General features: G+C 35.9%; 1 protein-coding gene across 1 annotated transcript; it reads right to left on the bottom strand.

The window, feature by feature from the left end:
• Positions 1–55,523: 55,523 nt before the first annotated feature.
• On the bottom strand, positions 55,524–136,518 carry FGF10 (fibroblast growth factor 10; the record flags this gene model as incomplete). The annotated part of the gene is made up of 3 exons (XM_079702282.1): positions 55,524–55,721; positions 59,939–60,042; positions 136,188–136,518. 3 exons carry the CDS (start codon positions 136,516–136,518, stop codon positions 55,524–55,526), a joined length of 633 nt encoding a protein of 210 aa, XP_079558408.1.
• Positions 136,519–144,179: the final 7,661 nt, after the last annotated feature.

The raw sequence follows: 144,179 nt of genomic DNA, 5'->3' as shown, positions 1-144,179 counted from the left end.
ATTTAATGCTTACTATTACTACTACTATTTTAACAGTACTACTACTATTATTATTATTAATGTTAATGGTTTTTGATGAAAATGTTACTATTATTGCCCAGGAGCATAGCTAGCTACTAACACCCTTGCTTTGAACACAAGGCATAAAACATGTCAACTTGGGCTTTCTCTATATTCTGCTACTTTAACTAGAAGAGGAGGAACATACATAAATCTGAAACTATTTATTTATTTATTAAATGGCAAGATAAACTAAACCTAAAATAATGGCTGTCTATAGGCGTGGGAGAAAAGTGTGGAGGAACAGAAATATAAGCTATACTTTTCTGAATAAATCTTTTAAATTTTATTTTATTTTATATTAGAGTATAGTTGATTTACAATGTTGTGTTAGTTTCAAGTGTAGAGCAAAGTGACTTAGTTATACATATACATATATCCATTCTTTTTCAGATTCTTTTCCCATATAGGTTATTACAGAATATTGAGTAGAATTCCCTGTGCTATACAGTAGGTCCTTGTTGATTATCTGTTTTATATATAGTAATGTGTATGTGTTAATCCCAAACTCCTAATTTATCCCCCTACAGCCTTTCCCCTTTGGTAACCATAAGTTTGTTTTCGAAGTCTGTGAGTCTGTTTCTGTTTTGTAAATAAGTTCATTTCTATCATGTTTTTAGATTCCACATATAAGTGATATCATATGATATTTGTTTTTCTCTGTCTGACTTACTTCATGTAGTATGATAATCTCTAGGTCCATCCGTGTTGCTGCATATGGCATTATTTCATTTTTTTTTACAGTTGAGTAATATTCTGTCGTGTATATATGCCACATCTTCTTTATCCATTTATCTGTTGATGGACATTTAGGTTGCTTCCCTGTCTTGGCTATTCTAAATAGTGCTGTTATGAACATTGAGCATCTATCTTTTCGATTTATGTTTTTCTCCTGAATATATCATGTTTCATAGATTTCTTGGAACCATGTAAATATTACATTATTATCAAACAAAATTAAATGAAAATTAATTCTTGAAAATTGAAGGCATAATAAAATTAATGAATTTTACTCTATATCAAGTTGGGCATAACTGCATAGAGTGGAACTTCTTCATGGGTCTTAAAAACATATAATTTGATTGCACATATCTAGTATAATGTAAACAAAAAGAATTGCAAAATACTTTTTTCAGTAATCACTTTGTGTTATTTGTAGAAATTATGCCTCACCACAAAATGTTTAGTAACAAACAAATACAAGACAAAATAATATTTATTTATCTCATAAGTCTGCAGAGTTGAGCTTATATGTTCTGGCCTTATGAATATGTAATCACTTTTTGTTGGATAGATGGTTCTGCTGTCCTTGGTGAGCTCAAGGTGAGGGTTAGCTGGCTGTTGACTAATCTAGAATGGCTTGGCAGAGGCAGATAACAGAATCGATGTGGCTCCATTGGCCCCTGGTAGCTCCTGCAGGCTAGCCCAGGCATGTTCTTGAGGCATCACAGTAGTGTAAGAAGGAAAGCAGACACATACAAGAATTTTTTCTAGCCTCTTTTTGTTTCATGGTTGCTGAAATTCTGTTGGCCACTGAAAATCATTAGGTGGGTCCAGAGTAAGAAGGAAAAAAGTTTAAACAGCAAAATGTGTAGATATAAGAGGTTGGTGAAGAATTGGAGCTATCAGTGACAGCCATCTACTGTAGTAGTATTGTTCTGAGATTGTTGAGTATGTGATCTAGAAAAAAATAAAGAAGTTATTATGTTGATGTTTATGGAATCTAGGGGGTTTAGCATGTGAGAAAGAAGAAATAGCTATAATAACAAAGAGATTAATTAAAATTCTATTATCTTTTTTTTTTTTTTTTTTTTGCGGTATGTGGGCCTCTCACTGTTGTGGCATCTCCCGTTGCGGAGCACAGGCTCCGGACTTGCGGGCTCAGCAGCCATGGCTCACGAGCCTAGCTGCTCCGCGGCATGTGGGATCCTCCCGGACCGGGGCACGACCCCGCGTCCCCTGCATCGGCAGGCGGACTCTCAACCACTGCGCCACCAGGGAAGCCCTAAAACTCTATTATCTTGAGTCTGAATTAAAAGTATCACTATAAAGTTGTATTTTAGCTTGAAAACAAATATGAAACCTAGCTCCACCAACTGAAAAAAATCTAGAAAGAATGACCAACTCTGTAGCAATAAGCAACACTATCATCCATACTCTGGTCTCTAAATAACATTTCCCAGTAAAATAAAACAGGATTCCTTAGATAGATGGCTGATTTCCAGGAAATGTATAAGTTAAGCCTGGAGCATCTTGTTATGTCAAACAGCAAGAAAGTTATCAAAGACTACTAAGCTCGCGTCAAAAGGAGACCGTTTGAAGATGTGTCCTGGTCAAAGCTGGAAATATTTGAGGCTGAATAATAATGATTCCAAACATCGAATATGCTTAAATCCATAAGCTCACATTAATACCAAAATATATTTCAGTCTTCAATTTAACATCATGCCAGGAAACCAATTCATTATTTTAAAAACTGGTAAATAAAATGAGGGAACTAACTAGTTAATGAGGAAAAGTTTCCAGAATATTTTGAAGCAATAAATGAAGAAAGGAATATCAAATTACAGTATCAACATTTTGTAACCTCTAATGAAATGATATCTAGGGAATGAACATCGGTGGCTGCTAACGCAAAGAGTGACAAACAGAAATTATGTGCCACCTGATAGAAGTACAAAACAACACCCATTAAGTATTCTTGACCCCCCCTCCCCAATCAAACCTAAATGTGATCAAGACTCTAGACTTGGGACTTCCCTGGTGGCCCAGTGGTTAAGACTCCATGCTCCCAATGAAGGGGGCTGGGGTTCGATCCCTGGTGGGGGAACTAGATCCTGCATGCCACAGCTAAAGATCCTGCACGCCGCAGTGAAGATCCTGCATGCTACAACTAAGAGCCGGTGCAGCCAAGTAAAAAAAAAAAGACTCTAGACTTAACTGCCAATTTATAGGAAATAAAAGGACAGAGAAGAATATGAGAAAGCACCACAGGAGTGCAATCAGTAAAATCTACCCTGGAGATACTATGGGACCAAGAAGCTGTTTTCTTCAACAAATACATTAGAAGGAAAACAGAAGCAAGAGAAAGAAAGAACATCTAAATTAAAGAAATTTAAGAGACATATCCACCAGTTAAACTCTACGGACCTTATTGAGAACCAGATTTGAATAACCTATAAAAAATTATGAGAAAGTCAGAAATTTGAACACCTATGAGATACTTGCTGATTTGAAGGGATTATTGTCAATTTTTTAAAGTGGGGTAATTGTATCATGGTTATTATTTTTTTAAGACCTTATGTTTTAGAGATACATACTGTATAGAATGATATGTCAAAGAATTTCCTTCAAAATAATCCAGCATTGGGGGAATGATACAGGATGTGGCTTGAACATGATTGGCTGTGAGTTGACAATTGTTGAATTTGCGCAGTGGATATGTAGGGGTTCATTAAACTATTTTTTGATTCTGGTTATACATTTAAATTTTTCCTTATGAAAAGATGTTTAAAAACCTATTCCATTATAATATCTCCCAAAGGTGTAGGAATCTTCAATAGTTAAAAATGGTCTGTTCATGATTGAGAGTTTGAGCTGTGCATCAGACTTCCTAGGCTTGAATTGTTTCCTTCACTTACCTGAGAGACCTTGCACAAGTTCTCTAAACTTTCAGTGCCTCAATTTACTTATCTGTAAAATGAATGTTAGTGTGTACCTAATAGGGTTGTTATAGGAATTATGAATTAAAATACGTAAAGTGATTAGTATAGTGTGAGGCACATATTAACCACTCAGCACTTTTTATTTTTAATTGATATATTATCATAAATATGTGCATGTGAATACACTGATAAAGGGCTGAAGGATTTACTCTAAACTTGGAGCACCAGTTACCTTTGAAGGAAGGAGTAGGAGTAGAGAGAGAAGAAAGAGAAGACTTATTCTTTTAATTCTATGTACTTATTCACAATAATGAAAATTTTGTAGAACTACATGCAGTAATTTTAAGACTGCTAAATATCCTCATTACAAAAATTTTCCTAAATAATTACAGTTAAACTTTTTAGTTGGGCACCTTGCCTGGTACCCAGAAACTTTTCAAAACTCAGCAATGAATAACACATTGTGCTCACCTTCAAGAAGCCTAAAATTTAATAGAAGAATAAGATAAGTACAAAACATAACTTAAGTGCAGGCTAGAATGTGAAGTATATCCTAAAACAATTTATGAACACAGCAACATCAGGATTTAGAATGTGGTGGGGGACCAAACTCTACTTTAAATAAAAACCAATGCAGTTTATGCAAAAAGCTTATTGTGCTCTAACAGTATTAAGGCAGAGAAACAACTGGGGTGTAAGAGAGCATGAGAAATAATAGGAATTCATTTCATGAGTGATAGGGTGGATTGGCGTCACCTTATTTTCAATACACAAATCACCACTATCTTAGTATGAATTCATTTGAGTAAAAATTAATGTTGGCTTGTCTTGGATCTCACTAAAGGAAACTACTACTAAATAGGTCCTATGGAGAGGGTGCCCTGGCATAAGCCCTGATACCAATACTGCAGGAGATTTCACTACATTTTTACTACTCACCACAGCTTACTGATGGGGAGTGAAGTTTTCTGAACCGACTGTAGCTGTTGGTATTATCACATTTAAATTAAAAACAACAAGGGTCTATTTCCACCAGTACAAATTCCAGCTTGTAGAACTGGGCAAATGTATAAATTCTTGCCTGCTGTATGCCCAGCAGGGAAATGAAATAACCCTTGGTTCCTGGTCCTGCCCAGTGCCTCTGGGGAGGCTCATTAATCCTTTGGAGACTGATTCAGCATCTTAAAATGTAGTCATAGGGCTTCCCTGGTGGCGAAGTGGTTGAGAATCCGTCTGCCGATGCAGGGGACACGGGTTCGTGCCCCGGTCCGGGAAGATACCACATGCTGTGGAGCGGCTAGGCCCGTGAGCCATAGCCGCTGAGCCTGCGCATCCGGAGCCTGTGCTCTGCAACGGGAAAGGCCACAACAGTGAGAGGCCCGCGTACGGCAAAAAAAAACACACAAAAAAAACGTAGTCATAATAATAGTTCCTACCTCATTGGGATTGATGTGCAGGTTACAGAATAAAATCTGTGTGAAGAGTTAAACCTAGTGGAAAGCATACATAAAGTGTTTAATAATTGTCAGCAATAGTGTTTAATGCCTGACTCTGCTCAGTGGAATAGGAGTCCCTTGAGGACAGGGATAATTTCACATATACTGCCATGTCTACTGTACTCAGCTCCATGAGGATATGAATTGAGTACTTATTTCCATATACTGTTCTAAAGAGTACCGTTGCCCCAAGAACTCATACACTCACTTATGGAGGAATCTACATGCAGAAACTCCATTTACCCCAGGAAGAACTGGGCCCTGGGAATTATGTTGTTTCCTCTTCCTGCATTAAAACATTGTAGGATTCAGCTGAAAAAAAACACGTTCCTCTTTTCAATGGAGACTTTGCTGAAAGGGTTTCTGCTGCATTTATCTGGGAGATTGAAAGTAAGGGAAATCTAACATACATCAAGGAACTATTTTCCCTGAAGGGTAATAAGGTAAAGTAAAAGAATCATGTTAAATATATGCTTGTCTTTCTCATAAAAAGCTTTGTCTTTGAGGAATATTCTGAAGGGAACAGAACACTGTGAGCAGGTCAGCCTGGGGTTTATCCATTTCCTAAGCAACTATCTCATTTTAGCTAAAAGGCAGGGGTTTTCCTTAGAAACATAAAGTGTCAGGCATTAACAGGGTTTTTATTATTTATTTTCTGAGCTTCATTATGGTTGATGATGTCTCATTCTTTCCATTATAAACCCCTTCTTCTTGAGGGGCTGTAACTCCTCCAATAAAAGGAATGACTTCAGGCAAACACTGGAAGCATTTGCTCTCAGCTTAGGAGGACCTTTGTTCTTCCAGGTCTTGAAAATAAAAATCCATTAAAATTTTTTTAAATTATAGGAGTGTTAAAGTGAAAAAAAGAACCCAGGGATTACTGCTTTCATATGTCTCTTTACTACCTGAGCTCAGAATTTTTGTTTTTTTAAACAGCAATTTTTCAGGATCCTCTGATTATATTAACAGCCCCTCCTTTATTATCTGAGCTAATTCAGTAATGCCCATCTGTTTCCTGTCCACTGGCTTCCTCAGAGATGCTTGCTGGAGACAGTTTGGTGAGTAGTTTGTACTGTCATCTCTCTTTCCCTGATAGATGATCCAATGTTTCCCAGAGGAAAGCACTCCATTCAGTATGTGGTCAGCTTCCTTCAGCGAAACATCACAGTGAGCTGCCAACCTTAGGGCAGTGAGCTGATAGTGGGCTATGTCACCCTGAAGATGGCCGCACACTGAAACACCTTTAACATGTCTCTCTGATGTTACTCCCAGAAAAGTGCTGATCTGGAGATTCTCATGGACTGCTGGATTGTGGGCCAAAGATAAGTGCAGGGTAAAGATGAGGTCCTAGGGACACATTTCAGAGAGTCACTAGAAGCCCAAGGTCTACTCATGGCACAAGTGAGAGACTCTGGTTATGCCCCAGTATGGTGCTCCTAGGTCCTAGGATGTGGCTGGGGATGACCTCTGTAGCTGAGTTATGCCTAAGGGACCCCAGCATCTTTAATACTTTTTCTTCCCCCTTTGCTCTCCAGTCCAGTACTATCTCATAATTTTAAAATAAGATTTCAGGTAGTTCATTGCCTCTGGAATATACACACAGACAGTAATACATTAAATTCCTCTAGCTACTTCTGTCTAAAACATAGCTGAAAAGAGAGGATATCTCCTTTAGAATGTACTGCAGTTTTCTAGAAAGATTACTTTTAGGAATAGATTAGAGGCAGAATATAAAGCAGTGTCAATAAATACAGTGTTGTGAAAATTGTTTTTTCATATAGAAAAACAAATTAGATTCCTATGTCACACCATACAAAGGAAGCTGTAGGTAGATTAAAGATCTATTTTTTAACTTTTAATTTAACTTTTAATTAGAACCAAATACAGGAGAGGATTTCTTATAGAAGATACAAAACTCCCAAACCATAATGTAAAAATAGTCCAATTTGACTATACCCAATAGAACAAATTCTAAACAACCATAGACCTAATAAACCAAGTTATTTTAAATACATATAGCCAGCAAGATATTATTACTTATGATATATAACTACGTCCTACAAATCAACATAAAAAAACAACTGAAAAATATGAAAAGGATATAATAGGCAATCCATAGAACAACCAATAAACTTAGAAACTAATGTACTACTTCACAAATAATCAGAGAATGTATATAAAAATAAAAGAGAGATACCATTCTACAACTATTCGATTGTCAAAAATTGAAATTCTTATATTACCAAATGTCACTTAGGATGTGGAGAAATGAAAACTTTTATATGCTACTAATTGGCCAAAAACCACTTGGAGAGATTTTAACATATTTAAAAAGCTGAAAATATGCATATCTTTTAAAATGCACGAGTTTCCCTTCTGAACATATGCTCTTGAGAAACTCTTGCACCTGTGTATAAGGAAATGTGCACATGACCGTTTATTGAACAATGCTTGTAGTGGTGAACAACTGGAATCAACCTAACTGTTCATTATATTAAAAAAATTTATTCAGGTTGATATTTAGTTTATTTCTTGTAACTATTGGAGAGTATTCCACAGTATGCCTATACCTTAATTAATTAATTCTTTTCCCAGTTAATTTATCCAGTGGAGAAGGAGGAAGGAGAATAGAATCAAGATCCTAGAAACCACCATTGTTTCACCATTGTTTCTTAAAAATAAAATATTTGAGAAAAGTATGCAATAATATTAAGATCTGATAGAACTGGATAATGGGGATGTGGGAGGAAAGACTTCATAAAGGCTTTCCATTCCTAAAATCATAGTCATCCAGTATTATTCAAAATGTACCTTCTTCTCAGAAGTCTGTCTAACCCATTTAACTATGATTCTGGCTAGACTTTGTATCCCTTAAAACTTTCCATCTATATATCAATTTGCAAGTACTATATCAATGGGGACTTGGTGATTTGTTTATTTCTAAGTCTTTTATGCAAAGAATAACAGAGCAAGAAAGACCTACTCTTTACTGTTGTTATAATAATGAGGAGACTGAGACCTAGAATATATTTATGCATGTGTGCTTGGTCACCAAACTAGATAACTTTTTTCAAAATAGAGAAGTTGCTATTTTTAAATATATTGTAGGTTTATCATGCTTTTCACAAAGTGCTGTGCACATCAAGCAGCAAAATGGTTGACTAGACAACTAGAGGACCAAGTCTGAGAGACCAAGTCTTGGGTGGTGGGAGTGCAGAGTGCAGAAGGCTAGAATAGGAAAAGTCCTAGTCAGGAGCGATGTCATAGGATTGGGAAAGGGGGATAGACATATGAAGAAAGAAGAGTCATGAAATGGAACTGTGAACTGAGGCTTAAGGTATTTTAGGAGAATCAGATGGGGGAACATGTAACGGAGACTTTCTCAAACATTAGTCAGGTCTGCATTTCCTGCCATTCATTCAACCCTGGATTAACCATTCAGCAAAGTAAGGAGGTGTAACAAGGAAAGGTGAGTACTACAAGTTTCTCTCCACCCCAGCTATCTTTTCTTTAACTATTTCACTGCCTTCCTTGACTTTAGTCCAATTTTGGGGGGTTATTGCCATGTTTTGCTTTAATCTGTATTATTAAACATTTTCTTTGTCATGATGAGTGACTTAAGTTTAAAAGTTTGGTTTGAAGCTGTTGTCAGATATCACATTTTTTTCCATCTCATAGCTTGAGACTTTCACTTATATCCAATATAAACATAGCTGGTGAGTCTGGCTAGCATTCAACTCACCAGCTGATTTGTGTAAATGATCTTTAAGCTCTCTATTTTGAGCAGTGGAAGGACTGAGGGGGCACAATTGTTGGACTAGGCTGAGGGCTTCAGTTGGTCTTAATCCAGCCTTTCATTCATTAATTCATCTCATTTGTCTTGAAAACTACCGTGTACCAGGCAACTGTTCTGGCATTGGAAATGCATGTGGAAAAAGACTCAGTCCTGCTGCCTTTCAAGTTTATAATAGCCTATGGGCCAGGCTGATAAGTAAAGAGGCAATCACAACACAATATATTCAATATTGCTATAGATTGCTTAGTCAGTACTCTCAGTCATGAATCAGACTGTGCGGTAGTGACACTGATCCAAAAGTCTTCTTTCTACCAGACAGAGTCGATGTTACAGCAAACCAGAAAGTGAAACTTTTTTTTTAAATTTATTTTTGGCTGCATTGGGTCTTCATTGCTGTATACAGGCTTTCTCTAGTTGTGGCGAGCGGGGACTACTCTTGGTTGCAGTGCACGGGCTTCTTATTGAGGTGGCTTCTCTCATTGCAGAGCACGGGCTCTAGGTGTGCGGGCTTCAGTAGTTGTGGCATGCGGGCTCAGAAGTTGTGGCTCGCGGACTCTAGAGCGCAGGCTCAGTAGTTGTGGCACATGGGCTTATCTGCTCCGCGGCATGCGGGATCTTCCCGGACCAGGGCTCGAACCCGTGTCCCCTGCATTGGCAGGCAGATTCTCAACCACTGCACCACCAGGGAAACCCCCAGAAAGTGAAACTTAAGAAATTTATTTTTTTTTGAGGAAAAACAAAGCCAACAATACACACTAAGCCACAATTATTTACAAACATATACAATTCAACTTTTCTGTTTGGAGCAGCAATTCTCAAACCATAATTGTCTAATTCTATCCTCTGTCATGTATTCATCCTCCTTGCAACCAAAGGTAATTATGTCTAAGTACATGAACCTAAAATTTGCATTAAGAGTGCCTAAAACCACGCTGGAAGTGCTGAAACCACAGTACAAGAAGGAATGAGCACAATACCAGTGTGGGTTTTTGGGCATAAACACTAAGATCAGAATAGTAACATGAATCAGTAGCTGTAGCCAAGATCTGTTATAATTTGCCACAGTTGATAGAAGTTCATTAATCCTTATTCAATCTTACTGTTTAAAAGAATAGTTCAGAATTTCCTTCAAAGCTAGGTTTAGGTTATGGGGGAGAAGACAAGGTATATTTTGGGGGTTCCTGGGAAATCAACACCATTTTTATATTTAAATATAAACTCTTCATCCAAATACACAAAGGCTAGGGATGTAATAAAAGGTCAGTCTCACATTTTAAATCATCCCCAAATATTTTTCATTTACTATAAGAAGTCAAGATAGTATGATCCTTACATAGTGAGGAGCGGGGCTCAGAGATGTTCCATGGCTTGGCCAAGATTACACAGCTGTTTAGTGATAGAGTAAGGAATGAGCCTTAAGATGTTTTTCAGATGTGCCTGAAGAAGACCATGTCAGTTGCCTCCTTAGGTAGGTTTATTCCTAGGTATCTTATTTTATTTTTTGCAGTGGTAAATGGGATTGTTTCCTTAATTTCTCTTTCTGATCTTTTGTTGTTAGTGTATAGGAATGCAAGAGATTTCTGTGTATTAATTTTGTATCCTGTGACTTTACTAAATTCATTTATTAGGTCTAGCAGTTTTCTGGTGGCATCTTTAGGATTTTCTATGTATAGTATCATGTCATCTACAAACAGTGATAGTTTTACTTCTTTTTTGCCAGTTTGCATTCCTTTTATTTCTTTTTCTTCTCTGATTGCCATGGCTAGGACTTCCAAAACTATGTTGAATAATGGTGGCAAGACTGGGCACTCTTGTCTTCTTCTTGATTTTAGAGGAAATGCTTTTGGTTTTTCACCATTGAGAATAATGTTTGCTATGGGTTTGTCATATATAGCCTTTATTATGTTGAGGTGGGTTCCCTCTATGCCCACTATCTAGAGAGTTTTTATCATAAATGGGTGTTGGATTTGCTCAGAAGTTTTTTCTGCATTTATTGAGATGATCGTATGGTTTTTATTTTTCAATTTGTTAATATGGTAGATCACATTGATTGATTTGCATATATTGAAGAATCCTTGCTCCCTGGGATAAATCCCACTTGATCGTGGTGTTTGGTCCTTTTAAGGAAGCAAAAGACCTGTACGAAGAAAACTATAAGATACTGATGGAAGAAATCAAAGATGACACAAATAGATGGAGAGATATACCATGTCCTTGGATTGGAAGAATCAATATTGTGAAAATGACTGTACTACCCAAAGCAATCTACAGATTCAATGCCAATCAAATTACCAATGGCATTTTCACAGGACTAGAACAAAAAATTTTACAATTTGTATGGAAACACAAAAGACCTCAAAGAGCAAAAGCAGTCTTGAGAGAAAAAAAAAAATGGAGCTGGAGGAATCAAGGTCCCTGACTTGAGACTATACTACAGGGTTACAGTAATCAAGACAGTATGGTACAAGCACAAAAGCAGAAATATAGATCAATGGAACAGGATGGAAAGCCTGGAGATAAACCCACACATGTATGGGCACCTAATCTATGACAAAGGAGGCCAGAATATACAATGGAGCAAAGACAGCCTCTTCAGGTGGTGCTGGGAAAACTGGACAGCTACATATAAAAGAATGAAATTAGAACACTCCCTAATGCCATACGAAAAATAAACTCAAAATGGATTAAAGACATAAATGTAAGGCCAGACACCATAAAACTCTTAGAGGAAAACATAGGCAGAACACTCTTTGACATAAATCACACCAAGATCTTTTTTAACCCACATCCTAGAATAATGAGAATAAAAACAAAAATAAACCAATGTGATCTAATGAAACTTTAAAGCTCCTGCACAGCAAAGGAAACCATAAACAAGACGAAACGACAACCCTCAGAATGGGAGAAAATATTTGCAAATGAAGCAACTGACAAAGGATTAATCTCCAAGATACACAGACAGCACATGCAGCTCGAAATCAAGAAAAGCAAACAATCCAATCCAAAAATGGGCAGAAGAGCTACAGATTGTCAACAAACACATGAAAGGATGCTCAGCATCACTAATCATTCGAGAAATGCAAATCAAAACTACAATGAGGTATCACCTGACACCAGTCAGAATGACCAGCATCAAAAAATCTACAAACAATAAGTGCTGGAGAGGGTGTGGAGAAAAGGGAACCCTCTTGCACTATTGGTGGGAATGTAAATTGATACAGCCACTATGGAGAACCGTATGGAGGTTCCTTAAAAAACTAAGAAATACCATATGACCCAGCAACCCCACTATGGGCATATACCCAGAGAAAACCATAATTCAAAAAGAGTCATGTACCACAGTGATCATTGCAGCACTATTTACAGTAGCCAGGACATGGAAACAACCTAAATGCCCATCGACAGATGAATGGATAAAGGAGATGTGGTATATATATACACAATGGAATATTACTCAGCCATAAAAAGAACAAAATTCGGTCATTTGTAGATACGTGGATGGACCTAGAGACTATCATACAGAGTGAAGTAAGTCAGAAAGAGAAAAGCAAATATCATATATTAAAGCATACATGTGGAATTTGAAAAAATTGGCATAGAGGATCTTATTTGCAAAGCAGAAATAGAGACACAGACATAGAGAACAAACATATGGTTACCAAGGGGTAAGGGAGTGTGGGATGAATTGGGAGATTGGGATTGACACATATACACTATTGACACTATGTTTGAAATAGATAGCCAATGAGAACTTACTGTATAGCACAGGGAAGTATACTCAATGCTCTGTGTGACCTAATGGGAAGAAATCCAGAAAAGAGGGGATATATGTATATGTATAGCTGATTCAGTTTGCCGTGCAGTAGAAACTAACACAACATTGTAAAGCAACTATTCTCCAATTAAAAAAAAAAAAAAAAAAAAAAAAGACCATGTGAGGAAACCTAAGGCCAAGAGGCACATCGTCTCTGGGCTGTTCATACCTTAGTATCAGCCAGAGACCAGTCATGAGAATAAGACCAACAGCAAGACATTTGATGTAGAAAATGTAATACAGAAAATTATCTACAGGTAAGAAAAGCAACTCAGGAAATTTGAGACAACTCCAAGGTAGGCAACTGCAGGAATCCACCATTACTCACAGGGCTGGAGGGGATTTGGAAGGAGAGCTGAGACCATGTGATAGGAGTGAGAACTTTGCAGAAGGGGCCTTTTCATGGGGTCCTGAAAACAGGACTACTGAAGATGCTCCTGCGAGACAGAGTTGGGGGAATACCTTGGATTCTCCCTCCAGTAGCCTATAAGATGAACTCAGTGGGAAACCAATTTTCAAGAAGGTCTAGGAAACTTAATGGGTGTCTATCCCCCTTGGAAAACAGATCAGTGCATGAAGAGAATGAGGAAAGGGTCTGAGGAAAATGATCAGCATGCCTTTTTCAATGGGATATCTATGTTTTTAAAATGTGTGTTTTGTATCTTAGGGATGTTTTATTTGAAGAAGGGATTCTATATTCAAGAAAGTAAGAGTTTAAAATTCACTACGTTTGACCAACTCACTTTTAAGAGAACACTCTACATCTTTAGCATTTCTGCATACAAAGTACTTTTGGTTGCTTTAGCATTTCTACATACAAAGTACTTTTGTTTGTGTTCCCTCTTAGAACACTGAAAATTGTTTCTATTTTAACATGAAGAAACTGAAGCTTACCTTAGAGTAATTAAGAGACTTCACCCATAAGTCATGGCCAAAAAGCTCAACAGCTATGACCAGAAATGTGAGTCTTGGACTTCAGATTTTGGTGCCATCATTCCCAAATTTTGTGCTAAGACATTGCGGGGTGCTATAGAAGATGTATAGGGACATAACTAAATATTTTTAAATTTCAAGGGAAATACAGTAATCAATTTTGGACTCTACATGAGTTAACAGTTTGAACATTAGATTGCTGTGTTCCATTGGTTCATGTCATATTTTTGTGAAGCTAGGTTTTCTGTGATAAAAAGCAAGGACCACGTGAAAATCATTTCAGAACACAAAATGAAGGTTGCAGTGTCCCACTGATTCTAAGGTTTGAGAAGTTGTGCTGTGCTCAGCAGTCACTGAATTGTCGGGATATAAGTACTTAAAAATTGTTGGGACCTAACTGCTTAATAAATAGAACTATTAATATTTCTTTTGGTTAGGCTGTGCTGTGAAAAACTTACAGACATTAAGAATAGTGTAAACTGAGAACTGATTTCTGCTCTAGGGACATTATCTCATAAGGACCCAAAAGCAATAACATGAAGATATTGAGATTGTGGTTGGGGGGTTTTGGGGTGAGAAGAACCTTGGGCTGTTATTCTAGAATCCTACACCCTGTGGCCACCACCTTTGTTTGCTTTAATCTGAGGAGTAAACATGGGCTACAGCTGAGTTTAGCGATTTGAAAGCCAAGGTCATCCTTACAAAGAAAACTGCATCTTTAGACTGCTCTTAACCTTCCCCTCAGAGTGTAAAACCTGGACGATCACTTGCTGGATTATCAAAGTTCCAAAGATCACATGCAAGACCAGCGTGGCACATCATCCCTCAGGCCTTCTATCAGTTCCTGCTCTTATCTCAACCTGTCTTTGCCATGTGCTCACTTGGGAAACTTAATTGTGGCAGTAGGTTGCCAACTCTTTGTCATTCAGATGTTAGTTTTTTTTCCTCTTCCAAAATGTAATTCTTGAAACAATTTTTATTTCTTGAACACTTCCTCCTTATCTCTGTAAAGACCTCTAAAATGTGCCTTATAATGAAGATTACACCTGACAATAAATTCTCCAAGAAGCACAGACATCTTAAAAGATCAAAGAAAATGGGGATTGAAATTTGTAAGTGACGTTATTTTAAACAAAAATGAGTGAAACTGACATCTTGTGACATTATAGAGTGCTATGATATTTTGTACTTTGGGAACTAGGGAAACAAAAGATCAAAAGATGGGAGGGAGAAATCAGAAAGAAATAAAGTTCAATATTCTATAAACGTATTAAACAGTTCTCTTGCTTATTAGGATGGAACTAGAGTCAGTATAAAGCAACGAAAAGACTCACTTTAAATTTTAAAAATGTACATTACAGGTGCTGTGACTTCTTAGTGTGCAAAAGATCTAAGCCATGATTATGAATCAAAGTCACATGTGGAACTTTACAAAAAATCCCCATGTCAGGGCTCTGTGTCAGACCTGCTAAATCCTCTGGGCTAAGGCTGTTGAATCCCTGACTGATTGGTTGATTTAGTGATTGACAGCAGTTTATTAGTCACCTGTACTCACAGCCCAGAGGAAGACACCACATGCCAGGCACTGCCAGTCAGGAGTTGCACTCGGGAACAGGGAACAAGCAGGAGCTGTGGGAGGCAGGCTGTGTTGGATCCACGGGTGGAATGCTCATTTCCCACAGGAGGATATTACTGGCTTGTTTAAATAATTCTCTGGGCTGGCAGGGAACTGAAGCCTGAGTGAATCCCTGTTTAAAAAAAAAACAAACCAATTGATGTACAGCCATTTAATTAAGAGATTATTGAATTAGATGCACTCTGGTGTAGAACTACAGACTAGCAGCATTGATATCACCTGGGAACTTACTAGAAGTGCACAGTATTAGGACCCACTCTGGACCTACTACATCAGAATCTATAGTTCAAGATTCCCAGTGATTTGTAAATATTAAAGTTCTTAAAGCTCTGGTCTATGGGAGACAAATATCAGACTGGGATCAGGGGACTTGTATACCATGGCTCTGTCACGTACCAGCTTATGTAAATCATTTATCCTCTGTGAGTCTATTTCTCCAGCTAAAGGAACAGATACACGTACCTGACTTACACCAGGACTGTTGTAAGGCTATGAAATGGAATATGGAAAATATGTGGAAGTACTTCAGAAGATTAAAAGTGCACTGTTTATATAAACTGGTGCTCTTATGTGGTCAATAGAACCACAGATTTATAGAGCTACTTGGCTCTTCAGTTTATTCCACCTTTATATTTTGAGCCACATCCTTGATTACTACATGGTTAAGCCCCACTCACATTTTTTTTCAGCCGCCTACTAAAACTGCCCAAGGGTAGCGTTAACTTTTTTCTCATAATTTTTAAGTCATAGGAAAGTAAGAAATACAAGTAAAAAGATAGCTCAGTAGAATCTGTAGAGTGCCTGCTAATATGCTATATTCATTCATGTAACTTCATATCTGGGACTTTGCAAATTCAGGATTTCAGTAAAGCCACCTTGGCATTATGAATCCTATAGTCTCCCATCATGGATAATTCACGTTTGATTCATGGTTTCTTGATTCATGGGTCATCTTCTTGTGATAAGCTGCTCTGTGCCATTAGGTGAATTTAGTAATGGAACTCTGTCATTATGTCTATGTGAATAAAAACTAGAAGAGTGTAATTTTTAAAACTTGCCTGGGCTCTCTTCTCCAACCTCTTTTACTCCATTTGTGATGCCTGATGCTCCTTGGGGGCCAAACTTTACCCCCAGCTCCTTCTCTACCTGCCAACCGCCTCCTACACCCCAACCTCCTCCTACCCATGCCCCCAACACATACCTGAAAGATGTCCCTCTAGATGAGGCTGAGCACTACCTAAATACAAGCCAGGATTTATCTCTAACTCCATTCCTCAGTCCTGACTCTCTAGCCAGCTATAACCCCAAGACTTTCTTCTGACTCAGCTCTGTCTGTGTGTGGATGAGAGTATCTCTCTTCATGTACTTGCTGTTCTGCAGTATATTTCTCAGTAGCTGCTGTGCTGGATGTAAACGCCAATGAAATTCTTTTTGCCTCTTCCCCTACACTCTTTTTTTTTTTTTTTTTTTGTGGTATGCGGGCCTCTCACTGTTGTGGCCTCTCCCGTTGCGGAGCACAGGCTCCGGATGCGCAGGCTCAGCAGCCATGGCTCACGGGCCCAGCCGCTCCGCGGCATATGGGATCCTCCCAGACCGGGGCACGAACCCGTATCCCCTGCATCGGCAGGCAGACTCTCAACCACTGCGCCACCAGGGAGGCCCTTCCCCTACACTCTTGTTGTTGTTGTTGTTGTTGTTTTCATTTTCCCCACCTGAAGTGTTATATATTATGTTCATGGTTCCATGTAACTTCAGCTTATCCAAGTTGCTGTTTCTTTTCACATTCAGCTCATTCCCTTCTAAGTAATTTTTCATTCTACTGGGCTCAGTTACCATTTTTGCACTTAGATTCACTGTGCTTCCCTTCAATTTGATGTCTATCTCTAATTTAAGGCTATGTGCTGCCTTCTGGCCTTTGTCACAAAGGGCAGACCATAGGCTAATAAAGTATTTGACCTCACCATTCATACGTTTCTCATGCTCATTTCTTGGGTGCTGGGAGTCACTATTTAATTTCATCAGGGGACACAGTCCTTCTGACAGTAAACATCCTTCAGTGTAACCAGAAAGTCAGTCCTGGGAGAATAAAACCAATCATGATATTTCCTTTGAAGATTTCTTGTCAAAAAAAGAAGTAGGATCGGGCTTCCCTGGTGGCGCAGTGGTTGAGAGACTGCCTGCCGATGCAGAGGATATGGGTTCGTGCCCCGGTCTGGGAAGATCCCACATGTTGCGGAGCGGCTGGGCCCGTGAGCCATGGCCGCTGAGCCTGCGCATCCGGAGCCTGTGATCCGCAGCGGGAGAGGCCACAACAGTGAGAGGCCCGCGTACCCCAAAAAAGAAAAAAAAATAGAGTGACAATGCTACAACATTGAATAGGGGAGAAATTTTAAAATCATAAATACAGAGACTTATTTGAAGGCTTTAAAAATAGAAATAGTTATTCTATCTCTAAATAACTAGAAATTAATAATCTCTGTTAAGGTTGGCAATTTTTGAGATCTATTAAAGAAACTATAGTAACATAATTAAGTGCCACTTGCCAATATTTTCCAGTTGTGTGTAAAGTTAACTGAACATATAAAGCATATTTTCTCCTGCTGCTGACTTTTTATTGTCTTGAGCCTGTAGTAAATGTAAGTCTGCTATGCTTAAGGGTATCATTTTGTGCAGGAAACCACAATAAGGTCTGGGAATAATTGCCACAAAAACTAAGATTAAAAGATAAAGTTAGCAAAAATCTTTTGACATTCCTGTCAAAGTCTGTTCTCTAGAAGAAAAATTCTAATTATTTCTTAATTGATAAAATCAATGTTAGAGGAAGTGCTATACATTTCATTTTGTTGTATAGTCAAGCAACTTTTCTACTTCTATATCTGTTCTTTAGGTAGAAAAAATTTAAATAGAGTATTAAATCTTTTTTCAGCTAAACTATTTAATTTAAAATTAAGTAGCCACAAGTACCATATGCTAATGCATATATATATGGAATCTAAAATAATGGTACTGATGAACCTAGTGGTAGGGCAGGAATAAAGATGCAGACGAAGAGAACGGACTTGAGGACACAGCGGGGGAAGAGGAAGCTGGGACGAAGTGAGAGAGTGGCATGGGCATATATACACTACCAAATGTAAAATAGATAGCTAGTGGGAAGCAGCCACATAGCACAGGGAGATCAGCTCGGTGCTTTGTGACCACCTAGAGGGGTGGGATAGGGAGGGTGGGAGGGAGGCTTAAGAGGGAGGGGATATGCAGATATATGTATACATATAGCTGATTCACTTTGTTATACAGCAAAAACTAACACAACATTGTAAAGCAGTTATACTACAATAAAGATGTAAAAAAACCAAAAACAAACAAAAAAAACCAAAAAAACAAAATACACATACACACAAAATGAAGTAGCCATATCTATGACAGAAAACATTTAAAATGTTTGGTTTTCTTAAGTTTTAAATATTTCTTCATGTCCCCCAGCCCTCTCATGAAATCAATCTCCCTAAATAATCTTATTTCATTCTTCTTGATGACATTATGGGAAGTAACAAAACTCTGGACCAAATGGTCTGTTGTTATTATGGGAAGATTCTGATAGTTCCTTGGAGTGCCACACAGTGGCTATAAAAGCAGTTTTGGAATGGTTTTCATGATCCTAGACCTCCCTCAATTGTGGTCCATGGGGGTCAAGAGATAGCATATGAAGACCAAGAGTTCCTATATCCTTTTGCATTATATTTTGGAGTGCTGAAGTTGTGAGGATTTTTGTAATGTACCTGAAAGGGGCCTGTAGTCATCAATTTTAACTCAGCTGTGCTGGAGATCTTTGAGGAATTATGCCATGCTCTTTGCTCCATCTGTATCTTGAGTCCAGTGTTACCCCCAAGTCAAAGCTGTGAAAGTACTCTTCCCATACTCTTGTGCAGAACTTGCACCACTCATCCTACAAGACCTATCTTGGAATAGTGTGCAAAAAGGTTGTCGACACTTTCATCTGGAGGGCTTACTAGAGAGATCCCAGAGAAACAAGACCCAAGGACAGTTTCTGTGGCTAGTTCCTTGTCAGAAAACCTATCCTGAATATGGCAAAACATGTTAATGTGAGAGAAATAAGAATTAAGAGAGTCTTATTTCACAGTAAAAACAAGGCATCATTCTTTCTCCCCAAATATTTATTTACTAAAAAAATTTTTTTAAATTTATTTATTATTATTTTTTTTTTTTGCAGTACACGGACCTCTCACTGTTGTGGCCTCTCCTGTTGCGGAGCACAGGCTCCGGATGTGCAGGCCCAGCAGCCATGGCTCACGGGCCCAGCCGCTCCACGGCATGTGGGATCTTCCCAGACTGGGGCATGAACACATGTCCCCTGAATCGGCAGGTGGACTCTAAACCACTGCACCACCAGGGAAGCCCCCCAAATATTTTTTGGGCATGTTACAGATGTGCAGCTCATGCCACATGCAGGGAAGACATTTTAAGGCTTCTTTTAAGGAGACGGTTCAACTCTCTGAGCTAATACAGGCAGTAATGGTAAATAAGAATGCAGAATATTAAGGCATTTTTTGTTTGTTTTTTTCAGAGGAGCCCTCAGCCTTTACTGTGAAATTATTACTAGACAGATATTATGCTGTTCATATGCAAAATCAATGACAAAGCTCCAAATAATTGGGAGGCTTTGATCCATGTAGTTTTAATTTCAACATGAATTCATAGTTATTGGAATAGGACTGAAATTAAATGATGTCTTTATCAACATCTTGAAAATTCATTTTCTTTTTCTGACTTTGCACAGAACAACGTTAATGTTGAATAGAGAAACAGCAAACAATAACCTCACCTGGTTGAAATTCAAAGCTCTGTTTTCCACAGACACATAAAATTAGTTGAGAGTAGCCAACATTCTGGCCTGTACTGCAGTCTGGGTGTGCTGTGTTGGCTTCTGTTACTACATCCCGTCTGCAAACCAGGTGTACAAAACATCACAAAGAAGTCTGGTTGCTGGTAGTTTATGGAAGTTATGTGGTGAATGAAATTCAAAGCAGTAGCAGTATATTTTGTTAGAGAGTGTTAGAAAAGTTTTCGTGAAGCTAGCAAAATGACAACAAATGACACCTTCTAGTCTCAGTGAATAAGGATATTTTGATACTAATTAAAATTCAATGTTTAATCATCAACTCTTGCTTAAAGAAGAGGGGAGGGAAAAAAGATTGTTATGTGGTGGATAATATGTTCCCTATAAGGCAAATAAGGCAAAGCTACTTATTTTGATGAGCTGTGAAAAATAATGGCTCACTAAATATTGTACTGTGCTTAAGGGCTAAATTTAAGGCTATGTCACCTTTCCCCTCTCATAAATGTGTGCCCCCTGGATCAGCTTAACTCATGATTGGTGCTGGAATCTAGACTTTGTCTTCTCCCATATTTGACATTATTTTATATGGGTACAGTCATGATTTGAATAATGTTTAATGATGGAGATGTAACTGCTTACTCGGAAAAAATAGAAAGAAGCATTGGGAGTAGTAGATTATAGATAATCTTATGATTTATGCTGAATAACCATGAGTATATCATTTTTTCTTTCATAAAAAGGTAAATATGCTATAAATTAATGAGAATTTTGGAGGATTTATAAAGCATATGTTTATACAGGCATTCTAAAGCCTTTTTTATAATAGATATGTCAAAGAAAATTGAGGGATAATGATCCCATTAATGCAAGGAAGTTATCCTATTTGAATCCAAAGTCAAATTGCTTAACAGGGAATAAAAGCCAAAGCAAGGCAAAACAAAAGCAATAAGAAAACTTTCTTACCTATTAGAAAACTAATGTGGAGTCAAATTTATAGCTGTTTAGAGAAGAATCATTTAATCAATTAACAAGTGCTTATCAGTAACTGCTAGGTCTTCAACACTGAACCAGACTAAACTACTATGCTTTGTAACAGAATCCTCTGGGCAGTTTTTAATTGTGGATGGTGGTAGGTCACCATAATCTTGTTGCTAACCTAGTTTGAGGTTCATTGTTCTGGGGGAGTTATCCTAAAGAAGACACCTGAGTCTTTCTGCAGAGGGGAAGGAGATTACTATATAGTATAAGAGACTGGATATTTGTATGAAAAAAAACAAGTAATTGATGACAACTTGTAGTTTTCCTCTAACTATAAATGTTACCTCCTATTTTTTGCATTGGAGCAGTAAGTGGATGTTTAAATTTAGTCAATCAGTAAGAAATGATATACTACTTACCTAGACCAGTGATGTTTACTTTTTTCTTGGTGGTATGCCCCTTTTGAATCTGATGGATATTTTAAAATTTTGCATTACAAAAGAAAAAAGAAAAAACAGAGACAAAAGAATAGGGACAGGACCTGCACCACAGGGAGGGAGATGTGAAGGAGGAAAGTTTCCACACTCTAGGAAGCCCCTTCACATGGAGACAAGGGGTGGCGGAGGGGGGAGCTTTGGAGCCACGGAGGAGAGTGCAGCGACAGGGGTGCAGAGGTCAAAGTGGAGAGATTCCCACAGAGAGGATCGGTACTGACCAGCACTCACCAGCCTGAGAGGCTTGTCTGCTCACCTGCTGGCACGGGTGGTGCCTGGGAGCTGAGGCTCGGGCTTCAGAGGTCAGATCCCAGGGAGAGGACTGGGGTTGGCTGTGTAAACACAGCCTGAAAGGGGCTCGTGCGCCACGGCTAGCCGGGAGGCAGTCCAGGAAAAAGTCTGGAACTGCCTAAGAGGCAAGAGACCATTGTATCTTGGAGGAGAGGAGAGGGGATTCAGAACACCGCCTAAACGAGCTTCAGATATGGGCGTGAGCCGCGGCTATCAGCGTGGACACCAGAGACGGGAATGAGATGCTAAGGCTGCTGCTGCAGCCACCAAGAAGCCTGTGTGCAAGCACAGGTCACTATCTACACATCCCCTCACGGGAGCCTGTGCAGCCCACCACTGCCAGAGTCCCATGAGCTAGGGACAACTTCCCTGGGAGAATACACAGCGTGCCTCAGGCTGGAGTAGCAATTCTCATATCAGACAAAATAGACATTAAAATAAAGACTGTTACAAGAGGCAAAGAAGGACACAACAAAATGATCAAGGGATCAATCTAAGAAGAAGATATAACAGTTGTAAATATTTATGCACCCAACATAGGAGCACCTCAATACATAAGGCAAATGCTAACAGCCATAAAAGCAGAAATCAACAGTAACACAATCATAGTGGTGGACTTTAACACCCCACTTTCACCAATGGACAGATCATCCAAAATGAAAATAAATAAGGAAACACAAGCTTTAAAAGATACATTAAACAAGATGGACTTAATTGACATTTATAGGATATTCCATCCAAAAGCAACAGAATACACTTTCTTCTTATGTACTCATGGAACATTCTCCAGGATAGATCATATCTTGGGTCACAAATCAAGCCTTGGTAAATCTAAGAAAACTGAAATAGTATCAAGTATCTTTTCTGACCACATTGCTGTGAGACTAGATATCAATTACAGAAAAAATTTGTAAAAAATACAGGCACATGGAGGCTAAACAATACACTACTAAATAACCAAGAGATCACTGAAGAAATCAAAAAATACCTAGAAAAAAATGACAAAGAAAACACAATGATTCAAAACCTATGGGATGCAGCAAAAGCAGTTCTAAGAGGGAAGTTTGTAGCAATACAATATTACCTCAAGAAACAAGAAACATCTCAAATAAACAAACTGACCTTACACCTAAACCAGTTAGAGAAAGAACAAAAAAATCCCAAAGTTAGCAGAAGGAAAGAAATCATAAAGATCAGAACAGAAAGAATGAAATAGAAATAAAGAAAACAATTGAAGAGATCAATAAAACTAGAAGCTGGTTCTTTGAGGAGATAAACAAAATTGATAAACCAATAGCCAGACTCAAGAAGGAAAGCAGGGAGAGGACTCAAATCAATAAAATTACAAATGAAAAAGGAGAAGTAACAATTGACAATGCAGAAATACAAAGGATCAGGAGAGATTACTACAAGCAACTACATGCCAATAAAATGGACAAACTGGAAGAAACGGACAAATTCTTAGAATAGCACAAGCTTCCTAGACTGAACCAGGAAGAAATAGAAAATATAAAGACTGATCACAAGCACTGAAATTGAGACTGTAATTAAAAATCTTACAACAAACAAAAGCCCAAGACCAGATGGATTCACAGGCAAATTCTACCAAACATTTAGAGAAGAGCTAACACCTATCCTTCTCAAACTCTTCCAAAATATAGCAGAGAGAGGAACACTCTCAAACTCATTATACAAGGCCACCATCACCCTGATACTAAAATCGGTCAAAGATGTCACAAAGAAAGAAAACTCCAGGCCAATATCACTGATGAACATAGATGCAAAAATCCTAAACAAAATACTAACAAAGAGAATCTGACAGCACATTAAAAGGATCATACACCATGATCAAGTGGGTTTATCCCAGGAATACAAGGATTCTTCAGTATACGCAAAACAAACAATGTGATACACCATATTAACAAATTGAAGGATAAAAGCCATCTGATCATCTCAATAGATGCAGAAAAACTTTCGACAAAATTCAACACCCATTTATGAAAAAAACCCTGCAGAAAGTAGACATAGAGGGAACTTTCCTCAACATAATAAAGGCCATATATGACAAACCCACAGCCAACATCGTTCTGAATGGTGAAAAACTGAAACCATGTCCACTAAGATCAGGAACAAGACAAGGTTGTCCACTCTCATCACCATTATTCAACATAGTTTTGGAAGTTTTAGACACAGCAATCAGAGAAGAAAAAGAAATAAAAGGAATCTAAACTGGAAAAGAAGAAGTAAAGCTGTCACTGTTTGCAGATGACATGAAACTATACCTAGAGAATCCTAAAGACTCTACCAGAAAACTACTAGAGCTAATCAATGAAGTTGGTAAAGTAGCAGGATACAAAATTAATGAACAGAAATCTCTTGCATTCCTATGCACTAAAGATGAAAAGTCTGAAATAGAAATTAAGGAAATACTCCCATTTACCATTGCAACAAAAAGAATAAAATACCTAGGAATAAACCTACCTAAGGTGACAAAAGACCTGTATACAGAAAAATGTAAGACACTGATGAAAGAAATTAATGATGATACAAACAAATGTAGAGATATACCATGTTCTTGGATTGGAAGAATCACACTGTGAAATATGACTCTACTACCCAAAGCAATCTACAAATTCAATGCAATCCCTATCAAACTAGCAGTGCAATTTTTCACAGAACCAGAACAAAAAATTTCACAATTTATATGGAAACACAAATGACCCCAAACAGCCAAAGCAATCTTGAGAAAGAAAAATGGAGCTGGAGGAATCAGGCTCCCTGACTTCAGACTATACTACAAAGCTACACTAACTAAGACAATATGATGCTGGCACAAAACCAGAAATATAGATCAATGGAACAGGATAGAAAGCCCAGAGATAAACCCACGCACATATGGTCACCTTATTTTTGATAAAGGAGGCAAAAATATACAATGGAGAAAAGACAGCCTCTTCAATAAGTGGTGCTGGGAAAACTGGACAGGTACATGTAAAAGAATGAAATTAGAACACTCCCTACACCATACACAAAAATAAACTCAAAATGGATTAAAGACCTACATGTAAGGCCAGGCACTATCAAACTCTTAGAGGAAAACATAGGCAGAACACTCTATGACATAAATCCCAGCAAGATCCTTTTTGACCCACCTATGAGAGAAATGGAAATAAAACCAAAAATAAACAAATGGGACCTAATGAAACTTAAAAGCTTTTGCACAGCAAAGGAAACCATAAGCAAGACGAAAAGGCAAGCCTCAGAATGGGAGAAAATATTTGCAAATGAAGCAACTGACAAAGGATTATTCTCCAAAATTTACAAGCAGCTCATGCAGCTCAATATCAAAAAAACAAACAATCCAAAAATGGGCAGAACACCTAAATAGACATTTCTCCAAAGAAGATATCAGACTGCCAACAAACACATGAAGGAATGCTCAACATCATTAGAGAAATGCAAATCAAAACTACAATGAGGTATCACCTCACATCAGTCAGAATGGCCATCATCAAAAAATTTACAAACAATAAATGCTGGAGAGGGTGTGAAGGAAAGAGAGCCCTGTTGCACTGTTGTTGGGAATGTAAATGGATACAGCCACTATGGAGAACAGTATGGAGGTTCTTTAAAAAACTAAAAATTGAACTACCATATGACCCAGCAATGCCACTATGGGCATATACCCTGAGAAAACCATAATTCAAAAAGAGTCATGGGGGCTTCCCTGGTGACACAGTGGTTGAGAGTCTGCCTGCCGATGCAGGGGACATGGGTTCGTGCCCCGGTCCAGGAAGATCCCACATGCCACAGAGCGGCTAGGCCTGTGAGCCATGGCCACTGAGCCTGCGCGTCTGGAGCCTGTCCTCCGCAACGGGAGAGGCCACAACAGTGAGAAAGCCTGCGTACTGCAAAAAAAAAAAAAAAAGATTCATGTACCACACTCTTCATTGCAACTCTATTTACAATAGCCAGGACATGGAAGCAACCTAAGTGTCCATTGACAGATGAATGGATAAAGAAGATGTGGCACATTTATACAATGGAGTATTACTCAGCCAAGAAAGGAAATGAAATTGAGTTATTTGTAGTGAGGTGGATGGACCTAGAGTGTGTCATACAGAGTGAAGTAAGTTAGAAAGAGAAAAACAAATACTGTATGCTAACACATATATATGGAATTTAAAAAGAAAAATAATTGATTCTGAAGAACCTAGGGGCAGGACAGGAATAAAGATGCAGATATAGAGAATGGACTTAAGGACACAGGGAATGGGCAGTGTAAGCTGGTGTGAAGTGCGAGAATGGCATGGACTTATATATACTACCAAATTTAAAAGAGATAGCTAGTGGGAAGCAGCTGCAAGCACAGGAAGATCAGCTTGGTGCTTTGTGGCTACCTAGAGGGGTGGGCTAGGGATGGTGGGAGGGAGACACAAGAGGGAGGAGATATGGGGTTATATGTATATGTATAGCTGATTCACTTTGTTATAAAGCAGAAACTAACACAGCAATGTAAAGCAATTATACGCCAATAAAGACGTTAAAATTTTTTTTTTAAATTTATACTATTATGTATAAAATAAATAAATAAAATAAGCTACAAGAATGTACTGTATAACCCAGGGAATATAACCAATATTTTATTATAATTATAAACAGAATATCACCTTTAGAAATTGTGGATCACTATTTTATACACCTGTAACTTACATAATAGTGTGTATCAAATATATCTCAACAAAACAAATGTGTGTTTATATTTGTGTGACTATATATTGCATTCTTAAATTAATATGAATATATAATATAAAAAATATTATCCTTCAGTAGTGAGGGAAAAATGAAAGCCCCTTTAGTGTCTCAAATTCACAGCCAAGTTTGAGAACAAGTGGTTTAGGTAAAGTTTGCTTAGATGACAAGAATATATGGAAGGATTCTTATAAAAAGCTTTAGTCAAAAATGTTTAACTTAAATTTGTCCACAGTCCTCTCTACTGCTGACAACTAAAGAAGATTCTGGCCTTGTGAACTGAGTTTTTTCCCTTCCCCTCCCTTTTAGGAGCTACCTACATAGCAGAAAGAGAAAGAGAAGGTAGAAAAGAAGGCTGATCAAGACTTAGAGAATTTCTCTTTATTTTTTTCCTTCTCTCACATTTCCTTCCTTCCTTCCTTCCTTCCTTCCTTCCTTCCTTCCTTCCTTCCTTCCTCTTTCCCCCTCCCTCCCTCCTTCCCTCTCCCTCCTTCTTTCATTCTTTCTTTCTTTGTTTCCTTCCTTCCTTCCTTCCTTCCTTCTTTCTTTCTTTCCTCCTCCCTCCCTTCCTCCATTCCTTCCTTCCTTCCTTCCTTCCTTCTTTCTTTCTTTCCTCTTCCCTCCCTTCCTCCATTCCTTCCTTCCTTCCTTCCTTCCTTCCTCCCTCCCTCCTTTTCTTCATTCCTTCCTTCCTTTCTTAGAAACTAGCATGAAAGTAGTAGCTGTATATGAGGAAAACTTATGGGCCAGAAAAGGAGGTTTCAAATAAGTGTTGCTGTGAAGTACAGTAAGTCCCCTACATACGAACATTCAAGTTGCAAACTTTCAAAGGTGCTAACATGTGTTCACGTTTCCAATTACATAAGTTAGTTCTGTTTTAGGAGGCGCTGTTAGTTTTTGAGGCACAAGACCCGAATATAGAATAGTACACGAAGATTGGAGCAGCACGTGTTCAGAATGCAATCCAGTGCTACCATGTCATCTATGATGAGAAAAAAAGAGCTACTACCCAGACATCACTGGATCATTTTTTCAAGAGGGTAGATAGAATTGAATACAATAAGGAACCAGAACCTGTGCCATCAACGTCAGGAAGGAGTGAAATTGCAGCTTGCCCTCTGTCTCCTATTGCTGACGATCCTTCAGCTCTACCATCTCCCACCTCCTCTCCCTCCTCCAGTCAGTAACTCTTCTTGCCTGTTCACTCGATGCCACCCCCTGTATGCCAGCTGTTGTACTGTACTACTGTACTTTTCATAGTAGTGTACTGTAAGATTAAAAACGCTTTCTTTATTTTTTATGTATTATTTGTGTGAAAAGTTTATAAACCTATTACAGTACAGTACTATATAGGTGATTGTGTTAGTTGGGTACCTAGGCTAACTTTGTTGGGCTTATGAACAAATTGGACTTATGAACATGCTCTTGGAATAGAACTCACTTGTATGAAGGGGACTTACTGTATATCCACTTAATGGTGTTCAAATGATTTAAGACATAAGTTGAGTTACCTTTTACTTATTGCTCTGTGTTCTATCTCTGCTGTAACACTGGACCAGTGGGTTATGGCTCAGTAATTTTATAGTAAAGATATATCTCACAGTAATTCTCACAAGATTTTTTCCTAGTTTGTTGAAACCACCACATGCTCATGAAGATTGCCATAATCATGCAGTTGATATGGATGAAAGTTTTGAGTGTGAATTGTGATAGGTTCAGGGCTGCCTCTCTTTGGTTTGGCAAGGCCATGGCAAAAACATCTCTTGGAAGGGGCTGCTTCACACCACTTAACATATCATCTGCATCATATTTATTGCCATAATAATTTGACCACAGGAATGTCAATAGATTGCTCAAAGTATTTCTAAAAAATTGAACAGTTTTGAAAAAATATCTCATAAGATGGATTATATTGTCATTTTATCTGCATCCAGTTGTTGTACAAGTTTATCTAAAAGCTAAAAATGTGCCTTGAACTTCAAAGGGTCAAAAATAGAAGAATTTCAGCAACTAGTCAAGCATTGTCTCTTTTCTTTCCCTCATCTGTTTGTTTTGAGTTTACTTATTTAATGGATGGCTTGTAGGATTATGGAATGCATTGGCCTTGTTTACCTTCAGAGTTTTAAACTTATGTGATCTATTTGCTTCTCTTTTGTGGGAGGGGTTGGAGAGACAAAAAGACTGAGCTCATTCCTGGTGATAAAGCTTCTTTTTTGACATTTTCATTGCTTTAACCATAGAAACAGAAGCCCTAAACAGGAAGCCGAAGCTCTAAGCTAGAGCAGGCTGAGGAGTTGGGTCTCTTAGCAGGAGTGGTACAGTGCTGGAGTGAATCATATTGTCGTCATTGAGCCCTTAATCCAGATGGAAATTCTTTTTCTCATCACTTATTGTAAGGGGTTGGAGGAATCTGGGAAATTTGGTCATTTGCTCATTTCCTCTGCGTAGGATTAAATCATGTTATTGAGATAACAAGTAAACCTTCTAAAAGTGCATAGACACACATACACACATAACCTTATTTAATCTTTAAAAACTGTTAAATTATATAATTGATATAAACCAAAGAATATATATGTAAAGTAGATTAATTATGTAGCATAATAAAAAGTACTCAGGTATGAAATCAAAATCAATGAAGGCTCATGTATTCCTCTCCTATCACAATCCGTTACTCCTCCTACAACCACTATCCTGAATATTATCACTACCTTGCTATAAAAAGTAGTTTTTCTACCATGTATGAATCCCTAAGCCAGTTGAGCTTTATAAAAAATAGTGTTATCATATATTGTCTTCTAAGGCTTGTTTATTCTATCAATATTGTATTTCTACAATTTATTTGTGGCTTTGTGTATAGCTATAAATTCATTCTATATTGTTCCACCGAGTGAGTATAGCATAATTTATTCATTTACCTGTGGATGCTGAAGGGCATTTCAGTTTCTGTTGTTTTGCAATTATAAATAATACTGCTTCCCTGAAGATTCCTGTACATATTTTCTGGAATATATATATGCATTCTGGTGCTCATGTGCAAACCTTTCTCTGGAAGTGAAATCACTGTTTTAAGACATAAAAAGTTCCACTTTACAAGGTAGTGCCTAATTATTTTCCCAAAATGCCATAACGAATTTGCTTTCCCATGGATAGTATGTATGAGTTCCTATTGATCCGTCCTCATTGCACTCTAGTACTGGATAATATTCGACTTCTTAGTTCTTGCCAATGTAGTGAATATAAAATGGTGTCTCGTAGTCTTATTTTAAATTTATGAGATTATTACTGAGAATGTACATTTTCTTTTTTTGTATATTTACATTTATATTCACTATTGTGGGGAAGGTCTGTTTCATTTTTGATGATTTTCTTATTGGCCATTTTATCTTATCATTTTATAGTCTTTTATATATTATGGCTGTACTGTTTCTTTGTTAGTTTTTGCTGCAAGTAACATGTCTCAATTTTACCTGTATCTTTTTTTTTACTTTATGTCTTTTGACTAACAGAAATTCTTAATTTTAATGTAATCTTATTAATCGACCTACTTTCTTTGTTAGAATTTTTTTCCTTGTATCTATTTTAATGCATTCTTTCCTACTCAAGGTCATGGGTATTCTACTATGGTTTCTTTAAATTTTAAAGTTTTCTTTTCATATTAGTTTTTAACCCATTAGAAATTAATTTTTATAAATAGCACAAGTAAGAAACAAATTTTGGTTTTCCCATATAGTCTTATCATCAGTGGTCCTAGAACTTATTTTTTTAAGGGCTCAACATTTCCTCAGGGGAGTTATAATCCATTTCTGTCATTTGTTTCATATTCCTGTATCCTTATATGTAGGAGTTTGTTTCTCTCCTCTCTATTTATGCTAGTCAATTTGTCTATCATATGCAAATACCACACTGACTTAATTATTACAGTTTTGCAATAAACATTGATATTTCATGGGGCACAACATATATTTTTATCCTTCTTTAACAATGCTTTGATTATTCTTTTTTTGTGCACATAAACTTAGAATTAACTTGTCAAATTCCTTGTAAAGTCCAATACAATTTAGACAAATAACTCCAAAAGTCAGTTTAAGAAGTGACATCTTTAAAACATTGAGGATTCTTCCCAAAAGCTGTTTGGCACATAGCATTTCTGATACAGGTGGTGTTGGTTTACATGAAATTGTTGACTTCAAATTATGTTTAGTGGAGTGGAATCGATTTAGATATTAAAAACCTATACCAAACATTCACGGAAGAAATAATGTCATTTCTACACAAGCTCTTCCAGAACACAGAAGAAGAGTGTGAACACTTCTTGATTCATTTTATGAAGTCAGAATTACCTTTTTAACAAAACCAAAGACCCTATAAGAAAAGAAAACCATAGACTGATATTTCTCATGAACATAGATGCAAAAATCCTCAACAGCATATCAAATTAAATTCAACAACTTAAAAAAACATTATGACACCAAGATTGAGTGGGATTTATCCTGGGAATGCAAGGTTAGTTCAACATTCAAAATCATTGTTATCAATATATCAGTATACTAAAGAAGAAAATCCATATAATTGTGTTTATACAGAAGAAGTATTTAACAAAATTTAACATCCATTTGTGTTAAAAACCTTGATAAAATAAGAATAATTTATTGTTTTCAACCCAGTATGGAATCAACCAAGAAAATAGGGCTAACATAATACTAATTGTGAAAGACTGAATTCTTTCCCTCTAAGATTGGGAAAGAGGAAAGTATGCTTACTCTCACCATCACTCTTATTTAACATCATACTGGCGGTCCTAATTGTTCAATGAGGAAAATCAAGAAGGAAGTAAAGTAAATAACAAATAACTATTGTACAGAATAGAGAGAAAGGAATAAATATCTATTCAGAAATAACATTATTGTCTATGAGGAATCTACAAAGAATCAACAGTAAGGTGTTAGAACTAAAATGTGAGTTTAACAAGGCACCGGATACAAAAATCAATTGTATTTGTACATACTAATAATGAACAATTTGAAATTGAACTGGAAACCTAGAAGAGTTTACCTAATGACAGGCCATTCATTAATTTAGTAAAGTTAACTTGTTTTTCCTTATACATGATGTCATTAAGAAGCTTGGTTAGGATTTGGCATGAATTTTCATAGCCCCTCAAAGAAAATCACTTATTCACTGGGTTGGACTTCTCATGTTTCAACATACCCTCAGTCTTATTTCAAATCTCTGATGACACAGTGACAACTCAACAGTTGTTATATGTAACACAGATTGACAAGAACTATTATTTTCAACAATAGAAGGCAGTTGTCACATGGTCTAAGACCTTCAATGACTTTGAATTTCATGGCCAGTTTTACTCCCCAATTCTTTGTTTCAGAGAAGAATGACAAGTTAAATATATAAACCACTTAAAATATAAAATTTTGCCAGAAAGATAAAAGAATATGTAGCCTCCTGATGCTCTGGCAAAATAACTTAAAAACGTACTTGAGCTGGAAGGAGGTGAGACTGACCTTGAAGGTTTGTATCAGATTGTTGTTACCCTCTGGAGTGGTAACATCAGCTCAGAAACAGAAAGAAAGGATCCATAAAGTAAAATCTAAGAACTTTATATCAGCAATTGTTGGTATTCATGTCCTTGAATTCTGTTTACCCAAAGGAAAAACAAGGTCAAAAAGCCCAGAAACAATTTTGGGGCAGCTTTTATAGTTCAAAACCAGTTTATTTGCTTTGGTGGCTAATTCTTTGGAAGTAAATTCTCATGTTTTTCCACCACAGTAGCCACACCATTGTTCAGAGAAGTACACTCTCTGTATTATAATATTAATAACTAAAAGTGAACAGTTACCACAAATGTGGAAAGGAGAAGAAGAAAAGAGTTAAAAAACATTATTTCTTTTATATGAATGATGCCACTGCAAAAATAATTTTATAAAATCAGAGGCAAGACTTAGTGCACATAAATAGCATCTATTAGTTTTTACAAGGTTAGTTTGAACTGACGATTTAAGTTTGGGGGTCTTATTAGCAGACTGCATTATTAATAAGTTACAATCTGGTGATCTTGATTCAGATAAAACCAATAAAAATATATGTAAATTCTAACAGGATTTTACTGTTGAATTTAAGGATTTGAACCATATTAGCAGATTTGAAGGAAAAAAACATCACTTTGATAATATTTCTTCAGACTGAAGGCTCTTGTGTGGCCAAAGGGGATGTATTTAAATTTCCTGAAGTCTTGTAATAGCTATGGGAACATATCCTATTGTTAATTTCACCTTCAGTAAAACACAATTTGAATCAGCTTGAGTTGTGCCTTAGATCTCCCATAACACGATAATAATTCTTCATTCCTTAAAACACAGAATATGAGGTTACTATATAAAATTATAAGGATTCATTGATCATGAGAAGAAATTTTAGGAAGTTAAGAACATCAAAGAGTATCTAAGCTTAGCTAATTATTCCTCATGCCAGAGGACATGCCAGGGGATAAGAGGAGGAGGGATAGGAAAGAGACTGATGGAAGAGGCAGAACAATATGGAGTAATCAGAATGATGGTATTTGGGTTCTGGAAATGCAAGTTGTAGAATAATGTAGTCAGCACCATGACGTGTGGATCCCAGGAATACAAGTTCTTGCTTCGGGAAGATATTCTGCCTCTGTGAATACAGAATCCTCAGATGTAAAATTAAATATTGTAGAACATAGCTTGCAAGATCATGGAAAGCAGTAGCATATTGCTTGATTCTAAGCTTGGAACACAGTAGGTCCCACGTAATATCTGGCTTTTCCTCTTCCTGTAATAGCATTTATTATTCAGTGTGGCAATTATGTTTTAAGCATACTGAGGTCACTGAGGAATGAAGAGTGTCTCCTTCATATATATACTCTCAGTACCTTATCATACCCCTGCCAATAATGAAGTTCAAAAATATTAAATGAAAAAATTACAGAATTGTGTACAGGAAGATCATGAAGGGAAATATTTCAACCATAAGCATTAAAGGTTATCTAAACATTATTGGTGGGATGACAGTAGTAGTAGTGTTGGTAGGAAAAGAATCAGAAATGGTTTTCAAATGTGGTTAAGGATTTGCAAGCCAGTGGAGTATGGTTGAGGAGAGTTGTTTATTAATCACTAAAAATGTTTATTAGTTCTCAGTTAACAGCTTGGTAAGAATCAAAGATGTGCTTGACTGCTTGGACCCTTGCTCCAAAAGCCTTTCTAAGCACTCTGTGTCAAACTAACTTTCCCTCTTTCACATGCTGCCACATTCACAAGCAAGGTCATGATCAATGACTGTCCAAAACACAGAGTTTGTGTTGTACCAGGCACAGTCCTAGGCCCTAAGCAGAGAGCTGAATAAGACAGCCAAGGTCCCTGTTGCCTTGTCACTTACATTCTAGCTGGGGTCCTAACATTAGGCTGAGACCTGATTCACATTTTGTTCTCTGTTTCACATGTATAAATCTTGTTTCCATTCTTTCTCTTCCCAACAAGACTAATAGTTCCATGAAAATAGAAAATTGTCATATACTTCTTCCATAGCATTAATACTTGCTAGGAACATGTGTAAAAGCAGAACAAAAACAAAAACTAGTAGCTGGGATAACACAGTAGGTTCTAAATTTGCTGTTCTCAGTCCCATCACTCTATCTTTGTGTCACCTGGATAGATCAAGTTCAGGAAATAGAAATGGGTTATTTAGGCATATTCTTAAATAGGAGTGGTTGGAGAAACTCTTAAGAGAGAAATGGTTAAAAATCAGACAAAATTAATTAGTGTCAAGTCCACAGTAGGTGTTCAATTGATAGTTCTCCCACAATAGTGGATTGTCTTAATTATTGGCCATAGGTGGACTGTATTCACCTCATACCACAATGTGAGAGAGGTTACAAGAAAGATGGCGTTTTAAAATTCTAACTAGTGAATGGAATTGATCCAGTGAAATTCCAAAACCTAAAGTGTCCTAATTAGTCTACAAGCAACAAGCTATTGAATTTAGCTATATAGCTAAATTCTTTTTTCCCTGGGATCCATAGGTCCAAGTTATGATGGAGTGACTCACAGCTGAGAGATTTTCGAATTCATTTTACAGGCTACTCATCTATGGTAAAAATGTTATCCAATACAAAAACAAAACCAAAAACACAAAATTATTTGCTAATCATCAAAGTTACTTGGTAACTTGAAATAATAAAATTCATGAAATTCTTGACAGAATTAAAACACGGAAGCATAATTTAAAAAATCCAAGAAATATTTTAAAGTAATTAAGTTACTTCAATGGAAATTATAATATTATATAACACAGAGAAGATTAGGTTTTGTTCAACCAATAAGATTTGCTTCCATATGTGTGTATGTGTGTGTAAATTGTGTGTAAATTGCTATAATTTACACATACAAGGAATATCAAATGAAGTAATGAAACACTTTCTATAGCAAGATGTATTGACATAATATGTAAAAGTACAAGGAATATTGTTCCTTCTTCAAATCTGTATCCCTATTTTCTGATATGAAATAAAATCAATAACTAATTCCATATCTAGCTTTAACTGGTAATTTTCAATAATTTTTGTTGAAATACAAAATATTCAAAATTTTGAAAAAAAGGCATTTCTTATAAGATGCTAGAATCAGACTAAAAATATTGCTTCGCTAGATTAAATATAATGAAGATATTAAATGGGTTAGTATTTTGTAAAGAATATATAAGGATGGTCAGTTTGAAGAAACACATCAGCACCTCACATTAAGTACTCAGGGCAAGAGAGAGCTGTATCTTTTGTCTCTGTTTCCTTTCAATGCCCCTTTACTCATGGGATAATACACTGTTTCCAAAATAAGTTATTCATCATGGGAGAAACTCTAGAGGTTAAGGGTGAACCTTGGTGTTCCTGGAACAGGATTGAAACCCTAGTTTTGACTCTTTGCATAGAATGGCTAGTGTCTGCAAGGCAACCCCAATAATTACTTGAAGTTATAGGAAACGTCCTCTCCAAGAGTAGGCAGGTGATGAAGTACCAAGAGGTTTCCCAGCCCACCGCATGGTCTAGGGGTCTAGGGGAAGAATTTGAATTTGGAAGGATGGAAGTGAAACACATTTCTGCCTTCAGTGTACAGAAATGATGCTTCCTTTATGTCTAGAAAGATGTTTAGAGAATAAGGTTGAAATGGTATATACAAACAACACTTTCAAACTGCATATTTCTAACATTAAATTCTATAGATGCAGATGTATAATAATGCCTAACTGTATTTTGAGGGGGAAACAAATGAAACGCAAAACAAATGGCTCACCAAGTAAATTGCTTTGGTTTCATAAGGGCAGCCTTATTTGTATGTAAGGAATGATATGGTCATATCTGGATAAGTAAAAATATTTAAACTGGTGTTAGATTTCTACTGACTCAATTCTTTTATTTTTTTTTTCTGGAAATTACTATTTATTTTCACTACTTTCATTGAAATGGTGAACTAAACACATTTTCTTCTTTATTTAAACCATGTATATTAAATATGATGAAAAACACAAATGGGATTTATTCAAATACTGAATATATATTTATGAAAACAGTCTTCTAGACTATATATATAAAATTTGTAGTGGTAAGAATATAACTGTTCCCAAATGTTAAAGTTATAAAGAACAAACAAAAGATTCTGATGACTACACCATTAATTTTATTTTAAAATATGTCTTTAATAATAAAAATGTCTATTGGCTTCTTGGACTCTGTGGATGTTAAAACATCTGAAGATTATTTTTAAAATATAAATTCAAAATAACAGCGTCCTACATAATTTTTATGTGATCGAAGAGTAGTGGGGAAAAGTGATAAACTAGAATATGATTGCATGAAAAAGGAAAGGAGGAAGTGATTGCAAGGATCTACCACAGTGGTTTAATGTCAATATTTTAAAAATATTTTTTTGTTATGTAGAGTCTAAATGGACCCAGAACCTGAAAGATGAGTTGGGGTGGAGGAATTAATAACAGAAAGTACTGCATATTTAAAGACCTGGAGGTGACAAAGTTCATGGCACCTTCAGAAACCTGAAATAAGTTCACTATGGCTAGAACCTATGTTGGGTTTAACAGAACATCAGGGGCGATTCCATGTGGATATAGAGCAGGATATTATGACTGATCTATATTCATGATTTATAAACATGTGATCTGTAACTACATATTTCTTAAATAATTAGTAAGTCTAATCTTACAATGCCTATCAAAGTTTAAGAAATTTAAGGGCAAGGTAATGTTATCTGGGCATTTCTATAGTTAGAAGCAAATATCCTTATAGAGCCAGTATAAATGATAAGGAAAAATCAGAGTTAAATTAGAAACATACCGTTCTACTTTGTTTCTACTGAATCAGCTGCAACCTTAAAAGATACATAGAAACATTTTCCAAACATTAGTTTGTTTTTCAAAATTCTTGGCTCCCTAGGAAAAATAGATCTTGCTATAACACTATTCACGATTTGATAGAATTCACATAATGCTGTTTGATTCTTCATTTATTCACTAATTTAAGAAATAGTTGTTGAGGACAGACCTTATGCCAAGTATGACCTATAGACATATAAAGTGCTCATCTTTATTAATAATCATGGAAATTATTTTCCATGATTATTAATAAATGGTAACAATGAGATACCATGTCACAGGACCAGGTTACTAAAAATATTTTTTAAAGTTCTCAAAGTTCAAAGTGTTGGTGAGGACATGTTGTGATGGGAACACTGTGGGAGTATAATTATTACCATAGTGTGAAAAACCATGTAAATAGTAAATGTTCATACCCCAGCAATTCTGCTCTTAGGTGTGTGTATACTAGAAGATGTGTTTACAGGAGCAAAAGACAGAAACAAGCAAACAAACAAAACCAAATCCTTTAGTACTGGAATAAATAAATAGTGATACCTTCATAAAACTATGCAACAATGGATATGAATTAACTGCAGCCAATTTATCAACATGGATGAGTTTCAAACCCCAATTTGGGAAAAAAAGTAACAAAGTACATACAGCTTCGTTCCTTTCATAGAGAGTTCAAAAGTAAGCTTAACTAAACAATAAGTTGCTTGGGCATACATCCATATGTGGTAAAACTATTGTGAAAAATGAGACCTTGATTATCCCAACATTCCCTTCCCTTAGTATCTTGCTCCTCCTTCCTTTGATGGCACTATTTATTCTTTTTGCCTCTCCTCTTTCTTCTCCTCTAATATTCACCTGTTCAAATCTTACCTGTTTGTAATATTCTTTAACCACGATCCTCTTCCAGAATTTACCCAGTCTTTTCTGTAATATGTCTTTATTAAATTATTTGTCACATGATACCTTTTATAAGTTTATTTTCTTGCCTATGATTTCTTTTTTATATTGTTACCATCTCAAAGACAAAGGTCATAAGGCCTTAATTTTTACAGCCTCACAGCCTTTAGCAAAGAATTGAGAATAAATACAAATTCTCACACATTTTTTATTGAATTATGTTTTGACTAAAAGTCAAACCCTTAAAGAAAGCCTCATAGTGAAGTTATAGGAAGAAAGAACTCTTTGATGTGTATCTTCAAATTTTAAAATATAAAGAGGAGGATTGTTTTAGAGGCAAATGTATGAAAATTAAAATAGTGAAAATGGAATTTAGTAAAAAGATTCACAGTGTGTGTGTGTCTATGCACACGGGCACAACTTGTTAGAGTTAAGCACAGAAATTTGAAATTTTATAAGTAATAAATATATATGTTTCAACATAAAATCATGTGACAATAGAAATATCTCCAAGCCTCTATTTTCAAATTATTCTTACCACATAAGAAATATATTTACTTAAAAAGCTTTACTTTTCAAGTTCATTGATAAAACCTTACTTTGAAGAGATTTTTTTTAAACTTTTTCAGAAACTACATGCTAGTTTACCATGTCAGATTGGATTGCACTGTCATTGTTTTTAACCTTGTAAGGAAGCTAAAACTTGTTCAAGAGTAGAAGTGCAAGTTCTATTTTCTAGTTGTTTGTGATTCTGTTAGTAATGTTATCTTTATTCTGAAATTTTTATATAAATCTTTTAAAACCATTTGTTCATCTTGTTAGAGTTAGTTTAATTAAAACTAGATAATATAACCCGTAAATCTAATTAATTGGCCACATGTAAATTCCACAGTATGCTAATATTTTAAAAGCAAATACATCACTGTCCACCTTCTTTCTCTGAGGGCACCTCACCTTGTAAGTGCTCATAACCATTGGACAAAGGGCCTATGGGAGGTCAACAGGGTCTTTGTATGTTAGGTATTAGGCAAGCTTTGTTTCCGTTTTACTTTTTCATTTAAAAGATATAATATGAAACACACAGATCATTTTGTGGCTTGTATGCCCACTTTCTAGAGCCTATGAATTAATCTTGTGATTGTCAATGGAGGGTAGGGAGATGAAGATGGAGAATCACCAAAGAAACTTTTTCACAATCAACATGTACATACTACTTCTCCACTACCCCTGGGGAGGATCGTGATATTAGATCCTAATGGCCTTTTACCCATATATAAAGAAAAAGAGAGTTCCATAAATGTAAAGACAACTGGCTGTCCAGAATTGAAGGTTATAAACAACAGTAATTCCCCCAGAAGAGTATTCTTTTTTTGTGTTTCTTCAATTCCGTTTTTTTCTTCTCCCACTTCTTAAATCATAGGCTTTCAAAAAAACCTTGTAAAGTTATGTGTAGGCTATAATTCCAATACGTGAGAAGAAATATCCATATGAAAAGAGTTGGGAGAAATAATACCAGAAAAATGAAATGCTAGGTCATAGAATTATGAATTTCATTTTTTAATGAACTTTTTGTTATTACTTTAAATCCAGGCTGCCAAGGTCTGATCCCCTCCATCACTTAATTTCTCAGGGCCTCTGTTTCACTATCTCTAAAACAAATGGTTGAACCAGTTGATCTCTAAGGTATTCCAGTGTTAACATTATGTAAGTTGTATGTGACTGAAAAATTTAGGGGGCAAACTAATTTTTCACTTGAAACAAAAACTGGTAAAAAAATGAAAACCTTTTAGGTGTTCTTCTCAGAGTTCAAATGATTTTGTGTTTATTGAGCATTTTCCATAATCCAGAAGCTGTGCTAGGAGCTTTACATGTATTGTTTCCATTCTTTATAGCAATATTCAAGAAAAAAATTACAATCCCTCTTTTACAATAATTCATAGCTGACACTGAATTCAGCTAATAAATGACTGAGTTGGGGTTTGAATGTACGTATTGCAGACTCTAATGTTCGTATTCTCTCTACTACATTGAGATTGTTGAGGCTAGTTCTTTAATAGACCTGTGAAATAGATTATGAAAACCTATGTATTCTCTTACTTTATCTTGGGTGTGTGTGTTGCGGGGGGGGGGGCAATAATGAGAAGAGGCAAAAAATGATAATGATTTTCATCATTGTACAGTATACTCCTATATTACTGAAAGGAATGGAAGATCGTTCTTTCTCAAACTTGGTCACTAAGTTTGGTTTTAGGCTGACCTGCATAACAACATGAAAAATATTTTCTACAGGTGTTTTTTATTTTCCTGTATCTTTGTAAACTATTGTGTATGTGTGTGTACACTATCATATATATTTATTCTTGAATGTAATTCCACATAGGTGGCAACAAGTCTGTTGCATATTTCATGCTCATTTAAAAAGAAATCTTACAAGATTTCCATGTGTTGTGGAAAGATCGACATCTGTCCCCTATTTAATTAGGTCCATCCTGGTTATGTTAAATGTGTTCTAGCTCCCGTTAAGAAAATTCTCTAAACATACATGAAGAAGAACCTTGTTAAAAATGAATTGTCAGCAAGAAACAGGAGAGATTTAAACAAAGAAATTCCAAGGAAAGCTTAACAGAGAAATATCTCAAACCTGAATGCTTAGACTGAATAAAATAATAACCCTTCCCCTTCACCTCTCATGACTAATCCACACCAAAATGCAAATGTAACTTGAAACGAATTGTTTTGGAGGCTCCAGAAGTTTGGTTAATTTTTCCTTCCTGTTACTTTTCACTTTGAAACACCTTTTGGCTTCTGGGATCTGACTGGAGCCAGGAGGGGAAATGCCAAAATTCTGTGGGGAAGGCTTGTTCTTAGGGTAATTTAGACCTAACTTGAGGAAGTCAACTTTTGCTATAAATTTTATGTTAAAAAACTCTGAAATTTCCAGTGGGTTGAACAAATGCAAAAATTGCAGATAATAAAAGAAAATTTAGATAATAATGCACAAATAAGGAATTGTCAGACACTTCATGGGGGAGAGGGGTGGAGTTTAAGCTTTAGATCTTGAAGCTCGGGCTCTCCCCTTTGTTTTACCATTAATTCAGTTATTGTTTTCAAACTTTTCCTCTAAATCTCCCTACCTTAAATATATGCAGCAGTAAAATCTCTTCATGCCCACTCATTAGGGATATACAAGACTTCTAAGGGTGTGCAAATACTTTTTTTCATTCACTCAGAAAATATTTGCTTGCCTTCTATATGCCAAGAGCTAATCTAAGTTCTGGGTATATAACAGAGGAAAAAAAAGAATCTGACCTATGTACCTTAAATTCCAGTGGGGATTAAACAAATAAATATACGTTAGATTGTATTAAGTGCCATGCAGAAAGATGAATCTATGTACAAAAATATTTTATATAGAGTGGTTGGGAAAGGCCTTTCTGAAAAGTGACCTTTAAGCAGAGACCTGATGGAAATGAGTGAGTGAGCCATGTAGATATCCTAGGGGAAGCGTCCCACAAAGTAGGACTAGAAAGTCTGAAAGTCCTATGTGTTTATGAGTTTGAGAAGCTGTGAGAACAATGTGCTGAGGAGGAGTGAACATGGAGGAGAATGGTAAATGACATGTTCAGGGTATGAGCAGGAAAGAGATACTCAATTTTGAGTCTAGAGTACATGCTTATACAGAAAAGAAGCAGTAACCAGCATAGTCACTGAAATTGTTGCTGTTCTCCTGTGATTTAGGAGCACAATTGAAAGCGCTCTGCTACTTGAGTTTAGAATTTCAGTCTTCCCTTCACCAAATTTGTCAGGACAATTGGCAGGAATGTAATTTAAAAAGAGGAAACCTAAATATACAAGAGGTAGAAAGCTTGTTTAAACAAGAGGAGGAGACAATTGGAAAAAATTAATTCCCCCCTAATTAAGCTATGAATTTTCAACAATTGAATCAAAATCCCAAAATGATGCTTCCAATTCCTCTTTTTCTTCTCTTCCCTTCCCTGACCTCCCTCCCTTGCCCCTCCTCACTTTCTATTTCCTCCCCTTCCAAAAGGTTACATGCTGTATGATTACATTATATAGCATTCTTGAAATGACAGAATTATAGAAATAGAGAACAGATCAGTGGTTGCCAGTTGTTAAGGAAGGGGTGTAGATGAGAAAAAGTGGGCATGGCTATAAAAGGGCAAGATGAGGGATGTATATGGCAATAAAAATGTTCTCTCATATTGACTCTTTTAATTCCAGTATCCTGGTTGTGATATTTGTCCTGTAGTTTTAAAAGATACAACTACTTGGGAAAATTAGGTAAAGGGACACACAGGATCTGTGTGTATTGCTTTTTTACAACAGCATATGAATCTACAAGTATCTGAAATTAAAATTTACATATTTAAAATAATGAGCATCGTGATGCTGGAGGACAACTGACACTCTTCCCCTAGCATCTTTCTGTTAAGGCTGTTCTGACACCAAATCTTCTACAGCATGTTTATCCCTTGGTGAAGTAAAGCAACATTATCCATAATTTAAATCCACTGGTACTCTTTTAGGCAAGCAAGTTGTGATGTACCCAGCTGAGAGCAGGAAAATCACTCAGAAGAGCCAAAATAGTTTTCAGAGGAGCAAGATAATCTGTAAATTCATATAGAATAGAAAAGGGCCACAAGGTACCTTGGAACATTTTTGATGAAGAAGCTAAATAGATCTCTCTTTTCCCCTGTTTGCCAAGAGACCAGCAGAACATGAGATTTTCCATTTCACCAACTCTTCTTCAGTACTTAGTGCTATCAGAATTTCAAATTTTTCCTAATTTGATGGTGTGAAGTGATCTCTTTTTGTTTTATTTTCTTAGAAATTTTTAGGAGTTATTGATATGTTCTGCATACTAATCCTTCTCAATATTATGTGCTGCACATGTTTCTCAATCTGAAAAGTTGAGATTATGTGAAATAGTTTCTATACCTTAGATTTTATCTTGTTTAAAATTTTGTTAAAACTTGCCTGAAACTATCTGGCATTATAAGCCTTTAATTATTACAACTGTGTGTTGCAGCTGTAGGAATAGACAAAAATTTTAACAGAGAAAACTAATCAAGAAATATACCCACACATTGAATTTGATTTATGATTAAAATGGCTGTATGTCCCAGTTTGCATGGGACTATTCCTGGGACTTATGCCTGTTGTCCAAGCACAATTATTAATAATGCACTTTTCAGTTTCAAACACCTTTTGGTATAGATGAAAAATATATACTGTCATCCTGTATATATGAGAGAGGTGGACCTAGAGTACGTAGAGATATCATTGGTTATCCATATTGAAGAGAATGAAATTTTATCCCTATTCAACACTAACAAAAATACATTCCATATTAATTGAAAATATAAATATGAAAGAAATCTTCATAACTTTTAGAAATAATTATAAGAGAAAAGCTTTACAACATTAAGATGGGAAGAATTTCTTTAAAATGATATGAAATCACAAACCACATTAAAATTAAAAAAAAAAATCTTTTGGAGAAACTTTGGAGAGCAACTTGACAATGTGTGCAGAAATTCAAAGATGCTCAAACCCATTTCTAGATACACAATGAAGAGACCTTTTGACCTTGTACACCAAGGGACGTGTATGAGACATTTACTGTGTCAGTGGTCATAAAAATTTAGAAACAACCTGTATGTGCAACAGTTTGAGGATGGATAAATAAATTGTGATATTTTCATAAAATGGAATACCATGTAGAAATTAAAACAAATGCACCAAGTAAAATTTTGCACAGAATTGTATAGGAGGAGTATCTTTTCCTTTCCTCTCCTAATTGACTCGGTTACTTGTTTTCTACATCTGCATCCCAAGTTTGCTGAAGACAAATGTGCACATCTCATCAAAGATTATTTTTGTGAAAGTGAGAAAAGAGGGACATTGTATACTTTTATATTTTAAGATTTATTACCAAACTCAGAATTTAAAAAAAACCCTGTGTATAGCATGTTGTATTTTACCCACCCAGTTATATCTTAGATATAACAAAGAACAAGATCTTCAAAAAAATTCAAGGGTGCATATTAGAACTTAAAACCCAAGATTTTTAGCCTATCCTATGTTAAACTCATTAAGTAATATAAAAATATAGTAGCTCATATAATATTTTAGAGCCTCCATAAAAGAAACATTGCACATATAAGGTGGTTTAAATATGTACTAAGTTTTCTTGGATCAAACTGTTAGTTGTACCCCGTGACTACGTGTAAGACTTGTTTTCATCTAAGTTTATTTTTACATCAAAAGTCTTGTAATCCCTGTATCTATTTCTGACTTTTGGTTATTGAAATATTTCCTCTAATCCATTAAATGAATAAATCCATTAAAATAATATTTACCCTTGTCTCATGGAGGGTTGGATATTTCCACTGGGCTTGAGGAGTGTTTCTATTTTTCATCTTTGGTTTCACTACTGGCCACTGTAACTTTACCTCTGTGTTAAAACTGGCTAAAGGAATTTCTGTCCTGAAGCACATCATTTGCTTCCTGAAATTGGCAATTTGTTGTTGAGGAACCAATCCAAGGAACTCCAAGGTCTGGGTCATAAATAGTATTTCAGGTGAAGGGGAATGGTGGTCTTGTTCTTTGTCAGCTCTAAGTTTGCTTCTTCATCTCTGATCAGAATATCTGTCTCATATGTCCCCTTATTCCTCCTTTTGCCTCTTTTCATGCCTCACAGATGATAGAGTACTTAATGGCAGGGCGTTGGGGCAGGGATGATGGCAATGAGGTTTTTAGTAGAATAATTAAGGACCTATTCCCTTCTACTTCATATTTCAATGAGAATTGGGTTATATTGCTGATACCATGAGTTGTCCTATTTGAAACCTATTTGAATAATTTATTTAAACATGTCTTTCATAGAAATACCATACTTTGCATTTTATTCTGTATTTCTTCAGAGGCATTCAGGGTGTGCTCATCAGAATATAAACTGACAAATACCAACATGCTAAATAACAGTGTGGAGTGCCCTTTGACTTGTGAGAAGCGCTGTACCTTGTTTCTTTGACTGGCTTTTGCTGTGTGGTAATTGTCAGGGAAACATCTGGTTACTGTCACATATTTTAGTATCCGATCTCATTGCATGACATTTTGTTCTGTGACATTTAGTTCCCACTTGGGACTTGGAACTGGAAACCTAAAATTAAGTTTCATTTCCAACATAATAATAGGGAATTGTCCTGGTTAATGATGTTTGAGGTTCCCAGTAATGGAGTTTCAACATAGCACATTGGAAAAAATAATAGTAAATTGTTATCCATGATTTTCTTTACAAAAATACAAATACTTAGGTCCCAGAAACTGTTTGGAGGGGCTACTCTGGAACTTTTCTTAGTCTTGAGAATATTATCATTTGCTTTTTAGACTCATGATAAATAGAAACAAACTCTCTTAATGTGAAGTTCATATACCTACATATCTCTCATTTACCCTTTACATGGACATTTTTTATTCCTGTAAGGAAACATTTAGGAATATTCAATTTGAAATGTTTGAGTATACTTTTATATATATATATATATATATATGTATATATATATATATATATATATATACACATACATACATATATATATATATATACTTTTATATAGAAAAGTATACTTTTCTAATTTAGGTTTTCCAAAACAGAATTGTATCTATCAGGCATTCTCTCTGCTGGTTCATAAAATAAAAAGGAAAGATTTTAGACAAATTTCCATTTTGCCTCTGCTTGATTTTGGCTACTAGCTTAGTGCCCATGTGCCTCTAGTTCATATTCTGGACTAGATGGGAAACCCATTCTTACTTTCCTATGCTGTTGGCTCAAGCTAGTCCTAACAACTGCTGCTTCCCTCATCATTTTTTTCCTAGGAAGTGTTGTGTGTTCTTAGGTTTCTCCATTGGACTTATTAAATTCACATGTTATTTAAGTTAAAACTGATGCAACCATCATTCAGAAGAAGGGGTAGCTGGTTTGTTACAGTTTTGTTGAATAGTCTCCACCTTAAAAACAAACAAACTGCACTTATAGGATGTTTTAGATCTAGTTCCAGAGGAAACAGACTCTGTGGTGGAGATTTGCATGCAGTAAGTTTATTGGAGAGTTCTTTTGGGTCATCTCTGTGGGGTGAAGGAAGCAGGGTTAGGCAGAGTAAAAAAAGTTGATCTGGGATGAAGTCTCAACAAATGTTTCAGCTGGCCCCACAGGGCTGACCCCCATTGAATTATTGGTAATTGAGCAAGAGGACAATGGTTTTATACATGACAGTGAGCTGTCATTGGATGTGGCTGCCATAGAGGAGGGGCATGCAACTTACTTTCAGCATCTGGGGAATGAGTGCGCAGGTCCTGAGAAGGGTATCTGGGCAGTGCACCACCTGATAACTAGGCAGGTTTCTAAAAGCTGAATTGTTGTCTTGGAAACAAAGATGATAGGCATATTTCCCCTCATTTCCCGATTTATTTACAAACATATTAAGAATTTAGCAGGAGATAGGTGGCTGCACAGTGCAGAATATGCAAGATATTTTTTTCTGTTTTTGTGTGTGTGTGTGTGTGTTCCCTGTTCCCTGTGTGTTTAACAGCTATCACTTTCACTTTCTATGAAAATGAGGCTTTATTGGGGGGAAAAAAGCTGAAATATTGCTAAACCATTGCTATATTAAGACATATATAACTTTTCTAGAAACTATCATGCTTATAGTGTGTACCCTTAGTTTCAAGTGAATATTTTAAAACATCAGTCCCTCTTGGTTCTTAAACCAAACTTCCCACAGACAGTGCCATCTCCATAACTGAAGAAAGATAGCTATGTCCATTTGTAAGTTATCTTGGCCTCCTTTGTTCTGATGCCTCAGAAAGCCCATCTTTCCAGGGGAGAAAATTGAGGTTCAAAACCAAAGTACCTCCTCATGAGCTTGCCTAGGACCCAGTAATCCACAGTGCTGAGGGAAGCATGATTTTAACATACGTTGATGGTGTAGTCAATGGTCAGAAAAATGTTTCCTGGGAAGAAAGAAATAATACACAAACTGAGCCTGAAATCTGTGTAATGAAGTAATCTCTTGAGTGAATGTGGAGATTTTGAAGGTGACTCAGACATTATTTTAACACATTAGGAAATTTTTTATAAATATTTACCATCGACCGGCAAGAGGGCAGAAAATCAACATGTACTGAGTACTTACTGCTTGCCGGTCATTATACAAGACTGTTAACTAATATAGTAACATTCAATCCTTACTACTGTCCCAAGTGTTATGAATTATTATCCAAGCTTTTTATTCATTCATTTTTATCTTAAAAGAGGTAACTTTTCTATGTTTACACTGCTAGAAAGTGGCAGAGCCAGGATTGAAAAATAGTCTCTCTGATTGAAAAGTACATGCCATTCCTCCCAAAAGAGTATCTATAAAGAGAAACGTGTCATTTAAAATAAAACACCTTCATTATCCTTAGAATTACATTTCTGAAAAGAATTGAAAAAAATTGGGTTGTAAATGGTGTGGATCTGATTTTAAAAATCAATTTTTTTTTTTTGTTGTTTTGGTAGAGTGCCCATATAATAGAGAGAAGAGTAATTTTGGAATCAGGAGATCTGCATTCATTTCCTGGCAGTGAGCTCTGGGAAAGAAAATGAACTTCAACTTTATCACTTACAAAATTAGGGTGTAAAAGTAAGATGTAAAAGTAGAATTTCAACTAATTTACTGCATTTCATACTGGAGACAAATCTGAACAAATCAGAACTATGTTGTGTCCCAGAACCAATCTGTGATATTTTGAATGTCAGGTACTCCTGTGGTTACATGAAACATTGGTTTAGCATTGGGTTATCCCAGAGTGATTTTATCTCTGTAGCAGACATCTATTTTGTTGAAGGCCTGTTAGCTTTTTGCTTGTTTATTGTACAAAAGAAGATGGAAGTTCAGATGGTAAAGAAAGGAGGATAAAACACTGAATACTGTAGAAATCCTGCATATTATTGGCTTTGCCAGTAAATGATCAGAGAAGGAGAAATAAATGAGGAAAGAAAGGTTGGCAAATGTGACTATAGTTACAAAATGTCCTTGTAGTTTTTTGGTACATAACACAAGCATTCCATTGTTTTATACATCATTGGTTCTGGATGGATTTACTAAAATTTTTGGAGAGGGCGCCCGTTTTACCCACCCATCTTGTAGTTGCACACAGTAGGATGACAGGAACCTATTCAGTCATGTATTTGGATTCAAAAGTTGACTCTGAAGTTCTACTGGGAAGATTAAGATTTAAAAAATGGAAGCTAGGGTTATAAATTAGTGTGTGTCAAGGTAACTACCTCTGGTGTAAACTGCTATACATGGGATGAAATGGAAAGTCACTTGGATCAAAACATGCTTGGAAGGAGGTAGGATCTGGGTAAGAGAACAGCTGATTTCTAAGGTGAAGAATATTATTAATAAAAATATAGTCTCCTAATGTTCTACTCTGAAGTGAGCAATATTTATTTATATATATAAATTTTGATATATTAGCCAATTCTATTTAATAGTCATGTCTCCTTTATAGTCTAATTCCAAATATTTTTGAAATAAATATAATTATTTAGATGTTAACTCATAAAAATTGTTATAAATTACCAGGAATTAATGGAGGCTGCCATAAATAGGTTTATATTTATATGTACTAGTTTGATTTTGTTTTTGTTGTTTCTCTAGTTAACAGAGAAGGTCAACATTTAAAATTATAAGAACTCTCAATAGAATATCTATTCATCACTAAATTTTCTGGCCTACATAGAACTCATCTAAATTGCATAATGAGACTTAAGTCAGATGTATTTATTTGATTTCTGTCATATTTGGGGTCATTGAGAAAACTATAAAATAAATTTATGTAGAAAAGTGTGACATGATTCTGGGTATATTACAAAAATCTATGTGTTGATTAAGTAAAGATTTATTAAGCAAAACTGTATATTGGATTTTGTGGTGACATGGCTTAGGAGTTTGTTGAGATTGCTTGATATGAAGGTTAGTGTCAAACAATTCTGTTGTATTGACAAGAAAGCCTTATGGTTCCAGATGTGCCAGAGCACCTCCTAAACTTGAGTTCTAAGGGTCTTAAGTTACAGACTCTGTATTAGTTTTCTCAGGCTACCGTAACAAAGTACCACCATCTGGTTGTATTAAGCAACAGAATTTCATTGTCTCACTGTGCTGAAGGCTAGAAGTCTGAAATCAAGGTATTGGCAGAGTTGATTCCTTCTGAGCACTATGAGGGAGAATAGCTTATAGTGAATTGCTGGCAATCATTGGTGTTTCTTGGCTTGTGGACTCATCACCCCAATCTCTGCTTTCATGTTCATATGGTGTTCTCCCTGTGTGCATGTCTGTGTTCAAGTTTCCTGTTTTTATTAGGACATCAGTCATATTGGGTTAGATGTTCACCCTAGTCTAGTTTGACCTCATCTCAACTAATCACACCTGCAAGGACACTATTTCCTAATAAGGCCACATTCTAAGATACTGGGACGTCAAACCTTACTAGGGCCTATGTTTAAATTTTGTTTTAATTTTTTCCCAGTAGTAGGAATTAATAACTTAAATCATTCTGAACCATTAATTTTATCACTAGGGAATCATGGAGAAAATATAACTTAAAAAAACCCATAGGAGTGTGCAACAATAATTTCAGGTACTCAATATTGTCTCCAACAATCTCTACTAATATTACTGTGGAGTCTATACTCATTTGATACAGCTGAAGTAGATATTAGTTTAAATAAAGCCTAGGGCCTCCCTGGTGGCGCAGTGGTTGAGAGTCCGCCTGCTGATGCAGGGGATACGGGTTCGTGCCCCGGTCTGGGAGGATCCCATATGCCGCGGAGCGGCTGGGCCCGTGAGCCATGGCCGCTGAGCCTGCGCATCCAGAGCCTGTGCTCCGCAACGGGAGAGGCCACAACAGTGAGAGGCCCGCGTACCGCAAAAAAAAAAAAAAAAAAAAAAAAAAAAAAAAAAAAAATAAATAAATAAAGCCTATATTTTTCTTGTGAGTCTAATAAGGAAATAGATTTGACATAGCTATTTAATGTCACCTGGAGTCAAAAATTAGAAAGAAAGATAAATTCTTGCAGTTGAAATATGGTGATTTGACTATTTCTTAGGAGATCTTGGAGGATGGAATGCAGAACTTTCCTAGGGTAAGATGAAGGGGAAGGATCGCAGATACTGACTTTAAAATACCAGTATATATTTTTAAAATTTATTTAATTTATTTATTATTTTTGGCTGCATTGGGTCTTCGTTGCTTTCTCTGGTTGCGGCGAGTTAGGGCTACTCCTCGCCACAGTGTGCGGGCCTCTCATTGCGGTGGCCTCTCTTGCTGCGGAGCACGGGCTCCAGGTGCGCGGGCTTCAGTAGTCGTGGCTCGCGGGCTCTAGAGCGCAGGCTCATTAGCTGTGGCACACGGGCCTGGTTGCTCCGCAGCACGTGGGATCTTCCCGGACCAGGGCTCGAACCCGTGTCCCCTGCACTGGCAGGTGGATTCCTAACCACTGTGCCACCAGGGAAGTCCCAAAAATACTAGTATTTTAAAAAAAATACTACTTAGTTTCATTTGTTTCCTACATGAGGGTAAGCTTGCATTGTAAAATGAATTTTACATCCAATTTTCAATTTATCAGGAAAACAAGTAAGATGTTTGTATCTTTACTTATTTGCAATACCATGTCAGTATTTCTCTTTCATTTTTCTCAGTTGGAAAGCTCCCTAATAAACAGATATTTTAATATCATTTTTATAGATATTGGCCTAAATATTATTGTTTAACATATTGATAGTGTCATGGAAAAAATGGCAATTGAAAAGTCTGGTGTTTAAATACCAGATGTTAAAATATTTTTAATGTTGAATTGATAACCCTTAACCCAAATGCCTCCTTTAACCATAAGAAGTAGTCTTTTTTTTATTTATAATACCTCACGAAACACTGATTTTAATTTACTGCTCCTTGAAAGACCTCTCTGAGAATATTTGTATTGTCAGCAGCTTAAATTGACCACAGAAATTTTCACTAAATAATTTCAAAAATTGTGAGATTATTTAGGCATTTAAGATGTGTATAAAGTAATTAAAACCAAACTTTAGGAGGGTTAAGGCCTTACCATAGTTGGTTATTCTACAACTGGGGTCACTGCCTAAGTTGTACGAAGGCCTATGCTCAATTTACAGTTGTAATGAGGAACATGGGATGTCTTGATTCTTCATTTGCTGTTCTCATCTTTAGAGGATGCAATTGCCTATATTAAAACATGAACATAGGCTCTTTTGTGGAGGATAATAAAAACATGTAAGGTAATACATGCCACATGCATAGATGGTTGGCATATGGCTTTTCTCTTTGAGCATGGAATTGTTGCCTTTAGCTGCTATCATGGAACAGCCACATGGAAATGTCCATTAGTAGTCACTTAGGAATGAGACCAGTTCCTTTGATCTCATTAGTTTGATCATGATTATTCCATTTTAATATGGTTTTGTAAACGTGTTTTCAGTAGATTATTCACTTACAAGGGCATTTTGTGTTTTATTATTTTCTAATCATCCGAAGAAAATAGATATTGATGTTATAAAGTTTTTTTTCTCTCATATTGAATATATACAAGACATAGTGAGAGACATAGAGCACATTTTCACTTTTTCTTTTTTATTTTACAATTTAAAAAACAAATGGCATTTGAGTTTCAGATTTTTCTCTTCATGTTGATATATTTGAAACTACTAGTACATACTCTTGGGATAAATATAAAGAAATACTTACAATATCATGTTGTGATATAGACTGATATTTAGTATGAGAACCACCTTTTGATTCAGTGCAAACTTGCATTCATCTCAATGACCAGTTTGCAGAATTATAGTGAGCGTGCCTATATTCAGGGCCCTATTCTTGGCTTTAATACAAAACAAAATGAATACAATCTCTCCCTTTTAAAAAATGTCTTTAATCCTTAATCAACAGGATACTTGTTTGCATGTGAATGTGTTACTTCTAATGCTCTAGATATCTTCTCTTAAATATTTCATGGCTTCCTACAAATATCTTTATTTAAACAAAGTTTGGAACAGCTAAAACATTCCCTGATAAGGCAAAAGTAATTTTTATTTTTGCTGAATAATCATAAAACCTTAATTAAGAAACATCCAAATTATTAGAACTGTGCATACTAATGATGATCTATTTAAATAGTGTCCACAACCTTGCTTGGACCCTGGACCCAACTTGCATTATTATGTATTTTTTTCTCTCTACTTTTCAAATCAAACTCATTGGCTTACTCTATCCCCTTGAAATCAGATTTTGCAGCCTCCTGGCTTTCCTCCAAAAGTCTTTCATTGTTTCACAAGCCATCCTTGTTTTTAATTCATCCTTCTTTATCCACTGTGCAAACTAGGTGTACCTGAATACTTAGGAAAAATTGAAAGCATTTGGTTGTTATTAGAGTAGGGATAGCTGACTCACACATGTAAAACATTAAAGAAACCTTACAAATGTTTGAGTGATTTTTTTTCTGTTGTTGTTGTTTGGGCCTGTGGGGCATTTAACCACATTCTGCCAAGCACACAACACATGAGCTTCTCTCTTTATTACCAGGTATAGTTTTAGGCTAATAAAACAAACAAGCACAATATTTTCATTTTCTTTTCCCAGCATTTTTATTGATTCATTTAAATGTAACATACTATACACTGTTCAGCCTTTTGGGATGTAGGAGGAGGGAGGGAATCTATATCTTTATGAGGAGTCTCCTCGAAATCAACACTCAGATGGACAAACATTTGTGGCTGACGCACCTTGACTTTGTAGCCAGGGGTCACACTTCCTACAGAGACAGAACCCCCAAAATCATGATTTTCTTTTTAAACATATGACATTTAGGACTGGAGCTGCTTTTCCTTCAGTAGCACAATCCAGCTGCAAAGAGAACCAGAATTCTAACCCAATACCAAGCAAAGATGCCATTTTTAAATGTGGAGAATCTCAATACTCCTTACCAAACGGTTTCTGTCTTTCTCTCTGTCAATGTGTGTGTTTTGGGGGTGAGTCAGGGGAGAGGTGAAGGAAATGTTTTCTGTTTTTGGCTTCTGCAAGCTTTGATACATTTTGCTAGAAGCTGTTTTACTGTTGTGAGTACTATAATGATGACTGTTTACACATAGTCTCTTGGTAATCTAAATGGCTATGTGAAATACGAATCCAGTTTGTGCCCTATTTGCTGTTACCATGGTCATCTAATACTGTATTTGTCTCACCAAACATTTAATTTTGGTTGTGGGTGGTCCATGTTCATGTGTCAGGTGCAATTATTATTTTAAAATAAAACATTAAAGATAATCTAGTTCTCATAGGAATGCATTACATTATAGCTCTCAGACTCAGTTACCAATTAAATTTTAACAGATTCCAACCACAAAATTAAACATTTTTAGAATCCCATTTGTCAAAAAGCAAGTTGGAAGCCAAGTACCATAAAATGCAACTTTAGCCATAAGGCAAAACACTCTGCCTCAAATGCATTTCCTTTGAAATCCCAACTTTTTAAGGAATGAGAAAAATATGACCTTTTATGGGATTACTTTATGGGAAAGTTTCTTAATAAAGCTAATTCTTAAATAACAGATTAACTGGAAGTGCTGGTTAAGCATTGACACAATTAAGTTATTAGAGAGGATCACAACACACCAGTCTTTCTAGAGGTTAAACTTTAGTAAAAAGACACATTTAGTGAGTCTTTCCTTTGTACCAAAATACTGTGTCCAAACAATAAAAATAAACAGACCTTTTCAAAACAAGAAATATGAAGGTAAAACTGCAGCATCAATACAATCTTATAGTTATCACTTAAAGTATTTAGAGCAAATAGTATTTTTCTACACTTTAAAAAATCACTACAGACACTGCAAATAAGGCTTATGTATTTATTTAGTGGAATACTATGTGATGATGACTGGTACGCTCTTATGTACTGTTTTCTATACCTGCTCTAACAAAATGAATTTCAATAAGGTTACATTATGGAACCTTCCAAAGCTCTTTAAATTTACAGAAAATAAGTTTTATTGGGTTTTGTAAAGACTAGATCATACAGCTTGAACAGCTTGAACAGGTTTCAGTATATGGTTACACATATACCAGAATATATTTGCTCAGTTTAAGCCCCTTGGAGGGTTGCACTTCATACCAAATTCTTTGATAGTTCCTTTGGGGGAGATTCACTATGTGAGACTTATAAAGTGTTCTTATATATGCAGACAGCCTCTTCATCACTTACCACTGTGACATATAGCCAAAAACTCATTAGTAAATAATGAGGCTAGGCTACTAAAATGTATGTAACAATTAATTTTCCTTCTTTTAATATCTTGGAGACCCACTGATGTATTGAAAGAGAAGAATTTGGCCTTCTGGTCTATTTCTTAGGAAAGGAGGCCTTAGTAGTGATGTATGGTTTTAAATGATGGCAAACATCTCTCACTCAAGCCATGCCATAGCACTGTCATATTTATTGTTGATGATTCTTACGGCAGAAGTGCAGATTAAGTCAACTGATAACACATGGGGCACTCACACTCTTTCCCCGATTTTATCTCCTACTCTTGAAGTGTTTGCCAAGTTTTAAAAACACTTTGTCATGAACATGCATGTGGTGTGCTAAAGAAAAAGAAAAGGTAAATCAGAGGGCAGCTGATGAGGATACTCTTTAAAACCCCAAAAGATATTTAACATCCTATTAAATAAATAACTTAGAAAGAAATAGAAAGGGATGAAGGCAGAATGCACAAGCATACCATACTATTTGTTTTGTTAGAACAGTTTTACACTACCATGTTTATATTTTTTAATCCTATCCAATTCTTCCATGATGCCACGCCCAAAGCTCCTTTGGTTGTGCATATGATATGACCCAAGTGCTTTCCAGTAAATGCTTGCATGTCTTACTGCTCATTGAATCATTAGGCTTGAATGAGCAATGAAAGTCTTTGATATGAGTTCGTATTCCATAAATAACTTTCCCGAAGATCATTCAACAGACTGTTCCTTGTCCTTTAAGTTCTATCTCAGAGGTTAAAAACAAAAACATAAACAAAAACTTAACCCAAAAACTCAGCCACAATATTGTTCACTTAGGAATAACTTCCATCCCATCTGATCTGCTTATATCTCAATTACAAAGCAGGACACAGAGCTAATTAAGAGAACATCATATGTCAGCAGAGAGTACAAAAACCTTCAAAGGCTTCCTTTCTTTCAACCAAGCAGATACTTGCAATGTGTCTTTTCCTTTTGAGCTACTATCTTCACGAAGAATACCAACTATGCCTGGTAAAAGAGCCTTTGGTTATACTGCATCCACAAACATTGCCTTCCTCTATGAGTGTACCACCATTGGAAGAAAATGAGCTGAGGTGTTTTTCCTTCGTGTTTTCTGTCCTCTCCTGGGAGCTCCTTTTCCATTCAATGCCACATACATTTGCCTCCCATTGTGCTGCCAGTTAAAGGATGCATAGGTATTGTATCCGTTTTCCTCAATCCTCTCCTTCAGCTTACAGTCATTGTTAAATTCTTTCTGCAAGGGAAAAACAAAATCTTTTATTCCTATGGTGATGATACTTGATTCTATTTCACACAAACCATCCAGAGAACTCCAGTTCCTGGGGTTTATTTACTGTTGCCGTCTGTACATAAGTTGTGCATTTAATACAAAACATCAACAATAGAAGTAAAACTCATAAAGACAAAACAGGTTCTACATTAGAAGGCATGTGATTTATTTTAATCTATCATCATAACCACATATTGGGGCCCTTTTAAAAAGCTGATGTGCTTTGAACATGACATGTTTAATGTTTAAGTGCCTAGAATGATTGTTAAGAAGCAAGCATTCCAGTAACAATATTTGTGATGAGCCAATGATAAAGAATGTTGTTATAATCCTTTTTTTCAGAGTAATAACTGGGGTTCCATGGGAAAAACAGAATTACAGGAAAAAAGTGGGCTTATCAAGTTTGCAAATGTTATCTACCTATAAATCCACACACATTTATAAGAAAGTGGATCTTAAAGCAAAACCATAATAGTTCTAGATAACCAAGAGGCCCTGGGATTGAGGGATGTCCCTCTCTTCCAAATACCAGATTTCTCAATTTTGTAAATTATTTACAATTTTCCATAACTTGGAATTTTGACCAATTTTACTCTGAGGTGTAGGAATAGTTGAACAGTAGGACATGAGACAACCTTGCTTTGTGAATTTCCATGTCAAAGAAACTATAAATCTGGTGACTAGCACTGCTTATATTGTATAAGCCTGAAGACTTGGATCCTGGGAAATTCCACTTTACAGACATAGTCCTTTGGCTTTGTTTCAAGTGGCCAAGTTTTTTAAGGGGATCTTTTGTGACAAAAATTGATAACTCATTCATTTTAGAAATCCAGATTCTCACTCTGGAGTTAATAACAAAGAGGAGATACCTCACTAATCTCAAAACTCTGACTTCAGAAATATCCCTTTCCCCTTATATCCAAACTAAAGCAGTTAAAAAGCTAAGGAATTGGGGCTTTTGCTCTTCTGGGTCTATCTTCTCTATGCAAACCAAGGGCATTGTAGGCATCTTTCAGCTGAAACTTCTACTAGGCAGTTCAGTTTTTCACACCTCAGCACTTTTGGACATTTTGACTAAATTCCCAATTCCTGAATGTGTGTATATTTAAATATCCAGGTTTCTGCAGGCTAGATCCTAATTTTGAACATTATCACAACTGGAATGAGCAGGTATATTTTATGTTAATGTTACCAGTTTAAGCATTGTTTTCTGGAATTTATCCTCTGTGCTTCTCTTCTATAAAAAATATTTAAATGTAATGTTCAAGTAATGACTTATTTGGTTGAAAGTAAGAAGGAAAGGTAAATTATTTAAGGTAATGATTTTAAAATAAAAATTACGCATTAGAGAAGATTTGAATCCTTAATTTAAGTTTATTTTTTTTCTATTTATTCATCTTAGTCTGTCTAAAACTGTATGTTTTTCAAAGCAGAGAGGGTTTTTTTTACATGAATAATTGTATTTTTTTCAATAAAGAAGGCGTATTTTAGAGACTACAGAAGGATTGAGGTTATTTTAGCTGATTTTATATTTGAAATGGAGCTATGTATAAGAAAGTAGGAATGGATGCTAAATTATTTTTCCTCCCGAAAATTAATTTATAGAACAATGTTTCTGAAAGTGAATTACACCTGTATCAGACCCCTCATCTCAGGTGTTTTGAATATTTAGACCATTGGTCAAATTTTTATATCAGAATCTCTGGAGGAGACCTAGGAATCTATTGTTTACAGCATTTAGGTGAATCATAAATATTAACGTTTAAAAAAAAATCTAGGCTAGAGCAAGATCTCAAAAGTAGGGTTTTGGTAGTTTAGAAAAAGGTTTTGGATTTCCTCAGGATACCAGGGAAATTTCTTCGGTTTTTAAACCATGCCCTACAAGGGCTTGTCCTCTATACTTCAGTTTTATAATCTATTTACTTAGTTCCATCTGTCAGGAGAAAACTCAGTATACAATAGTATACAGTAGACACATTGCTCAGAGGGTGAATAATGAAAATATAAGAGAGATAAGTTTCCCAAAAGGGAAGCGAGGAAAATATTCAAGAGACTAGACTATATAGTGTTGGTTTAATCAGTCCCTCTGGGTTTTTGCCTAATTGCTATTTTCAAGAAGGCTATGGAATCAATGGAAATTATGTGAAAAAAAAAGATAGGAATTATAAGAGTTTGTCACCTGATATACAGAATATATAGGATGTGTACTCATGAATTTTTTTTTTTTTTGGTATACCCTTTAAATGCAAAGTTCCTAGTCCTATTCTGCCCTGAATAGGACACTGAATTTGAGTAGATTTTTAATTTAATTTTGAATAAGCCATACTTTTTTACTCTTCCTGGTGGTAATGCAAAATTACAGTAACAGTACACTATGGTTAGAGAATGAGCTTCTTTCTGAGACAGGCTGAAAGTGGAATGCATTGGCTATGATGGGCTGAGCTACTTGGAAAGGTAGTTAGGTTAATGCATTATGCTATTCCATGCTGAAGAAATCATGTGGGACAAGGCAAACCCCGTCCTCTTGAAGTCCACAATCTACTGGGAGAAGACAGTTAACAACAAACACATTATTGAGAGAAGTATCTGATAAATGCCATTGTAGATCATTAAAATGGTATGATGTGATAGAAAGCAAATGAGCATCTACATAAGAAATAGAGAGAGAATGAAATAATCCATAAGCCTTAGATCTCAAGAAGAAGCATAGGCACAGTGTGTGAGCTGTGTTGGGATAGAAGAAAAAAGTGGGGGAATGGAAGGAAAAGTATTAAATATTTTTATGACAGTTCATTTGAGAGCTATCCATTTTTCCTTGATGTCACCTTTTTAAATAAATATACTTTATCAATTAAAAATTATTTCAGTCTTTTATTGCAATTAAAAATTTTATATTTTCTCTCTCAATCTAAATTTTTATTAACTTTTACTTTAAAGCATTGGTTTTGACTATGCATCAGTATTTCTTCAAAGAATATGTTCCTGGACCGCTTACTCAGTAATTCTTATATAAGAATTAGGGAGGGAAGGGACCTCGGCATGTTTATTGAAAAGAAAAACAAAAAATGTCTCCAAAGTGGTTATGCTGTGAACTCCCAAATGGAACCACTTTTTAAAATGGTCCATTACTCTTCTAGGCTCATTAGTAGAGCTACTTAAAATGGAAAAATTTAACTAAAATTTTTCTGACCCCTTCACCCAAAAAGCATTTATCGTAGTCAAAGAGGCTCACCCAAGGTATGCCTGACTCCCCAATTATAAGTGGATCTGATATGAATGAAATACAAAGCTATTGTAAGTCCAGACCAATGATGAAATCAATTTCCAGTGACTCTCAAATTGTGGGTACCATACCAGGAGCATTAGGGAAACCTGGGACCTTGTTAGAAATGCAAAGTCTTACAGATTTAACTGAATCAAAATCTGGGAGTGTGTTTTAACAAATCCACTGAGTGATTCTGACACTTACTTAAGTTTGAAAGCTGCTGGCCCGAGGCAGGCACTGCAATCATCCTTATACTAATCAACACAATAAGTTTATTTACACATTTTAAAGTGATATTCCCTGATACTTGCTATGGAACACAGGGATGTATGTACTCAAAGTGCTGGCTGGGTACCAGCTCCGTAACTGAATTAATCATTATTGTTTAGGTAAATAAAATTCTGCAGTTGATTGAACAGTACAGAAAATGTTGAATTTCCTGATGTGTCTCCCCATTTCTCCCCAGACTTTAACGGAATACAAAACACCCACGCCCTTGTTTTATCTTCAGCTATAACACATACACACAGAGTATGTGGTTTTCTACTCAATCCAAGATCTTCGTTTTCAATGATTCTTCCCCAAGTTGTCTGCAGCAACCATGACAATCTGACCAGATGCTTCCGTGAGAGTCTGAATGGTTAGCTCAGAGCATTCAGAATATTAGCATTCAGAGCACTGACTGATGAATGCCAGCAACAGTCTGCGTGGTAGACTAATGGGTGAACAACAGAGGAGATTACAGAGTTGGAAGAGCTGCCTTGCCAACCCTTGAAACACTGGTGACGAGCCCTCTGTGGTTCTATTTACTAGCAATAGAATGATAACAAAACTATTTAATGTCTGGGCTAAACATTGCAAAACTGTGGTAATAATTTACTGAGGTGGATTTTTCAAATAAAAGCAGAATACTTACTGAGCCATAGAGTTTCCCCTTCTTGTTCATGGCTAAATAATAGTTGCTGTTAATGGCTTTGACGGCAACAACTCCAATTTCCACTGAAGTTATCTCCAAGATACCTAAAATATACAATTCAAAAGGCTAAACTTAAAGAGTCACATAAATTTAGTTGAAAGAAAGAAAAATCAGAAGAAATTATTGTTTATTTTTTGATGCCTCCAAAATCAAAAATTAAAATAATTGGGGGAAAAAAACCCCAACCTTTTCCACTGTGCCTAAAAACACAGCAACAATATGGAAAAAAATAGTAAGTCTTTAAATGAATTCCCTTGTATTTTACTCTGCTCATATAGGGGAAAATATTGTTTTAATTAAAATGTTTCCTTTGCTAACTCTGCATTTTCAACCCCATAAATATTGAAACAGCTCTGCTCATCTTAGCCTAGGTTTCACAAAAACTTATCAGAGCACACATCTGTACTATGGTATTAAATTAAACCTATAGCATATGTCAATAATATGTCAGATTTACTTCAACCTGTAAAAACAGTGGTAAACTGTTTCTTCTTTGTAGGACTCTTAGATAAACTAAATCTCTTGGCTACATTTAACTGATAAATTTAGTTTTGGCAAATGTGTTGACATTCTGAAATACTGAGAGACTAATCCCAATATACACATTGTCTTTAAAATAGCAGAACTCTGGGTTGGGAGAAAATCCATTCGTATTTTTTAAAGTTTTAGTTTCTTGTTTCCTAGAAAGAATGAAAAACTAAGGGAATTAGGAACTGATAGACAAGAGATCTTTTCCCCTAATAAACAAGTTTTGGTTGGTGCATCTAAAGATAATTTTCTCTGAAAAGTTGGTAGGTGAACTATCTACTTAAAATGTCCACCTAGTTAAGGTTAAGGAGACCTCAGGTCCTAAACCTACTTCTTAGTTTTAAACCCTTGGGAAAGCTTTCTCAGGGCAGAGAAGCAGCAGTGTGATTAGCAAAGGTCTCTGAATCCAGACTGAATTTGAATCCTGGCTTTGCATTTAGTAGTGAATGACCACAGGAGAAGTCACTGAACTGCTTACGTCTCAATTTCATTTGCAAAATGAGCAACATATTAGTATCTCCCTTATAGTTTTGTGATGATTAAATGAAATAGTACATATAACATAATTAGAAAAATAAATTAGAAATTGCCTAGAAATTGCCTCCTTAATTATTATGAGAGGAAAGTTTTCCTCCAACAGTTATAGAGTTTGAAGCTGCTTCTTCAACAAACTGTGTAAATTCTGAACAGAACATACAAATTCCCACTGGCTTAGCCCATAAAATCTGAAAGCCAATATATGTTATCATTTATCCTGTACTTACTATCATAAAAAACACCATCCTAAATGTGGTCCACAAATTATGTTTATACTCTTCCTAGAGGGAAAGAGTGTCTTGTTCTTAAGACATGGACACCTTCTTTCCTTTCTTCACAGGTTAACAAGCCATGTCATGGTCAATAGAAATGCTTTCATGCCCCCAAAGCAAAGCTGACATCACTAGAGAGACTTGTGCCGGAACTACATGCCATAGAACATTCTGTTCCTATATTCTACAGGAAGCCTGTGACCTAACACAGCATACCTCCTCATTAATAGATCGAAACAGATCTCATTTGACAAGCTTAAACAAGGAAAGATTGTGAAGAGTGAGGGATACAGTATCTGTATTTTTTGTTTTGTTTTATTGGAGTATAGTTGATTTACAATGTTGTGTTAGTTTCAGGTATACAGCAAAGTGATTCAATTATATGTATGTCTGTGTGTCTGTGTATATGTTCTTTTTCAGATTCTTTTCAGTTATAGGTTATTACAAGATATTGAATCAGTATCTGTATTTTAAACATCCCTTTTCCTTAGACTGGTAGTTGCCCTCAAGGTACAAACACATACACACATTTATTTGCACATTTTAAAAAGTACTTTCTTGTACTTTATTTCTTTAATTCTCCTAACAGTCATCTAAGGAGGTATGATTATTCTCAATTACAGATGAAAAAAATGGATGATACTGAGGTTTTGTATCTCACAAGGTGATAAAGTGACATAGGTCTGTAATGAGGGACCCAACACCTAAGCCTCTCACTTTCAGACTATTTTGCTCTCCATCTCTGACTATTTTTCCTCTCCATCATATCTCCTGCTTCTTTCCCATTTACACAAGGGAATTCTGCTAGAAAACCAACTGACGTAATGACTCATTGAGATAATAGTCTTTAACAAATTAATATGCTTTTCCTCCCAAGGATCTGGCAGGCCACAGAGGATGATGCCTGAGTCTCAGAGAAGGAAATCTAATATACTTTATTTATGTCACAAGCAGAAGATATAGAACAAGGTAGTGATAAGAATCTGGGGCAAAATATTTAGGCTGCTATTTGCTTTGCCTGCCAAAAAGGCAAGTAAGTACTATCAGTAAATTATAAGGTGTTCCCTATGTATGCTTTTGTAACTGGAAATTGTTAGAATGAAAAAGGTTGATTTCAGCAAAGAATTAAAGATTTTTGAATGTGAACAAGAAATAGTGGGATTAAGCTATAGTAACAGACTGAGTTGGCAGAAGCAAAAATGTTCTGGTGTAATAAATATTACCAAATCTTTGATTATTTCTGAGAGTGCGCTGCACATGGTAGATCATATTTATGCTCAGAAACCCTTGGGTTTCTTTCTGCTTTACACAAAATAGGAACACAATAGTCAAAGAATTCATCAATCAATTAACCATTTTTCTTACTCTGCAATCAGTTAAAGCTAGCTTGAAAAGGTTCAGTATGCTTCAAAATAGAAAGAGGAAGACCTCGATGATTTAAGTCCTTTTGAGTCCTGAAGATGAACTTTCGGATCCACCATATGTCAGTAAGTCATAATTTGATAATCTTGTGGGTAATGGACAATGATGACATGTCTTTATTGTAAATATCTGTGAATGTGTGAGAAACTTTCTAAGGAACTCAAGTCTAGAGGACTTGCCTATTTTTTCATGAAGAATCTCTCCCATATTCTCTGTTCTTTGGTGAGGATGATCAAGTTTGCCTATAAAAGTATTTTTGGAAAGTATGTTTGACCATTGTTGGATTAATAACTTATAGTTCTATGGGTGTATAATTTGATGCAAAATTGAATGCCAACTGAAGGAAAGCCTGCCAGGGGAAAGTGAGGAACAAGGCAGGAAGCTGTTAGAAGTAAGGTTGGGGAGTTGTCAGTCTCAAGTTATCAGCCATCTTCTACAGACTCTAAGGATTTTGGCAAATATGAAATATTTAAACTAAAAATATATAACTTTTAAAAGAACATATTAGAGTAAGCCAATTTTTAAAGCAAATTCCTTTAATAATAGCAATATATTAACTTTATTTTGAATTGTATCTGAAATCTTAAATAATAAAGTTTGATAATCAATAAAACAAAAATGATTGTGACAAAAATCAGCTCCTGTTAACTGGCAAATTCTACCTAATGAGGCATCGTCACCATAGTAATGGGGAGGATTTTGCAAACTGATGAACTCCAAGTGGAAATAACCTAGACATCACAATTTTCATGTAAATCAGTTATTCTTTTAACTTTAGGGCAAGAGTTATGTTTTGATGAACCACTGAGTTGTCAGTCTGAGGATGTAGCCATTCAAAAGCATTTTTCTCAGTTTATGCTTCTCATCCTTCTCCAGAAGAGAGGGATCTGACCTGTTTTCTCTCCAGCAATTACATTTGACCAAGACTACTCTTTTTGGGCTATGATAATAAACAAGCTATCGGCCTAGATAGTAACTTTCTCCTTAAATACCTTTTCATGGATATAACAGGAGAAAGAAAGTAAAAGTCTTTTAAGAAAATGGATATATACAGGGGGGAAGTTAGATGTAAAAAATAAATGCAAAATCCCATTCTGCTCTCCTAGATAAGCAGAACATGAATATATAAATAAATCCTGGAAATTATTTGAGTAAATTAATTCTGCTAGCATGTACCTAGCACCAATGTGCAGGGCTTGTGTCAAATACATCCTCCATCTCACGATGGAGGATGAAAAAACAAACGAGACACCATCTTTACCTTCAAGGAGTTTTAAAACTGGGTAGGATAAAGACAGCAATAATTTAAGTAATTACAGCACAAAGAAAATGTATTAAGTGCTCTATTAGAAATAAAATATGTTGCCATGGCTTTAAGTAGTAAAGAAGTCATGCTGAAGAAGGTGGTTGGTATTTGAGGTGAACCTTTCAGTGGGTAGGATTTTAATAGGTGGGAATTGAAAAGTCGAGGGGAACATTTTAGGTAGAGAAAAGTGAAAGAGTAATGAAAGGCATGGAGGAAGGGAAAGAGCTCAGTGTGCGCCTGAGCCACCGTTGGCTCTCCCCACCGATTGCACTTTGTGGGGGACACTCAGTAAAAGTAAGGGTTCTGCCTCATTGAGTAGCAGTGATGCTCTCCCGGGTGAGGAATGTACTTTTTTTTTTTTAATTTTTAAAATTTATTTATTTATTTATTTGGCTGCATTGGGTCTTCATTGCTGTGCACAGGCTTTCTCTAGTTGTGGTGAGTGGGGGCTACTCTTCATTGCAGTGCGCAGGCTTCTTATTGTGGTGGCTTCTCTTGTGGCGGAGCATGGTGTCCAGGCACGTGGTCTTCAGTAGTTGTGGCTCGTGGGCTCTAGAGCTCAGGCTCAGTAGTTGTGGTGCACGGGTTTAGTTGCTCCGCGGCATGTGGGATCTTCCTGGAGCATGGCTGGAACCCGTGTCCCCTGCATTGGCAGGCGGATCCTTAACCACTGTGCCACCAGGGAAGTCCTGAGGAATATACTTTTCAAAAAATTTATTGTGAAACTTGGAAGCAGCTCAATAAATGTCAGAGCCTTATGAATTCAGAATCAGTCACATCTTACTTTTGTCTAAACATTTTAACTCAAAATAGATATTAATGTTATATATAGTTTGATAGCTTTAGTCAATGTGCTGAAACATATCATGACCAGTATAAGATGATACACAAATTCTATCCTAAGTCTCTTTCTTCCCCATGAATTGTTCAGTGGCCCGAATAGTTCTATTATATACTAATATAGAAAGACCTACGGAGTGCCTTGGCTTGTTGTCATATTTACACCGTATACCTCCGAGATTATGTGACCATACCCAATAGTGAGGGGCTAAATGGCTCCAAATATGGTATTCAGTTTAGAATCACTGTGGGCCTATCTCATTAATTGTGTATCTTTCTCAAAGAACTGTAGTAATCATAGTGGTCTTTTTAAGAAAATTATTAGAACAGTGCATAATTCATAATATGTGCTCAATATGTATTTATTGAATGAACAAATGAATCGTAAGTGGTCAGTCCAATGACTGGCTGAGGAAAGAAAAACTGGGTATTCATTAAATAATTTCTTTTTCTTTTGACAGTAATCATCTTTGTAAAATGATGAATTAGTAATTCCACATCCAAATTAAAGTTAGAGGAAATGCCAAAATGTGTGCTTCAAACAAAAGTTGGTGAATTATAAAATATAAATGCTTATTATTCCTTTTAGGTAAATTATAACAAAGGCAATGATAAGGATTGTTTTACCTATTTAAATACTTTTATCCAAAGTACTATTCTATTCTCAAAGTACTATACTATTTTAGAAAACACTTGATTTTTAGATTTCAAAAGTATTTTAGAGAAGCATACATTTTAGTCCACACAAAGGGATTCACTTCCATATAGACTAATTTTCTAGGTAGCTAAAGTTTTTCAGCTCTCAGGCTTTATTTATTTAAAAAAAAAAAAAAACTTGGCTCCTAAATCTTCAAGTTCACTCATTTCCTTGTTCATATATGGAGACTACTAGTCACAAGTTTTTTTTCTTGATGACATTAGCAATGATGGCTTTCTCTGCTGTGAAAGTACATTGCTCTCATGAGCTTCTACATTAAACTGCCAAATTAATATGTGATCTTGTTAAAATTGAATGAAAAATATGAGCAAGGTTTGGAGATTTTCTTTTCTGAGTACAGGACATGAGGCTTTATGTAGAAACCTTAGTATTTCTTTTTGATAAGCTCTCAGTTATATTCTGGAGAGTGGATATCTACACAAGTGTAATGTTAAAATTCTGGGGTAAACATAAAATATATAGCTTTAAGTCTAGAACAAACTGCATTTGTTTCATTATAGACACAAAATTAGATATTTTTATGTCTATGATGAAACATGCAATTTTTCTTATGTAGTAAAAATTATAACAGTGAATTTGCAAATAACTTAATGGAGCATAATTTTGCTTTATAAACACTAGTGTTGAAAAAATTATACAGAAATTATTTCAGCTGGTAGTTCATTTACACCCTTGAATTTGTTGACAACTTGATTCCACTCATGGTTCTTGAGCATAAAATGCTACTCTATATCTAGAAAGTCCAACAGATTCTAGGTCTGCATGATCATGTCCAGAAAAAATACAAAGAGGTTTTCAATAGCTAAATAATTGTCATCATATTAATTAGAAATATTTCAAATAATGTTTTCACCTCTCTTTAATGTGAAACAGAGCTAAATTAAGTGAAGCCTCGACACATTATGTGAACTGTTGAACTCCCACATAGCACAAAGGACTTTCCTGAACACTGTGCCGAGACTCAGTCAAACTTTACCCTGGCTTCCAGCCTCACTAGGCTGTGTCCCTAAAGGTGACTCCAGCCACCATGCTTAAGAAAACACAACGCTGCCAAACTGAATTGTTCCAGCCCCCCTTGCCAAACTATTTTCAGTAATTCTCCATTCCACTCCCTTCTGTAATGTTCCATTTCCACATAGCCACTAGTCTCTTTTTTGTCCCCCCTCTATCACTTCCCCATAATCCCCTTTTACTCCCTCTCTGTTCTCCCTTAAAAACTTCAGTCACCTTTGTCTTAGTTGGAGTTGAGCTCAATTAATACTCTAGTCTCTCTCCATTACTGCAGTAGTCTAAATAAAATCTGTCTTGTAACCTTTAACAAGCGTCTGGTGCTGGATTATTTTGTTTGTTGGTTGGTTTGACAGTTATGTGAGATTAAAAAACATCTCACAAGGATTATAGAGTAGAAAACTGTCACCAAAGTCAGGGGTAGCATATGCAAGCAAAATAGTTCACAACTGGTAAGTGTAAAAGGGAAGAAAAGTATGGCTTTTTGAAAACTGGGAGAGGAAAGTGCCTAGCTGAAAGGTAACAGAACTATGTTAGTACCTCTTAGCTTAAGGGTCCACATGCTTTACACTTGTTTGGGATTGCATATTTGCTTGGAGACCCTAGCTTAACTGTACTGAAAGAATGTCAAAATGTACCTGAGTAATTGCTGTATATTGAGAGTAACTGGAACAACAGCAACATTCGTGATATTAATTTTAATTTTGTATCAGCTACTTATTTTCCCATCTCATTTCTCTCCATCTACACCCCCTTCTCCCTCTCCATCCTATCCTATCTCTGTCTCTGTCTCTCTTACACACACACACACAAACATGATAGGCCGCTAATAACCACACACACACATTTTTTAAAAGAAATAGCAAAGTCACATTTCATGTGATGAAATTAATAGAGGAGGCACTTAGGTGTAAATGAGAGGGAAATTAGTGGTAGCTCTAAAAAGCAGAAGAACTTGGTTTAATAGCTCTGCTTCTTAACTAGCTGTGTGATCTTGGATAAGTCAAGACTCAGAGTCTTGGTTTCCTCATTTGCAAGTTGGGGCTAACTGCCTACAGCTCATAGGATTGCGTAGAGTCTCAGACAGTGGATGTTGAATAGTTATTTACTGTCTGCTGAGTCAGAGTGGTGTCAAGTTAACCAGTCTTCTACACCAGTGGTTCTAAAACTTGATCATGAACCAGAATCACCTGGAAGGCTTGTTTAAACAGATTGCTTGGATTTTTGACTTGGTAGACCTGGGGTAGGGCCAGAGAATTTAAATTTCTAGCAATTTCCTAGGCAGTGCTGATTCTGCTGGTCCAAGGACCACACAGTGTTTTATATACTACATTCAGAGACAGAGCAGGCCTTTGATATAAAAAAGCATTGACAGAAACATGTGCAGAGAAGCAAAACGACAAATGGAAATAGATGCAAATAATGGTAGCAACTTAACATCAAAGTAAAATTGTTAAAGAATGTGGAAAGAAGTACTGGGTTTTTCTTTTGCTTGTTTTTGATAGGTGTGGGATTCAACATCTGCATAACTGAGATAATGTGGATTTGGAATTCATGTACAAGTATAGTACATTGTTGTCTATAGTTAGTTTTTTGAAGACTTGCAATAAGATTATTATCAGAATCTTTATTTTCTTCTCCTCAGTAAGAGTGTGGACATGCTGGTGGAAATGTAAGTACCTTCATCTACCCCTAAAGAAGTATTTTATAGGCATTCTCATAGGGCTAATTGTGTTGACACTCTAAGAATTAAATGACTGTATGGCTCCCTTAAAATTATGCTGATGGCCAAGAAATTGCTACAGATCTGTAGGGATTCACTTGATCTCCCACCCTCTAGAATAATCTCACTACCTTTAAAGGGAAGATACAAGAGTGGGCTAATCATTGATCTAGATCTGGTCCACCTTGTACTATTATAGACTCTGGCTGCCTTTTCAGCATAATGCAGTAGAGCTATTTAGTTTTTCTATCAGCCACAGTTCTTTCAGATATCCTTGACATTCATTTAGAATTGCAGACAGAAACAAGACCTACATTAGCAGATAATCTTTACCATCCCTATATAAGGAGATATATCTTTGCCAATTTGCTACAGTACAAAATGACCTTTTACATTCTCATAGGATAAGCTCAGTGACTAGCCTGGTCTTACTGATGAATATGGTGGCAAATTCTAAAACATTTCTCAATTTAAGGCTATATTTTAATTGACCAGTATTGTAATTTAACCATTGTCATTGACCTAACATTAAAAGTATCCGAAGCAACACAATCTAGAGACTTTATTCCCTAGTTATAAATAAATTTTAAAGTGTGTTAGAGATTCATCTCATTATTTTTTATTTTTTATTTTTTTGTGGTACGCGGGCCTCTCACACTTGTGGCCTCTCCTGTTGCGGAGCACAGGCTCCGAAAGCTCAGGCTCAATGGCCATGGCTCACGGGCCTAGCCACTCGGCAGCATGTGGGATCTTCCCAGACCTGGACACGAACCTGTGTCCCCTGCATCGGCAGGCGGACTCTCAACCACTGCACCACCAGGGAAGCCCTCATTATTGTATTTTTATTACAAATGAAATGTGGCTCTGAGGTCTTCCACGATGATCATTAGTCAATAAATATTTGCAGATGGTCATCTAATGTAGCTCTTCATGACACTGTACTAGATCAATAGATTTAGTAAACTTAATATTTTCTAAGTTTTTTTCCTCACTAGCAGAGTTTTTTTGGTTGTTCATTTAACTTTATTGCACTGTGTCAGGACATAGACAATTACTAATATTGTAATAGTGCTGTGTTTTCAGACATTACTTCTGTGTTCTCAGGGTAGATTCACAATGAGACATAAATTACATGTTTCTAAGAATAAGAATTTATTTGAAATTCTTGAGAATTTTCCATAGTAAGTACTGACATAACTTTAATTTGAAAAATGAGAAAAAATTGTAAGCCTAATTTTGCATGAAATAAAGACCTAGAAAAGCTTGTGTGCCTCTGGAGATAGGAGCCCTCGCCCTACTTCCAACTAACAGTAATCCTGGAAAAAGAACACTGGAAATACTTACATGTTTGAGTCGTTTGCTGTGACCCAAGATAATTGACATTGGATCCCATTGTACAGTGGAATAAATGGTGGGAAATAACATAAAACAAAAAGAGAGGCTGATACACTCAGAATAGCCCAGCACAATGCATTTGAATGGTAGGTAATAAGGCCATAATAAGGCAGAAAGTAAATATGTAAAATATTTCTTCTTGAAAGGTAAAGTTATTTCTGTATCAGAAAATATATTTATATATAAAGTTATCAAGCTATTCCCCCCCATTTCCTTTAGTAAACAAATTCTTCAAAAAATTCTAAAATGTTAGAATTCCTGATTTCAGAATTCAGAATTCCTGATGCCTGTGCATCCAGCCACAGCCCGCTTTGGCCCTACTCTTATTATGTCTCTGGTATTTCACATTTGGGGCAAAAGCCTGAGGGAATCCTTATGTGGTTTATGTCTCCTCACTGAGCATTGGAGGGAAGGAAATTTTCTTTCTTTCCTTCTTTCTTTCTTTCTTTCTTTCTTTCTTTCTTTCTTTCTTTCTTTCTTTCTTTCTTTCTTTCTTTCTGCTATTCTGTGTAGAAAGGTTGGTCTGAATATCAACCATGTGAAAATAAGGGACAATCACTGCAATCTTATTGCTGCTGGAAAAATCTACAGACAATGCAAAATAATACTAGAAATGTGTTATGTGCTAGAAAAAGCCAAACAACTCTCTAAATTAGATCTATCAAGATAAGGAGGCTTTGGTAAGCATATCAATTGTGATATTCCTCTTCCCCATCCCCCAAAATGAGTCATCATAGATTATTTTGAGAAATATTCTTGGTTCAAACAAAACTTCTGATCAGTCTAATTTAAAGCACAGATTTTAAAGCCTCAAAATCAACTAAAATTACAAAATAAGAAAACTTCATGTCATTTATTTTAGTGAGAAAAGTTCAGGTCATTTAAGGCTTAAGAAAAAGCTAGGTCTTACAAATTGTAGAGTCAGAGAAGAGCTTGATGAAATCTAGAGATTGTCTGGTTTATCTCTTTCCCTTCTGTAATAGATGACACCAGGGGACCTAGGGATATCCAGGGACTTATCCAAGCACCTCTAAAAGATTACTTAGAGCCTGAAATAAATAGTTAGTACATGTTCTTTCTACTACAACATGAGCCTCCTATAAACATTTAAAAACTGTTGGCAGCCAGGCAAAAGTTTTCTATCTACTTAATGTTTTATAGACTAATTTATCTTGCTCATTACACAGAAACAATTCATTCTAGTTGAGCTTGACTGTATATTTTATATATAAAGGAAGAAAAAATTTAAAAGCCAACATAAAGGGTGAGAGGAATTATTTCATGACATATTTTGCTAAATGATCACCAAGTCAATATATTTACTCTACAGTTATTCTTATAAAATGTCTATCACATTTACTAAAGTTTTAATGAATTTCTTTAATACAACTAAATGTAATATAGAATATCTTTTCTCCTCAATTTAACGAAAAGCATAAGATGGGTCAGTAGAACACATCTTTTTTTTTTTTTTGAATTTTTGAATTTTATTTTATTTTTTATACAGCAGGTTCTTATTAGTTATCTATTTTATACATATTAGTGTATATATGTCAGTCGTCCCAATCTCCCAATTCATCCCACAGTAGAGCACATCTTGATGTCGGACTTCTAGTAAGAAAAAGTCTTACTTGATGCATTGAAGTGTTCACAATGTTAGCTAAGCATGAACAGTCCTGAGTAGTTTAAAATACTTAATGTAGAACATATATTAGAGTTCAAGCTCAAGGCTCACTTTGAACATGTATTTTGTAAATTTATAAAGCTTTTAGCATGATATGGAATGGTATATAATTAGTTTCTTTACTCTTTCAAAGATTCTTCCCATAGTTACTTGGGTAGTGGATAATTATAATACTAAGATATATAAACATGACTATTTAGTAAGTATATTTTTATTTGGTTATGCAAAAAGATAATTCACTTATTTATATATACTTGTCAAATTGAAACATTTATTCATTTGCCATATATAGAATCATATATTGCAATAAGGAATTCTGACTTCTGCTAAAAAGGAGAAGTTTAATCAGGATACTCAGGGAAGGTCATAGCTCTCTGGACATTGACCAAAAGGATGTCCTTTTTTGGTCAAACACCAAGGTAGAAGTGATTTTGTCTCCAAAGTTCATGAAAATGCCCTGTCACTTGCCACACAACTGGCAAAGAAAACAGATCTCTTAGGTTGGAAATAGAAGACAGCATCACATATTCATTTCTAGTCACTAGTAAAGCATACAGTCAGTATTTTGCAGAGTACACTGGAGGTAATACTTTCACAGAAATTAATATAAGGGATTTTCCTGGTACTTAAAAAAAGTATTTTGAGACAGCATAAAAATTAAAATTAAAACTTAGTGTAGGGCTTCCCTAGTGGTGCAGTGGTTGAGAGTCTGACTGCCGATGCAGGGGACGCGGGTTCATGCCCCGGTCCGGGAGGGTCCCACATGCCGTGGAGCGGCTGGGCTCGTGGGCCATGGCTGCTGAGCCTGTGCGTCCGGAGCCTGTGCTCCGCAACGAGAGGGGCAACAACAGTGAGAGGCCCGCGTACCGCAAAAAAAAAAAAAAAAAAAAAAAATCAATGCTTAAATTGGTTTAAAATAGTATACTTTTGAGAAAGAACACACACCCTTTAAGAAAAAACACAATCTATTTGACCCAAGTTTTAAAGTGAAAACTGATGGATAAGAGAATGTTATATGTAGATGCTGGTTCCAAGTAATCAACAGGACCATATAGGAGAGCTTTAAAAACTGCCGAGAGGCAAATAAGTAGAGTAATATATAATGTGTGTGTGTATAATATATATGTATTTCAGACAAGTGTTATTTCATACTCATCTTGATGCAAGTCTTAGTAAACTGTTATGAATAAAACATGCTGGGGGCTTCCCTGGTGGCACAGTGGTTGAGAGTCCGCCTGCCAATGCAGGGGACACGGGTTCGTGCCCCGGTCCGGGAGGATCCTACATGCCGCGGAGCGGCTGGACCCGTGAGCCATGGCTGCTGAGCCTGCGCGTCCGGAGCCTGTGCTCCGCAACGGGAGAGACCACAGCAGTGAGAGGCCCACGTACCACAAAAAAAAGAAAAAAGAAAAGAAAAAAAAGTAGTTTAAAACATGCTGAACTTTCAGCATTTGAGAGTAGAAAATAGATTATAACTACTATGTACTTGAGTTCTCATGCATATAAGACATGCTTTCTGGTATCCAGATTACAGGAGAAAAAACAGAGAGAGGAAACCAAAAACTAAAAGTTAACAGAGAAGAACCACAGAATTAAAATTATTCTACCGACTTGATTTTGTATATCTTGCATTCCAATACATATCTAAACCATGCTAATTGCAAATGCCTCACTGTATTCAATTAAATTTTTTTCAAAATTGTTAAAATCTTTAAAAATTTGGAAAAAGTATTCAAAGAAAAGTTATCTTAAACTTCTTTGTAGTATACTTCAGTTCAGCTGGATAAAACTCCATATATTATATTTTGAAGAACTGTTTCCACTTATGTTTATCTGACAAAATCTGAAAGCATTTCCCCCCAAAAGAAAAACTCTCAATATTATTTAATTCATATACTCAATTGCAAGAAAGTATTTGAATTGATTTGCTCAGTTCTGACTCACTTGTTTTGTCAAATAATTATTAAATTCAACTGAAATAAAATAACTAATTTATAAAATTTATGGTGAGTAAAATTTTAGAGCATGGATATAAGGTAGAGAAAAACAAAAGCTGAAAAGGACAATACAAATTTGAAAATAATTTGTCAAATTGTCATCAGATTGGCAAAACACATTTAGGTAAAGTGGTTGGTTTGTTTTTTAGCAAGTCAGGTTAATAAATTACTGGAAACATCTATAAAGAAGAATGAGCAACATTCAACAGTTTCATACCATTTAATTTTTATTGTAAATGTTTCTTCTCTCACGAATTCTAGTAGGTCAGAAAAAAATTGTGATTGTAATACAGTTGGATTTAGTACAAACTTTGAAATATTTCAGTGTATATTATTCTTGGGTAAAATTCAAAGTAAACCTTGTTTATTTGTTTTCATATAAGAATCTTTACAAATAGATGTCAAATATAGTGTCATAATTTAAGAAGGGTATATATTTTATGCCTCCATATTTACCAAAACAGACTCAGAAATTCAGGACCCATGAGACGACATACATTTCATAGTTACTGTTATTAAATAGATAGATGAATAGAAACATGTACATCTATCTTAGATAAACAAACCAGTGAGAAAAACAATTTTTTAAATTTCAAGAAACTAAAACAAAAATAGACATGCTCTTAAAAAGCTTGAAAAGTTTGATTAAACTCTGGCAGAACATGGAAATGGAACTCAAGGTTAGAACTCTCAAGAAATTTTTACTTATGGATAAGTTACAGCTGTCATGTAGCTGAACTTATTTCTTTATGCATTTTGATACAAGGACTAGGCATATTTTTATGTCAAGGAGAAGTTCAGTATGCAGATGAGAACTATGGTGAGGAAAGAGGAGAGTGCTTTTGGCTGGAGGAAGGAAGAGCCTCAAGTTGCCCTTAGTTTATTGAAAGCATGACTCTTCTATTTCTCCAAATGGGCCACATCTGTGCTGTCAGCACCTAGCCCATAGCAGATACCAAGCATATAATCATGGAACAAATTAGTAATTTATCTGAGGGAACTCATGTGCAAAGTACCAGTTTCAACTTATTTTCCTTTGGAAAGAGGAAAGGAAAGTTCTTCTCCATTGGCAAGTATTTGAGTGTGCCAACTCTACCCAGGGTACTCAGTGGGGTAAAATCAAAAGCCAGTTCATTTTCACCTTCCATGGCAGGAATTTAGAGGAATATACCACCCTCTGCACCCCTCATCCTGTCCCAATTTTTCTTCTAACCTCAGCATGGGCTCTGTCCTGAGACTGATTCCTCGCATTATTTTATGGATGTACATTCAACTCAAAGTAAAGCACAGGTACCTTGAAGGACTGATTATCAAATGCAACCCTATGAAAATCACATTGACAAATATTTGGTGCTTTCTGTATATGAAAGCCACCTACTGAGCATAGAAAGAACCACTGTGACATGTGTGTTATAGGAAGAGAAAGAATAAAATGGAGTCCCAAGAGTAAATTATTCTGCTCAGTCTTTTCCTACTAAATTCTACTCGCTTCAACCACAGCAAAAGCCAAGAACCACTCTGTTCCCTTTCCTTTCATAGGTGTACAATCATGGGAACCTGTTTTAAAAGGTTAAAAAAAGAAGTCTCCTAACCACAAAGTCTATCTCAGTCCACAACCTGGATGTTTTTTTTGCCTCAGAAACTTAGTCAAGGATGTTAAGGTAATGAGGTCTGCTGCAAATGTCCAAATATAAACAATTGCTTGCTGACTCTAAAACCCTGAGTGTTTTCATCTTGAGTGCTTAACAGCTTTCTGACATGGTGGGAGATCCTATCTTTATTCTTCTAGCCAACAAAAAGCCTTCTCATCCCTCTTTGCATTCTCAGTCAACACTTTTAAGTCTGGAGAGTTTGACAAAGTCTTTATGTTGAAAGTTAAAAGCTACTGAGAAGAGTACAACCATTTCACGCCCTTCCTCTTTCATCATCATCAGCTCCTCTTTTTATTGTTTCTCTAACATGCCAGTTGACAAAAACAGCCGCTAATAATTATGTTTGCAGTACTAGGCTATGTGATCTAATTGCACAGACTTGTGCCACATGTCTTGTCCAGTTACACAAATTTGATTTCCAGAAAGCTTCAGAGACACTTTATTAGCTGTCTTCCCACTCACAAACTTCAAGGGATGTGCACACTATACTGTGAAATGGCTGTACTTGAAAACTGTTTTCATGTTTTTTTCTTTCACCTTCATTCAACCCCTCCAAAAATACGTTTCTGTAGAGTGAGCAGTGTACTACTCTTTGGAATCTGATAGTTTTCTTTTTTAATTGCCCTTGCTAGCTAACTACTTTGTAAGGTAATCACATGAAAAGTCAGAGCTATTTTTGACCTTTAAATTGAAGCAAAATATCAGCACACTAATTTTTTGGTAGACAAGATTTTATGGCAAATTTATTACAGGCAGAAAAAATATATAATCAGTTACTTGCTTTGCAAGATACTTTTTCAGATTCTTTACATTCCCCTTATTCCTTACTATAACCTGAAAATCTCACTATGTTAATACATAATTTTAAAAATCTAAGGAAAAAGCCATATAAGGAAAACTATTTCAAGATTTCTACCCAGAATAACTTGACTTCTTTGAAGAACTGATATTATTGATGAAGATTTTGCTCTTACTGTTGGCAAATAAGTGCACCAGATTGATTTCTTATGACTTGGACCAAGTCTAGTTTTCATTGTTTGTTGAAGCAGATCTTTTCCTAATTGGCTGACATATTTTGATCATAGGCTTTTAGCTTGACATCATTGTCTTCTACTTCGACACCACTGATCTAAACCAGCACCCATTCCACATGATAATCCAAATGAAAAATATCACAAAATGAGCATGTACCCAATATCAGAAACATTTGCTTTGACATTCATGGCTCAGAGCTTCTAAGTAGTTCTGGCATGGTCTAAACTAGACCATCTAGTTTCCAACACAAAACAGCTGGTTTAGGTGGCAAAATCTTGTCAACTTAAAGCACACAACCCTTAAGAATGAATAATTGGCAAGATCTTGTTCCAATTCATCTTTCGTCTCTACTGAATCTGGACAAATGACTGTAAATTTGTGCCAAATACCTCTTCCTAAATTGGGCAGCCTGGCTTCCCACAGAGACATAGAGTTTCAGAGCATTAGTGTCCCCAGGGTATCTGTCAGTACAAAGCTGGTCTAGGATAAGCCACATTAATAGCAGTTTCCTCTTGTCATTCTTAAGCTGTCTTTTTTTTTTCTATCATATAAAATATATATTTAATAGTTCTAATTCAAACTCATTTTTAAATTTATGTACAAATTTGAGGAAAAATAACTAGCTTTTATCTTTCATCTTAATTTTTGAAATGAATGTAATAGTGCAAATATATTTTAGCCATATCACAATGCTATTAAGTCACATGAAAACTATAATTTTGATTTGTTACCACACTGAACTTAATCATAATCTATTTTTTTCTAAAGAGTTTATGACTTTGTTTAATATATTAGGTGTTATGCTAATTTTATCCAGGAGTTGCCTTGTGAAACACATGGTTGATAGATGTACTGAAATTTATAAGTTTCTAATTACATTATTGAATTCTGGCCCTATCACTTGTGTTGATTACCCTTAAAGTTGATGAATATACATATATAAATTTTTAAAAATACATTATTCTTTTTTTTTATTAGTTTCTGCTTTATAACAAAGTGAATCAGTCATACATATACATCTGTTCCCACATCCCTTCCCTCTTCCATCTCCCTCCCTCCCACCCTCCCTATCCCACCCCTCCAGGCAGTCACAAAGCACCGAGCTGATCTCCCTGTGCTCTGCGGCTGCTTCCCACTATCTATCTACCTTACGTTTGGTAGTGTATATATGTCCATGCCTCTCTTTCGCTTTGTCACAGCTTACCCTTCCCCCTCCCCATATCCTCCAGTCCATTCTCAAGTAGGTCTGTGTCTTTATTCCTGTTTTACCCCTAGGTTCATCATGACATTTTTTTTTCTTAAATTCCATATATATGTGTTAGCATACGGTATTTGTCTTTCTCTTTCTGACTTACTTCACTCTGTATGACAGACTCTAGCTCTATCCACCTCATTACAAATAGCTCAGTTTCATTTCTTTTTATGGCTGAGTAATATTCCATTGTATATATGTGCCACATCTTCTTTATCCATTCATCCAATGATGGACATTTAGGTTGTTTCCATCTCTGGGCTATTGTGAATAGAGCTGCAATGAACATTTTGGTACATGTCTCTTTTTGAATTATGGTTTTCTCAGGGTATATGCCTAGTAGTGGGATTGCTGGGTCATATGGTAGTTCTATTTGTAGTTTTTTAAGGAACCTCCATACTGTTCTCCATAGTGGCTGTACCAATTCACATTCCCACCAGCAGTGCAAGAGTGTTTCCTTTTCTCCACACCCTCTCCAGCTTTTATTGTTTCTAGATTTCTTGATGATGGCCATTCTGAATGGTGTGAGATGATATCTCATTGTAGTTTTGATTTGCATTTCTCTAATGATTAATGATGTTGAGCATTCTTTCATGTGTTTGTTGGCAGTCTGTATATCTTCTTTGGAGAAATGCCTATTTAAGTCTTCTGCCCATTTTTGGATTGGGTTGTCTGTTTTTTTGCTATTGAGCTGCATGAGCTGCTTATAAATTTTGGAGATTAATCCTTTGTCAGTTGCTTCATTTGCAAATATTTTCTCCCATTCTGAGGGTTGTCTTTTGGTCTTGTTTATGGTTTCCTTTGCTGTGCAAAAGCTTTGAAGTTTCATTAGGTCCCATTTGTTTATCTTTGTTTTTATTTCCATTTCTCTAGGAGGTGGGTCCAAAAGGATCTTGCTGTGATTTATGTCATAGAGTGTTCTGCCTATGTTTTCCTCTAAGAGTTTGATAGATTCTGGCCTTACATTTGGGTCTTTAATCTATTTTGAGCTTATTTTTGTGTATGGTGTTAGGGAATGATCTAATTTCATACTTTTACATGTCCCTGTCCAGTTTTCCCAGCACCACTTATTGAAGAGGCTGTCCAAACCACTGTACATTCCTGCCTCGTTTATCAAAGATAAGTTGACCATATGTGCGTGGGTTTATCTCTGGACTTTCTATCCTGTTCCATTGATCTATCTTTCTGTTTTTGTGCCAGTACCACACTGTCTTGATTACTGTAGCTTTGTAGTATAGTCTGAAGTCAGGGAGGCTGATTCCTCCAGCTCCGTTTTTTGTTCTCAAGATTGCTTTGGCTATTCGGGGTCTTTTGTTTTCCAAACAAATTTTGAAATGTTTTGTTCTAGTTCTGTGAAAAATGTCAGTGGTAGTTTGATAGGGATTGCATTGAATCTGTAGATTGCTTTGGGTAGTAGAGTCATTTTCACAATATTGATTCTTCCAATCCAGGAGCATGGTATATCTCTCCATCTATTTGTATCATCTTTAATTCCTTTCATCAGTGTCTTATAATTTTCTGCATACAGGTCTTTTGTCTCCTTAGGTAGGTTTATTCCTAGATATTTTATTCTTTTTGTTGCAATGGTAAATGGGAGTGTTTTCTTGATTTCACCTTCAGATTTTTCATCATTAGTGTACAGGAATGCCATAGATTTCTGTGCATTAATTTTGTATCCTGGTACTTTACCAAATTCATTGATTAGCTCTAGTAGTTTTCTGGTAGCATCTTTAGGATTCTCTATGTATAGTATCATGTCATCTGCAAACAGTGACTTAAGCTGTCTTTTTATATGTATGAGCTCATCCATACGAGTTAAATGTTTCACATTTTTTTTGCTACTTCAATATTTATCTGATACTTATTCAAAAACTGTAAGTTTTTTCATCCTTTAGTAAATAGCATTTCAATATTTCCCAAAGTATTGGATTTTCAAAAGAAAGTTGGCTAAAAGAGCATTATAAACAAGGTGCAAGGAGACATTGGTAGTTGATACTTCTCTTTCTCAACATATTGCTTATGTTACAACTGAGCAGGTTCCCAGCTTTTATCTCTGGGAGCTGTGAAGTTGACTGCTTATAAGGTCTCATTGTCTAATTAATCCTTACTTAAAATTCACCTAAGTAAGTCTAACATGGATAGGAAGTTGGTTTCTGTTACTTGTTCCATGTTTCACCCTACCACACATCTGGGAAATATTCAGTTTAAGATCAGGTCCAAGCCTTTTGGCATTAACTACCTCAAAAGATTAATATATCACCAGCAATTTGCCTCTGCATCAGAAAATTAAAAGCATATTTGAGATACAAACATTAGTATGCCACTAATATTACTAGCAATAATTGAGAGCTGTTCTTTTATTATAATGGGAAAAAAGAATGTTCTCAGATAAAATAGGTAAATTAAGTCCAAATGGTAATATTAACCTCCTAAAATAACTGCATATACACTTTATATGAATGCTAAAAAATAGTTTATTAAATGCTACTGTTTTTCTTTATTGTTGTTGTACTGTTAATGGTAGAGAAAACACATATCCTATACAAATAGTATATAATTGGTTTATCCCTTAGGAAAATCAAAATTACAATTTAAGTTGTTTAAATTATAGATTATGGATTACTAGCTCAGTTGATCAGACATCATCATTCTTTTGCTAAGATTATTTCCTTTTTAGTTTAAAATGGGAAAATCAAAGCCTACTTAGACTTTTACTTTAGACTCTGCTCCAATCTAAGCAGCTGTGTTTTGCATTTATATTCTTGATAATTAAAGTGAGCTTGTGGGTAACTCATTATAAACAATATTAATGTAAAATTATGACAGTTGATTAGGACATCATTTATACACTGCAGCAAAAGGTAAGAGGATTGATGGGTAAATCAGGACTCTGAAAAATTTATTTGGGAGCTAGATTTAAATTTCTTTTTGAAGCTAGAAATTGAGCAAGATTAGATATTCCTTCAGGGAGATTAGCTCCGTGCTTTGTGACCACCTAGAGGGGTGGGATAGGGATGGTGGGAGGGAGATGCAAGAGGGAGGAGATATGGGGATATATATATACATATAGCTGGTTCACTTTGTTATACAGCAGAAACTAACACACCATTGTGAAGCAATTATACTCTAATAAAGATGTTAATAAAAATGATACTCCTTAAAAAATTTATGCTCTTATTTTTGGAGCATTTTTGTTGCTGGGGTCACTCCACCAAAACTTTGCTTCACATTTTTTATCCTGGACCTTTGCTCAAAAACTGGAGCTCTATCTAAGAAACTGCTTGTATTATATCCATCAACATTCAAATGCTTATGCCTAACTAATTTTATGTGATTTTAGTTTTTATTAAATAATTGCATTGACAAGTTAGAGAAAGAGAAAAGGAAGAGGATATTGAAAATGTGGCTCTTTGTGCCTTTAATTGGAGATTCAGAAATTCTTCTCATGCGATTTCCATGTTTGGCTCAATGTTTTCTAAAAAAGCATTGATATTTAAAGCATTCTTTAAAAGGTCATTTTGAAGACATGTGAGCAAGTTTTACTGAGGGTGTTGTATGTGCAGTTAGGGTTCTTTTTCTGTAAAGCCTTTCCAGCTTCTTAGATGAATAAGGATCCACCAACTCAGTTTTCATTGCCTTCTGTATCTTTTGGTCTGACATAATGTTGATCCCATTTTGCATGCAAAAAACATATGAAACAGTACCATGAATATTATGATTAATTAATACTTAGTGATTGGTTGGTATTTACATGTGGAGACTTATGGGACTGGAGCTAGAGACATCTATGCTGTGTTTTTTTGTTTGTTTGTTTTTTGATGTGGGCCATTTTTAAAGTCTTCATTGAATACGTTACAATATTGCTTCTGTTTTACGTTTTGGCCCTTTTGGCCCCAAGGCATGTGGGAGCCTATCTCCCCGGCCCAGGATCGAACCCACACCCCCTGCATTGGAAGGTGAAATCTTAACCCCTGGACTGCCAGGGACGTCCCTATGTTGTGTTCTGACAGTAATACAACTGAGTATAAATAAGTGAAGGAAAAAAAAGACAAATGGCTCCGTTGCTATCTCCTCCCTCTAAGGAAACAATTAACATTATTAAACCCATCATCTGTGTAAAGCACAAGTATGAGCTCCGTTTTACCATGAATACTATAGAGATTTGTTTAGCGTCTTGTTAAAATCTTTTTACTCTTGGTAGGGAGTCTGTTGGTAGTAGTTCCAGCTTTGGCTTGGCAAACTGTGAGCTGTATGAATTTGAAAGGGGCAGTTAACTTCTCAGAGTCTCCTTCCTCATCTGTAAAATAAGGAGGTTGCCCCGGAGGTGATTATCAAAGCCTTTTCCAGCTTTACAATTCTATAATCTATGAACAAGAGCCAACATTACAATTTAGGATTTGGCACCTGATTTTATACTATGCTAGTGCCATGGAACTGCTTATTTCATTAATCTCACATGTTGAATTTCTCTATGTAACCTGGTTTGACTTTGTTGTTTTTCCTTTAAAGGAACTAAGCATACTATCCCTTTGGCAACTGTGGGTAGTTATAAGAATTTTTAATCATACTTGGGAAATACATGCAGTGCCTAGTGGTGAACATGCCCTACTGCCCTCTAGTGGGTGAAACCATATCTTCCCTAGATTACCTACAAGACTGGCTAAGATAGAGCTGCTCAAGCTTTATTCAAATCACCTGAGGTGGGGTCCCAGTTTCTGCAACTCCCAAGTAATTTCACTGCTGTGGGTCCTAGGACTACACTTTGAGTAGCAAGAATTTAAGTGATTAGTGTTCTTTGGCACATACTTTGTTGAAGTAAGGAAGGAAGCATATTCAGCATGGGCTAAGAAGTATGTTTCTAGCTAGTAGAAGAGGAAGGAGGAGGAGGAAAGAGAAGGGCAGGAGGAGAAGAAGAAAAGAGGAGAAGGAAATCAATCCACAAGACTGAAAGGATTCCTGTGGCAAAGCCACGTTCCTCTTGATCACTAGCCATCTCTAGGAAGTTTCTAAGTCTTAACACGACAGTACATGCGTTTGGACTTACATAGTCCCCTTCTAATATTTTATTATATTTTAGTTAATTAACAGATAGGCCTGCAAAAAAATTAGAACTAGTTGAACCTGTCAGGATTTTACAACTCTATAATTATGTAAAAACATGCATTAAAGCCAGTCTAGATAGAAAATATTCACCATATTTGTGTACCTTATTACATAAGTAGGCTGTATTGATGGAACAATGAGTACATACGGCTGGATGCACTGAACTCTTGCATAGTGGGACTTCTTTCCAGAAAGCAGTGGTCTAAGTTTAGCAGCAAAAAACTATCTATGTTCAAAGCACTGTCCTAGGTACTCGGGGTATAGAGCTGAACAAGGAGGACAACAGTGGTCATGAGTTCATTTCACAGAAGGGAATAGAGAAAATGAACATATAACTATGATAAAAGTTAAAACTTATAGCTCTGGACTTCCTTGGTGGTGCAGTGGTTGAGAGTCCACCTGCCGATGCAGGGGACACGGGTTCGTGTCCCGGTCTGGGAGGATCCCACATGCCACGGAGCGGCTGGGCCCGTGAGCCATGGCCGCTGAGCCTGCGCGTTCGGAGCCTGTGCTCCACAATGGGAGAGGCCACAGCAGTGAGAGGCCCACGTACCGCAAACAAAAAAACAAACAAAAAAAAACTTATAGCTCCAATTTATAAGTATCCCTATGTACTTGACCCTATGCTTAGAACACTGTGGTCATTAACATTGATGGCTGCATTATATGTCCCACTATATAAATAAGGAAGCTAAAATTGAAAAAGCTCAGCGTTAAGGTCCAAACTCTTATATGACGTCAAACGTGCAGGCTCTTAAGCACTAAATGATGTTGCATTTCATTGGTTTTCAAAATGTTAACTAACAAACTCCCTCTGTGTGATTTGATTTTCATATTTTCAACAGCTGCCTCTTTAGTCTGTTAGCAATGGAAGGAGATAATGCTGAGGCTGCCAGTTTGAATAATAAAAGACGTGTGTTGGATCCCACTATCTCTGTGTTTGTATTCTATGTGTTGGGCATGTTATTGTAGGAAGAGGGAGGAGCTGGCAGGAGGAGGGAAGGCAGAGCCTGACACTCTCATCTGTATTTTAGATCTGGTTTCCCACTCCGTCAGGGCTTTCCTTCTCTTACACCAAGTCTTCTGGGCCTCGCTTTTTTTTTTTTTTTCCAGAAACAAATGGTCACCTGGTGCAAAGGTGATTCTCATCTCTCTTGATCCTACAACTAGGAAGGGCAACACTTCCGTTCAATAATAGTAAATGTTACTTCCAATTTTTCTTACCAGTATTTCGCTTTCAGTAAACCTCAGTTGCTTGAAACTTTGTGATGCCCTAAATCATTTTTCTGAATGATTATATAAATGCCTTATCACTTCAGTCTTTGCATTTTCTCCCATTTTACCTTATTATCCCTGCATTCTAGAGTGAGAATCTAATTGAAAAATACTGCTTCCACTGGCCCTTTCCTCAAGTGTGTTTGGAATATTTCTAGGCCGCCTCTACAAAAATTTCTTGCAACCCAAAAAGAACATAAGTTTTCTCCCAATTCACTAAAAAGAAATGCCTGTCACTGCCTCACCCCAACTACGAAGGGGAATATGGCCACTTCATACAAGAAGTGAATTCAGAAATGCTTTAGAAGCTTATCAATACACATGTTATTAGAGGTCATATTAAAGAGGTCATATTAAAAATAATTTGGATTAGGCAGAATGACAGAATGGTTAAATGAATTACTTGGCTTTATACAACTGGTGGTTAGCCCAGCTGAAATTCCAATGCAGGTTTTTTCAATCCCAGCCAAATGTTCTTTCCACTAGCTCTAGAAAAAAGGTACTCTGCAAGGTAGTTACCATCTGATGTGGTAATGCCTGGCAAACAGGAGTGCTGATGCCTGGTATTGCTTAGTTGGTTGGAAAATAAAGATACTGGTCATAAACAAACCCAGGGAAAGCTCAGTCAAAATTGATCATAAATGCTGGGGAGTAAATCATAACTGACCATGAGAAAAATCCCCATAACAAGACCTTTTCTTTCTCTCTCCTAATCATTCTCACTTGCACATTCCCCCTGTTTAATGCTGTAAGATTTTTAATAATATAATATTGTATTTGGTTTAATTTAATCCCTTCCCCATAGTGCCAGACTCAGAATTTAACTTCAATGTAAAGAATGGTGAATAATAGCATGGGGATAAGTTAAAAGTCTAAATAGCTTGTATTTTTCTAACCATAAGTTATAAGAATTTATGCCTACAGGTGGGGATCACAACATGACAAGGATATTCATAACAATGGTCACTCACCAGGAGACACTCATGCATCTTAATGATGAGAAGAAATGACCTACTCCACTTTCCCTTATGCAAGTGCTATTTGATTGGAAAAGTCTCCAGATTTCTTTTTTGTATCAAGAAATTTTGATAATTTTGATAATTGAAAAGCTTCCATTTTGGCTGTATCTCCAATCCTGTTCATATCTAGTGTTCTACTTAGTACATATCTTAGCATATAATAAAAACTCTCTTTTTATATTAAGGACACTTGATCAAAATAAAAGAAAATTTAAATGAAAGTCTTCTTGGGAATTCTACTGGGAAGAAAAATTTAGATTTTATGATCCCAAAGCTACAGGCCATTACAACTTCTGGCATGCTAAATTTATTCAGTGATTTACATCTTGAACATCCTTAATGGAGATCAATGAAATTCTATTTAGGTCACTATTTTAATTCATTTTGTAATACAAGCTAATCATAGAAAACAAGTCCTCTATACAAATTCACATAGTAGTTAAGTTATATGCTTAGACTTTTCTTGTATGTTTAGCTTTAATTTACTGTTTTCTTCCCTATTGACTATACATATCAGAAGAGTACAAGTTGTGAAAATGGAAAAAAAATTCTGTAAACAAACTCTAGAGTATATTCTATATTACATATGCATACCCATTTAAGAACTCATGTAACTATTCATATTCTTGAATATTAAAAGCATCAGAATATAATTAATGAATGTTAATAATGATAATGACTTCAACACCAAAGGTGACCCTCAAACATCCTTAGAACTTATATTCTTCATTACCTGATTCAAACTGAGAAAAGTGTCTACTTTTAATGAGATAAAATACCACCATTACTACCTCTACTATTGTAAAACAATTTCTCCAATCCTAAAAATGGCTCTAGGAACCAGTGGTTATACTTGTGAAAGTTACTAAATATTCTAAAACAGGTAAACCCATGCTGTATTAATAATTCCAATTTATTTTGCCAAAAAGCATACCTCTGACACTGAAATATGATAAAGGTAGTACAAAGAAAGCTACCATTGAATCCTAAATAAACTACTAATTAGTTGATTTCAATAGCACAGTATAGGAAGATGCCATTATGATCAAGTGAGATTTATCCAGCAATTCAAATGTAGTTTGATATTAGGTAAACTACACCCATTGACAGAACTAGTATTTAACATTAACCAAGACGTTCAGGTCAATGCAATATAGCAAAATTAGACAAAGTTTAGAAGAATATGTATTGAAAAGAGTAAGCAACACTTTTATTACCTTTGAGTGATAGGATTAGCTAACTTAAATGGCAAAATAATCTACTGAAAACCTTAATAGTTCTTTACTTTGGATCATTATAGGATATTTAAAATTAATAGCTTTTAAAAAATATGCCAACCACTATTAGAAAAGAAAATGAAAATAATCTCCTTGTAAAATCATGAGAAAAAAAGCAAGAAATAATCATAAGAGAAATATGCAGCACTTATAAGAAGAAACATAAAATTTTGAGAGATATAGAAGAAAGATGAGTATAAAGAGATAAAATATTGTAAACATTTCAGTTTTTCATTTATTATGTGCTTAATACAATTTCAATCACAATTTCAACATTTTAATTTGGTAAAGTGGTCTTATACTTCATTGGGAAAAATAAATAGTTAAAAATAGTCAAATTTTCCTTTAAAGTATGTAATTTTGAGAACATTTTACTCTCAGGTAATAAAATATATTTTATAGATACAATAATTTAATCAATGTGAGAAAAGTACAGTGAGATTGATGGATGGAATAAATGGCTCAGACACTAATTATCCTATGTATAAAAATTTCCTCCAAGCAGATGATGAGTGGACTTCCATTCAGAAACTTGACATGACCTTTTGACACTCCTCTGTTTGCTCAAGAAGATGTCAGTTCTATCCTAACTCTTCAAATTGTTAATCCTTGTTCTGCCCTCAGCTGGCTGCATTCATTAGTGGCCCCCCTGAGGTTGAATATTCTTGAATTTATTCCTACTCAATATCTTTGAAAAGCTTGTATAAGAGTATCAGTAATTATGAGGGATATGCAATACATTCTTAGGAATATTTTTAAAACTATACTTGAATTAAACTCATCAAAAAACTAAAGTCATAGGCTTGAAAATAGCAGGTTAGTACAACGGAATTTTTAGTGTTGTTCTGTTTGTTATAAAGATATAGTAAAAAATATATTTCACCATAGTACATAGTGTTCTTCTTTATGGTTTCACTGGGCAGAAAATTTGTGATTTTTTAAAATTAGTGATTTTTAAGAGCATTAGTTTTTTATATCTGTGAATTCTGAATCCCATAACACACTAAACTTGCCTTTTTTCCCTAACTTTTTGAAAACCTAAGGGGCACTATTTATGGCCTATTCTTTGCATAGGTATAACATTTGAAGGCAGAAAATTTGTGTTAACTCATTCTTGACTCTATCTACAACATCAATTATTATTTTTTCTTTGCTTCATTTTACTTATTTTGCCTTTGTTTTATCCTTTATACATTTTCTTAAGTAATTTGGAACTAGACACAGTGTAAATAAATGATAAATAATAACAGTATGTCAAATATAGTTTACAATTAAGATAGCATAAAAATTAGAAAGAGTTATTTTAGAGTGCTGGATAATTACATATTTGGGCAAAAAGGGGAGTTATTGGATCCTTTTCTCAAATCAATAATAAACTCCTAGTTAATGAAAACATTACCTATAAAAAACAATACCATAATATGATCAGAAGTAAAAATATAGGGAAGTAGTCTAATCTCAAGGTATGAAAAACATAATACACATTGACAAACTCTCAAAGTGAAAATTATGGATTTGAATACTTAAAAAGTTAATGATTCTGTACATCAAAATACATAATAAAAAGAAAAGATTTAAAAAAAGAGAATATTCTCTACCACAAATTTGACAAGGGAACTAACCTAAGTCTTTAAGAGCTCACAAAAATTGATAAAAAAAAGATAAACTAAAACTCAAGAGAAAATTGAGCAAATAACATAAATATATAATTCAAAAGAAGAAAAATACATGTTTTAAGCATATAAAATATTTAGTCCTCTAGTTAGTAAAGTAAATCCAGATTAAAACAAGGTAAAATATTTTGCTTATCAAATTAGCTAAGATGAAAAAAATATAATAGCCAGTGATGGCATTGGTTTGGTGAATTGCTGATAGGCCTGTAAACTAGAACATTTTTTAAGCAGTTAAGCACTTACTAGAATAGCCTTCAAACTGTTATGCCCTTAACCAAATAATTTCAGTTTTAGAAATCTATGCCAAAGAAATGGTTACAATTGCCAAAACCAGATTTATGTATTAAATGTACATTGAAATTATTAAGTAAAACTGACAAACAGAAAACAATCTAAATGTCCAACTAAAAGTGTTAGATAAATCATTCTTCTAACTTATGATTACATATTTTATTTCCACTAGCAATAATAGAAAATGCCAGAAAAATGTTAGAAATAACATTATTTAATGATTTGAGGAATTGTTAATAATGTAAGCTTTAAACATGGTACTGTATGATCACAATTCCATAAAAATGACAATTCGACATATATAGTTATATATCAGAAAGGAGGAAGATAATCTAAAATAACAGTGATTATTTCTGAGTGTTGGCTTTATTGGTGATTTTTATTTTTCTTTATAATCTTCTGTATTTTCTACAACCAGTATTTAGAACCTTTTTCCCAAGCATAGAATTGACTTTCGGAAAAGATGACTTAAAAAAGCTGAGCGATACTAAAAGAAACAGAAATTATGAAGTTCCATGTAGACCTCGTAGAGTTCCTGCAGTGACAGGAGCTCCTGTCTGCCATTTAGAGGAGATAAATGCTATATCTCCATAGGAAGATGGGGCACAGATAATTCAGATTGACAAAAGCATCTGTCCAGCATACTTAGCTTCCTAAGGCTTTGATGTGTTTAAAATATCAGCAAAGCTTTCCCTTTGCCTTCCCTCACTACAGCACAAGTTCAAAGAAACATTTATTATGAAGAGGCTAAATTGTAACAGAAGCTTCTCTTTAGCTTTGAATTACAATGTAAAGTTTATCTATAACTTTATATCAGAAATGCCCCAACAGCTGAGTTAAAGTACTCTATTAATTTTCATTAGTGGTTTGTGATTTATGTGTTCTGTTTCAAGTATCAAAGACAAATAATAGAGACATTTTATTGTTCTTCAGTGAGGAATGCAAGAAGATAACATAGAGAATTAATGTAGAAAAGCAAGCTATATTTAGGTTGAGATTGTCTAACTATCTACTTAATAATAAATTTAAAGCATGTTAAGAATGTCAATTAGAATTTGGATAGCTGTTCATGTAAAGCCAAATCAATGAATCTAATTTCCTGTTCTTTTAGGGCCAAGTATATTTCATTTTAAAAAGCCCCTTTCTGTTTACTATTTTCCTTCTAAAAGTGACCAAAGAAAACAATGAATATGATTTAAATATGGTAGTTTTGAAAATTTCCAAAATATCTAAAGTCTCAAAACAGAGATTAAAATCCAAGCACAAAAACATTTTTAAAAATCTGCTTATTTTTATTTGAAGCCTGTACAGCTAAGGTTCTAAATGTCGTAAAGTGATGGTCAGAATAGATAAATCATTTTAGAATTCAGTAATCCAAGTAAATGTAGATTAACCCACCCCTCAAATATGTTACACATAATTTAAGTAGGGTTTAACTTTTAAATGTACAAATGATTCTGCCCTTAAAATATATTAAAGAAATGTGAGGTTGGGGAAAATAGAAAAACAAAACACAAAATAAAAATTTAGTATAAAGCATTCTATTATGGAAATTATCTTTTTTTTTATACGAATGGGTTGTGCTTTGCTCTAGCAAGAGAATTTTCCATGTCGTGTATTTGCAAATTATCTAAAATACAGTGATAACCTCCTATCAACACTCTATATGTGAAACTGTAACCTATTCGGCCCATACTGAGAAATTCCACTTATTTCTTCCTTTTTCACTTTGAAATTCTTTGAAAGGTGTCCTCTTATCTGAAAGGGCTCCTCTGGCCATTTGACCCCTATCTTTAATATGTTGCTTTCTGCTCTTTGTTCTTCAGCGCCTCACTTTCTCACTTTTGACTGCATTCTCCCCCTCTTACAGGCTCCTTATTATTTTGAACAAAGGATACCACTTCAGGCCATCTGCCCCCATTCATTTTACTCTCCTATCAACACCCATATTTTGCCTCTGAAGACTCAGGTCTCCGCTCTTACACACCTCTTTAAAATAAGGTACAACCTTGCTCATTTCCCTTAACTTTACAGGTCTTTCTCCACTATTTGGTTAAGAGGACAGAAAATGGTAAGAAATCAGAATTCATGGGAGACTGGGAGTGGGAGGTTTTAGAATGCAGTCATATCTTTGCCCCACTCACCAATTGCTGGTCTTGCCAAAGTGACCATGAAATTTTCCACTTCACACACATCTACCGCTTTGGACAATTAAGGAGGAGTGGCAATAAAGATGAGAAGGATATATTAAAAATGACATTAGCAGTTGAGACCAAAAGAGTAAGTGCAGGGAGAAAGCAGAACTATGCACCAACACAGAATTGGAAGGTGAAACGACAGTGGCCCAAAGAACAGGAATGACATGCCTTAGATTTGCTTCATTTCCAATTTCCTCAAGGATTGCCTGAGAGTTATAAACTTGAGTGAGAGTCATTAACCTTTGAAATCTACCCTCTACCCATACAGTTCTCATCTTTTAGGTTTTTGGTAATCCCCTTTAACTCTTTAAAAAACACACCCCACTGACATAATATTAAAATATTATGAAACAATAAAATATTGAAAGTTTAAGAACATGGCATATACAGGCATTAAGACAAGGAGTGTTAACCCCAGGACACAGTTAAATGTTTCTTTATCATGATGGCTATAGGTATTATGTTTTGTCAAAGAGATAGTTTTTCTTTTCGTTATTCCAACAATAGTAATATATAGATTGCTAGCCTGTAGTGTTCACTTTATGACTGGAGCGTGTTACCAAACATGAAATTCATTAGGACTCCAATGGAATAGCTGTCCTATATCTAGGATTTTGGATCTACCACCTTGAATAAATTCAGAAATACAGAAAAGAAAATAGAATTAGGAGTTTATGTATTCTCCCTTACTCAAAAGGGAAAAAAAAGACATGGAAGTCAAAGGTAGAATCAGCCCAGGAAGAAGAAAATGCACTTCTCTATATAAATCCTAGAAGTTAACATGAGAACCATCCAAATGGGTTTATACGATGATCTGAAATATATCATCTATGTAATATGAGAAAAATTTATTCGAATCAGTTCTTCCTTTGTTCTTATTTTTCAGCATCTCTGGGGTCTGTGTGATCTATAAGGTTCCAGAGTAAAAGTTTGCACATGAGTTCTAGGTGAAATAAATGGCAGTAAATGTTTGTTAATATAATAACTTTTATAGAATAATGTTTTATAATGGAATTTACTTTTTTCCTATTTATATTATACAGACTCATTGAACACGTGTTCTTGGAAATTTAATATATGTAATAAATACTGGGCTAGATAAAAATTGGTTGGATTTAGCTTTTAAGGAATTCTTAGAAAGAAGAATTAAAAAAATAGAACTACATCACTCAATTCTACTTCATTAGGTTATGGATCTGATTTACTGAATAAGTGAAAGACCAACAACATAGTCCATTATTTTACATATCCAGGTAGGTATAGGAGTTATAGATAGATAGTCTCAGCTACTCATCATTAGAAAACAGTGACACAACATTTATCAGAGTTTACAAGTAAGTGAGTTATTTTAAAACTCAAGACATTGGACGAAACAATGAAAGTCCTATAATGTCCACATTATGGACCACCCCCACTATAAGGGAGTCATCTTGGAAGGGATTTTACACCATTATTTGAAACCTAAATCAACTAGGGAACCCTTAGTGTTGCTCAGTACAGTCAGCATCATGGTGGATCGGTTCCAGGAACTGTTGTAGATACTGGAATCTGTGGATGATCAAGTCCCATAGTTGGCCCTGACAGTTGGCTGGAGCTGACTGTCCTGCTATTTATAGGACCCAAAGGTAAGAACAGAAACATTTGTGAATAGGAGCTGTACTGACTGGGGGGAAATCATGGGATGGTTTATTGAGCACAGAATTTAAAACCAGATAGACCTGTCTGCCTTCTATTATTATTTTGGGTGATATTAAACAACCGTACTTCATAGGGTTTATATAAGAGAATAAATTTTTTAATGCATGGAAAGTGTTCAACAAATAATGGATATTCTTATTTCTATATTCTAACTGATCCAGCAGGCTTTGCAAAAATACCTTTGGTGATGATGAAGGCAGAGCTGGGAAGGCAGCATTGTCTAACATAAGCTTTAAAAACTAGGCATGTATTCCTTAATAACCCCATTATACCTTTAATATTTGTGAATTTAATCCTATTTGGAAGTTAATGAACTTATACTTTCAGTGGATACCACCTCTTGTTAGTTATTCCTTAGTTAACTGTCTCCTCTATAAAGTTATATTATTTTAGTCTTAAATTTGATATTCATAAGCATCACAGACAAATAAATGACCACTTGTGAAGTACCACATATATATTATTTACTACAGGATACAAGGAAGTGGAAGTCACACTCTAGCATCTAGATCTTACTTTTAATTAAGCTACTCAAATTCACTAAACCCTGTATTAGGTACATTCTATCAAGGGGCAAAAGAATGTTTGAAAAGTTAATAAATATTAGATACAGATGTCCATATGTAATATATATGATGCCAAGTAAATAGCATAAAGAAGAACTTCAACGGGAGTTCAAGAGAACAAGGATTTTGGATTAGGAAGTTTATGGAAGGTTTTATTGGAAAAACAGAATCCATTATTCAGAGTATTTACTGACTGCCAGCTTTAGGTCAAGCACTCTAGTAAAACACAGGCAGAAGGAGGGAGGCAAGGGACCCTTACGGTAAAGGAAATGAAAATATGATAAAATTCTTTATAACCTCGCCCATGTTAAAGTTCATCTACATTTTAAACAAATCAATTACATACTTTGAGATATTCCAAGAATTTTAGGTTGGGGAATATTTCTCCTTAGAGGAGTTCAGTGATGTCTGCAGACTGAATTACATCACTTTTTACTCTCCAAGAGTAAAAATGCTGCTGTGTGCAGACAGATCAAGGCAAGCTATGACCAAGGAGTCATAGAGGTGGAAAGATATAAATCCAGACATAGGACCAAGAGGACAAGCTAAGTTGGAATGTCAGAAATCTGGACAGAGAGCAAAGGGACATCTAAAGAGAACAATGAGAGGGGTGAGCGTGACAACACAGAACAGGTATCAGCTCTGAGGCTGAGGCAAGCTGTTTTCTCAGCCTAAGTACTTCAATGCATTCCATTGTTATAGTCCAGTTTTGAGGCTTAACCAAACTTCATCCCTGCATGGTGATAAATCCAGGTAGATAATGACACCATGTCCAATTAAAGACTAATCATTAGCAGAGTAACATTTGGAAAAATTGTACTTCACACTAGGTTTGCTATAAAACCAAAGGATATATGATTTGAAAATTTTTAAAATATTAAATGAATGGTTTTTGTTTCCTAAATTTAAAACACCATAAAAATGACAGATTTAAGCTGAATGATATCTTGGGTAAAAGTTCACTTTTTTCTTTTTAACAAAATTAGGGTTTTATAGTTTTGTTTTGTTTTTTAAGCAACTCCCTGACTGATTTCTTCCTGGGACAAATATTTTGTATTTTCAATACTTAGGATTGAGAGATTACAAATTTTCTTTTAAGATGACTTTCTTTTAAACATTTGCTAATAATAACAGTAAGTTTCAGCATTGTTCTAATTTTATGGTATGTGCTGGGTCAGTGGTTTTTAGGGGTCAGTAGAGGAAAGGAAGTGTTTGGACTTTCAAAGGATTTCATTTGAAAAATAACTTTTTGAATTTGGATAAAAGCACTCATATATTCCTAGTAACTTTCCAGATTCAGGCTACAGTAGTATATACAATTATTTGTTGGCTTCTTTTCATATTGTATATAGACCTCCCTCCAATCTGCGTGCCTAAAGGATCTCAGTTATTATGATCAATGGTCCCCTTGCTCATTGTCTGTAACCTGAATAAGCATCATATCTAATGAATATACACTATTTCTCAATAATTGTGGAAATTTTGTAGTGATACAATTGATTTTAAAGCATTTTGTAGTGATGAAATTTATTTTAAAGCATACCTACTAGCCTTCCATCATTAGGTAGTTATAAGATTTCATATGGGAGTCTAAAAATATATTAACCTTAAAGAGAGTCTGCAAATGTTAAAAGGTTGTGAATTACAGTATATTATTTGATTATAGAAAAATAATAAATGATAGAGAAAATTTGATTTGAGAATTCTTTGGGGAAAAATAAGCAAAGTTAAACTGAACTAAGATTATAGTGCCTGAGAATATCAGATTTCAACCAGATTTTTTATTCTTCTCTTTATAAGAATATTAATACATTAAAATTTTGCATCATCAAAAAATTTTGCATTATCTTTGAACTTCTGTTCATCTTTGTTCAAGCAAATGACCATTACCACCATCAATGTCTGCCCCAGTACAGGATCATTCTCTACAGTATGTCTGGGTATTGCTAATCTTCAAACATTCCTTTGACCTCAAGCTTTTCTCCAATTTTTCTCCATTTTTTTCTCCCCTTCTCAGCAAAGTATAAGTTGTCTACATATACCCATTTTTCACTTTTCATTCTCTTCCTCAGCTCAGTGAAACTGGGCTTCATCTTGGCACCCTTTCATCAGGCACCAACAAATTCCATGCTGCTAAGTTCCGGTGGTCTCTTCTAGTCTTACCCCAACTGCTGTGGCATTTGAAATCACTGTTCTTCCACACTTCTAGAAACAATTTTCACACTTGCCTTCTGAGAATTCGCTCTTTGGATTTTTCTCCTATCTCTTTGGTACTCTTTCTAAGTCATTCTTCTATCTTCTCCCCTTGCTCTACTGAATATGGAGATAATTGGGTTGACTTTGGACTCAGACCCAGCCAGGTATTCTATGCTCTCTCCACAAGGATCTCTCAGTTTCATGACTTTAAATTTGATACATATGATAATGATGCCCTGACTTCTTTCCTAAGCTCATAAACCTCTAACTACTTGCCAGCTGCTCTTAAATTTTAATAGTGATCTTAATATCTCCAAAATTAAACAACTGATTTTTCCTCCCAAAGCTGTTCCTTGCCCCCACAGATTTCTTCATCTCAGTACAAAGCAATATCATTCACTCTTTCTCTCATCTCTTCACCTCCCACCCCCATTTACTGTCAAAAACAAAGATTTGTTTGTTCTGCCTCCAAATTGTGTCTGGACCCTACTGCTTCTCTACAGCTTTGTTGTTAGTGCAATCCAAAGCACTAACATTTTTTTCTACCAGCATAATGCTTTCATTTTCCCTCCAACTATCTCTTGTCCACAAATAAAGTGATTATAAAAAAGAACAAAACATAAATCCCATGATGTCATTCATATATATTAATTCATTCATTTGCTTCCTATTAAGTTAGAATAATTGTCAGTCTCCCTAGTATGGGCCTCGGGAACCACAATCTACTTTTTAAACTTCTCCCACCATTCTCTCCTTCACATTCTCCAGCCCCTCTGGCTTTCTCTCTCTTTCTTGAAAATATTGATTTCATTCTTCAGGACTCTTGCACTTGTGTCCTCTGCCTGAGCTTTATTTCCCCTGATTTTGACATGGCTCACTCTATCCCATCATTCAGGTTTTAGTACAAGTATCATTTCCTCATAGATAAATACTTTTATATAAAGAATCTATCTTAAAGTAGCTCCATCCTGAATTTCTGCAGTGAAAGAAATGTTTGATAATCTGTGTTGTCCAATATGTAATTATTGAGCACTTAACATGGGGCTAGTGATAATCAGAAACTGAATAATTTAATTTTCATTAATTAAATTAATCTAAATTAAAATAGCTACTTGTGGTTAGCAGCCACCGTATTGATTAGTGCAGTTCTAGCACAGCACTTCATTCTATTTTTAAAAAATATAATTTAAAATCATAGTATTATTTTTAAATTTGTTGATGTACTTTTGAAAAAAAACATTTTTCTTCTCTACAGTATAAGCTTCATAGAACAGGAACATTTTTGTCTGTTTGCTTCTATGTACTCAGAACCCAGAAGAGGACCCTGTACATAGTAGGTACTCAATAAATATTTGCAGAAAAAATAGATGAATGAATGAATGGATGAACCCAGCCCTTTTGTTTCTGGCTGAAGTCAAGCTGGTGTTGTAGTATCTTTAGTTCAGACTATTGATAATAGTTTCCTCCCTGGATGACCTCATCCTACTTCTGCCTCACTCAAATCTCTCCTTCATGTCACTAAGTGATGATTTTGAGTTACTTCTGTGATCAAGTGACACACTCCTGCTTAAAACACTTTGGTGTAGATCACTATCATGAGCTTCCCTTAATGATATGGTGACTTCTGCATAGATGGCTCTCCCCACCTCTCATCTTACACTCAAGCAATACTGAGGTACTAGCAGTTTTCACACATCTTAGGCTGGTGGGAACAACCCTTCCTCTTCATGTTTGGCAAATCCTCACGTATCCTTCAAAAACCCAAAGAAATGTTTTGTGTGATTATTCACCCATGGCAAATCTTCCTTCTCTTGCTGAGAATAGCCCCCTTGTGTGTATGTGTACATTTAATACCTTATTCATACTTTGATGGCTACATGAATATATTGTACTTGGTTTCAGGGACTGTGGTTTACTTTTATAACCTTAGCACAGAGCAAAATTCTAGCTGTAGCACTTAGTAAGTGCTCCATTGATAATTGTTAATTAAATTCAGCTCATGTCCTTATAGCAGGGTTCCATTGTACTGATGGATGGGACCCAGTGGGTCTGGCTAAAGGCTTTTATTTTTCCTACAGAAAAGTAATTATTTTCTTCCATTTTTACTACATAGAACAATTGTTTTTAGTGTCTGAGTAATATGATTTTTATTTATGTTGGGGCCATGTTATATTTTTATTGAATTTAGAAGGTAAATATAGGCGTCTTCCATACAACCATTCTGCAATATGTCATTTTTCTTAAGACTGTCAGATTTTGGTGTAAAATATGTATTGAACCTGTCAAAGTGAAAATATTTTACAATTATGAGGATAGTTAGAAGATCTCAAGGATTCTACTTGCCTTCTAGCTGTACCATGGATGAGGTGGTTAGTAAGGCATAGCTAGTCTTGCAACATTTCTTTAAGGAAATGTGTGAACTATTCCAAAGAGTTGTGCATTTAAATATGGGCCAGCAGTGAGCTATTAAAAATGTAATTTTCTTATATGAAACCACTGATGATGGTAGGATGAAATATTCTATAAGTATTAAACAAAGCTAATGCTAATAAAACGTACTAATGGAATAATCCTACCACAACAGGAGCAGAACTAGAGACAGAAAAAAGGACACTGTTTTATTCTAGCTGGGCTGCTAACAAAACACTACAGACCAGATGGCATATAAACAGCAGAAATTTGTTGCTCACAGTTCTGGAAGCTGGATATCTGAGATCAGGGTGCTAGTGTGGTCGGATGAGGGCCCTCTTTCCAGGACACAAACTTCTCATGTCCTAACAGTGCACAAGGAGTTAGGGAGTTTCTTAGGATCTCTTCTATAAGAGCACTAATCACATTTATGAGGGTGCCACCCTCATGACCCAGTCACTTCCCAAAGACCCCACCTACTAATACCATCACCTTAGGGGCTTAGGATTTCAACATATGAATTTTGAGGAGATACATTCAGACCATAGCAAGCACTTAACATGGGATCTGTACTTCATAATAATTCTGACACTAACTATGCATATTTGTTTTTGCCCTGTCCTCTAAATTGTAAAGAAAATTCAGCACAAATTTCTCTCACTCCTGTCCCAGATAAGGCGGAACCTGTCATCCTTCCTGTTATCTCTGGATGTTATTAGGAGTAGGTTGCAGATTTAGTAAATAAAAATACAGAATGCTTAATTAAATTTGAATTTCAGATAAACAGTGAATGACGTTTTTTTAGTGTAAACATATCCCATGCAATATTTAAGACACATTACCTATGGCTCTAAATTCTTGTTTGCACTAAACTCTCAATCTTATGTGCCCACTAAAAGTTCAACCACACTTTCCATGAATCTTCTCTTCTTTATGCTCACACTGCTTGTGTGAGCTGTTTAACACTGTGAAACAGGGCTTCTTTTCTGTAATGTTCCTCTAAACTCATTCAAATCATTTGTGTATATAGTGGGCTTCACTTAACATTTACATTTGAAACTAGGGAGAGGATACAGGTCATAGCGGTTTAAATAATTTAAGATTAAATAAAAGATGTGTTTATTTTCTAGCATACTTTAATCACACTTCCTACCCCCTTCCTACTTTTCACTATGACCAGTTGCTCACTACCCACTTGTCTCCATAGTCTTTTGTCTCCTCTTTTGTTTCACCTCCTCTTTAATTTCTTCAACCTTCTCTCCTGTCTTGCTCCTCAGCCCAGTAGCGATTTCTAAGTTCACATGTAATGCAATTTCGCCACCTTATCTTCTTCACCATCACTTTATAGATCACTTCTTCATGGCCTTAATTTTTTAACAAATAGCAGTTCTTCCCTAAGAGATATCATACACACACACACACACACACACGCACACGCACGCACCTTTGGCAAAAATCACTTTATTTCCCTTGCTGGAATGTAGTCTCTTTATTTTGAAATCAAATTAGACTTGGCCTAGGTGTATATGTCATACCAGTTTGACTCATACTAGGTTTTGAAAATAGTTTAATATTCTAATTTTAATCTGGTTAAATATCTTGAGAAAAAACTGAAAAGCTGTTTGGGAATGTGTGTTGGTAACTTTAAAAATTTGAATACTCTTTGACCTAAAAAGTTGGCTTCTACAAAATCATTTAAAGACAGTGAAGCTGAGTGGCTAAGAGCATCGTGTTTTGAATCATACAGACAATCCTTGTTTTGTCATCTACTAGCTATGGAAAATCTAAGTCATGTTTATCTGAGAGATTGGGATAAAAAGAATATTAAACTAATAAGATTATTTTGAATATTTTAACTATTGACATATATATTTCCTCAATATATATCTAGTAAATATATATTATATGTAAATGGGTAAACTATGATATAGATATGTCAGAATCTTATAGGAGTCTTAAACTAATATTTATGAATATTTTTAATAATATGAAAAAGTGTCCAAGAAGAAACAAAGTTATAACCAGGATAAAATATAGTATGTACAGTATGATATCCACTAGGAATATCTGCATAATATAGAATTATATAATCATAGACACAGAGAAAGGAATGAAAGGAAATTGACCAAAATAAAACAGCAGTCACCTCTGGGTAGTGAAATTATGAGGAATTATTATTTTAATACCTCCTTATCTTATATATTTCTAACAATGGACATGCAATAATAATAGTAATAAGAAAATCATATATGTGTATATATAAACACATGCATAACACATACATACATAACATGAGTATATATAATATATATGCTCTTAAATTATATATAAGAAATATATTCAGTTTAAAATCATCAATAATAATTTTTGAAAGAAGATTATTTTAATTCTATCCGTGGTTCATTACTTGAAAAAAAATCAGTATCTATGTTTAGCAAATAGCTTATTAAATAACTATAGTAATTCTTGGTTTTGATTCATGCTTTAGATGGTAGTGCAGTTATATATACTTTTTTTTTAGGACAATGTTTTTAGTAGCTTACATGTTGAGAAGACTTGTTTATATTTGCATCATTAGGTAGCTTAGAAAATAATGCTAAATGAAAACTGTTATATGTATAAAATTGCCCCTAAGAATTTCAAAAGTACTTAAGTAAATATTGAAATTAATATTGAAAATTAATCTTCTCAGGTCAGATTGCTTACTCTGGTTGTTAAATTAATAAAAAAAATAAGCTAATTCAATTTAGCCCATGTTGAAATTTGAATTCTCTTGGATTTTAAGTACTCCTATTCTCTCTATCTTGAGAGAAGATAATCCATGATATGAGTTTCTTATTTACTGACTCCAAATACACTAATCAGCTGCACAAGGCATGCTTTAAAGACATGACAGTGTCTATGAATATTCTTACATAAAAGACTGGCTTAAATTATCATCCAATGATAGACAGATTACATAGAGAGATAGAGAGATGGATAACAGATAAAATGAGTTAGGGATTTGTTCTTATATTTGTAATGCTTAGAGGCTATGCTCAATGAAAGATAGTCTCTGATTTATTCCATTTGATATGATCTAACTTGTTTTTAAAGTTAAGTGGTTTTTCAAGTATTTAAAAACAAAAGTCTTTGAAGAATTGAGAACTCTAATTAAAACTTGAATTAGAGAATCACAACTACCCTGTGCACTTAATTAAACAGAGACACATGCTACAATGTATGCTTCCCTTCTGAAAACCAGAAGTATGTAATTTCCAGGCCAGCTCATCACTGGAATCTCATCTTCTCGAGGAAAGATGGCTTCCAGGTTACCACTGCTAAATTTCTATGCCATTTCTATTGATATTTTGCTACTACCAATAGTTTGGTATTTTGCAGATACTAGACTGGATCGTGTAAATTTCCATTTTTATACATAAGATTTGGAGGAATATAGTCAATAATATATGATTCAACCTAACAATCTGTGCCAAAAGATGCACAATGGGTGTATTCCTTTCTTCACACCATTCACACATATACATAATCTAGAGTTAAATATTTATTGATTTATGTCTTTTTTTTTTCTTACTTTAAGGTGTGAATTTTCCAACAACTAAGATACTGTGTTTTAATATTAATTCAGTGGTAAAAATTTAGAAGCTAGTGGATATTTGTAGAAGCAATCAATTATTTTATTATTAATGATTCCATCTCAGGCTAAGGAGGGCCAAAACTTATAGTCCATGTAAGAGGATCACATTTAGGGTACATGACATGTGGGAGGGTAACTGTCATTCAGCCCTGGCCACAACATTGGGCTTGATGAACAAAAAGAACACCATGCTACTGACCCACTTAGCAGGTGAGGGCTTTGGCTTTTAGGAGCTTTCCTGAAGTTTCTGATGCACAAGTGCAGGATGTGTTAGAATCTACTGTCAGAACTCAAGCGTTCAGTAAAAGAACTACTTGTATACAATGCAAAACCTGCCACAGAGGAAACTCATGCCTGACACTCCATGCCCTCATGCAGCAACAATGCAGAGGTGGCATGGCCCTTACCTGGGCCAGGGTACAACCCAGGATCTTTGGTTTTGGAAACAAAGTATCAACTGTAGGAACTCTACCTGACTCCTACCAAGCTTCTATCAGAACTTTGATTGAGATAACTGAGTTTTGAAATTGGTAGTCTGAAGTCCAAGGGTATCTATCAAGGTATTCTAAGACCCATCCCTGCATTAATTCAGATCACCAGGAGTATATGATTTGGACATTACCCAGGAAAGTTCCAGGTTCTGTAATTATGGGAACCTAGGCCAGTTGATCCCTCTGTGACTCCTTTTCCTCATCCATAAAATAGGGATATTAATAGTATCTAACACAAGAATTTTTCTCAGGTTCAAATGAGTTAATAATGTATAGTATGTGCTCAATAAATGCTTGCATAAGTTGTTTTGTTATTTTTAAAAATAAATTCTCAGACTTCTTACTTAGGCTTGTTACAAGAATGGATATGAGAAACTTTCTTAGCAAAAATGTTCTGGAGTTAAAAAAATTTTCCCTTAATATGACATAGTGCCATGTGTAGGTAGAATGAAACCGCATATCCTCAGTGTTTTCGTTTTTCTCATGGAGATAATACTAACTGACCTCATAGAGATCTTGTGACGATTATAAATTAGATTGTGTGGATAAAGTATCTAGAACAGTGTCTGGTCAATAGTCTTTTCTCGGTTAACATTAGTTTTCATATCTGTAATCCATCCTCCCTCTTCAGTATCCGCAAAAGAATCCAATGCCAAGAAATATTTTTATTGTCCAGATAACCTCTCTGTTATTGTTGTTGTGGTAGTGGTTGTTTGTTTTTGCTCTGTTTGTTTTACTTTGGCTTTTTGTTGAGAACCATATGCTTTGTTCTGTGTTTTCTTTTTTCTTTACATTTTAATAAGTTTAGAGCTAAATGTTATGCTCAGTAGCAAGCCCAAACATAGTTTCTAATAAAACTATTACAACTAAGCCCTTATTATGTAATTCCTATATATTCTTATTTCCTTATTTTAATGGTTTTGTTTTCATTTGTATTTTATTTTAAATTGCCTCAAATCCTTTGGTAATTAGGTAGAAATAATAAAAGAAATCCTGAGGGTACTTTTCAAATATCATAATGAGAGCTTCTCAGATACCTTCTAAATTGAAGACTCTGTTCGTAAAATTGGATGTATCTGGAAAATTTTTCTTTGGCAGAAGAAGCTGTGGGGTAAGGAATTTGTGGAGGCTCTACAATCTCATCCTATTAGCTTTAGGATTACGTGAACTGTCTTCTAAGTCATCACTGGGGGAGGAAACTCAGTAATTTATCATGAAGAAAAAGGCTCTTATTTTCCTTGCTAGAATGCAGCTGAGCTTGAAAGGGTACTTCTAGTTTATCCAGCTAGCTCATATGTTGCCATTTCTAAAATGAAATGAAATTGTAACAAATGCACTTATTCCATAAATAATTTGAGGATTTTCCCCTCTATCTTTGACTCTCATACTAAAGCAGTACAACTAAGTAATAAAATAAAGAATAAAATAAGATGGTGAATAACAAGCTATAACTCTCTGGGATTCTTAGTTTAGGTGGATTAGAGTATGTTGGATCTACCTTATTTATTAAATGTTAGAAAGTTCCCTTTTCTTAGGGGAATACAAAAAAAAAAAGAAGAAAGAAAAAGACTGCTTAACAAAGAACATATAAGATTCTTAAATTGCATCTCTAGCAACATTTAAATCTTTTCAAGTAAAATTTGTAATGACTGACATGTTAAAATGTCTGTGTTCTCAGTTCTTACATGTTTTTGTCTAGCGTGCATATTGCCTTAATATTGTAATGAATGGCATTTCTCAGAATGGTTGAGGAAGGTACACTTTTAATTAGAAGTGTTTATTAAATATAAATTTAATATAATCTGTACTATATTATATTTAATATATCTTCCTTGACTCCAACTACCTCATGCTAAAGGGCAATTACATTGACTTTTATAAGTCAAGTAATTAATTTGCTCTTAAGTCTAATTGTAACTGAAGACCTTAAGAGTCCTCAAATTTTGTTTATTGTCCTCGCAGAACTGTAAACATCACCTAATGGGTGGATGTATCTAAACTTTTCATTCCTTTTAGAAGGTATCCAAGTAGACCCCGGTCTTCATATAATATTAAAATCTCTAACAGTGGTAGTATGTTTGGTTATAGCACCAGGTTGTGTATGGGAATCTGTTGCATTAGAAAAGTTATATGCAGCTGGTGTTTTAATACTAAATCTGTGATGGATAATATCCAGGGCTACTGTTTTGGCTACTGCCTGCCCTGAGTCACACTATCTCCTCTCCAAAACACATGTAACACATTAACAATCTGATAATTAGTGCACATTCCTGCCTGCTCCTTAAAACCTCACTCCCAGATGCAGCTTTGGTCTGATCTTGTTTTTATTAGCTTTCATGATTCACTACTGTTGTAATACTAGTTCCCTTTTCCATTCATTAGGCTTTCTATCTAGCTAGGCAGTGTTGATGTAAACTCAGGTCTTAAAAAGACAATGACTTCATCTTCTTTGCATGTACCCAGTCTCCAAATTATGTGTCCATATAGTGTGGAACTATGGTCTCATTGGCATGAAAAGGAAAATAGGACTTACAAGAACATTTATTTCACTTGTATTTAGAGTTGGAAAAATGGTGTAGGGAAGGAGACAGTTGATTCAAGAAGAACAGCCATTATCTCCTGGGCTCTTCAGCATATGTAAAGCCTCATCCTACATACACTCTCATGTATGTGGCTCCAACCTAATATTACAAATGATCTTCTATGGGGGCATTTATAGAAAAGTCAAAGTATATTCCCTTTCTACATGGGATAATAATGTATTTGTTGTAGACATAATAAAAGATTGAACAGAAAGAGAAAACAACTTACAAGGATCTGACATGAATAGAATCAAGTAGAACAGGAAACTTGCTGAGGACTTAAAATTGTGGGATATTCTGGTATATATTTACAATCTACATTAAAATGGTATCATTTACTAAGAAAGAGAGAACTAACAAGCATCTCAGATTCCTGAGCTCAAAACAAAGAATGACTTATTAGGTATTAGTACACAAAGGTATAATAAAAACAAGGAGAGTCCAATGGCCCATATTTTTCTGCAATACTTTAGCAACACTAAAATGATAACAGTAAGTACAACATAGCATAGAAGAGAAAACTTCTTATATATGACTCCGTGTGGCTATTTTGAGATTAGGGTGTATTTATATTTAAAGCATCATGATTCCGTTTTCCTAATCTGAATTTTATAAGTAGGATAAATTGAGATAAATTATCTTAAGTGGTACTTTGGGCCAAATATGCAAAGCACATCACTGCTTTTCCCAAGAGGCTTGAACTACTAATGCTTTAACAAGGGAATGCTGATCATACAGCTCTCAGTGTCAGAAAAGGGTGTGAGGTGAAGCTGTTACAATCTCCCTTAGGAAATCAATGATTGGAATCTAAGGATTTAATTTCATCTCCATTCCCTAACTTTTACCAACTCCTTTCTGGCTCAGAGTCCATAGGTCAGCCAACAGGGATAATAAAGAATATTTTTTGCCAACTTCATTTTAACAAACTTGAGAATCAAAATCAATTAGATAGATGACCATTAGCAATTCAGTTGAGATTGGCTAACTTCTCCCACTGAAAAGGAGTGTTTCTCATGGGCAACATCTAGGTAAGAGATCTCACCGTCTATTATCAACAAAAAGTTGAGTATGTTTCAGTTTATTGAAAAATCAACTCTCTTTGTCCCCTTTGGGGGAGAGAATTAGACCCAAATTCAACTCAGATTTAAGTCTAAAGTAATTTTATTAGTTGATCTACCTAACACTTTATTACACTATGCATTCAGTGCTGTAACATGATTTTTGGCAATCTCTTACTTTAGCTCAAGAACTGAGTTGGAAAACACTGGATAACATTTGGATAATGACAATCTCATCTTGTCTTCTTTGGAGAGTAATAATGTAAACAAAATGAGATCTTCACTGGCAGCCAAATGCAGTGGAGCTTGTGTCTGTTCCTTTTCTAATATCAATGTCTCAGGGATATTTTCTGAGCATGTTTCTGGAGACAGAAATGTTCCATGCCTTTATTCAGTAAGGGGATCTTATATAGCATTATCAACTGTTTCTCAGTCAGACTCTTGTAGTGAAAAGAATTTCTCAAGAAAATCATTAATATATCTGCTATTTTTAAAAGCAGTTTTAAGTTCTCTGATACTTTAATGGAGGGAGTGTCCATGAAAAGGTGTCCAGGATGGTTTTAGTTGTTAGGAAGGGCAAGAGAGCCTTATCAAACTGATGCAATATTACTCAACTGCTACTCTGAAGAAGCAGGAATGAGGTGAGAGAGAAAAGAATTACACACTTCAGACTAACCGGGTGACCTTATAACCCTTTCCCTGCAATATACTTTGCTTTCAAAAATCTAATGTTTCACTTCTTCCTGCTCCAACTGCCAAAACTTTTAGAAAAAGGATTGTTATGAAGAAAAAAATGTATGTACGTGTAGGTGAGGGATGGCATTTAGATCACTAACACTTATCTGTAATTTCCTAAGATTTTATGAAAAAACAAACATTCTGATGCAATTTGGAAACATGATGAGATATTTTGGCTGGACAACAACAAATCTCTTGAGTTGGAGTAATTGGATGTTAGACCTGAAAGGGGCTATAGACATAATCTACTTCAACCTCCTCATTTTACAGCTGAGGAAACCTGAACCTCAAAAGACCAAGTAATTGCACAGTCACACAGCTCGCCAGTGCTGAGATAGGACAAAAACTTCTACATCTTGTCATCTGTGTGTGTGTTTCTTTTCTCACTAGTTTACAGATGTAAAAATTGATCTATATGTGAATTCTAAAAGTGAACTTGATATCAGAGAAGTGGATGAAATTAAAAATTTCCAGTTGCAATTTTGTTTAAAGCATACCAGGTAATACAGATCAAGTCATTTAACTGTCTAACAGCCCTCCGAGAGAGATACTATTAGTATCCTATTTTACTGAAAGATAACAGACACCTGAGGTTCAGTAACGTGCCTGAGGTCACATACCTCATTAAGGTGAAGCCAGGATTCAAACTCAACATCAAATCCAGTGTCCTTGCTCTTAATTTTATGGTATTTCACCTCTCTTTATAAGGTGCTTAAGTAGCTTAATGACAAAGATACCAATTTGGGGCAAAATTCTCCTGCTTTCTCAACACCTTGGTGAATATAGGTTTCTGTTTATAGCTAAGTACAGTCTCTTTTTCCTCACAAGCTACCCAATTTTTTTTTTCTGCCATGGAGGTTCTTAGGAAGACCTGTAGGAATTATATATTTCCCTCTATTGCCGTCAGAACTTATCATACCCACCAAATTATAAGATAATGAAACAGAGGTCATGTGAGGAACAGTGGAACTGGTGTACCCCAGAGGCTGAGTGACTGCAAAACAGGAGGCTTGATGGAAGACAATTGTATTTCCAGGTCAAATTAGACTATTGGGTCCCCAGGTTCTTTTTTGTTTTTTTGTTTTTTTTACCCTTCCTTTGTTTAAGAACTGAAAGAGTGTTACAGATAAGAGGATTGTGACTCATTGACAATTAGGAGGCTTCTACATGGCAGAAATTCCAATAGATAAGGCAGAACATATTCAAGGGAGAAGCTCTTTAACTTACGCTTCTTGGGTAACTTCTTTATAAAACTCCTGCAGGTAAGGAAGGCTCTCAGCACTACACTATGTACTTTCAAGTTTTGGGTCAACACTGGAATTCTTTCCCTGTGGTGCAGTGAACTGCTGTCCTGGGGCACATAATCTTAAATTAACAACTGTTCCTTGAGATAGAGAATTTATATTCAAGGTTTTGATCCTCTTGGCTCTTCATTATTTGGCTTAATAAAGCATACATTAAGCAAACAGAAAGGCTATTTGAGTCAGAAGCTCTGAAAAACAAAAGAACATTATAGAACACAGACAGCTAGCTGCTTTCTTGCTCTGCTAATAAAGGACTCCGTCCAGATTGTTTATTTAGTGAGCAGAGAGTGTCAACTGATGTGAATTGTCCTGGAAACTTTCAGATGTAATTAACCTCAGTAGCCTCATAATGCAGTTTCACCTATAATCCACAGCCCAGTCTGTACCCCAGAAGAATCTCACAGCTAACTCACCCCAGGATTGCAACATTTCATGAAGAATTTGTGATTAAAGCCAGACATATAGACAGTAAGAAACCATGTGGTGCATATTATCTCCACACATCAATTTTAATGGTACATGCTCTACCCATGACAACACTAAAAGTTAGTACATTGTATCTTAAATTGATGTATCTATTTTTAAAGCCATGAAAAATGGAAATTATATGATGAATAGATTTAGCTCCCCAAAATAGAAAATTTCAGAATGATATTCCCTAAGAACAACTCTGTTTTTGCATACATTTGTTTTTCGTGTGATGCAATACACACAACCCCAAACGTCCAAACCTCAGTGTGCACAAAGGCTCAAGCCTTTCACCAGTTGATTATATGCAGTCTTATTATACCCCAATGAGAGCCTCCTACTAAGATTTGAAATCTTGTAAAGGTCGGGCGGTGGGGCAGGGTACCATCTTACACTGCTTTTGAACCATCCACAGTACCTTGCAGAGTGCTTATATCTAGTTTATGTGCTAGTAGAGTCTTGAGATTTTCTCCCTGCTATTAGGTATGCTCTGAACCTGCACATTTTTACATAAAGGATCTTGCAAGGAAAAATTATATTGAAGTACATTGGCAAGGTAGTATTAAAAATCAGATGCATATTCAAAGACAATGACATATGATATTCTGGATCTCCTAGGGAAAATAATCCTTAATTATTCTATGTGGCATTGTGCAGCTTTCTAAGGAAATCACAAAACCTTCCACATTACCTGAGAGAGGGGAATTCCATATTAGATAAGCCTCTTTTGGGCCAGTCCTGCAGACTGAATCAAAGCGAGGGTGTTGTTCATTGGACTTTTCAGTAGAGACCTATCCAACAGCACATGTAATCATTTGCATATGGCAGATACTCTTTAATAGTTGGTTACTTTGCCCCTTGGTTCCCAAGGTAGCTTGTGCTGGCTAAGTAATGGTGGTCTAATTTGACTAGACTGGAAAACCTAACTCCATCTTGAAAATTTGTGATCTATGTTTAAATCTGTGGTTGTTTAGAAATTGCCACATTCCTGGACTGAATCCCTTTCTTGGAATACCTGTACCCTTTTAGGAACCCTAAGAGTTTCCCCTTTCAAATCATCCCAATCCTCACAGTCCAGAGAACCACAAAAAGGCTTTGCATTGACAAGTGTTCATTTGATGCTTTGCCTCATAGTGACATATAAAACTTCATGGGATGATGTTTGTCAAGACACATTTGGAGAATTTTGAAGTCCAAATGTTACAATTCATTGTTCCACTATAAAATGACATTACCTTAATCACATAAGGATCATCTTTAAAACAGAGTCCATTTAATTGTTTAAAATACTCCATCAAGAAATTTTGAAGGGTAAGACAGTTAGTGTGTTGATTGAACTTTCCTACTTAACCTTACATTTGAGTTTCTCTAATGGCTCTTGATATGCCCATTTAGCTTTTCCTGCCAATCTCCTACACTCTCTTCCCTGTGGCAACCATTCATTCTCCTACAAGCGTATGTCCTTGATCCCTGAGCATACTGGCCACATTTCTCACTTAGGCCATGGCCACCACCTTGTGTTCCTTGCCATCTCAGACACTTGCCTAGATTGCATATTTCCTTCAAAGAGCATCTCTCAAGTGACTGCCTCTATGGCTTCTTCATGCCTGCCTCTCTATTGATTTTATATACTATTCCTTTTGTACTCAGTAATTAGAAATTTTTATAGGTACTTATTACATTACCAACTTCAATCTTATAAACTAGATTGAAGACTCAAGCTTGGGAGCTGGAATATTATGCCTGTTTATGTTATGCCTGCAATCATTATTATCACTGCCATTAAAAGTAGCAAGACACCTCTAGCAACCCTATCACCAATTGACTGATTGTCAAAGAATATTAAGGGTATGACTTTCTCTAGAAAATATACTGTCTTAATGATATTTCAAGATTTGGGTCTTCTAAGGAGGCCTGGTGCTGATGAAAACATAGGTGAATGCCTAATTTTTGTCTAGTTTAAACTTCCAACTTTTTCTGAATAAATGTCCTCCTAGTTATCTCAGTGGCCCAATATAGAACACAAACCCAAGTGCCCTGAAATATCTATATTAAAAGGTATTCTATGGACTTATGAGCAATAATAAAAATTTTAAATGGAAAGACTTGCCTTGCAGAGGCAACTCTGTGTCAAGATTATTCTTCAGTGTTGAAATCTTGACTGGAATGATGACAATCAGAGTTTGCTAGTTCAGCTAAAAACAGCTTCTGCTGTCCCACAGAAGCTCTATGGGCCTTCTTAGCTTGTAGTTTATTGCTTTCTGAGTTCAAAAATTTTTTTTAATTTGGAGAAATAACAGCTGAGATTTTTCAGACACTCACAAGAGACTTCTATTTTAATACTGAGGCATTTGAAGGCCACTCAAGGGGTCCACCCAACCCTATCCTCCCCAGAGGCAGTGTCATAGATTTGAGAATCTGACAGTCTCCAAGAACTACTGGGTGCATGGAGATGACCCATAGTGTTAATGAGGAGAGTAAAGCTTGGTGCATCACTCTGAAAACCCAATGAAGAGTAAGAGTTCCACTCCAGATGACTGTTCATCAAATAAGAATTTGGAAGGGGTCAAAGCATCTGGAATTATCTCTCCAGATAATAGCTCCGTTTAGGAGCTGAGCCAGGGAGGAGAGAGAAGTCTGTCTTGCATAGTCTGGCAAGACTTAGAAATGTTGGGCTTCTACAGATTCTTTGTGCCTTACAAACTCATTATTATGTAGCACTTAATAAATCTGCATTTGATATTTTCTGTAAGTTTACTTGAAATTTTTCACCGATTTTGGTTTGTCTGCTCAGCAGTTTTGTAATTCCCATTTCTGAAGCACCTAGATACTATTTCTCATTCCCTTTCATCTGCATTTGCAAAAAGTGTCTCAAGTATACCTACACACAAAGCCACCTCCTACCACTCTCTCAATTGTTCCCTTTACCAGAAAGGTGATCTGTATTTATTTTGTCCAAACAAATCCTATGCTTTTATACCTTCTGCTTCCATTTCTTTTAGATCCCTTGAGAAGACTATAATCTCTAAAAAATCTTACTAAATCAGATAACACACACAGAAGGACAGTATTCCATAGTGGTTGGATTCATGCAGATCTGGCTTGACATCATGGCCCTTCTACTCACTGTCCTCATCAACTTTCACAAGTGGTCCTTTAATTCTCTGAAAAATGGGAAAATATCAACTGTTCCATGTATTTTTGATAGAATTAACCTAGACATATGTAGAGTTCCTGTAACCCAGCATACAGCATAGCAGCTATTCTTATATTTCCTCATATTTGATAACACTAATATTATTCACAGTAGCCGATCCTGTAAACTTTTTGTCATATCCTCCGTCCTACGTAGAGATATCAGAGTATCAATGGATGCTATGTGCTAGAGGATAAATATTGATAATAAGTAAGGCATTTTTAATTTTCCTAAATATGACGAATTATTTCAATCCTATCTGCCCTTATATGTGCTATTCTCCCTCTATTTACAATGTCTCTAATATCTTGGAGATATTCTATATATGCTTTATACTCTGCTGAAGAGATTCTCCCTGGAGAAACTTGAATTGATATTACTCATTTCTGAGTGTTCCCGCCCAAAACGCTCTGAGGCAAAGTTAACTCTTCCTTCTTTTTGTGCCTCCACTGCACTGTTCTTTTGCACTAACAGTATTATACGATTATGTGTTTATGTGTCTATTCCTGGTTCTAGACTGTGAGTTCCATGTGGGAGACAGCAGTGACTAATTTTGTTGTCCCGAAAATATTTCACAGGACTTGGAATGTAATAGGTAGTCAATAAATATTTGTTGAATAATGAATGTACTCCTGAATAAGTGTGCTCTGTGACTTTTCCAATTGTCCATGACAATATCAATTTTCCCAGACTTCACTTTGGTGAAAAACAACAGATGAAAATAATTTACCTAAAAATTACATGTTATAAAAAAACATGTAATTTTGTTTCACTTGCCTCAGATCTCTAAATGCCCATCATTTAATGCACTATTAATACAGTTTTAACTTGCAATACAAAAGATAATGGCTCTTCAAGTGAAAACCTGTATTAAAATAACTGGTGTATCTTAGTTAAACATAATTCTCATTTAATAGCTAATTGTGAATGTCATCAGGACACTTAGATAAGTAGAAGTAATGAAATGGGTATTTAACCTTTCATAAGGATGTAAATTATTACTTACAGGGAACCAGCAAGACTTAGCTGTTAGGCATTCTTGAAATCAATAGCAAGTTAAAAAATATAGATTAGAAGCTTTTAAAGACATCTCAAATAAAGCTTGACCACTCTAAATTTTCTGTGAGAACCTTGGACCAAGCATGTTTCACAGAGCTTGGACTTTCACACCAATGATCTTATACACCCAAGGAGCACCAAGAAAAAGATGTTCGTTGAAAAGTGAAAAATGAGCATAAAGGGTTTGTGACTTTCCAATGAGGTTATTGACAATATCTTTCCAATGAGGTTATTGACAATATTTTTCTTCATTGATTAATGAGACCCTCTTTACAATATAAGGGAAGTAATTTTTGGCAACCTGGTATTCGTTCTTTGTAATTAGAAAACTTATTATTAACTTAGAAGGTAGAGTGTCACTGACTACATATTCACTTGAAATCACTCATAATTTATATACACTTGTGGTCTATGGGAAATCTTAATTATTCTTTTTGCTTTTATTAGCTATTTTCTAGGTCACCCTAGATAAAATTTTCCTTCGTAGTTTGTCTCTTCAGCTCTTTCATATGCCCCCACTTACACAAGTAAGATAGCCCTGGATCACATAGTAATGAGGCAACAAATTATCAACTGGTAATAAACACAACTTCCTTATATTTGAGTTGAGTTGTAGAATTCACTATACATGTCAGAAACTGATAGCTTCAGAGAGTACTGCAAAAAGGAAAGAACACTTCAGGGCTCAAATCTTGGCTATAGACTGAGACCTTGGCTTTGGAGCCTAAGAGACTTCCAAACTCATCTGAGTTACATCTTCTTCTTTTGTAGTTTAAACGTTTAAGAAAAAAAAAACTTTTTGAAGAAAAAAAGTTTATTGTGACTCTTTCTAAAGTAAAGATGGAAAATTAGGATGGGAAACTGAAAGCTTTAGAAGTATTAAGGGAAGGTACTAGATTATATCCTCTGTGAGTGGACAGGCACTCATTATCAAAAGATGACAATGCAACAATCCTATGAATATTAATAGAAAGATACACATCTTATATTTGGGGAATTTCATGATATCTAACAGTAATTGAATACAGTTATTCTCCAGATAGGATCAGATTGTCAGTCTCCTAGCCCATGGACTATGACAATGACAATTTCTGGTTGTAACAAGTGGGAGAGGACTATTACTAGCATCCAATGGGAAGAGGTCATGGATACTGCTAAACATCCTACAACTCATCAGGCAGCCTTGCACAGCAAAGAGTTATCCAACCCAAAATGTCAGGAGTGCTGTGGCTAGGAAACCCTATTCCAGGAGAAATATAATAGTACAGTGGAAAGATTATTAATTAGTAACCAAAGGAAGAGAATTCTAGATTAAGTGCAATATGATTAGCTTTTTCACATATATAATGAAGATATTACCACCTACCCTGCCTAATTCAAAGAGCTATTGTGAAAACCAAATAAGATCATATATATGAAAGAGTCCTGTAAAACAAGTAAAGTATCTGAATGAATTCAGCTACAATATAACTCCTTTTGATTCAAGGAACTCAAGATAGAAATGTGGCAAAATAATCTTTGTGGATGGTTTTCTATGGATGGTTTTTACATTGAAAATGTAAAGTTGCAGGATACAAAACCAACATATAAAAATCAGTTGCATTTCTATACACTATCAACCAACTATCTGAAAAAGAAATAAAATGATCCCATTAACAATAGTATCAAAAACAATAAAATGTTTAAGAATAAATTTAACCAAGGAGATGCTAGACCTGTACACTGACAATGATAAAACATTAATGAAAGAATTGAAGACACAAATAAATGGAAAATGTAAAGATTTTAAGTAGGTCATTATAAAGATATTAAGTAGGTTACTCAGTTATCTCTCGTGCTCACTGAGAAACCAAGACATAATGAGCTAAAATTAGAGAAGCAGAGCTTTAAGATAAAATTTTAATATACATCCAGATATTATATCCAAACACTAGAATTGGCTATTAATGAGTGTCATAGATTCTCCGATTATGATGCTTATTGTCAAATACCAGTATAGGCATGATATGTCTAAAATGACATAGAGTGGATTTTGTGGAGGGAGAGTGGAGGTGATGTAAAAGGCCTCTGAAAGCTTCTTCCATACCTCCAACCTCCACTCAGACTTTATACCCCAAGATTAGCTGTCAGCAGGCTCTAGCAGATTGTCCTGTAGGATTCCAGACATTGCCACATAAGGAGCTCTTCAATCAATTGCCTCCTTTTCACCTCTTCATGTTCCTTTCCTGGTGGTCAATCCAGTTCTCAAATAATTGGCCAAAAGAAAAAGCTATCTTCTTGTTATTGTCTTCCTTTCTTCATAAATCTTGATTCTGTAATGTTATTTTAAAAATACATTTGGAAGGAAACTCAAAACCTTCTTTTTGCACCTCCCCCTTCTTGCTCCATGAAATTCCCACTCCTCTGAGCCATGACTAACATGTACAGCATGCTTGCAATGAAAATTGTTTTTTCCCCCTAAACGTCCTAACTCCAGAGTTTTATTCTTATGACTCTAAGCCTTGATTAAGACATATGTTAAAAGTAAAACTCTGTTTCACCCTAGGAAGTTTTCATCCCATTCCTAGGTTCCTTCCTTTGTCACTAGGTACTTGATAGGAAGGTCTAACCTTACTAAACTTTGCAGATAATTTCAGCATGGAGAACCACAAACAGATAATGCTATTAAAGCAGAAAAATACACAAGGTTAGAAGGGGGAAATTAACTACAGACATAATTAGCCAAAAATGTGTGGGTTGTGTGTATCTGGGCAATAAGAGAGAACATTTGACTGTCCCTCCAAAGTACAGAAATAAATGAGAAATGTTAAAAATAATATAGCTTGGGCATAATTGCCCATAGTTGGACAATTTCTGGATGCACATAATCAATATAAAGTCTTTCCCTCCCTCCTACTTCTATTTTAGCAATCATCTTTGATTTGATCCTTTTGAAAACTGCTCTTATATCACTCTGATCATAATATTTCCAGATTTTAGCCAATCTACTGTAAACGTTCACTCTCACACCTCTGTAACAATTATTTCCTATTTTGTACTGCTTCATTTTTTTCCTCCCTCCCCCTAATGGAAGCCAATTAGGATAATGAGGGCAAAAGGTTATACATACATCTGGTTCCCCCATTTAACATCTTGGTTTATCTTTTATGCTTTGTTGAGAACAATAGAGAGAAGTGGGCAGAAACACTTCCTTGAACATATTTTCAATGCCCCCCCCAAAAGGATTCTACATTTTGTACATATGTGACATCTGAAATAACTCAGACATGGCAACATTAAGGAAATCATTGCTTCTTAGTTTCATGTTTCATGTTTAATTGTCAGAACCAGGAAAGAAGAAGGTGAAGAAAGAAGGCAGGACTTATATGGGCTGACACTCTTTGAGGGACCGAGCTGGAGCAGGCATGGCTTTCGTTATATTTAAGTGAATTAGTCTGTTTCCTTTAAACAGGAGAGATTAACAAGCCACCAAGGGCCTGCTGTGGGATTTTGACACTTTTAGTGGCTTGTGACATATGATTTGTGAATATCAATTCACCTTCAAAAGCAGAAAGCAAATCTACCATTAGCATGAGGTATGTCAAAAGCTGATTTTCGGTTAGTTTGGTTGAAATTCATTAGGATAAGATGAGAAAATAAATATTTTATTTGATCCAATATTTGGATCGTTTTTAAGTTCTCCTTTGAGCTTAAAAAATGGCTACATGTAGATGTAGGAGTTTAATATGGATGACTTTCTTTGATAAGGAGAATACTTCAAGTCTTGAGCTTGGAAACTATTGAGACATTAAGTAAGAGGGAAAAGATCAGCAATTCTAAGTAAACTTGTCTTAATATTTTGCTTTCTTAGTGAAAGAGTATGTCTTTGGGCAGTTTGGCATCCAGACAACTATTTCCCTAACTGCAAGAAAACAGAATAAATATTTTCTTTTCATATGTGATTAGATTAAAAGTATCATCTTTGATATTAAATGAATGATATAAAGAACGTTAAGCTGAAAGAATTGATAGAAAAATGAACTCATACTATAAAATTTATTTTTGAAACATTTCCAGCTTGTCATTCTTTAAAAAGGTTACTACTGGATCATATATTTTTTGATCTGTTTCTTATTTTAGTCATTGTGAAGACAAAAGTGATCGGGGCCAGATTTTTTCAGCTGCAGGTACAAATCTGTAGGTGGCAAGAAGAGATATTCTTTGGTCTTTATGTAGACAAAAGAGTCAAGAAGCATGTTGAGTCAAGAAGCATAGAATACTATATAAGGCTCCTCCAGCTATAAAATTTAATTTGCTGATGTACCACAATGCCGTTTGCCTCTGCTTGACTAAAGGATTTCAAATTGGACTAGTTACAGTTTGTATCTTATTGAAGGGTGCAGTATTATGGTGTTTAAGTATATGTGCACTAGAGCCGCTCTACTACAGTTCAAATCCTAGTTCCACCACTTATTAAGTATAATACTTCAGTGAAGTTACTCAGTCTCTTAGTGGCTTCAGATTTTCCCATCTGTAAATTGGGATGACACTAGTATCCATACCGTAGGGTTACTTGAAGATTAAATGAGTACACGTGTGAAGTATTTAAGACTAGGTATTCAGTATCATTAGCTGTTATTATTATTTTATCTCATTCTAAAAACAGCTGAAACAATATCTAAAACCATGGAGATTGATATCAGTAGTTGAGAATATTCACCCAGTTTGCATCAATCATTCAATGTTGACTAATAAAATCCCTGTTACCTTAAAAACAAAACAAAACAAAACAAAAACCCCTTTACCTGTTTATTCAATGGATTCTGCTGATGTCCAAAATGATTTTTTAAAAAAAGCACAATGTCGCATGAAGAACCCATATGTTACTTAAAACTGAACTACCGCACAACATTTTCCATGATCAACATAGAAACATGAAAAATGTTTATTTAGTCAGTCTAAGAGATTTTAGAATATTACTGAATGCTTCATGTATTTTTAATGTAAAATAAGAATGAAATTAATAATAAATTTATTCCAAGTTCTTATTTTTCTATCTAGTATCCGGCTCTGCTCCATCAAAAAATTTCACTGTTACTAGTTGAAAACATTGTTAGTTCAATTAAAGTGTTAGTCACTGAATAAGAATATGGGACGGTAACAAGGTATAGAACAAGGAGCTTTTATTCTATAATCATTGTCACCAAAAAAGAAAATAATATGGCAATTGATGGTGAATAAAATCAGCAGTGTTCAATTTCAGATTCTTTAATAGTTGAAATAATTTGATGCCTTCTTTGGATCACAAAACATTAGGGCACAAACGCCTTGGGCTAATTGCTTCATATAGCACGACAGGATGTAACAAATAATTTCAAACTCCAGGAAGTCTTTTTGAGTTGTGAAAAGCCCAACCACACTAGTTTAGGTTGCTCAGTACAATAATCATCTCAGACTAATAAATTATGGCCAGTGTCAGTGGTTACACACTGCTAAGCTCAGCTGAACGTATTCTGATTAATCTTATTAAATGATTTTGAAGCCTTCAGAACAAAGAAAAAATATATAAAAAGAAAAAAAAGTAGACGGAGGAAAAAAAAGATGCCTCCAAGGGTGTGCTAAGTGTTTTCAATTTTATTAACATTTCCAGATCCATATTCCCTGTGACTTAGCAGTAGACATTCCATTTACATTCCATATGGACTGTAAATCTGGTCCAAGGTGTCTTTTGTAAGTATAAAGAAATGTCACTGACACCTGGAGGAAAACTATAGTTTGCGTACTCTGGAACATCCAAGGTGGACATAGTCACAGCTTTTACTGTAGTGCCAGTCTCAGTCATATGAAGAGAGAGTCATACACAGGAACTGAAACAAAGGTACTTTCCACAGCTGAAAGAAAAAATTCCTCACGATAAAGAGAAATTCCTCTCAAGAACGCATAAGACATTAAGGAGCTGTGTAAGTTTGAAAGATCGTTCCCGAGGAAGCTATAGAATCTCACCAGTATTCCTTTTTCAGTTTTTCAGCTTTGGAAGCTGTACTACAAACTCAAGTGATTACTTTGAAGGCTAGGTTTCTGCCAACACTCCTAGGATTAGAGGCGCTTATGAACAAATTCCTGTGGCTTAAAAAAAAAAAAAAAAAAAAAAAAAACAAGTGAGAAGGATCCCTGAATCTCTAAAAGTTTTTTTTACGCAATTGTCATTTGGTGTAGCACCCCCAGCACTTCCTCATATATAGCAGTGGCAGAGTATTCTGACATGGTGAGAACACAGCCAGTTTTAGACAGGTACCGTCTCTTCTTGCCCATCACCCCAGATGTAGCGTACACACAACTCATACACTTACTGTAGTGAGCTGAAAACTGACTAATCTCAGATTTATCAGAAAATCTTCCACCAACCAAGGGGTATTTAACTTTAGCATATGTCTTAACTTTAAAAATTACTTTCTCTTTACAGAATATACTATCGCTTTCTTCTTTCGCAGAATATGTGCAAAAATGGAATATGTCCATGAAATTCATTCTGCCAAATTTTTCAGATTATCCCAAACTCAAAACACCTTTGGCCTTTCATTCCTCACCACTACACTTAACTTAGTGTCACCCTTAATTTTATTGTTTCTTAGAGGTTCATTGGCATTAAGAATTGCTTGGGGTGTTTAATAAAGTTCAAGTTCCTGTGTGTCCCCTCTTATCCGTCTCCTCTTCCCTTGTGCAGTACTTCTGGAATAGGACTCCTAATGTGCTTTTTTTTTTTTTTTTTTTTTTTTGCGGTACGCGGGCCTCTCACCTCTGTGGCCTCTCGGAGCACAGGTTCCGGACGCGCAGGCTCAGCGGCCATGGCTCACAGGCCCAGCCGCTCCCCGGCTTGTGGGATCCCCTCAGACTGGGGCACAAACCCGTGTCCCCTGCATCGGCAGGCGGACTCTCAACCACTGCGCCACCTGGGTAGCCCCTAATGTGCATTTTGAGCAAGCACCTGGTTCGTTCTCATCATGTGGTCCATGGTCCCAACTTTGAAAACTACCTAGCATTACCTATTATTATTAGCTGTTTCAAATCTGGCCTCTCCTTTTGCTTCAAATCTCTTTTCTAATGCCTTATTAAAAGGAACCTTATTTTAATTAAGAGAAACGGGTAGGGGACTTACCTCGTGGTCCAGTGGTAAAGAATCCGCCTTACAAGGCAGGGACCGTGGGTTTGATCCCTGGTCAGGGAACTAAGATCCCACATGCAGCGGGGCAACTAAGCCCGTGCGCCACAACTACTGAGCCCAAGTGTCTCAACAAGAGAGCCTGCGTGCCGCAAACTACAGAGCCCATGCGCCCTGGAGCCTGCACGCCACAACTAGAGAGGGAAAACCCACACGCCACAACTAGAGAGAAGCCCGTGCGCCACAACGAAAGATCCTGCGTGCCTCAATGAAAGATCCCACATGCCTCAATGAAGATCCCATGTGCCGCAACTAAGACCCGACGCAGCCAAAAAATGAAATAAATAGATAGATAGATAAATAAATAAATAAATAGATCTTTAAAGAAAAAAAAAGAGAGAAATGGGTAGGGGCTGGATCTCAAACCATAACTCGCAACTGTCTCTCTGTCCGTTCTACAGTTAAGAAAGTTTCAGAAGCCTGCTGTAGATCTGTATGTACCTATATTATTTGCCAGGTTTCAGAGACTATAAGTACCACTAGGGCTGGTAGGATTGATCCTCCCCGTTACGTGCTCACTGTGCTCAAGAAAGTTCTGGATCTGATCTTATGCCCAGTTTCCATGTACCAGAGCCTTATTTCTAATTGCACTCACCTTTCCCATTTCACCACCATTACTTCTCTTCTCAAAATTACTATAACCCCAGCACTCAGTTAACAATGAATGTTAAGGATAAAAAGGAGTATGCTCCATAACACTCTAAATTAGGAGATGCCACTGTTAGCATCAGCTTAGAAAAAGCCCCATTACCCTAAGACATGACAATAAAACATTTATCTATTGTCTACCACTACATAGCTTCTATTACTGTGAGAGAAATTAATTTTCTCGATGAGGAAATGCCAGTTTTAGAATCCTTCTTTTCCAGGCCTTTCCTTAAAATTTCAAGATACAGAAACAGTCATGGTAATAAACTTTAGGAGAGTTATGTTAGTATGGAAACATTTTGAGATGTGAGAGGCTTAAACATGGGATGTTCCATGAATTCTATCCATAGTGAAAGAGGATAGATGATGCAGGGTATAGTTTCAATGAGAGCACAAGTATAGTAACTTCAACGTATTTAAACATGAAATATTTCAGAAAGTACCACTTGCTTACATTTTAATTATACTAATTATCCATTTATAAAATAGATCTTTCATCATCCTTAACTGTAAGTTGGAAATGTTCCCATGGTTTAGCATGCATCTTCAGGACAGTGGCTCTTGGACAAGTGAAGAGGAAGAGAACAAATATTCTTTAATACAGATTGAATTTACAACCCAATGGAAAAACAGACCACCTTTATAGCTAGCTTCTATGTCAAACAATCAGAGCTCTTCCTTTGGTCTTGTGGTGCCCAGCAGTCAAAGTACTAGGTGCAAATAAACTATATTTTTAGAACAGTGTTTTACAGATATTTAGTCATTTAAACTTGTCATCAATTTAGATTCAAGTAAAATATGGGGTACCATTATGAGCCTAGTACTTTTCTAGATATTTTTAGATAAATTATTTTAATCTTCATTGATCAGATGAAGAATCAGAAGCTCTGAGACCTATCTCAGTCACACAAGTAGTAAGTGGTGGATAAAGTGTTAGGACTTAAATCTATTTGATTTAAGAAATCAAGAAAGCACTAAGAAAGCTTAGTGCTTTCTATTATAAGATACTGTTTTTGTCAAATCACCATTAACTTGGGCCACATAAATCTGTCATAGGTTACTGTATTATTTTCCTAGGGCTGCTGTAACAAATTAACACAAAGTTGGTGGCTTAAAACAACAGAAAGTCATTCTCACAGTTCTGGGAGCCAGAAATCCATTATCAGTTTCATCGGGCTGAAATCAAGATGTTGGTGGAGTCATATTCCCTCTGAAGGCTCTCTCAGAGAGAAACTCTTCCTTGCCTCTTCAAGGAAGGCACATTTCTTGAGGCATATTTCTTGGCTCATGGCCTTTCCTCTATCTTCATAGGCAACCGTATAGTATCTTCAGATCTCTCTCTGCTTCCATCATCAAATCACCCTCTACCTTCTGTATGTCAAATCTCCCTTTGCTTCTATCTTATGAAGATATTTGTGATGGTATTTAGGGTTCACTTGGATAATCCAGGATAATCTCAATCTCTTCATCTCAAAAATTTTAATCTAATCATATCTGCAAAACTTTACTACATAAGATAACATTCACACATTTCAGTGATTAGGACCTGATATCTTTGTTTTTGTTTGTTTGTTTTTTAAATTCTTATTTTATATTAGAGTATAGTGTTAGTTTCAGGTGTACAACAAAGTGATTCAGTTATACATTTTCATGTATCTATTCTTTTTCAGATTCTTTTCCCAATTAGGTAGTTACACAATACTGAGCAGAATTCCCTGTGTTATACAGTAGGTCCTTGTTGGTTATCCATTTTAAATATAGCAGTGTGTACATGTCAATCCCAAACTCCCTAACTATCCCTCCCCCCCCACCCTTCCCCATGGTAACCATAAGTTTGTTCTCTAAGTCTGTGAGTGTTTCTGTTTTATAAATAAGTTCATTTGTATGTTATTTTTTTGTTTAGATTCTGCATATAAGTGATATCATACGATATTTCTCTTTCTCTGTCTGACTTACTTCACTCAGTACGACAGTCTCTAGAGGACCTGATATCTTTGAATGGTCATTATTCAGCATACTACAGTCCACCTTCTGGACCATCAAAATTTATATCCGTTCCATACATAAAGTGTGTTCACTCCACACCAACATCCCCCCAAATTTCCACCCATCATAGCATGAATTTCAGTCCAAAATCTCATCTAAATATCATGAGCTCAAAAATCCCAAGTCTCATCACCTAACCTAAATTAAGTATGGGTGAAACTCTAGGTATGATCCATATTGGGGCAAAAGTCCTCTATATCTCTGGATATGTAAAACTTGAAAATAAAGTATCTATTCTCAAAATACAACAGTACTACTAGTGTTACAGACTTTCCCATTACAAAAAAGGGAAGGGGAAAAATGAAGGAAGAAAAGGGTCACCAGTTGCAACTAATTTCAAAAGCCAGCAGGACAAATTCCATTAGGTTTCAAGACTTAGGATTAGTCCTTTGTGGCTGGAGGGTCCTGCTTCTGAATCTGTGGTTCTGCATTCTCTGCCCAAGGCTCTGCCCTCACCATGACACTTCCTTTTCTTGAAAGCTAGTATGTGTTTGCAGCTGAATGATTTTGTCAGCCTGTTTCCTGCTTGTAGAATTTGGGAAGTCTGACAGTTTTCCTTCACTTTGTCCTATCTCAGTTTCTTTCAGTCCAAGCTGGCAGTGTTTCTGCTGATATAATGTTCTCAAAGACTTTGTGGGTCTCCTGTGTATATCACAAGCATTCATGTCAGCAGACAAGATGGTGCTCCCCAGAGCTTTGATAATTTCTATTTCTGGCTTCTGTTGAGATGCCTGAGGGAACCCATCAGTCACATGCACTAGCATAAGCTGTTCAGTCACACCGTTGGCCTTTTCTTTAGAGCATACTTTCCAAATAGTGAATCTTTTAATTTAGCATCTTTTGCAGTCTGGATAAGTTGAGAAGTTCCCAGTCAAGAGTTGGTTCCATTTTACTTAACAGTTCTTTCTTCACTTTATCTCTTTCCTCTCACGTTTTACTGTAAGCAGCAAGAAGAAACCAGACTGCGCCTTCAACACTTTCCTTAGAAACTTCCTCATTTAAATTTCCAAGTTCACCACTTACTGCTTTCCACACAACTATAAGACACAGTTCACCTAAGTATCTGCCACTGTATAACATGGATTTCCTTTCTTCCAGTTTCGAATAACATGCTCCCTGTTTCCCCTATCTCTCAGCATTTTTAATATTTCTATTTCTACCAACATTCTCTCTATGAAGATACAGGTATTCTCTAAGATAACACAGGCTTTCTCTACTGTGCTCTTCACTTCCTTCTGAGCCTCACCAAAGGGCCTTTAATATCTATATTTCTCCCAAAAGTACATTTAAGGCAATCTAGGCTTTTTCTATCATGTACTTCAAAATACTTCCAGCCCACACTCATTACCTAGTTCCAAAGTCATTTCCACAGTTTTTGGTATATGCTACAGCAGCACCCCACTCTGAGGTATCAAAATCTGTGCTGGTTTCCTGTGTCTGCTGTAACAAATTATCACAAATTTGGTGTCTTAAAACAATAGAAATTTATTCCTTCATAGTTCTGGAGGCTGGAAGCCTCATATTAGTTTCACTGGGCCCAATTCAAGGTATCAATAGGGCCAAGCTCCCTCCATGGGCTCTAGGGAGAAAATCTGGTTTTCTCCTCTTTCAGCTTCTATAGCCACATTCCTTGGCTCTTGGCTCCTTCATTTGTTTTCACAGCCAGAGCTTTGCATCTTTATGTCTCTCTTTGTCTGCTTCCATCATCAAAGTGCCTTCTGCTATCTAATCACCCTGTGTGTCTAATCTCCCTGTCTCTCTTTTATAATAAGAACAAGTGATAGCATTTAGGACTGACCTTGATAGTGCAGGATAATTTCCTCATCTCAAGATCCTTAACTTTATTACATCTGCAAAAATTTTATCATATAAATGTAACATTCACATACTCTGGGGATTAGGACCTGATATCTTTGGGTGACTGTTTTTCAGCATACGACAGTTATTATCTCCTAAAATAGGTATGCTCCTAGAATCCAGTCTTTAACTTTGGAAACGATTGAACAAAAATATTTTAATAATTGTATTTGGTTTAATATACTCATTTCATAGATTAAGTTTCTGAGGCCAAGATAAAGTAAATGATGTGCCTGATTGCACAGCAAATGTTTTGACACAGCCAAGACTATGAACCATATCTCTTTACTCCCACTCTTTTGCAGTATGTTCTTCTCTAAATGTGTCACCAAGAATTGCTCATTTCTTAATTGTCACCAAATTACCCCAGAACCCAAATACAACTCTGAAACTATAAATAACTATCCCACAGTCAGCATCAATTTTAAAAGAGAGTAAATTCATCATGTATCTCTACTGAACAGTCAGTAGTAACCTGAGGCAAATAGGAGAAATATGGGAAACAACCCATTTCAAGGACTACACAAACTTTCATTCGGAAGTTTGTATGAATGCAGGTATTTAGCATTTACTTAAGTAATGAGGCCTGATTTATCTTCTAAGTTCTCAGAATTGTAGAACTTAGAACTCAATGGAATTTTAAAAGATAATTTACTTCAACCGCAGTCTTCAGGTGGGTAATATGTTCATCACACTTTCCAGACCAGGTGACGAGACCAAAGAAAGTCTTAAGTGTCTTGGCTCAAGGACACGTGGTTAAAAGGAGAAATTTATCTAATAAACATATAGAGAGGACCCATTATATTTCAGACAGTATATTAAGGCCTGGCAGGCAAAGGTCAGTGTGATGCATACAGTGTTCACCCTCAACAAGCTTTCTGTGTATGAGGAAACTAGGTGGGTAAATTAATCAAGTGTGAGATTGTGTTAAAATACTAGATACTGAGTGTTGGGTTCTGTGGAGATAATAGAGTGGTCAGGAAGGTTTCCTAGAGATGACATCTAACTGGGACCTGAAAGAAAGGGGACAAGGGGCAGGAACATCACTCCAGCCAGACCTAGGAGTGTGTGCAAAGGCTGCATGTGAAGGAACAAGGTATGTTCGGGAGCTAAGATCAACTCAGTATGTCTATGATGGGGAGTAGAGTAAGAAAGGAGGTGGGGGTGAGGGCTTTACATGGCATGCAAAGAGATGAAGTTATTATTTTGAGGGTACTGGGAAGAAACTGAAGTATTTCATAGAGAACTGGCTTGTGTAGATTTGTGCCTTACACAAATCAGAATGGCTAAGACTAGGGTGATTTTGTAATGCGGTACTTTGAGAGTGAATAGGGTGCTACTGATAACATGCCAGAACAAGAGGCACATCTGAGACTGTTCCAGGCAAACCAGGATGGAATGTCACCCTAACCAAGGCTGTCCTAGGTTTGAATCCTGCCTCACTTATGGTAACTATATAACTTCAGTCTGGCACCATAACTTTTAGACTCAGTCTTCTCATCTAAAGATAGTATGGGAGTAACAGTGACTCTTTTACCCATTTCACAGAATTTTTCTGTGATCCAACTGATGAAAACATTAGAATTCTTTATAAACTACAAAATAAAGTAAGGTGGTATATGATATCACTTTTCTGTTTAATTTTTTATTATCTTATGACTTAAGGGTCTTTTCAGAAAATGGGATAATTAAAAAGCAGAAACTAACACACCATTGTAAAGCAATTATACTCCAATAAAGATGTAAAAACAACAACAACAACAACACAGTAGTCACAGCATAAAATAGTAATAAGAGCTAACATTTTTGAGCTCTTAAAATGTGACAGGCCCTATATTGAGAAATTTACATTTATAGTCTCATTTGTAAATTTACAAACTCATCCTTCTAACAGTGATGAGGTAGGTGATATTATTATGCTCACTTAACAGTTGCACAGATCACGTCCCTGGGAGTCCTTTGTCCAAGGCCACACAACTATGCAGTTTTAGAACCCGGATTCTACATCAAGAAGTATGTCTGCAAAGCTCATGGTCTTAATAGTGGGTTAAAAGACTTAAGTATATTCTTTTGCAAGAAAAAGAGCTGTAGTCAATTTTTTTCCCCCTAATCACCTAAACCAAGTAAATTTGAGACAATTTAGAATGGCAATGACAAGAAAAAATATACAGGTGGAGCAAGTAATATTGATGCCTCAGTAGTTCCCTTTGGGAATCTGCTGTGAAATTGTAAAACCCCTTCCCAGTGATATGTGTAAGTTAAGAACTTCTGCAGGAGGAGGTATTTTAAATTTTAAGTAGTGATCATTTAGCAAATCAGGAATGCTAAAGATGATGCCATTTGGTATAGATCACAGGAACTACTTTTTCATGTCCCTAGTATGAAAGTAGTTCTGGGTTTTTTTTGTCAGATCAAGCTACAGTTTTAATATTTTTAGGTTATGTCAATTATACTATAATTTATACCCTTTTCAAATATCTCTCTGCCTTCTCTTTTTTCTTTACTTCAAAAAGTAAAACAAATATAAAATAGAGAAGGCCGATTTTAAATGTAAACTATATAAGTGTAATATTTTAGCAGAGAACTTAAGTCCTCAAATCTAGGTATATTTACATACTTCCCTCTCACATAATGGCACATTCTAGTGTATTTTGCTTTGTATTTCATAAGATACCCACCAATTTGTAAATTCTGCTCCACCCCAGTGGCCTGCCTGTTGTTTCCTGAAAACTTCATGTAAGGTTCTGTGCCTTCTTTTAGAATATTCTTACTCCTTTCTTCTTATCTAATTCTATCTGGAGTCCCTTATCCTCAGTGTGATACTCCCCTCTCATTCATCCCTCCCTCAGTTACAGGTTGCTGTTTACTTAAATTCCATCCTGCTTCCTTGGAATTTAGTATAAACTGCCTTATATTACCTTCCAGCCGCCTGGGAAGATCTGTTTCTACTTCTAGATTGCAAACCCTTTGAGGGTATGGGCCAAAAAGTTCACAGTCATGGGATGAGAAACAAGAAGTTTAACTAAGAATATCCTGAAAGCTGAGCATCTGTGATAATCCTGGTTCAAAACCATATCATAACTTGAAATATAAGATTTATTTTGAAATATTTAAAAATTGAGTCACTTTTAGTTTTTCCTTTAATGCAGTAATCTGTCTTCTTCTAATCTTCATGGTTACCTGTTTTGTCCTTATTTTGTTGTTGTTTTTCTTTCTTTTGTTCTTTTTTATTGTTGTGTCCTTGAACACATTTGTTACCTTCTATTCTTTATTTTTAGTTCTTCACTTTCTACTCATCTTCACTTTTCAAATGTCTGCTACTAGTCTCTTAATGAACCAGACTGCTATGCTTCCCCCAAACTTCAGAACTTTATGGATACTACAATTCCAAATCTTAAATTATTTCAGATGTTCTAATATTTCTGTTTTTAAAAAATGCCAAGTGCATTCCTCATTCCTTCTTCTTTTTTCTAATAGTTTTAGTTTCCACTTCATCAAGTAACCTGCTGGTTGCTTTCCCGATACTTTCCCTTGAAATAAGAGAAGCATCACATTTACTCTTCCTTTATATAATACGCATTTGATGAGGGCACCATTAAACTACTACAAACACTAACTTCAACTTCTCCAAACTTCTCACCAAACCCCAGGCTCAGTGTGCCTTTTCTGTACTTCTTGGAGGAGGCACCAAACTCTCCCCATGCTGTTCCCTTCCTCCTACCTCCCATCTTCAGAAGGCTACTCTAGCCTAGAATAGTTCCCAATTGTTTTCTGTTAGAGTACCCTGCTTGCTTTCCATACAGTTACCCCAATTTTTCATCACATATCTCTTTATTTGTTTTTTTTTTTTTTTTGATATTGTCTGTGGAGTGAAGCTCTGAGAGAGGAAAACCAGCATCTTTGTTCAGCATGTATTTAAGTGTCAGACAGTATCTGACACAAAGCAGGCACTTAATATATTTCTGTTGAACGAATAAATGATCTCATTTAATCTCTACCATGTAGAAAAGAGATAGGTATTGTTAATACCCTTGTTTTACTGATGACAACTTGCCCAAGTGATACACTATTGTCTGGCAGATTGAAGCCTCAAATGCACCCACTTCTGTGTCTACAAAGCTTACTTTTGATCCAGGCCCATAATTGTAATCACTTTTAATCAAAGCCCACACTTTTAACCCCTCTACCCTTCTGCCTTTTTAGCAGGAACTCAGATTTAGCCTTCCTTACTCTGATACCGTGGCTGCGATTACTTCTGTGGGATTCCTTTTAGATCACAGGTTCTCATTTCAGTTAATTTAACATCCAGTTGAATGCCAGGGATTGGGTTATATTTCCCTCACACCTTTCTTGTCATGTCAGCCCTTTTGCAGCGCTACTCATTAGCTTGATCTCCTTCCTGAGAGTTCAAAACCCTTGTCTTCATCACTCCAGCAAAACATCTCCTCCTCCTTTCACAGTCTATGTCTAAATGCTCTATGGCCTCTTCTGCTTTTCCTCTGGCTTCTAACATTCTAATTATATGTTCTTTACCATCTCTCTTGCTTCAGCTTTAAAGCATTTATGTAGTTTCATTCGCCAACTTTTTATACCATAATCTGATTAATATCCCGAGCACTTTTTCTCTTCATCTTTGTGGAATCATAACCTTCTACAGAGACATTCCAAAAAATGCCCTAGAAATCTGGCTTACTACATTGCTAATTACTGTTATTAATAACATTGTAAATATATCTCACTTCAGATCATAAATAGTAAAAAAATTAGTGTCATGTTTCCTCATGTTGCAGAATATTAATTTTTCTTTTAATAATTCTATCAGTAATTCAAAGCTATCCCTATAGATAGATGGAAATCCATCTGTCTTTATCTGTATCGATCTATCTATATAATTTGAAACAAACTGTAAAAAGAAGCTTGGCTTTTAATTATTATTACAGTAACAAACCAATCTAACATACCTAAATAGTCAGATTCTGCATATAATAAAAATAAATCTAATTCAGCAATCAGCGCCAAAAGGTTCTTTCTTGAGAAAAGTATGTGAATACACATATGCTATGAATTTAAATTTTAACTCCTGTCAGTGTCTCAATGTTTTCTAATAAAGCTATGTGCATTTCTATATTTGGTCAGCCTGAAATACACATGCATGTACGTTTTACATTTTTCCCCTTTGATAACCAGTATTAAAATGAGAACATTCGTTTCATTTTAAAGAGCTACAGTTGGCAGGAGTGTACAGAGAAGCTTTATAATCTAAGTGAGGTCCCGGAAGTTGGAAATATTAAAGACCTCCAAATTAGTGTTCATCTTTTTGAAGTAAATGATGACTTCAAAAAGAAGCAAAATAATTATTTGATTTCCTAAGTTATCTTCACTTTCTTTCTCTTATAGGAGTCCAGACAAATGCAAAAAGGTCAGAAAATTGACAAAGTAATTAGTTAAGTGTTGCATATACTGACACAACTTTTAGAAGAAAGGTGAAATGAATGTGTAGGGAGAGTTACTGGGAACAGAATATTTAACCTGAAGTAAAAATGCAGATTGATGATTTAGTAACTAGACAATCAGCATCCATTCTCAGAAGATGCTTATTCGTGCTTTGCCCACTGTGCTGAAGGCAAAGCTTTAAGAAATTGGCCTGAGTGTTGGGATAATGGGACTTCATTGGAGATTAAAAATGAGAAGAGCCACCTGATGGAGTATGTTGAATTTGCATTGCTGAAGACTTTTTTTGCATAGAATATAAACTACATGTTTTGGTTGCTTATGTGCCCAAGTGATACATCCAAAAACAGCTAGGCTACTGGTTCTAAATGTAACATGGGATGCTAAGGAATGATAATGGATGACTTTCCCTTGCTTCAGTGGTACATAAGGGGTTTAGACATGAGGGAAAAGAAAAAAAAAGAAAAGAAAAGAAAAGAGGAGAAAATAATGAAGTGGTGAAGGGGTGATAAAATATCAGGGATTCACAAAGCCTCAGATGGCTGATACTTCAGATGTATAACTGCCTCAAGATAGAACTATTAGAAAGCTGCTGATGGGTCTTGAATTGTAGATTCTATGAATATGTCAAGTTATCCTCAAACAGGGGCAGTGCCTCAAAAAAGGTTAAGGATGAACTAACACATATGTTTATCAGTAAAACATGTTAACCTAAGGTCCTTGAAAGAAAATAATAATGATGATAGGAAATAACAATTATTATGGAAAAATGCCTGTTTAAAAGAATTCTTAATTTTGCAGTTAGGATTAATTAATTAGAATTATTAAAGTTAATAATATTTTTAAAGTTCTTAATTTTGCTCTTTAGAATTAAGTTCCAGTTAACCCCCACCATTCATAATTAAGTTATCATTGTAGTGAAATTATTAGGTTATATTTAGTTGACAGTTATGTGAAGTTGGGGATATATTGACTTAATATTTTACCTCATCTATTATGGTTAATTAAATGATTCATTAATATCTTAATGACACTGCTCATTGTAGGAAGCATGCCAAACATTTGAAACTTCCTCATTAACGATAACACACATACTGACAGATTAGATATAGGTAAAGGTAGACAGGTTTAGGCTGAAGAATTATTAGGTGAAGTATAAAATGAGGCAATACTTTACTGCCAGCACCATGAATCTATCAAATGGTAATTGGATGCACGTGTTAGCAGCAGTAAAAAGTCACTGTCCAGTTGTCCACCTTACATGGGAATCTACTCTAAGTGCCATCTTTGATTTATTGTTCCAATTAGGACATAGCGTTCAAAGAAAGAATACAACTGACCTGATTTAAAAGCAAGGAAATCTTTAAGGCCATTATTTTGTGGGTGACCCACCTCCATTTTAGATATCTTGAAATTTTCTGTTTGTGCAAAATCTGTACTAAATAAATACTTGGTTTTAAACTAATTCTGTAAAACATTGACACATTTTATTCATTAATTCAGTACCAGAGTGTCACTGGTGGCTTCCCAAGATGCAGGTATATTTTCTTACACTAATTTTAAAGGTATGTTTCTAGGTTATCACTTGTTATACCGACTGACCAGCACAGGTAGAGGTAATAGGCACTGAAAAAACAAGTCCCAATTATGAAAAGTAAATAGTTTTAATCTGCAAAACCAAGTAACAAACACCATTTGTCAAATGGCAAAGGTAAATGATCTTAAAACATTGCAATATATCAATACCTGAAAAATTAAGATACTTCTGCATAAAAAGCTTCAGACAAAATGAGTTTCATTACTCTGCTAGATTGTAATAAAACTGTATTAAAATTAACATAAATCTTATGCCCAATTTTACTGGAAAATTAAAGGAGAACTTTAATTTCTAGGAGGGAAATGCTAATGTTTTACTTACACTAAGCAAACATCAACTATTAATGCTGACAAATGTTGGAACAGTAATACTAAAAACGTCATCTGAATTACTCTTCATTGCAAAGTTCACAGAATTAATGTTAAGATAGATTAAAATCACTTTGAACTAATACGCATGTATTATTCTTCCTTCTGAAGCATAATAAAGAAATATCATTTGTTCTGCTATTTTGGATAAGCGTACAGACATTTAAGGCTTAGGAAAGATGGAGATATTCATAGGCAGCTCATAAGTGTGAGGAACATTAGTTCCATTTCAAATGAGCCGTCAACTTTTTTCCAACATTTTGGCTTGTGGAAAGTCAGCCGTTTGGATAATAAATGGGGTTTGCCTCTGAACATTAAGGTAATTGTGTAGGAATTTAAAGTGCTCATTCAGGTTCTACCATAAGTTCATTAAAAAATGAAGAAATGAACTGGAGTAAGGCTTTTCGCTCTAAACTGGGTAGTAAAAATGTAGAGGAAAAATGCATGCAATGGCGTTTCCTTCATTGTATAAGGCACAGTTCTTCTTCTTTTAAGTTCTGTGCTTAAACATCATTTTGAAAACACCTGTTTTTAAAGAGTGGTGCATGCCTTTCGGTAATAGATTACTAAAATACTCAAGACCTAGAGATTGGTGTCTCTGAATTCTCATACTTCAGTATTGGCATGTGATTTCTGCCAACTGTTTTCTTGAGTTTCTTGTAGTAGATGGTTATAAATCAGGTTTATAAAGAGGAAACTCTCTGTAATTGTGCATTTTTAATGGATTTATGATAAATCCATCAAAGTGGAGGGTCCATATGGTAGGAATGTAGTAAAGGTAACAGGAGAGTGTCATGTAAACATTAAATAGTGCCTTCCACCTTCATAAATCCTCGATCCTCATGATTAAATGCTGCCAGTTATAAATTATGCAACCCAATTCTAGAAACAACCACAACTTAAATAAGACACCAATGGAAGCCATAAGTTGTATGTAGGTTATCTTCCCAGAAAACTGTTGTATATTTATTAGGAGATAATATTCAAGTCCTTATTTTCCTCAAAAATTATTTTCTTATTTAACTTCCTAAAATAAGCTCTAGTCCTGATTAAAAAGTAATAATGTAAACCTTATTTACAAGACAATAATCAGTCATTTCTATGTGGTGAAATACCTTTTTGATTTGCAGAGTCATTCTAAAGCTTTAGGTCTCTAAGTTTTGCTCCTTTTAGAGTCATACATCAGGAGTTTCTCCAACAGCCCAATTTCACACTTGTACTTACAATCAAATTGTTTTATTACATGTGGGAACAATTAAACATTTGGCCCTCAGCTGTAAACAATTACTATATACAATGATATTCATGGATTTTTCTTAGTCATGTATTCCTAATGCCTTCTGTGAGATGGATGTATGTGTACGTTGTGTGTCCATGAGCAGTTATATTCTCAAATATAATATCAAAAGAGAGATTTCACCTAGAGAATGCACTAACATTGTCTGATAACATGCAGACACCTGCAATGGTAACTTTAACATACTCACTCTGTGCCACTGTCATTTTGCTACTCTTCCAATTTCCTTCTGATGAATAGTTGGTGTGCATAGCAAAAAGCAATTAAGGATCTGGATAATTTGGTTTTTAGAGTTTTGTGGTGTCTACTTCTGATATATTGACATCAATGTTGTCAGTAGTAGCGAGGTAGAAGAAATAAGTAATGGTAAAACCAAATCGACTTGGGCTTGAATCTGGCTCTGTCAATTTCTAGTTGAATGACCTTGGGTAATTTACTTTTTTTCAGGGTTAGTTTTCATATTTGAAAAATGTGGATAGTCCTATCTAAATCACAGAACTATTATGAGTGTTAAATGAGGTATATATTTAAAGAAATAGGGCACATACTGCATACTCAGTGCACACTGATTTCTCTAATGTCTCACATACTCCTTTCCTGAAAAGACTCATAAGCACTGTGGCTTTCCATTTTGAGAGTATCTATCCTTGGCTCTCTCAAGTTTAGGGATACATTTTCTTTTCACTAGACTCCCCTTTTCTATAAGTGACAATCAGGGGAGTAGCCCACAGCTGTTTTACTCACATCCAGAAATAAGTCCACCGGTTCCAGTTGCACGGGTACCTAACAGCTGTATCCAGCCTTTCTAGTAGGCCAGAACTGGAGCCGAGTGGTAATGTTTCAAGGGCAAAGCTCTAGATGTAAAGAATGATATAACAAACCTAAATGAGCCCGAGCATATCTAGTGACAGATACGCCACAGCTATTCTAAATTATTCAAGCTTTCTCAGACTTCTAGCAGGAGAAACATAATTCATCACTGCTCCCTTTATTCTACTCTCATATAATGGCAAAGGAGGAAACAAAAAATACCCCACCCCTAAAAATTTATAATAATCACTCAAAATGAAGCAGAGTTCCTCTAGCACATGTAATATTTTTAGAACCATCCAATTTCTGGGAACCAACTTTGGAGGTAGAAGTTAAAAATGATTTTTCAGTGCTCATGGGTGATTTCCTTACTTCTCTTTTGTTAACATTTTGCTGGCAAAAAGCCAGTAAAACATTTGTTTAATTACCCAGGACCATCACAAACATGTAACCTCTTAGATAAGCCGTTACTGTATTTTAGCAGCAGTAATACTAGGGTCAAAAGTAACAAAGAAAATTAAGCTTCAAATAAGCAAACCTTAAAAGAACAGCTTTGTGTATTGAGAATAATTAATAAGTTGTTTAGGAAAATGTTACTGAAATGTGGTTTTTGGACAAGGAACTGACACTCTTCAGAGGTTAGATACCCTAATATTTAACAGGCTACCATTTGGTGCACTGGCTGGCTGGTTACCCTGTAGGCATAGCAAAAGTTGGTTCTCATGTAATTATGCAACATTTAGACAATATCTTAATGATACCATGTAGTTCAGCTGAATCAGTCCAGCTGGAAATTGTAGCAGCATTCTTATTACCCAGCCACATGTGAAATGAAAGCTGTTTCAACCTCTACTATTCACTTGCTATGTCTTGATACAGATGTTCTTGGAAAACCTAAATTATTTATGGTTTGACATTATTTAACATAGCAAGCTCCACCCCCTTTCATTTTCAACCATTGATTAGGATTGCATTACTATATAAGATATTATAATTTTAACAGGGACTATTAGTTATCATTTATCACATGGAAGACGTATTCGTATATTTTAGACAGTTAGGATGAAAATTTTCCACACTTGTTTTTACATGATAAAAATCATATACTTTTCTCTTTGCAGATAATTCTTACTGTAAAAAGATATTTTAATGTGTACAGTGGAAACCATTTACTAAATGGTTAATCACACAGTGATCATTATTTTAGAAAATAGTAATTTAAGTTGCATAAACTACTATAGATTGCTCCTTACATCACATGATAAAGACACTTAAAATACAGCAATAGCAAAGTCAAGTTAGTGTAAAAAAAAATTTGCTCAAGGTTAACACTCTGAAATTTTATTATATTTCTCTGAGTTATTTCCATGAACTAAAAATACAAAGAATTTCAGTCCCTGTGAATTTTTTTTTTTAACTCCAGCTCACTCTTCAGCAAGTGTTTGGGCCACTTCTTCCCCATCATCCTACCTGGATGATATCACAACTATTTTGTTTTAGAAGTGAATAAAAGTATTAAAATTTTAAATTATAACCATAACATCTATACGTCATATCTAATAAATTCAGGTAACAAATTACTTTGGAGCAAAAAAAAATGACATTATTTCAGCCACTTCTTATGAATAAGAATGGAAAAAATATAGGTAATGGACTATAGGTACATCTCTGGTAGTAAACATCAAATGGAATACTTTAAAACACACAAATCTTTTTTATTACTTGTAAACATATTGTTAATTTTAGTAAATGGAACTAGAAGCTGAGGAGGAACAGAAGTTAATGTTGAAGGTATGTGCGTCCCCAAATAAGAAAAATGTCTTATTTCTTGTAAATCTTTATTGTTAAAAGATAATGCTAAGTTCTGGTTAACTGTCTTTCCCATTAATACCAGATACTTTCTGGACTAAGGAATCATGAAGTATATGACTCACGTATTTAAGTTAGCTAGCAAATATATGCTTGGAATTCCCAAACAACTGACAAAAAAAAATCCTTTGAAAAGGTGACTTGGAACTACCATTGAGATAATACTAAATGGTCATTAAAGATGTTTAAATGTTATTGTCTACTGTCTTCAGTGTGCCATTACATAGCCTCAGGGATCCTTTCAAATTGCAATCAATAGAGGATGAATAAGTCTCACCACTTGAAAGTAAGCAGGAAAGGAAGCCAACAGAGTAATCTGGCTTTGCTGGACTGATTCAGGAAGAGACACAATGTTCACTCCTCCTCTTCTAGCTCTCCCTCCCCCTACCCAACCCACATCCCTACAAGAAAGAAAGAAGAGAAAGAGCTAAAGAAGGAAAGAAGGAGGGAGAAAGGAAAAAGGCAAGAAATCCAAGGATGGGGCATAATTTGTACTGAGGTGAAAACCTCATCCTATGGGATAAACCAACACCATGGAAACAGACTTATGACTTTTACTTTGAAAATAAAAGAATGACAATGAAATTTGTGTGAGGTCTGTGTGACTCCAGTCCCAGATGTTTACAGTGCTGTAGTACTATGGCTCTGCAATATGAGAGGTTTGAGAAGAAACGAGTACAACAGGACACCACAAAGCAGCGCATATGCTATTGACAATGCAGACTTGAGCATCATGTTACCAAGAGAGAAGGCAGGCAGAAGACAAATAGCAGCGGTGGTGCCTGAAATCTAACTTCATGGACTGCAATCACTCAAACCAACATGAGGGACCAAAAAAAAAAAAAAAAATCAAAACCAGAAAAATGCTTTTGCTCCTATCTAGAGGAGTGGTAGGGTAAAGGGATGGGGGTGGGGGAGAGTGAAATTGACTTTTCTTTCTTAAATAAAGTTCCCATAAAGTCCCTATAATTGACAGCGGATAATTATTTTCAGCTTGAGGAAACTGTCCTGAAACTCTTAATAAGATTGCCAGCCAAAAGAACAAAATGTGTTTACTTGAGCCATTTCCAGAAGGGAGGGAAAGGAGACCTTGGGATGAGGTGGGGAAGGGCGATGGAGACAGAGAGGGGCACCTATTCACTGCAACAACTCTTGGGCGCCCTGCGTGGTCCCGCGAGTGACAAGCCAGAGAGACGGGGCGGGCAGGGTGGCAAAGAGCCTGGGGGCGGGGGGGAAGGGATCGCGTTGCGGGGAGGGGGTTAGGCGGCGCAATGTATACACCCGGGGAGGGGGGTGATATAGTGTGAAAGTATTCCACTTAATCATTTTACAGGAGTTGGGGACGTAAATATTTAGCTGGCCACATCTGGAACAGATTCCCCCCCCCCCCGTGGGGTGGGGTGGATAACTGGAAGGAGGGGAGGGCGCATTTGTTACTTACTGTACGGGCAGTTCTCCTTCTTGGTACCGCTGACCTTCCCGTTCTCAATCTTGAGAAAGTACTTGGTGAAAGAGAAGAGCTTTCTCCAGCGGACATCTCCTTGGAGGTGATTGTAGCTCCGCACATGCCTCCCCGCACTGGAAGGAGAGGAGAGGGACGAGGAGGACGAGGAAGAAGAGGAGTTGGTGGCCTCTGGTGACACCATGCCCTGACCAAGGGCTTGGCAGGTGACAGGGACGGAAGACACTAAGAACAGCAACAAGAAGCAGCAGCAGCAGCCGGGCAGGTGGGGAAAGGCTGAGGCACAATGTGTCAGTATCCATTTCCACATTGTACTGAAACTCTCGGCACTGGAAATTGTCTCATCAGAAGGAACATACTGGAACGGTAAGACCTGGTGCGAGGCAAGGAGACAGCTGGAGGTGGCGGCCGCTGGTTAGCTCCCTCTGGGCTCGGATCTGGCCAGAAGTGAAAGCACCAACATCCATAACTCCTCGGAAGGGCCGGCTGCCTCTTCTCGCCCCTTTCTCGGATCCGCTGCCGCGCGCCCCTCAGTCTCCCGGCGAATGTGGACGTGGGTGGCCGCAGTAGCAGGAGCTGGTGGTGGCCGTCGTGGTGTGGGTAACCCTCGATCTTCGCTCCCCCGGGACTTACTTTGTTCTCTTCTTCACTCCTTTCTTCACCATGTTAGATGCAGAAAAAGGTCTGAAAAACAGATGACAGCACGGTGAACAAAACCCAAAGGGGCTGGGGTGGGAGGCTGGGGGAGGTATCTGCGCCCTTCTGCGGTTGGCACCTTCTGGTCCCTCTCCGCACAGCCCCAGCTTGCCGGCCAGTTCTAAAAGTGAGTCCCTCTGAGTTGTCAGAACTGGAGTCAGCTGCCCGGTCGCCGCTGTTCTCTTCCCCCGCTTGCTTTCTCTTTTTGGTGGTGCCTGTTGATTTGAAGCCTCCAGAAAGTCACTTCTTGTTTGGAGGGGATGGCGGCTGGTGTTTTGTTTGGCCCTATTTCCCTCCCCCCGCCCCCCCCTTCCTTTGGAAAGCCCGCTTGTAAACAGGTTGAAGCCTGGAGTCTAAATGTCAGTGATTCTAAGCCAGAGGTGGGCTCTGCCTCTGCTGGCCAAACCTCATTTGCAGGGGTGGAGAAGCGGGGGGCGGGCGGGGGGGAAGGGGGTCAAACGGCGGTGGGACATCTGAAACCCTCGGCTGCTGGGAACGCCGAGGAGAGGGAGGGGGGAGGGGGCAGGGAGGGGGGAGAGCAGGGGAGCGAGGAGAAGGGAGCGCGATGCCTCTGCCTGGAGCTCGGGGGCTGCGGGTCCCTTCCTCGCCACCCGGGCCGCCGCAGCCTGCAGCCTCCGCCAGCGCCTCCAGCTTGGGCTAATTGCTGCGAAAGCGTCCCTGTGCTCGCAGCGCTGGTCACCGGAGCGAGCCGTATCCTCCCGCTTTCCGAATTTTGCTGTCTTCCAGTCTGAACCAATCCCCTCTGGGGAGCCCCTTTCTCACTTGTTTTCCAGTATAGGATTTTTTGTTTTTTTATTTATTTTTTCCTTTTGGCAGCGAAGTACTTGAGAGCCACCTGGAGCCTGGGGTTTGGCTGACTTTTTTTTCTCCCCTCGCTCGCAGAAGCAGGGGAGGGCTGAGGGAGAAAACAGAAGATGCTGAGGATCAACCCTCCAAGGCAGTAGATTATAAACTGGTGGGAGCGAGCAAAGTAAAGGAAGGCATAATTAGCTTCCTTTCCTCCTCTTCTGCCAGCTTCCAAGGAGGTCTCTGCTTTAATGAATCACTGATTTCTCGCTTCCTTTGCTGAAGTAAAAAAGTTCACACTTTGGCCCTCTCTGACTTTTAAGCTCAGGGAGATTTATCACCACCCTTAAAAGTCGCCTCTCTCGGCGCAAATGAAATCAGGGACCGAAATGACCTATTTCTGATAGCTAACAAGGGTCGTTTACAGAATAACGCGTGCACTTCAAAGCGAGCTCACTTTATTGAGATTGCGAAGATTTAACCATACGATTTTGCCGAATATTCTGCTGTTTCCTAGGCAATTTCCTTTGCACTTTGCCATCAAGAGGTATTTTCTTTCTTCTGTCTTCAAATTTTAAACATAAAGGGCTCTGTTTTACAGTATAACTGTACCACCAGTCTCCCTCTGTTTTTTCACATTCACCACCCTGAAACTCCTTCGTTGCTAATAAACTTGCTCATGTCTCAGGTACAGACAGAATCAAGTCCCTGGCTAGGCAGCCTTTGCCAAGGATTAAGAGGCACAAAGAAGGAGATACTGTGATAATCCGTCCCAACCTGAGTAAGAATTCCTAGAGAGTGCCTTTAAGAATTACTCTAAACTAGGGACAGCCTGACTGGAAGAAGTGACTGAAGATGTATTGATATAAAGTATTTATGTTCTGTAAGGCAGTTGGACCTTTGTGTTATGTTGAAGCATGTGAAATTGCCAATATGTTATGGTTTTGACCTTCAAAAGTGGCAGTTTCATATGGTTCAGCCTAATTTTTAGGCAGCTATCCTAGGAGGGTGAATCACTTCAAGGTGAACTTGGGAGTTTGACCTCTGCAACTGTAATTCGAAGGGAACTCATCAGGGGAGCTTGTGTATATACTACAAATCAGAGTCCCTGCAATGTGCACTTGGTCTCAGTCTTCATTGAACAGGACAAAAGACAAAGAAATAAAAAAATCTAGCTTTGGAAATGGGCTTTAGGAATATTGCCTAATTATGTTGTTTGGTGACTTGAAAAATGACTTTACACTGTGCTCTTATAGTTGCCTGTGCATTCAGAGCCTTTGAAACAGAACATTTTAATACTAGAATCAGGATTTTAACTGCATTATTTATAAACCATTGCAATGCTTATTCAGAAGACTTTGACAATGTGGTGAACACAGTAGATCTTTATATTTAATGTAATTAGCTCTGATTTCTGTAGCTATTAATTGGAGAGTTAAGCAAATAAAGAGCATATGTCAAACAAGTCTGGTTCTTTCATTAAAGCATGTATATTTAAAACTAAACTCACAGTGCTAATTTCAATTTTCTAGTTCACAGTTTTATACCTGAGCTGAAAAATGCCTAAAAAAGAGTGTAGTGTTTCTAAGGAAATAGTTTCAGCCCAGTTGTTCAGCAGAATCCAAATGTTTGAATTGACAAGTAATTAAACCTACATGTTTTTTTGGAAAAAAAAAAATGTTTGATGAAACCGTACAATAAAAATCCTGCCATGAAAAGTTACAAAACACATGAAGTTATTATTTTGAGGTTTCTCTGCACTGGGCATCAACAGTATTGGTGCCAGCTTGAGATCCTTTCAATTCTTTTAACTCACAATAGACAACCCCCCACCCCAAACCTCGAAAGTAGTCTTTCTGTCTCTCTCTGTCTCTGTCTCTCTCTCTCACACATACACACACTCTCTCTGTCTCCCTTTCACACACACGCACATCTACCAACTTTCTTCTCCAGTAGAAGAAGCTGTTCAGACATTTAAGTTAGAGATTTTGTGTTTTTATTCTGTCCTAAATGGGAAAAGTACATCTTTAAAACTTCCATATTAAAAGCTGCTTGCAGCAGGTGCAGTGTTTAAAAGTTCTAGAGCCCTTTTGCCTCTCTTCTGTACAGCGTGATGACAGGAGGGGCATTTACAAAACAGCCCAAAGGAAAAGCTGACATAGCTTTTTAGATTATATCTCGTTCTTCTTTCTCTTTTCTGTACAGCCTTTCTTTTATAGCACAGTTGAATCCCTAAATACTCCACTGCTTTGCATTGTTAGGTCACCTCTTAGGTTAGCCCGAGAAAGCCTGAGAAAAGTTCCACAGGAAAGATGCACTATTTAACGGAATTCAATCTCTCCCAATAGATTTGAATCACTAACATAAATGTATGAATGTAGATTATATCTCTGTAATGAGGCCTGAATCATTCTCAGTTACTTCAAAGGACTGAAATTCTACCTTGCTTTTTTAGCAGCAATAATCAGGTCTTAATGGATTCCTTTATTAATTGTTTCTCTGCAACGATTGCAAAGGACAGTACAAGCTTCAGATTCGAATGGTACCTACTCATTCTAAAAGGCAGTTTTTCTCTTCTTTCCAACCTCTGGAAGGCATGCTTTATTTCTATGCCCTAAACATATCCAGTAATGTTAGGCTAAATCTTTACTGGGGGAAATAGATGTGGCCTTCTGTTAAACACGATGTCTTGAGAAATTATTGAGGCTTTTAAAAGCAAGACTATGGCAGCAGCCATTGAAGAATCCTAAAATGTGGTTATCTGACCTTAGAGAAGCAGTTTGTGTATTTGCTTCCAGATCCTTCAGTAGCTATTCTGTTGAAGCAGTTTACGTTTTAAGTGTGTATTTCCTGGATCCTTTATGTTGCCTGGCACTGTCTGTGGTTCACTTACAAGATGTGTGTTCTATTATGTGCGATGTTATTGGCAGTGTCAGTAAGCTGCTTTAAATAATATGAAGTCAGGTCAAAAGTCAGCCAGGCTGTTCTACAAAGTAGACATGTGCAGGCCTCATTTTTGAAGTTTGCAGTACAGACTTTATGAGTATGTACTCCAGCTCATTTTTTCTTTTTGATACGGAAGAGGCCAGTTTTAAGGCTTTGTTGGGGCTTGTGATCTTACCAGGATGCAGCTAGAGATGATGCTAATAGTCATAATATCTGGGGGGAAATAAAATAGTGATATCTTATTTGTTTTTAACTAGGGGTTTCGAATGAAAGGAAAAGAGGTCTTACCTCGTGGAGAGTAGTGTAATATACTGCAGAGCCAATGGGACTCTTAGCAATAATTGAATCTAACTCATTCATTTCATAGGTGAATGAACAACTGATGCCCAAGTCACTTAGTGGTAGAACAGAGTTTAGAACTCAGGTACTAGGTTATGGGCTATTTTCCTAATTTTTTGGTAACACCTGTCTTGTCTATTTTCTCTTTTCCCCTCTCTGCTCCTCTTCTTATCATTGACCACTCATCACTCTAATGTCTGAGATGCCAGCGGGGAAATGATAAAAAGGGTTAGGAGGCTTTACTTATGGAAAACCAATATTTCTTTGTTGCAGTAGATTAGCCAGAGAAAAGTAATAAAATAGTTTAGTGTTGAATTGTTAAGTACCAGTTGACTAGCCAAATAAATATTGATATTTATTTGGCAAAGGGGGCTATTTTATCAAAGCCTGTGAAATGAACACAATTGGAAAGCAATGTATATACATGTTTCCAGAATATTGAAGGATTTTGTAAAATATATAATCTGAATTTATAAGTTATCCTGCAGAAAATTTACAGCAACTTCTAGAAAAGTAGATTTATAATTTGATTCTGCTTTCTGTATTCTAGTATTAAGTTTCCATAAAGCAGTGTGATATTTCAGAGCACAGGTATTGGCTTAAACAATTTTTTTTCAAAGTTTGAAACTAATGTAAATTTCCTATTCCCTAGCTTTCAGACAGACTTAATGATCTCTTATTGAGAAGGAAAAATGGCCAAGATGGTGAAAAGGACCTTTTGAAGGAAAAAATATTCTATATAAGGATGTTTAAATCATATAATAAATCACCAAAAATTCCTGGAAACTGAACTCTGCATCTTGGCACCAAACACAACAAACATATTTCCACAAAGCTGCTGTTTGTCTCCTTCCAGCTGATGGTAAACAGAACCTTCCCTTGACAAAGCTGTGAAGTCTCTGAAGAGTTCTGTTTGTTTTCTGTGTTCTCAGCTGTCCCTTTGTCGAACTGTGCCTCCTTTCACTTCAAACTCTCTAGGTTTCTTAGTCCTGTATCCTAGATCAAAATTTTAAACATTTTGATCTCAGTCATTTATGTTTGTGAATTAATTGGCAGGTCGTAGTGTTTTCTTTAAAGTTGCAATGTTTTATAACAACAGACATTTGTAGTATCTTCATTTCTCCATCCATTCACTAATTGGTTTTTATTCAACTAATGTTTATTGATACCTATTGTGTGCTAGCTGGGCATTGTACATTTTGCAGGATTTTACCAATAAATTAGAGCAATTTACCTTGCAAAGAGGATAAATGAATGAATGAATGATTTTAGGCACTTTATTATTGATGGACAAAACAGGGTTATCTTAGGACTCAGACAGCAAATGCAGAGATTGAGAAGAGAAAGAAGAGCCCCTGAAATTTCTTTCTGGTTGTTCTACTCCTTACAGGAAGAGCTGAAGGGAACCCTGAACTCTATTCTCAGCTTCATGAAAGAGCAAGACCCGGTCTTTGGCGGCTTTATGGCCCTGGCACAATCCCTACACTTTCTCCTGCACTCTGGGGATTTTGGCTATGCCCTTTCTGCTGACTAAGCCTGACTCGGTTTCTTTTCCTTCTGTTCTCAGACTCCTGGATGCACATTTTGTGTTTTCTAGCTCATTATTTTAATTATTTCCCGCTAAGATTTCCCTAATCTATCTGCTGCCGTATGCTTCCCATTAAAACATACATATCATCAAATATAATTTGACCTAACATCCGTTCTCCCTATTTGACAAATTTTTCTCTGATAAATAGACTTTGACAAAGATTTATTATCAATGAATTAGTATTCATAGAATACTACAAATTAGTATTAACAGAAATATTATTGTTTTGGAGGAATGCAGTATGCACAGTGCTGGTTTTTCTTGGGTTAGTCCCCAGACCGATTTTCTGCCCTTTTCTGCTCAGCTCTGTTCTGACATCTGTGCATCACCAGTGTCCCTTGGACGGATGACTTGCAGTTGGTTTTGGAAGTGGGAGAATGGGATCTTCAGAAGATCAGAGAACTTCTGGGTATTTCTTCTTCTCCTCCTCTTTGTTTCAGTGTCAGTTTTCTAGTAGTGGCTGTGTCCCTCCAGATCCTCTCCTCCAGGGCTCCAGCTACCACTGGAGTTCCTACAATAATATTTCCTCCCCTCAGCCCTGAAGTGCAAGGAGTGGTAACAGTTCCTCTCTATTGCTGATCTGCATCATCCTTTGCTCTTTCTTTTCACATACATACACCTCTATAACTAGTAACTTTGTTCAAGTCTCTTCACATGAAGCAATGAGGGAAAATTTTGTGTCCTAGTCAGGACACCAACTACGGTATATATATTCTGATAACCAGCGTATAATAATATACATTTTGTATATATGCAAAACTCCACAGGGGAGTGTAATTTAATACAAAGTACCTTGGGGAGCATCTAGTGCTTGCTTGATATGCTCTATTCCTTGAGCTGTACGAAAGATAATGACACATGTCATTTGCCCTCAAGAAGTGTAGAACCTAGTATTAAGTTTTGATTGATTATCATGGAAGTTTTTTGATTTGGTGAATGATTTTGAAGTACAAAATTAAAGAGTAGAACATTTTGGTTACAAAATGTGCAATAGAACACTTTTACATAAATAGATTTAGAAAAGGAATTCAGTAAAGTAGAAATTGTGTTCATAAAAAGGATATATGTTTGTGGAAAGCTGTAAAAAACTCTATATTAAAATTAGCTTTCTTCTTTTTAGTTTGGTATGAAAATTTAACTATTTTCTAATTTAAATCTTTACTAATCTTTAAAAATCATTAATTTTTTGCAAGTAAATTTGTTGTACTAACTGACATTTGCTTATAGTTTAGTAAAGAAAGGAAGGAGGGGAATTAACAATATTATTATCTGGCCTACTTTGTTTTTATATAAAGACAAATCTTTAAGAACAGAGATGTAGGCAGGCTTGAAATATACAGTTGGGCATAAAAGCTGGTTATGGTACCCAAACTCCCCAAATTAAATACATATACAGATAATTTTGTGGGCTGACCACCTTTCAGACAATTCCACAAATTTGACAGAAGTGTAATTTCTTATAGAGATCAATATAGCCTAGAATATATGGAGCTCAGATCAAGGATTTCACTTTTATCCTCTCACTTTATCACCCTGAACAGTGATAAAGCTTTATAGCTGGAAAGGATTTTTAACTTCCTTAGTTCTTTATA

Source organism: Hyperoodon ampullatus (genome assembly GCF_949752795.1).
Source record: "Hyperoodon ampullatus genome assembly, chromosome: 4".
Taxonomy (NCBI): domain Eukaryota; kingdom Metazoa; phylum Chordata; class Mammalia; order Artiodactyla; family Ziphiidae; genus Hyperoodon; species Hyperoodon ampullatus.
Note: the sequence above shows the minus strand (reverse complement) of the source record. Positions and strands in the feature narration are given on the sequence as shown.